Below are 144179 nucleotides of genomic sequence, written 5' to 3' on the forward strand. Positions count from 1 at the left end.
TAAACAGGCTTCCCAACAGTATAGGATTTATTGCCAAGAAGCACTGTTACAACAAAGAAATAATCTACCAAACACAAATTTCCTTACTTTTTGTGCTAAGTTTTTATATATATATATATGTTCCGACACGGTGCTAGAGCAAATCAGTAGGACAGACATTTGATTTTCATGAGGGAGCATGCATTATATATTTGTTTGTCCTATTATCAAACAAGTTGAACACAGCTTTGGACGGAGGGTACACAGACCCCCGGTCCTCCTGCCAGTAAAAAAACAAACAAATTTGGTCTTAAACGGAAATGTCAAACAAGTTGAACACTGGTCCTCCCGCTGGTCAAAAACGAACGAATGTGGTCTTTGGGTGCAGGTATCATCTGATAATTCGTAATTCATTTGTAATTCAAAAACCAAAAAACGGTAAATCTGTTATTTGTTTCAAAACAAAAAACAAAAAAATGTTTTTGGTGTCAGAATCAAATAACGAAAAACCAAACCCGGCCGCTTTTTGGTTTTTGCCGATTGGTTTTATCGTTATTCCTTCTTGGATTGAATATCCAGCAGGTCTGCGGACATCAAGCCAATTCGTTTTTGCGTTTGAAACCAAAAATGGAGGTCACAGGGGGTTTTTCCTTTTTTCATTTTAAACCAAAAACGAAAAACGAAATCACGTGATCTATTCCTTTTTAGTTTCCAAACAAAAATCCAGAAAACCAAATTCAAAAGACCGTGCAATTTTGGTTTAGAAATAAAGTATTTTTGTCAGTTTTGTACGATAGCGGAAGCGACTACATTAGCCTACCCGTGATCCTCAGCGACCGTTGCTATGGTGAAGACGCCAGCGACAGCCGCGCGGGTGTGTAATATTTCATACACTTCGTTTCTTTGTCCATAGCACACATTATTTTCTTTACAGTTCAATGTACGGTAAAGTACGTTGATCCCGATCATAACCAATAATCTGCAGTGCTGACTATATGTTAAGGCTGTCGCTGGCGTCTTCACCATAGCACCATAGCAACGGTCGCTGAGGATCATGGGTAGGCTAATGTAGCCGCTTCCGCTATCGTACAAAACTGACAAAAATACTTGATTTCTAAACCAAAATTGAACGGTCTTTTGAATTTGGTGTTCTGGATTTTCGTTGGGAAACTAAAAAGGAATAGATCATGTGATTTCGTTTTTCGTTTTTGGTTTAAAATGAAAAAAGGAAAAACCCCTGTGACTTCCGTTTTTGGTTTAAAACGCAAAAACGAATTGGTTTGATGTCCGCAGACCTGCTCGATATTCAATCCAAAAAGGAATAACGATAAAACAAATCGGCAAAAACCAAAAACGGGCCGGGTTTGATTGGCTTTACGTTATTTGATTCTGACACCAAAAATGGTTTTCCGTCTGGTTTTGAAACAAATAAGAGATTTGCCGTTTTTTGGTTTTTAAATTAAAAATGAATTACGAATTATCCGATGATAGCCGGAGCTCTTTGCAAACGGTAATGATGTACGTGTTTATTTGCATATCGAGCCGGGACATGAGATCCGATCACAAGTGATCACTGACACATGTGGAGACGCATGTTAACGTCAGGTGTAAATAGGACCATAGACTGTATGGGTTAGATCAGATGTAGGTACACTTACATTTTGCATTTGTATTCATTCTGTTTAATGAGTAGCTGTGTTTACTTTTTTATTGTTTAATGATAAAATGGTAGATAAAAGTAGTCATCTTTTAAATGCTGTGCTGAAAATGTCTAAATCTTAAACCCCATAATTTTCTACTGATTACACTAGCAATGAAAGGCTATGGAGAGATGTCTGGTTGGTCTGATGTCAGTTACCAGCATCTTCTACAGTGGCCCTCTTTACAGGTTGGATTGTCATGACTTTTGGTCCATTTACAATGCATCTCAATCATATTTACAATGTATAAAATCCTGCACCTTGCTTTCATTCCCCCAGCCCGCTAAAAAGAATGTTTACTGTTGCCATGGCAACCGATGGCGGTGCAGTATTTTAGCGTAATCTACATCAGCGATTCTCAACTGGTGGGTCGCGACCCAAAAGTGGGTCGCGGACACGTTCTGGGCGGGTCATGGACAGCTTGTAAAAAATAAATTAATTTAAAAAAAAAATTAATGCTCATCTGATTTTGTACTCGCGCAGCATTCTCGTTGCCATGGTAACCACCATTCGTTTGCCGGTAACCCTTCTCTTTAAATTTGTGATGTTCGGAGGCAAGATGGCGAAACGCAAATATAACCCGGAGTATTTGAAATGTGGATTTTCGTTCACTGTGGACAAACACGGACAGAAACCCCAGTGAGTTATTTGTAATGAAGTGCTGGCACATGCGACATTTACAAACGAAACATCCCGCATGTAAAGACAAGCCGACAACCCTTTCAACGTCAACATGGAAAGCGTCATGTTGCCAAGCAACGAAAAACATCAGCTGGTGGAGCTGTCATGTGACCAGACGCTGAAAAAGAGATTCCGCGACGTAAGCCTTTCCCACTTCTGGTGCAGCGATGTGATGGCTGAGTATCCATCTCTCGCCACTCTTGCAGTCAAAACGATCCTACCATTCAACACGACCTATCTTTGTGAAAGTGGCTTTTCTACCTTGGTCCAGCTCAAGTCAAAGCAGAGAAACTGGTTGAACACTGAGCATGATCTGAGAGTAACTCTGTCTACTGTCACCCCAGACTTTGAAACTCTGATCAAAAGTAAAGTACATGCCCAACTGTCTCACTGACATCCACAAAAGACAGGTTGGGTGAAAGCATCTTGTTTTGTAGCCCTATTTATTTTATGCAGTTTTGATATTTAAATTTATTGTAGTAACTTTTTTACATGCAGTTGGCATGGTCCTCCTCAGTTTCTTACAAATGTACTCTGAATGCAGAGATATGCAGAGAAGTGATATATCTAATTCTGTGGCCTTATTTATTTTGTGCAGTTTTGATATTTAATTTTATTGCAGTAACTTTTATACATGTAGTTGTCATGTTCCTGCTCAGTTTCTTATAAAAATTGCTCTTACATTCGCTTTGCATGCATTTGTATGTTTAAATGTGTTTTTGAAGGTTATTTTTCAAAAATAAATTTGTTTGGTTTGTATTCTATAAAAGGGGGTCGCGACTTAATGACCATGGGAAAATGTGGGTCCCGGGCTGAGACCAGTTGAGAACCCCTGATCTACATAACAATAAAACTACAATACGACATTTCTAAACCAAAACAACTATCAACACTAACAGCCATTCTATCAAAGACCTTAACCAGGATGCTGTCACTTGTCATATCTCACAACAGTTTACGTAGCCTCACTGAAACAATGTAATTTAACTGAACACGGTGCGGTTCACACAGACATTACGCCTACATTAGTAAGAGTAAACTACTAATAAGATGTGAAGTGCTTTGTGACTTTTACCCACCTGAAAGAATAAATGAAAAATATAAAGGATAAGGTGGCTGATAACTGCTAGCGAAGAAGCAGCCAATCCACCGCTTTAGAGAGCTGAACGTCGCCAAGCAAGCATCCTCGTGCCTTTCATATTCAAATAGAAATGTATAGAAAGTGTGTGCTAGATAATATACATAGCGCAAATAAACACACACTAATACTCACTGTATAATATTAACATAAAACAATGAATGCACGTTACTTATCGCTGATTATTTAAAAAAACAAACAAACAAAAATGGAAACAGCTCATAGAATTACTGCGTGCTCTTACTTTGAAATGCGGAAATGACGTTTTCAGCAGATGATCACGTGCTATCCGAAAATGACCGAGTGACACGAGTGGATTTTCATTCAGACCGGCGGTAAATTTGTTTCAAAACTCCGTGTGTGTAAAAAGCAAATCCATAACCGTAGAACTGAGATCCACAAATGAGTTCACAAATGCCTGTTGGAAAGTTCCAAAGGTTAGGAAGATGTTCACAAATGCTTTTAATTTATTTGTAAATTAATTTAATGTATTCACAGATATTTTTTTATTTGTGGAATTTGTTTGTGTATTTGCAGATCTGTTTTATATTTGCAAAATATTTTTGTGAGTTTACAAATCTTTTTTTGTATTTGTGGAAGGTGTTTATGTTTACAGATTACACATTTACACACAGATTGTCGATCTGTTCACACAAATCGACAATGAAACAAATCTCACTCCATAACCAAACCATGAACAAAAGGAAACAGACAAAAGACTGATCTGATACAACCAATTTAGAGGAGAATTAATACTTTTAAACTAACCTTGTATGTATGTGTGTGTGTGTGTGTGTGTGTGTCTGTCTGTCTGTCTGTCTGTATGTGTATGTATCTACAGTATGTGTGAGAGAGTGTGTGTGTTCTTTATCTAAGATATCTCTGTAACTCGTGTTTGCAGTAGTCTGTTACACAGAGTGTGGAGCATCTCTTTGCCCCTAGTTCAGGCATTGGTGTAGTGGATAGGAGAGGGGTAGGACTGGTCATCATAGATGCGTAGGTCATCTGTTGGTGATGGTGGAGGGGGCCTTTTGAGGCTGGGTGGGCAGGTGGGTGGGATATATGATGGGGACGGGGTGCTACGGGGAGGCAGAGTGCTGCAGGGGGTGGCGCAGCAGGGAGGTGGGAGGTAGATTTTCTTGTTGGTATCTGGGTGGTCTTTAGCTCCTGGGAGCAGCAGCTGTGTGGGAGAGGTTGTTGGGATGTTGGGTTGTTGGGAAGAGTAACATCCGTTAATGTTTTAGCAAATGTCTTCAACCCAGTCTTGTTCAGGTGTAGTCCATCATAGAGATCCCATGTCCCAATGTTGGTGTGGTGTGCAGATGGATGTTTGGGAGAGGTGCACAGCTCCTTGTGATTTCCATGTAGATTTTGTGAATGACATGTAGAGGGGTGTCTGTCCTGGGAGGAAGGGTAGAAAATATTACCCTGCTGTCAGGGAACTCCCTGGAGGCCCACTCAGCCACCTTGTTCATGGCTCAGGAGTGCTGCAGTGTAGGGTATGGAGGTCATTGGTGTCCATGGCATGGCCTGTGTTTCAGCAGCATTTGGCTGTGGTGTCGAGGCCAGGAAAGAGGCATTTGGTGTCCAAGTATTTTCCATTGGAGTCCATGAGAACGACCACCTGGGTTTCTGGCTTGGCTGGTCTATCAGGGTTGGGCTCTGTGTTAAATAGGGGTTGGGCAGCAGGGGGGATTCTGTGTCAGGAGGGGAGTTTCTGGGTGTCAGGGTTGGAGAGGTGGTTAAAGGCTGTGGGAAGGGGGAGCTGTTGGTGTTTGAGGGAGTTGGTGGTTTGGCAGCAGGGGAGAGGGTAGGTGTTGGGACAGCAACGTGTATGTAGCAAGGTGGAGATACAAAACTCCAAATTTCTTCTCACCTGGAGTTGCTCCCTCACCTCCTGTAGCTCTCTGCTGAAGCTCAAGTCTCTGTTGGTGTCATGTGGAGTGGAGTGTAGAGCAGGTGGACCAAAATGCAGGAGACAGGAGGTAGCAGGAACTGAAGAATACTCTTTATTAGATGTTACATGCAGGCAAAGCAAAACTGAACAGGACAGAACAAAACTGAGCTTCATAGGACAAAGGATCCAACAAGACTGAACTGAAAACCAGGACTTCCCTGAACTCAATGAAGTCCAGCTCCAGGAGGGACAGGCTCTCTCCTAGTTGTTTGAGACGCCTGGGGGTGTTGGAGGGACGGGGCTGGATGGACTGGTTGTTGGCTTCAGGTCTGGCTCTGTGACCTCTGGGACCACTGTATCATCCTCCTCTTCCTGTTCTGATGCTGTGTCTCCTCCTGCTGGCACTGGGTTGGTCTCTCTCAGCTTGTTGGTGGGCTTCTTCGCATGAACTACATGCTTCAAGTCCATCCACAGCAGCCCAAACCATGATACTATCACCACCATGTTTCACAGATGGGTTTAGGTTCTTATGCTGAAATGCAGTGTTTGCTCATTGCCAAACCATAATGCTTCTCGTTCAAGCCAAAAAGTTCAATTTTGGTCTCATCCATCCACAGAACATTGTTCCAATCACCTTCTGGCTTATCCACGAGGTCTTAAGCGAACCTTAAACGGCAGCAATGTTCTTTTTGGAGAGTAGTGGGTTTCTCCTTGCAACTCTGCCATGCACACCATTGATTTTCAATGTTCTCCTGATGGTGGACTCACTAACATCGACTGTAGCCACTGCAAGAGAGACCTTTAGTTTCCTAGACATTACCCTGGGGTCCGTTGTGGCCTCCCGGACTATTGCATGCCTACTCTTGGTATGATCTTTGTTGTTCGACCACTCCTGGGGAGGGTAACAATGGTGTTGAATGTCCTCCATTTGTACACGATCTGCCTGACAGTCGACTGGTGGAGTCCAAACTCTTTAGAAATGGTTTTGTAACCCTTTCCAGCCTGGTGAGTATCAGCAACTCTTCTTCTAAGATCCTTGGAAATATCCTTTGTTTGAGCCATGATACACTTCCACAAACCTGTATAGTGAAGCTCAGAGTTTGACAGTGAGGACCCAGATTTCTCTTCTTTAATTAAGGTACGGCCTCCCAGACTCACGCGTGATTGTCATCCCATTGATTGAAACTGACTGTAATTTCCCCTTCACATGAATTGATAATCCTAGGGGTTTACATACTTTTGCCATGCAAAAGTATGTAAACCCCTAGGATTACATACCATGCAAAAGTATGTAACATTGCAAAAGTAAAAGTGCAAAAGTATGTAACATTAGATCATTTTCCTCAATAAATAAATGAACAAGTGTAAGGTTTTTGTCTCATTTGTTTAACTGATATCTCTTTATATAGTGTTAGGACTTGAATGGAAATTTGATTACGTTTTAGGTCACATTTATGCAGAAATAGAGCAAATTCTAAAGGGTTCACAAACGTTTAAGCAGCACTGTATGTATGTATATATGTATAGTGTGTGTATGTGTGCATATATATATATATATATATATGTGTGTGTATATATATACACACACACACACACACACACACACACACACACACATATATATATATATATATATATATATATATATATATATATATATATATATATATATATATATATATATATATATATATATATATATATAGAAGCAGCTGTATATGAGTAGTTCATCCTGTGGTGGGCGGGGTGCTTGCCTCTCTGCCCTGTGTCACCAGTCACCACCCTCATTAAAGTGGCACAGTGTAGCCCCCCTTAGACAATCAAGCCTGCCCTAACACACACACCTCCTATAAATCACCTCATGAAAATCAATGGAGTTTGGTTAGCCTGGGACTCATTGTGTCCTTGGAAAGTGTGAGATGAATTGAGATGAACTGAGAACAAAAAAGAACAACACACACCAAAAGGGTCAGAGAAGAAACCACCAAAAGAGTAGAGTAGTGACTATAGTTAGACTGAGCTTTATTGTGGAGGTGATAGTTGGTGATAGTTTGAAAAGGTCGCTGCTTTGTCTTTAGTTTTTCATAACTGACCAATATTCCCTTCACATAATGATGCATTCGATGGTTCATTTTTCAGGCCAAGCTTTGCCTTTCTAACAGACTCTGACAAAACAATTGAAAGGCAATAGAGGATGAGTCAGGTTGCCATTACTTTAGATTCTCCCTGAGATTGATTGAGGTCTTAAATTAAGGCTACCATATTGAAAGTTCAGAAAACTTTGAAAACCCCACCCTCTACATCTGCACAACTTTCTTGAATAATCCTCCCTCTCTGTAGATTAAACTGGCATAACCAGTCTCACACCCCATCTCCAAAAAGCATATGAAGCAATGTTAAACATATTATCGATCTGTGTGGTGCTCTCAATGCCATCTTAATTAAAGATACACCTAGAACTGATCATAGATTAATGTGTACCTCCTCATTGTAGGTTGAGGATAAGAGGCCAAAATAGTTGCAGGACAAATAAACAAATAGTCCAAACAATGAAGCATTATCTTCACAGACAAAACCACATGTGGTTAAAGTGGCTCAAGCCTCAGTCCCTATGCCCTCTTTGGCTGAAGTGTCCCTCTGGAACACATAATTAGATATTATCACATTGTTGTAATTATTAATAATACCGCAACTGTTCTGGCTGCTGCACAGATTCTGATTATTATTACACCAAATAAAATTATGTTAAGACAATGTGGTGACACTGTGTTGCTGCCTGCTGCTGTCACACTGCAGATGAACACACTATAATGTCTGTGTGAGTGTGTGGGAGATTTACCTGTGTGATTTGTTCCTTTTTTGTGTTTCTGCAGGTAAACTCCCATTATTTCCCAAAGCAGAGAGCAGCTTAAATATTTGGCACTACATTAACAGAGCAGTCGCTCTCCTTGTGTTTGAAAGACAGGCTAGAGTATCCTGTAGATTCATACACCCCACGATCTTTTCAACGTCCCTGGGCAACCAAAAAGTAGCTCATATGAAGTCAAAGATTGGTGCCGCTGGTTGCCTGCTTGTCACACCATTGTGAATACTAGTTCAGTTCAGTGAATGCTAAAGAACTCCATGTGAGCTAAAGCTAGCCTGGTTTATTGTGTCCAGCTGGGAAGTAGACTTTCAGTAGTACATACCTTGACAAAAATCATGAAACACACACAGACACATCTTTAGCAAAGTATTTTATTTGTTTGTGTCTGAGTTATGGCATCAGTAGCAGTTATAATCTAATATTAATAATGAAGGCATCTAAGCAATAAATGTCATTAAAATAGCATCATTTTGCATATAGTTGCACTGCTGATAGGTATACATTTTTGCCTTATACAACAATTACACATAGCCTCATAGTAACGTCTACCTGGTAAATCTTTGCTAGGTTCAGGTGTAATAAATTGTACTTTCTGGAAGTATGTTTACATCCTTACTAAAATATCTTGAGCCACTGCCCCACAAAATGTACATGTTCCTTCAAATCACACAAATGGGTCAAGGGTCTGTAATGTAGGGTATAATCAGTGAACATTTATCCTTGTAACTGTTTAATGCAAGGCTTTAGGTTAACAGAGTGTAGTTACATCTACCATGTACTGTTTACATGGCAGAGGGATATCAGTAGTGAGGTACCACTATCAGATCTGTACCACTGACTCACTGCTAGGCAGCATTAATTAGTTTTTCATCATGATGTCTACATTAGTGTCATTGTGAGCTTTCTAAATTCATTTCAAGCATTGTGAGATATTTTTCTTCCAATATACTCTACCTAGAGCCTACAGTACCTGAAAACTATTCTGTCTGTTGAATTTCTGACAGCCTGGTAGAGTTTGTCTGACTGTTGTCTGTGTTCCTGACAGTAACACTTAGAAGCATTAATCCAGACCACAGTCTGTCTTTGATTTGTTTTCATAAGACTAACAGTTGGCTAGCTGTAGACATGTTTTTCAAATTTAATTCTTAACCTTTATGAACCGTTCTGCACTAGTTTTGTAAGGGATTACAAACGCCTGTTTCCAGGCATCACAGTGTTGTCCATAGTGTTGGTACTGAACTCAGCTGGTGAAACAAAGTAAAAAAAGAAAAGGAACAAAACTCTACAGTTCAAAATGATAATGGAGAATTCTAACAGTACAATATATTCAAACTCCAAACATGACTATAGCACAGCCACAACTTACAATCCTTATGGCTTGTACTGTGCCATATGTTTATCTGATGAACGATTTGAGAGAAAACATTGTGATTATTTTATTTGAAATATTAATTACAGGGAGCATAACAAACTTTCAATATATGTTAAAAGCATGATTCATTTTTGAAAATGGATTAAATTAATTCATTTTTGCAAAAGACCGAAATGTGATGGGCACTCGGTAAGGCTTGTAAAAATAACTTAATGGAGAGAATGTGGAATTGAAGGTACAGTTAGATTCAAACATCAGAAAACAAGAATGATTGAAGTGAGTCTGCTCTCAGAGATCAGTGGAATGAACACAGTTATTGGCAGGTGTCACTGATGCTGCTTCCTCACTCTTAGAGACAATAGAAATACTGTTTTGAAATAGTTGTTCCGAAGACTCCAGTTTGTTTCACGGTGAAGAACAAATCAAGTCAATTTTATTTGTATAGCGCTAAATCACAGCAGCGGTTATCTCAGGGCACTTTTCATGTAGAGCAGGTCTAGATAGTACTCTTTCACATACAGAGACCCAACATTCCCTCATGAGCAAGTACTTGGCGTCAACGGCAAACAAAAACTCCCTGCATTGTCATAGAACACTGCTGTCCTATGACAATGCAGTGTCCACCAGACACAGATGAGGTGTGTTCCAGCTCCATTGCAGCTGCTAGAAATGATCTAATGCCGCTCTAACTGGTATGTGACCAGATCGTCTCACTTGCAGCTCTTTTCTCAGTTCTGCTATATTTGCATGTTAGTATTAACATATACTGCAAAACTATTTTTGTTAGTTAAATAACGAGAGAGGAGAGGGAGTAAGTGTGTGTGTTTCTAGGTGCATGCAGTGGACATCAGGTGTTTGTCATTAGGGAGCTGAATATTTTTGGAGGCTGGATTAATATTTAATGGCAAAGTGGACAACAACAGCGAAGTAAAACGCTGTCCATCTTAACTCTTCCACAAGTTGTCTCTTAAACATCTGTGAGTGTCAGTTCTTCACCTCTATCTGATGTTTGCCTTTGGTATCATAGCGGTTTAATAGTGTCGCCCTGCAGAATTTCTTGATACTGATGTCCTCAATATTTCAAATTACAGTACATCCATTTGCCATCTGGGGCCACCAGCATAATGCATAATGTCTTTTCTTTTCTACAAAAACCATCTAAAATATTCTAAAATTGTATTATAATGTAATAAAATTGAACTCTAATCTGGTAGTTATGCAGGTGTTACCAATAGCCATCTCTATGTCCAATTGCTCTAAGTAAGTAGCACCATCACTGAGACACATTTGAAGAATAGAAAAAAAACATCCATCTTAGACTCACACACAGTGGAATACAGTCCAAACAACATTTAACACAATATACAGTATGTAGAAACATAAACTACATTTCCATGTTACAAAATGTAACATGTAATTTTATAAACAAAAATGAGAGAAGTAAAAAGGCACATGCAGTGAGTTAAGCTGGTTGAGCAAGCATTCATCTCCATCCTCTGTCTTTTCTTCATTTGTTCTTGGCGGCCAGTGGTTTGCGGCTGATCTTCTTACTCTTATCATTGCTTTTTTTCGGAGGTTCTGGGTTGGCCTGCATGTGTCTGCCGTAGAGACTGAGGAGAGAGAGGGGAGGAGAGACTTCTTTCAGTGTGTGCATTATAATTATAAATCGGTGTGTCAGTATATGCCAGAGTTAGTAGGAGGAGTCGGGTTGAGCTACAGTAATGTCCAATATCACACAAGCTCCTCATGTCTCCTATAAAATCAGCAACAGGTGGAACAGGGGGTGGGTTGGAGTGGGGTGTCGTGTGTGTGTGTGTGTTGCACAATCAAGTCAACAGAGCATCAAAACATCACAAAATTCAGCACAGCATGCGTCCAAAACAGAGCTCTCCCTCATCAATGGAGCACACAACATTTTTATAGCACCTTACACTGGTGAAAGTTACAAATGACATCCTAATGTATCGGACAAAGGACTTCCCTCTGTACTTGTCTTGTTAGATCTTTGTGCTAAATTTGACACCACTGACCATCACATCCTATTATAGAGACTGGAACATTTAATTGGCATTAAAGGAACTGCATTAAGCTAGTTTAAGTCCTATTTATCGGATAGATTTCAGTTTGAACACATTAATGATGTGTGCATACAAAAGTTAGACTCGGAGTTCCACAAGGTTCTGTGCTTGGACCAATACTATTCACCTTACATAAGCTTCCTTTATGTAATATTATTAGGAAACACTCCATAAATTTTCACTGTTATGCAGATGATACCCAATTTTATTTATCCATGAAGCCAGATGAAACCAATCAGTTAACTATACTCCAAGAATGCCTTAAGGACATAAAGTCCTGGGTAACCTGCAACATTTACATTTTTCACTATTACTATTACATTTTCATTTTGTACTATTACTACTACTAGAACTACTATTTTTTTCAATCTAAAATCTATTGATCAGAGAAAACTGGCCATCCAAACTCTCCAGGGGCGGCTTTGGCTCAGGAGGTAGGGGGGGTCATCCACTAATCGGAAGATCAGTGGTTCGATTCCCAGCTCTTCCAGTCCGCATGTCGAAGTGTCCTTGAGCAAGACACTGAACCCCAAATTAACCCCTGATGGCTGTGCCATCAGTGTGCAAATGTGTGTGTGAATGGGTGAATGTTGCTTGTAGCGTAAAAGCACGTTGAGTGGTCGGAAGACTAGAAAGGCGCAATATAAGTGCAGTCCATTTACCATTCCTGTGTTTTTCATGCAAAACTTGACTGAGTCCAGAAAAAGTTGTAGGTCTGGAAAATAACTGTCCACCTTACTTATCTCAGCCCCTTTGTGTCCCGCAAAACTTATTTATCCTAGTGGGAGAATATCCACTCTTTCATTTTCACAGTCAGAGTCTACCATTCCCTCTGGTTGTGATGGAGGATGGACACTCTGTAACCGTCTTTGACACCTTTTTCACCACTTTCAACTTGTTTGGTTTCTGTGTTTTTTCGTTTCATTGATGATTTTAAAACATCCTCATCCATGCACTCCTCCTCCTCCTCTAGCACAGACTGTGCCACCCTGGCAGTAGTCTGTCCCACCCTGCTCACTTCCCTCCTTCCCCTGACTTTTGATTTCATTTACCTGTTTGAGATTTGACTCCGTTTCCAAATCAGTTTGTGAATCAAGTGTCTCCATGTCATTTTTCTCAGTTACACTTGTGTCACATTGTCTGTCCCCAGCCTGAAAGGTTGCACTGTTGGACAGAGCACGGGCCAGTGACCCTAGTGGTGGTACCCCCGCTGAAATCAACAGCCCATGCGTTGTTCATCTGGGAGGCAAGTTTGACACTGCCGTACCTGACAACCTCACCAACAGTCAGACCACACTCCTCCACACTACATCTAACCACCAGAGCCATCTTAATGGTGTACAGGCAAGTTAGCGTCTCCAAACTGGAGCCTCCACCTGCTGTCATGCTCACCAGCTGACACCACTAAAATCACCCAAACACATCATCATCAAGCATCAAGGAATAAAAAAAAAAGGTTTTAATATCTTTTCTAAACTAAAATGTGTTATACTAGTAGCGTAGCTCCTTTAAGGAATAGGTCAGTGCATAGCAGGTGTGTGGTTGAGAGAGAGGGAGAGTGTGTGTATGATGGTGAGACTGCAGCGACCAGAGCAGAGAGTATGAAGTTAGCAGTATAGCAGTGAACAGTGCAGTGTGTGTACAGTTTAGGCTATTTGTTGGTGAAAACATGCTACAGTTCCTCAAGACCCCAGCCAAGTGTCTTGCTTGTTTCTGCCAAAAAACAAGCACCAAGAGCCAGGGAGACATGAGAGCAGCTGTTTGCTGCAGAGAGCAGGAGGGAGGACAGATGTCTCACTCTGCTACGACTGCGACTCTGCTGCTGTGGACGGTCATGGAGCAAACATTTCCAGTTTATAACTGTATCGTCAGTTGTCCCAATAAGTATTGATAACACGCTTAGAATTTTACAAATTAGAGTTTTTTTTTTAATTTGATTAACATGGGCGCTGATACACGAAAATGAACTAAATGGGTTTTTATTTCTATTTAAAAAAAGCAAAACAACAATGGGGGCGGTGAGCAAGCAACGTAATCGGTGTATGCCCAAAAACACTGCATCACTGGTAGCACAAGGTAAGTCGTGCCTCTCCAGTTACATGATTTACTGTTAAACATGGAATCTAGCTTTCCACTCTGTTTAGACAAAAACAGAACATTATTTAATGATCCTGTCCCTTGTACGGACAATTAAATAATCATGAAGTTATTGGTTCTTTTCCATTCCTCTTCATAAGCTTTGCCATCATATTTGCTGCTCCCTATTTGTACTGACTCTCCTCTCTACTTTATTATTTATTTTATTTATTGGGACCTTGTACAAAGTTAAACATAAATGTTACCATTTGATGCACTGTACCAGAGTTAGCTTATAGCTAATTTTCATCTGCAGTCCCTTTGGCAGGTCGCAATTAATACATAGAACAGCACAATAACAAACAGTACAAAGCAAAAAACACATAGGAAACATAATACAAAATACAAAGTTACACACAATAGCACATCACACACACCCACAATGTCAACTAGAAATGATTAATATATGCTTGTCAAATTAAAAGCAAGATTATTTCCGTTTATGAGAAGACCATGAGATAAAATGCAGAATCAGTGGTTACAGAGCTGGGTAGTTTTTAGCAGACTTTTCAATTTGGTTTTAAACGTACTGATGGAACTGCAGCTTGTGTCATGTCTTCAGGTAGGGCATTCCACTGAGTTGTGACTTTCACAGAGAATGCTGACTGCCCAAATGCAGTGTGACAAAATGGTATGGTACTATCTCATATAAAGGATATTTGGAAGATCTAATAGAGTTTACTGAGCGAGTATACACAAAGTCATGTAGTGGAGGAGGGGCCAAACCATTCAAAATTTTATAAACCAGGCACAAATTTAAAATAATCTAAAATTCTCAAAGCTCAGTAAATTGTATTTCCCCAGTACCCTACAGTGATGGAAATGCATTGGCTTTTTGTCCAGAGTTTTCAGAGTTTGTTTGTGTTTCAGGAGGTCTTATGGCTGTTTATCCAGCCTGCCTCCAACATGTGATGCAGTAAGACATATGGGAAAGAATCATAGCATGCATAAATATCTTGGCTGCGTCCAGAGAGACAGTTTCTAATAAGTCTAAAAGTTGTTGTTGTGTTGTACCATGGTTTTAGAGAAAAACATACCCTTTGTCTTGTTTACATTAAAACTCAGACATGATTGATCAAGCCAATGTGTGATCCTTTCCAATGCAATTGTTAGCTTAGCAGCTGCTAACTCAGCTGTTTTTGCATGTGTATACAACTTTGTCATCTGCATACAATTGTAGTTCTACATCATGACACTGTTGAGGGAGGTCATTAATATATGGGCTAAATAATAGGGGGCCTTGCACTGACCCTTGTGGAACAACCATTGTGCACTTCATGTTACTGGAGAGTGCGTCACAAGCTTTGACACTTTGCATTCTATTAGATAAATATGAAGACACCCATGCCAGCGCTCTAGATAAGAAGTAAAATTTAGAGAGTTTTGATATTAAAACATCATGATTGACTGTGTCGAATGCTTTACGCAGATCTAAATATACAGCACCGAGGTAGACCAAAATTACTTGTATTAAGAAAGGTTGTCAGTTGTTCAATGACAACTTTCTCAGCAACCTACTGGCAGTATACTTATTGGTCTGTAGTTACTGGCTTCAAAATAGGCGTAACAATGGCACATTTCCTGTCGTCAGGAAAGGAGCTGTGTTTAAAAGATGAGTAAATTAAATGAGCAATGGCTAGAATTTAAACATCTTCGCCTCATTTAACAAACATGGTGTAAAATTGGAAAGCATCTCTACTTTTGCATCTTTTTAAGGAGCTGATGGAGTAACTCATTAGTCTCTATGAGCTTGAAAACCTGGCCTATAGGAAATCCTGTTTCCTTTTTATACATTTTTTTCCTAGCCCACACACAGACTCCAGAAAAAAAATGATTAAAGACAGACGCAACAGCAAGATGATCTTCAATTAACTCTCCCTGCACTTTGAGTGCAAAATCTCCTAAAAACTTTTGGGTCCCTCATTGTGAGATCATCAATGCTTTTCCAGATCAATTTGCTGTTGCCTTTTGTGTCATTCAATATATTGCGATAAAAACAAGATTTAGCCTCTCTTAGCTCTTGGATAACTTTCTTACTTAAACCTTTATAAATCAGCATGTCAGTGTCTCTTCTAGTTTTAATTGCCTTCCTTAGTGCAGTATCTCTAGATTTTATCAACTTCTACAGACTTTCATTAAACCAGGGTAAATTATTATTTTTATATTTATTTGGACCCATACATTAAATCTTGCCCTCACAGAGTTGTTTCTGTGATAAAAGTATTACAGCCATTGTCCAGATCATCAGAGAACAGTACATCATCCCAGTTCAAGCTGTTTATTTCACTGACAAATTCTTCTTGCTTAGTCCTGGGTATGCACTGAAGGATCTTTGTCTTAGTTGCCGTGGTCCTAAATTTTCTCGCACATAGGGTTAGATTTTAATCTAATAAGCCAGTGATTAAATTTTAACTTTTAGTTATTCTTTCTGGTTTGTTAGTAAGTATTGGATCAATTTGTGCTGGAGCATTTTGCAATCCTAGTTGGGCCTTTTACAAGTTGTTCTAGGTGGAATTCTTTGTGATCATTTTTAGGTTTTTCCACTTAGATTTATCATCCCAATTCACATTAAAATCACCCATAAGTAATAATTCTTTGTTGAGATTGCACTTTTTCAAGACTTCTGTGTGTTGATCATAGAAAGTGACATCCGCAGAAGGGGGCCTATAGACAAGTACATTGTTAAAAACGCATTTGTTGGGACAAGATTATTTTGATCCCAATATACTCTATATTCCACATTTTAAACCACATAAAAAAGCACTCCTCCTCCTCTTCCATCGTCTAAGACATTTGTATCTGGGCACTGTGAATAGACTTGTGGGAGTTGTTTGTTTCAACCATTTTTCAGTAAGACAGAAAAAGTCCCGATTTGAGTCAGACACAAGATGAGTTAGCTTATTGCTCTTTGCAGTAATGCTTTTGATGTTAAAATGTCCACCAAATAGCCCCCTCAGTTTCAGCTTTGGGTCCCATAAGACTTTTTCATGATTGACAGCTTGGGAAGCTTTGAATAACCTCTGCCTCATTACTGCAGGGTTTCGACACACAGCAGTGTCTGCAGCAGATTTTGTGAGAGAGACACTGGACCTATCAAGGTCTCCACAGTCAAGCAGTGAAAAGTTATTCATTGAGAGATCATGCCTGGTGTTAACAAAGTTTGTTAAGGGAGAAGCCTGGCTCAGAAAGTTGATGTTCACTCATCACCAGCACTGGATGAGTCCCTGACACACTTGGGCGCAAATCAGCACCGAAGTTCTGCAGCACAACGCTGTCACTGATCCAGGATTTACCTGAACATCTCTGGAGAGCATAAAGAGGAGACCTGCTATTCTATTCTCCAAAAGGGGGTGACAGATGACCGGTCTGCTGGATTGGTGATTCGCTCTAGTAAATGGGTTCGTCTGTCCTGCAGGGAAGAATAGATTGCAAAATATCCCAGTGAATTGTGATGGAAACTCACTCTAGGAGTGTCAACTGGCCATGAGCCAGTGTTTGTCCATAGCCCAATCGCTAGGAGTTTGTGGTGGCCGAGCTGTTTTCCACTGGCGTTGATTGCTCTGACCAGACAGACAGCAATACAGACAGGCAATACAGCAGTGGGTAGCAACAGTAGTCCAAAAAGCACTCCATGAAACACAGTCCAGGTCTTTTTTGGTGATGAAAAACTGCTTCATGCTCAATGCAGAATCCCAGTGGCACGAGGCTTGAAGCTCCTCCTGAGCCCCTCAGCAATAGCCTGTTACACCCAGCACCTTTTCTTGACCATAGCAGGGGGAAAAGGCTGCCATCCAGGTGTTTAAGCAAACAGTTACAGATGGTTAAATGTCTGAGTGTGGTGAACAGCACTACTGGCACACAATCACTGTGATCTTTGCCAGCATAATAGTGGCCTACAATTGAATTGGAGCCAATATCATAGACACCTAATATTCACACAGCACACACACTGTCATCAACAGTGGACACACACACACAGTTGTGGACTCAGTAATAATCGGGCACTTAGTAAACATTCACTTATCAGTGTTGATTACTGCTGAACAGTGGACAAGCGCCCTCAGTCACCCCCTCCCCCAACACACCCACCCACCTCTCACCCCCCCACCCTCTCTGTCTGTCACTTTTTCTCTCCCATGGGTGTCTCTAGCTCGCAAAGAAGCACGAGAGCTCATTGGAATGGAAAATACTTTTCTCTCAGATTGGTCTCCCAGTGCTCCTCGCAGCAGTCTGTTTCAGAGATAATTGTGTCTTCATTTTCCCTTTTCTTACTGTAGTTTGTTCCTCATCCCGGATGTAAAACACGCTTACTTAAAACAGAGAAATGTTTCAGTGTGTCAGTGACTTAAATGACAATGATCCACCAATCAGATCATACAGTAATCAGCCAGTAGATAGTTTCTGTGGATCACTGGTCGAAGGCATATGTTGCTTAATTTTGCCCCTCTACCATTCTACAGTAACAAAAGGTTTTGTTCATGTTTTGATAGAAGACAGGTCAATCCATTCTTTGTCACTTTTCAATTCAGAGACTGTGATTTATTTCATTACAATCATTTCTCAACTGGATTTGATCAAATCACAATTCCTCATCTTTGAGATTCATTTCAATAAACACTTTTTGGCAGAATATTACTTAGTTACATAGTTTGCTCTTTAACTGGAATGAATGTGAATGTAAATGTAAACACACAGCTACAGTATTTTACTGTTTTCACGTGTTGTGTTGGGCCCTCCGCCAATTTCAAACGTGAAGTATTACTGAGTCTGTGAAAACAGCTGTATAATGTCTTCTGTGGGCCTGAAGGTTCTTTGTCACATATGAGAAAATAACCCTGATGATGTTTTAGTGATGCTGTAAGGGTTAGGGTTTGGGTATCTTATAGGGCCGGGTGATATGACCAAAATCTCATATCCCGATATAGGAAATTTCATATCCTGATAACGATACCTATTCCAATATACCACATTTTAATTCAATGAATAAATAGTTGGTCGTGCCCTCAGCAGGGCAGGGCTGAGCTCTCCGTGTGTGCAAGTGCAGCAGAGGAGAAACAGACAGCGGTGAAGAGTTGATAACAAGTAAATTCGTTACTTTACTGTAAGTGTAATAAAAGCTTTACAAGTAAAAAGACAAGAGTAATTTATCAATGTCTGTGCAAAAGATGGACAGACTCCAAATGATGAAAAGTATTGCTGTAAAGAGTGTGATTTGCGACACAACAAAATAACAACAGAGCATAATATGAAACGATAGACATTTTTCTATCGTCACACAACATATATATCGTCATTTTGCATAGCCCTAGTATCTCAGCTTGGGCTTGGGCCACAGATTGTTTTCACAGCCCATTTAACAATACCATTCTTTTAAAAATCTGTGTCTCACGAGTAGCATTACCCCAATACTCGACCCCTGTAGACTTGGAAGGCTGCTTTAAAACCTTGTATCTTTAATGGAGTGAAGCAACTGTAGACAGCTTAGATTCATGGTGCTTACCATCGATACCAATTGTCACTGTATTTCACAGCCTATTTAAACTATCAAGTTTTAAATAAATCTATCAAGTTACAATCAGCTCATTATGTTCCAAATGCTCATATTACCACCAAGACATGGCACACACAGAGACTCACACACCATCAAGCAAACGCTGCTAAGTGAATGAGTGTCTTCAAGGAGACTGTGTTTAATAAAGGAGATATTGAGACTTAATAAGCATAACCTGGAGCAAGCTTTCCACCTGAATAGGTGTAGGGTAGGTTGCGACTTGCTTATACCACCACAGCTCTACCCTAACTTCTGAGGAACCACAAATATTGTGGCAATTTCACAAATGTCACTTGAGAAAACTGTATGTGATGTCACAGACACTACAGCCACGCTTTTCTACAGTTTATGCTCCACACACAATTTACAAATTCACAGTGGGGGAAAACTGTAAGTTGATGATTGAAGTGTCTTGTATTCGTCTCTCCTCTCTCTGCTTCCATCTCATGTCAACACTGTCAACTGGGAATGGACTGCTGCCAGATCCCCTCATCTCTGCAGACCATCACAACCACAGCAGGCCCATGCAGAGAGGCAGACGGAAGAGAGAGGAAGGTTGAGGTATAGCCAGCAGAGAAGCTGGTCTCTCTCCAGGAAGTAATTATTGTCCTTTATAACAAGTTGGTTATCTTCTCTTAGATTGCATGCATGGAGAAGCTCAACACAACCACTGACTCTTTGTCAGTGTTACATCACTGTCACCCATGTTTGTTTCATTCCCAGAATCCTCCTACTTGGAAATGTCTGCCTGTCTGCAGTTTATTACACACCCCCAACTCTCCTTCTGCAGCTGGGCTGTTGAGCCCCAGAGGAGGGACAGGGACAGTGGCAGGGCCCTGAGCAGTAGAGTGTCTGGAAGCAGCTGGGTCTTTGGGGACATACAGTTTTTTAACTCTGTGACTGTCAGCACTGACACTCAACCCACAAACTCATGAAGCAAAAGAATCCCCAGGGTACTTCAACAAACCACTTCTATGTCTGGATCCTTCAACGTGTATCCTGTCATTGTTCATGGAATACCCTGATTTTCTAAGTACAAACTGTTCAAGATAACCAGCCACATTATAAAATGTGTTATGAGTGAAAAGGAAGAAATAGAAATATCCTTATAACCAAAAAGCACAGATTTGCTTTTCTTCTCTTTGACTTGTGTGTCTTAATAGTTGCCCAGGTTCGACTATACTATAACTGGTCTAAACAGAAATGCCAATCAACAATAGATTGTTACACAAAACATAGACATTAACATTGAAAATAATACACAAATAAAATTTAAGCTTGCAAAACCATTATGCTATATTATGGAGATATCCTGTAAGCTGCTATCACTGCACACTATTTACATCAGTTCCATTGAGTCATCACTCAAGACGGCAATCACACTCCACACTGTGAGATATATTAAAAGGTCAGAAGTCATTTCTTATATCTGGAAAGCACCAGAATCTAAACTTCTGTCATCTAAACTTCCAAGATATTTAACATCCATATTTGTGGACAGAGATCAGAGCTAATAACCATGAACAAAGTAAAATAAAATTGCAGATGGGCTGTTTCGTTTTTTGATGGCAATGGACACTAAACATTGATTGAATTCTAGATAGAACCGTCCTACTAACTCTCATTGACTTCAATGAGGTACTATACTGATTACCTATAAAACATAATAGCCACAATTGAAAGACAGGGGTGAGAGGGATGGGGAATCACATTCAATAATGGTACCAAGCTACACTTACAGTTGTTTTATCTGTGTTCCCAAGCCACGCGGTGTAAACAAAGTTTCTGTGGGAAATGCAGGAAAGTTGAAGGTGAGGCAAAGATACTGTGAGTTGAATTTGAGTCAAAAATTGTATTCTTTCTCCGAGTCATAACTCGGTCAAATTGTAATAAGAGACATAAAACTTATATTGATATAATTCAGTGTAACTTACACTTCCCAAGGATATCATTATTTCTGATGTCCATCAACGATAAACCTCCATAAATCCACTTAGAAATCAGAGAAAAGAAGCTTCAGTTTTCAGTTTTCTTCAGTATCAAAGTAATCCAGTGATAGCTGCTAATAGCTAATTTGGCATCAATTTGCCAAAATGCAATCAAATATAAATTAAAAACAAGGCTCTAAAGAGAATAGCAGTACTACCTGTAGCTGACATTGCAACAGCCCATTAGATGAGCTTTTATGGGGTCTTGCTCTCATGATAGTTTTATATTTAGGGCCCCGAGCACCTAGCGGTGTGAAGGCCCTATTGGATCTGAAGGAATTCTTCTTCTTCCAAAACAAACGCATTTTTGAGGGCCTAAATGTGCACGAAAACTTGTTAAACTTTGCACATACAGACATGATGAAAAATTTGATATTTTATAGGTCCCAAACATGGGCGTGGCCATAGACTGTATATAAAGATGGACGTCATGACAGCTACCCAAAAGTGAAGCCAAAACATCTCAATCGCCCCCTGGTGGCTGGCTGCAGTATAGGCCATAAGTCCCACCCCCTCCATGTTAGTGGATGGACATGAGCAAAACCAAAAAATCAAAGTACACATCAAATAAAATTTTCCCAAAGATGGTTTCTGTCCTTTCAGGTAGTTCTTATCATGCTGATATTTGTCCAAGTGCTCATTTTTCTTATAAGTTTGTTTCTAATTAGTTATTTGATGATATAGAGAGGGGGTCTGACATCATGATTGACAGCGGTGACAGCCACTCTGAAACAGGCAGTGGGACAGCTGAGAGGGCGCGTTCTGCAGGCCGTCATCCCGCCACCTGACTCTACTGCGTAGACTCTGGCTCCAAATGAAGTCACACAAGCAAGATGGCAGCTCCCTTAAAGGAGATACTTTGGCTTCACTTTTGCATGGCAGTAGGAAGTGGCGACACGTCATCCATATTTATATACGGTCTATGGGCGTGGCAAAATGGCTCAACAGCGTCCCCTAAACTGTATCTCCTGCGGCATGTTTCACCGACATGCACAGAAATCGGTACACACATGTATCATGCCCAGACGCACAAAAAAGTCCATTAAAGCAAAACCGTGAACACAACAGGAAGTCGGCCATTTTGAATTCAGCGACCATTTTTGGTGATTTGAATGCCTTGTATTTTCACAAACTTTTACAGATTTTATCAGATTGACTTCCAAGTTTGTGTGTGTCATCTAGACTAGTTTGTGATCAAAAGTTATCAAAATCATGAGCTTTCACTGAATGCCCATGACGTGGCATTGCAGTGAACTTTGATGTTTCGTCATAAAACAGGAAGTCCTGATAATTCCGATGTACATTGTCCAATCTGCCTCAAATTTCTCATGTTTCATGAGGGTCCCATCCTGAATACATCTATGTGTCAATATTGAGACATACCCATAGTGCCACCTACTGGTGACAGGAAGTTACATGTTCCGTACTTTTATGAGCTGTACCAAGCAGGATGAACAGATCCATCTGAAATTTGGTCAGAAAAGCCTTAAGTCTTTGATGATTCCATATTGTGAAAATGGTGAGTTTTCACTGGACGCCTTTGCTGTCGTGGCGCAGCGAATTTCAATGTTTCGCTATGAACAAATAAAGTGTTATAACTTGACTCTGCATGATCAGATCTTTTCCATAATTCCCATGCTTGATAAGGGTCCCGGTCTGAAGACCAGTACAGGCTCATATTGAGTCAGAGTCATAACGTCACCTACTGGCAACAGGAAGTCTTAATTGCTTAATAGCCACTCTTTTGCTAACTACTCCTAGCAGGTTAGCCAGAAACACATCAGATTTGGTCAGCCAAGGTGTATGACCTTGATGATGATAACTCCTGAAGCTTTTGAGTTTTCATCAAAAGCTGTTGCCATGGCAACACACTGTTCGCCATAAAATACGAAGCTGTTTTGAAGGGGCTAGACATGCTTAAAAACTCACAAAACTTTACACACACGAGACAGATCTTAAAGTGTGTAATATTGTATAGATGGTGGGCATGGGTGTGGCAGAATGGCTCAACAGCACCCCCTTCAATATTTCAACGAAGCAGCCCCCAAGCCACGTTAAGCCTACATGTGCAAAAATCAAGGCACACATGTATCATGCCAGGGCGCACAAAAACAGTCTCTTGGACCCATAGCTTAAACCCAAGAGGAAGTCAGCCATTTTTAATTTAGTGGCAAATTTTGGCGATTTTGCATGCCTTGTATTTTAACGAATTCCTCCTACAGAATTCATCATAACGACTTCAAAATCAGTGTGTGTCATCTAGACTAGTTTGTGATCAACAGTTATTAAAAGATTTAGTTATCGTAGCATGTAGCGTGGCGTTGAGTTTTGATGTTTCGCCATGACAGAGGAAATTGCTATAACTTTAGTGTAAATGCTCCAATCTGCACCAAACTTTACATGTGTGATAACAGACTAGGCCTGAACACATCTACATGCCAATATTCAGTCAGTGATGCAAACTGGCTCAATAGCGCCCCCTACGAAATTTCAATGAAGCAGCCCCAGCAGCAGGCAAAATAGTGGACAAAGGATTTGATGTTTATCTCCTTCTTGCAATGTCTAAAAACAGCCCGGTCTGAAAACATGTACATGCCTGTGACTGAAGCACTTTGATTGCATCACAGCCCAACGTGCACAGACGTGCAAGGGCCCATTCATCGCTGCTTGCAGCTTTAATTTTAATTTTATATTTTGCCATTTCTTCATGTGGCTGTATTAAATTACATGACATTGCAATGACATTGCATATAATTATATGTCATGCCTTAACAGCTGTATGAACGTGAAGTGGAGGCATAATAAACAAAAAGCAGAACTGCTGGAGGAGATCAGGACTGTGGTGACTGATTGTGTGTACTCCTTTAAAGAAAAGCAAGATTATTCATTTAGTCAATAAGTGGCCAGTGCAGCACAATTGGTGCTGTCATGACAAGCTAGTGTTAGCATAATTTGGGGTTCCCAGCATTGATGGATGAGTCAAGGAAAGAAGGATGTGGAGGGGAAAGGAGGAGTAGAGGGGGAATGATCAGTCAGTGTGTCACAACGGAAAATATAAATCAATGTGATGAGGGAGAATAATGCAGCCTAATTAATGATGGGAGTGTTCACTTGAAAAAAAAACATTATTAAAGGTACAGAGGATAAACACTTGTGCAATTGAGTATTCATATAAAAGTGGGATTTCTTCACATTATAGAGTAAACTGGCCATATGAAGAGCTGTGAACCACATGGGCTAGTTGTCAGTTCTCACCCAAGGAATTGCCATAGGAGTTCCAGACAGTCACTGACTGAAATTAGTATTTCTATGTGACTAATATTAATAATTAATGCTAAGATGGGCGGTGATTTATCTGTTTCAGGCACGTGCAAGTATATATATATATATATATATATATATATATATATATATACATACATATATACACATATACATATATACTACCAATGTGAACCAAAAACATTGTTGACATATCTGATAGGCCTTGAGTTGAGCTCCACTAAATACTACTATAAACTTCTCACATGGTTTAATTTCAATAAATGTTCAAATGATCCAATATTTCAGCAAAAATCAGAAAAAGTTAAAAAACTGAAAACAGATTTTTTTCCCCTCCAGCAGCTACATGCTACTTACACACGGATGCATCAATATCAATATGGCATATCAGTAAGAGGGAAAAAATGAGTATTTTTACTTAAATACTTTAAGTACAGCTTAAGTACCAGCTGCTGCAGGTTTTCCATTAAGATTGCATGGCAGCTAGCCGCAGGACGCACTTCTCTGCTCTTTGGTGTAGTTTCAGCGTTAGAACTTCAATATATCATGTTTTTTTATAGCCTAAGCTAGTTTGGAATGCCCGTCCCTAGATTTTCTCAGTCATATGATGGTGAGCCTCACTATCCACCCTATGCCACATCATTTACCTCTCAGATTTCGGAGAAAGAGGATGTGTCCTTGTTTCTCAGTTTTCCTTTATTCTTTTTTCCTCTGCTCCTCATAAAACTGTCAAATTTTATGGTTGGTTTTTGGTTTCTGACCAAATCCTTTTAAAACTAATGACAGTACCATCAGGCTCAGCTGTACTGTGTGTTAAGGGTAATCAGCAAATGTTGGCATGCTAGCACACCAATCTTAACAGTAAGATATAAGATATATTTCATTGTCCCCAAGGGGACATTCGTGTTGGGCTCATACATACATCTGCATATAGAGAAATAAACACACAGTATAGGTACATGACACCAGACAGACACACACACTATTGTATCCCTAGTACATAGAGTGTACACTATTCCTAATATGATAAAACACAATGACCTGTGGTCAGAAAAGAGGCAGAGCATATTTAAATGAATTAAAACGATAAAAAGGTGAAAACTGGATGTGCAAAGGAGGCAATGTCTGTAAATTAGATATCCAATTGAATAAAACAAGTTAAAAAGTATTGCACTCACTATCAGTCAGTATTACACATTAAACCGTATTGCCCGCTAAATATTCACATTAACATAGTAGTCTGTTTTGCACATGGAGTTTGCACTTGTACTGGCGCCCAGTTTCTGGAAAATAGGGCCATTTTCTTAACAGTTATTTGAATTATCTTTTAAGTAACTGCTTTGTAGACAAATTTGAAAACATGATTTAAAGTGATACGTTACATACTTTCCTTTTGCTTGAAAGCATTTAAGAGCCATCAAAATGGGTGACGTTTGGTTTGACTTGGGCCACTGTCAACAAAATCAGGGAGTCAATATTCATGTATGATTTTAAATAATTTATTTTCACTACTTGTGCTACACACACTACATGCTGCACAATGTGTGTGTGTGTCTGCGTGTGTGACAACCCTTTCAACAGTGTTACCACTATAATTGACTATATATACTTCATTGTATTTTGCATAAATACATTTTATGTATATGATTTATTTTATTTGTATGCAGTTGAATGTTCATCCTGCTGCACTAGCGTATGAGCTCACTACGGTAAGTTCCTGACGACTTTTATTGTGATGTCATTGCAGTAACCCAACTCAAATAAAACAGCTCTTGATAAATTAAAATAAGCTTCTTTCATTTCTCTTTTATTTATGCATAACTCATTATACTCATATAGAGAGCTAATCAACTGTACATACTGTATGCTCAAAATGATAGCATTAACAGTTGGACTGACGAGTCAGTTGATCTTTTACATCCAAAATACATTTCAGTGACCCTCATTCACTACAGCCTATTATTATTATTATCATCCTGCTACATTCATTTGCTTTGTTGTACTACTGCATGATTATCCCTGTATCACCCTCCTTACTATGTAGACAGTCTGAGATCTGGAATAAGCAATCGCTTGTTCTTTATCTTAGAGAAAATCTATGACACGCAAGACAAACAGTTGACATTCAGTCCCACAGGTTGCCTACTCTCTTCTCTCTCTCTCTCTCTGTGCTGGAGAGGCCAGCACCCAGAAGAGCATGGGCATATCCAACCAGTCACAACCACGCAAAACACACACACAAACACTAATGACAAAAATTGTTTCATTATGCTTTTATATGAGCAAAACAGAGCACTAACATTTCTAGCTACGGATCAACAAAAAGATTTCCCATTTCTTTCTTCAAGTGTGTGTGTGTGTGTGTGTGTGTGTGTGTATGAGCAGCTCCAGTGATGAACTGTTATGGCTAATTAAATGCAGAGGATGAGAAGCGAATGGATTCAGATTCCCGATGATGTCTTTATGGAGCTCTGTTATTCCACACGGCTTAATTAATCACAGCAAAGTTCTGTGTGTGTGTGTGTGCGCGCGTGTTAATAGATTGAAAGTTTGTATTTGCTTTTATTTTGTGTATATGTGTGTGTTATAAAGTTAAAAATATGTGTATGTGTATGTGTGTGTGTGTGTGTGTGTGTGTGTGTGTGAGTGAGAGAGAAAGAGAGAGATAAATGCTCAGGGAGGCCAAAGGCCATTGATCTGATGGGGGCCTTCCTCTCATCTTAACCGGAGCTGCCAAGCAATTTAGTAGATTCCTTTGGAGGCAGAGAAACATTAGTAGGAAGGAGAAGGAGGAGCCAAGAGGATAAGGAAGGGAGGGGGAAGGGGAAGGAAAAAAAAAGCAGGGGAAGAGAGAGGAAAGGAGTAGAAAAGATCCTAATTAAGATTCATGACAAACAACTGTGGCTTTTAGCCAATGGTGGCAAATCTCTCTACCCTCATCATTAGTTAAGTACACACTTGATGACCCACAGAACTCTGAGGAACTTGCGTGTGTATGTGAGTAGTATTTTATATCCATAAATGAAATCAACAAAAATATCCTCTACCCTTGTTAACTACATACACAGACACATATGAAGTACACTGCATTTTTCTATTGTATTTGACCACTGGGCCGCATCTCAAATTGTGGAATGTATTGAATATGTGCCATTACAAGGAGGTCAGATGGTATGAAATTACCCACATCAATTGCAGGTACCTGTTTCAGATGATCTGAGACCCAAAACTAACCTATACTACAATATCTTGAACTGGCTTACATTGTGTAGCAGTGAATTACACTATAAAAACCTTTAAAAGCACTAAGATGTCCCATGGTGCCACTAAGACACATATTAAAACCATTTCTGTGAGTATTATAAAACACTCTGCAGTGTTTTGGCTTCTGATAAGTTTTAAATGCATTTAATCTGCAACTCCAACTCAACTTCCTGAATTGTATTTCATTGTCTCACTGGTACCTCAAACAACACATCCCCACCACCACAGCCCCTTGTCCTGTTTTAACGCAGGGCTTTTATCGGTCTGAACACGGCCTTACACACAGAGGGAAACTTGCCCATTTCCAAACTGACGCAGCAGAAGACCACAGTCTTACGGTGGACATCATGCATTTCAAACTAGGCAAGTTGGCAGTTATAGATATAACAATCAACAGACCACAAATCATTATCTGCTGATGTTTGAAATTTGTCTTTAGTGATTTGCTGATCACTATTTAAGCTGTCTGATTATAATATTGACAGTGACTAAATATGGTCTATTAATTATTCATTAATAGTGAATGAATCGTTTGCATTATAGTGCTTTACTAGGTTATTCATTTTTGAGAAACGTGGTAAAGAAAGTACTGTCATTGCAAATCAGCTGAGCCTCTTTGAGTGAAACATTTTGAGGTCAGGGAAGTTGAGGCAATAGTTTCACTAACCAAACAAACCAAACACTGGCTCTAGGGAGGGCCTTTCACGTTTTTCTTGGCCACTGTAGGTTCTCCTTTATGCTCAGAGGGGGAAGGTGAAAGGAGGGGTATTCAGTTGGTTGCAATCTGCAACCAGATGCAACTAAATTCTACACAATGGACCTTTAAAGCCAGAATGGTCCACATGACGCTGGAATCCTGGACTTCATGCCACCATAACATGAAAGCTGGGGTGCCAATACCATCAACCCACCCACTTACGTACACCTGTAATGTATATGTGTAATGTAAAATAAGGACTTTGTGAAGCAGCCAATTAAATCCCTTGCAGAGCAGAAATGAAGTAAAGCCAATGTCGACCACAATTTCGGCTAGAAAAACATACTCCTAGTGTTTGCAAAAAAAAAAAAAAAAGAAAGAATTAGTGTATTAATGCAGAAAGATCCAGAGGGTTTTATCAGTGATATAAGCAGCTGCTCCTCTGCTCTGTGTTACTGAGCTGGTAAGAGCAAGCAGTGCAGCTAGTCGGGAGAAGACAACCCAGTCTCACATCAAAATGTGTAATAGCTGTGTTGGTCCAAAGCACAAAATGTTTGGTTTTTTTGGGCCTATTCTATTCTATTCTATTCTATTGGCCTGTGTCCACGTCACGTGACTGTCAAGTTTCTGTCTGAGAAAACAAACAAAATGGCTGCCATTCCTTCTATTCTCAGTGGAAAATGCCATATTTTAAGATAGTTTAAGCATTAAAATGTGTTTAAATATGCATTTTACTTTTATAATCTTAGCTCAGTGAATGTATATGTTTAATTTGTTAGTTACTACTAAGATTGTTTCAGGTCCAGCCAGAAAATTGTTGGAATGCAATGTTTTCTATCGTTGCTATGGATACTGCTATCACTGAAAACACGTAGCTTGCATGTTGTTTGAATCATTGTCTTTGCATTGTGTAGTTACCTGAGCTGTTATTTTATTTGTGTTATTTTATGTAACTGTTTGATGATGTTCTTTCAATAACTAACATAGATTGTAGACTGCCCAAGGGATGACATACTTCTTCTTCAGATTTCCGACAGACTGCATTAGTCAGGTGGGTGGACCACAGGACTTGCTGCCAGGAAGTAGCCCATTTTCCTCATTGTTGATTTTAATGATATCCCCAACATTTTTGCTCAACATTTGCTCAACACCAACACATGAAAGTGTCCTTGATAACTCAACAATATGATAGGTTAATGTTAAGGCCATCTGTCTAACTATTTTAACTTCGATTCTGAGAAATCAAGTTTTTTTTTAGTTTTTGATAGCCAAAGCGGCTACATCATCCATGAGCTTCATTGATTGTTACTATGGAGACGAAGACAGTCTGCTTTGCGTTACGTTATAAAACTTTTATTTACTATTATATCTGCTATTTACTTTTAATTACTGAATTTATTCCAAACTCATTAAGATTTTTGTGTGCAGCTGGTTAAGTCCCCCCTATTCTCACACACACACACACACACACACACTTCTAATGTAGAAGTTATTTATAATTTAAAAAATGAATAACAAATGAGAAATCCCTACATGGTCCCTCATGGGGACCTTAATATTACGCATGAGCCGGGGTCTGCTTGAGGTTTCTACCCGTTAAAGGGGAGTTTTTCCTTACCGCTGTCGCCAAGTGCTTGCTCATGGGGGAACTGTTGGGTCTCTGTATATTAAAGAGTACGGTCTTGACCTGCTCTATGTGAAAAGTGCCTTGAGATGACTTCTGTTGTGATATGGCGCTATATAAATAAAAATTGATTGATTGATTGATTGACTTGGGAATTCCCATTGACACAACTATGGGATTTCTTCCTATTTTCAGTCGTATACAGTAGTTTATTAGCCATATAGTGTTTTAACAGTCCATTAGTCTGACAGCCCGTTATCCCGAAAACAAATGCCTAATGCTCCAAAGGCCCATTGCTAAAAAAAAAAAAACGCTCTTCCTAGAGTTTTCTGCCCTTAATATCTTATTGTATTTTGACAAGCAAATGCGAAGATATCATTTACAAAATGCCTCCTTTTTAGTGTGCCCATTGGCTAAAAATGTCAAGGCTTTAAAAATAGATAAATAGGGCAGTCCCTGTACACACAGATACACATAAATAAACATAAATACACAAAGGGACACACAGATACACATTGTCTCTTCTTACCATTCATCCTGTTCCACAGTGGAGAAACAGCTGAATGAATGTCAGGAACAAGGTTACTGAAGGCCAGCAGATTAATATCAGCTCGAACAAAGAAAAATCTTGCAAGTTTCATTCACTACAAACATGACAGGACATGAATATCTGTTTTGGCTAAGGTTTTCAATGAAGTTACTATAAGTCATAAACTTTGAAATGTTGCTTTTGCTTCTTCACTTCCCTTGGAATCAACGAGTAGAAATACAGACAGCACCACTCTGCTATTGTAAGCAACTTTGTGGTCAGAGCAAGTGTTAAAATATCTGTCAACAGGATTCAAGCACTGTGCTGCCACCTAGCATTTACAGTTATTAAATGCAGCGAACACTTGACCCCCTGTTTTACTGCTGTTACTGGTGACACAACAGGAAGTGCTTCAATTGAATGTAGTGACATCTGTAGCCACTTCAGCTATCAAACTGACGAAAAAATTTGATTTCTCACAATCAAAGGTGAAATAATTAAACTGGATAGCTTTAACATTAACCCATCGTATTGCTGAGTTATCAAGGACACTTTTGTGTTTTTGTGTTGAGAAATGTTGAGGATGTCATTAAACTCGACAGTGAGGAATGTTGGGCCTCATACACCATGTGCATAAGACACAGGCACGCCTGCACGCAGTCACAAAGCTTGATAACAAGGAAAGGCGGCAAGTTAAACAAAAGGACCCCAAAGAGACTTCAACTCCCATCATGCTCTGCTCAACTCACACCTAGGTGTGAAATTCGGCAGTCAAACTCTCAGCTCTCATTGGACGAGACCTGCTGGAAGGCACGCGGATTTCCTCCCCACAGCCGTGACGTCACCTAAAGTATAAACACTGGAGGTCCTCTTTGAAAAGCCCTTCCCAGCTGCTCGCTGGCTAGCGTAAGGAAGTAACCCACGTATGTACGTGAGTTAACTAAGCCGCACAGTCTCAACCTCGCTGGACAAGTAGAGATTTCTCTGTGTTCAACCAAGCACGTTACCGGATCCAAAGAAGACTGCTATGCAACCCAGAGCTCTTCCACCTTTCTTGCAGAGGAAAGCGAATGATAACCTCTGTGCCCTACTCATCTTTTACTAAGTCAACTCTGCTGTTTCCCCCACAAGGCCACCGAGGATCAGCTGCCATGAATCCGCTGACAGAGTGAGAAGGCGGCCCATCAGCATCTAAACCGTGGAACCGAGCTGGACCTGAAAGACGGACTGAAACACACCCTACTCACTTCCTTAAGCGATACAAGTAAGAGGCTTAAGTCTGGGCAGTTAGGATATTAAAATGTTATAAAGTGTTATTTTCAGCTTTATTGTTGTTGTTTGTTGTGATGTTGACAGACTGTGAGTTTGGTTTTGCTGCTGAAAGTATTGTTTATAGTTGCTTGCTGTTTGTAGTTTTGCTTATAGCTGCTTGTTTGATAGTTTGTAGTTGGGTGATAGATGTTTGTTGACTGAAGTGTTATTGATTGTTAATTGATATCACTAATGTTAATAAACTCTGTTATACCTTAAAGAGAAGTTGTTTTGGTATTATTTGCATACATATTGTGGTAAAGGGTAGTTGCAATAGTCAGTGCTCGGACTCACCCCTTCACTGTTCACCTTATAAATATTAATGTCTCAGATATTGACATTTTTACAGTGAACACCCTTTTTGAGACAGCTTTCACTGTTTGGTTATTGGTCCCTTTATTATTTATTTATTTATTACATCACATACATTCACAGAACGAAGATTACAGAAGTAAAATGCACATTTCTCACTAAAAATGTAACCAAAATGCATTTTAATTTTAAAACCATCTTAAAATATTGCATTTTCCACTGAGAATACGAGGAATGTCAACCATTTTGTTTGTTTGGGCAGATAGAAACTTGACAGTCACATGACATGGACACAGGCCAATAGAAAAGAACAGGCCAGAAAATAACATAAGCATCTCACAATTTTAGAGCCGTTATTGTGAAACTAATATGTTTTGTGCTGTGGGAGACTGGGTTGGAGAAGGAGGGGGTATGGGACGTGAGACAGAGGTTGCAATATAAGCCCTTTAACTGTAAGACCCTCTCACTGCAGGGCCCTGGTGTGGCCGTCTCTATTAGGCATTAATGCATGAATATAATTAGACAGCAACTGAGAAGGACTGCACACTGCATCCAGCAGAACTATTCAGACCTAGTCAAGCAGAAATGGCTGGAAATGAATGAATGAAATGAGAAGAAAGAGTGACAAAATATTTTAGCATCTTGCTGTGAGGATGATGTAAACTGGAGAAAGATTTTGACCATTTTATAAAGCATGCATGTTTCTAAAATTATTTCTTACTTATAGATGGCCATTCAGTTCATTTCAGTACACAATGAAATTAGCTTTGAAACTCAAATGTGTGTATCTATTTGTCCATATTTATTACAGGGCAGCACTGAGATTTGGAGTTCTAAAAACTGTGCTAAAATGGTGTTCCTGTGTACGAGTGGCAAATACATAAAGACAGCAGGAAAATTCATACCGACAGCTGCTACAGTAGCTTTCTCATTGCTGACTGACTGCTGCAGCCACAAATGAATACTATCAGAGTTCATTTCAACACTTTCAAGGTGGATATATAACAGATCGCTTAAGTATACTGTACCACATAGACCTAAGTATGATACTGAGTCCATGTCCACACTAAGCCAGCTAAATTCATACACATCTTTTTCTCTCCATTTTGGCCCTCCTTCCAACTGGTTTTCTCCCCCGAAAACTGAACTTTTCAAAAACGGCCTCCAGAGTTTGTAAATGTGAAAATGCCAGCTTGGCGTTGTAGTGCGTAAAGGGAAAACAGAGCTTTATAGAAACGCTGTCATATCAGTGACAAAACAGATGGTGGCAGTAGTGCGGCATTGCAATGGAAGGGGACGAAGAAGAAACATAGCTATCTACAGCCTTTCTCTCACTGAAACTGTTGTAATATGCTCACAATAAACTACATGTCAGCCATGGAAACGGAAATAGTATACTGTTTCTTCTTTGCTGGTTTTCTGTGGCTGACTTGCGTGTCTATACAGTAGGAACAGAATTCTCATTTTGGTGTTTTAATTTGGAAGGAGGTATTTGCAAAAATGAGCTGAAATGCCTGGCATGGACACATGCTGTTTGTGCTTGAAAACAGCGTTTTACAATTTTGCCAGTCCTCTGTACGAAAGGCAGTCTTGGCAGCTGGCTCTGTGTTGAGGAGATAAAACCAAGCATAAATGGTGTTAAGCTCATCTGCATTTTATTTTCCATGGTATCCATTCATTATACTAAGGGTATATTAAAGGGATAGCTCAGATTTTAAGTGGTTCATATTGGTTCATAAAAATGAAAAGTCACATTTTCCCCCAACAACTCTGCAATGCTATAAAATGCAAAAGGAGAGGAAGAAAGACAGGGGCAAATGAATAAAAGATAATGTATTATGGGGAAAGATCGGGGTTTCTCTCTTTGTTAACGTGTCATGAGCTACATAGTCTGGTGGCTCTGGCTTGTCAGGATAACAAGACTGCTGATCAAACATGTATGACAGGTAACATAACCCTTCTCTCTTACTCTCTCTCTTTCTATCATGCACACACACACCGTAATGCAGGAGGATGGCTAGTCTTTTAGTAATTACTACAGCAGTGTTATTAATAGGGATGCACTGATCCATACACACATACACACACAAACACACACACACACACACACACAACTGTTTTGAAAAGAGGACAGCTATAAGAATACACTCACTGAATGGAGTGTGTGTGCGTGTGTGTGTCACTGCTTATCTGTTTAAAATAAACAAAAAAATGTAAACAATATGGGATTTTCTGGATTTAGTCGAGTGAACCTACTGAGAGGTGGTGTTGACCAACCACAGAAGGTTCTCTGTCAGAAACACAGAAACCTGAACAAATCCAACTTTCTAGGGCAACTGACAGTAACTCTGAGACCTTATATTTTTTACTGGAAGGCTCAGCAGTGCAGGAGTGACGCAACCAAGAGAATCCTGGAGGGGAAAGCACCCAAAGAGAGCCTGAGGAGCAGAGATAATGCTAAATGCCAGTCATTGCTAAATAATCAAACGGAAACTCGACTTTTATTAGTCACTTGCTTTGACATAACCACATTAGTTATAAAGTAGATAGGGGATTTTGTTAAGTTCCATGTTGCATTCGATTTAATTAGCTGAGGTGTTTTGCCATTACATTTTAGGCCACATGCAACAGGCTACATGTGCTCCTCAAGACAGCTGCTATTTACTAAAGACAGCATTCAAAACAACTTCACATAGTGTTATAAGTTAGCTTACACTTCGTGTAGTCTATTAAGCCTTGTGCTTCACAATGCTGAAACCACAGTCTAAACTCTAATGGCACCATGGGCCCCGCCAGTGTGTCTTCCTTAGAATTCGGCCAAGATTGGTCCTATTGTCACCAATACCTGATCCAGCTTACTGGGTCAGTATCGGACCCACTATCCGATATCAGCATACAGTCTCAGCAGTTTAGGGTTGTCTGTCCCAGTTGAAGGATGGGCAATTCAAGAAAGAATTTTCTGTGATGCATGTTGTATTTAGCTTGGAATGGAAACTGCTATATCAACAACATCCAAGACTTTATACACCTTCATTGGAAAGTTCAGTTATAATATCCCATGGATATCAGTTCAACCATCAGCTTGTGAGGATCATAAATAATGATCCTAAACATCAAGGCAATCTGGTGAGTGGTTGTATTAATATGTCACCACCACCATGCCTCACAATACAGTATAGCTCAAACACTGAATGCTTCTGGAAACAGTTAGCAGCAGTTAGTAATGCAAAATATAAATGCTATGATAAGATATCCAAATATACTGACGTATGTCCCTTTAAGCAAGACAAATAGCCTCACTACAAGAGGAACTTTGAATGCTGCAGTTCAGAACATGGTGGAGAAGACGTTCAGGGTCATCATGAAGTAGAGTATGCAGCCTCTCCACCAATATCCCATTTTAATGGATGTTCGTCCACTGAACGGCTGACCTTTTGCTTTTCCTTCTTCACAATTAATGCACCTCACACCAACACAAGTGTATTACAAATCAGCTCTGCCAATTTCTCTGCCAAGGAAAATAGGAAAGCACAGTATGATTACTACTTTCACTTTCTCAGTCAAGATTCATCCACTAAATTAGATAGAAACTGGAGCTAAAGACAGATGTGTGTGTGTTTGGGTGTTGACAGAGTTGGAAGGTGAAGGACATTTAGTCAGGTGTGAATAAAGCTGTGAAGACACAGAGAAGATCTCTTTGAAATGAAACCAACACCTGTCTACAGACAGGCTGTTGCTGCTCCGTGTGTGTGTGTGTGTGTGTGTGTGTGTGTGTGTGTGTGTGTGTGTGTCTCTTCTCTTTCACTGTTGCACTTATTCACATGCACTCGTCTTTCTCACTCTTGCACATTCTCTCACAGTCTTCATCACAGTGTTCATACAGTGTCTTTCACAGACTGAGGGGGTATCTGAGTGTGATGGCCATCACAAGACAGATAACAAAGCTGAAAATAGCCACATGTGGAGGTAAGTACACATGTGGCGCCAAGTCTTGACGCCAGGCTGCTCCTTACGGTTCAGTACCTCAAGAGTAACTTGATGCCCCCTGAACATTGCGGTGTGTTTTTGCAGTGGTTTAACTGCTCGTGTCGCGGCAGTAATGCACAAGTGTACTCCAGGACCATGTAACATCACTGTTAGGTGTGTTTAACAGGGCACGCTTCTGTCCGCACCTACCCGCACCCATCAGTGACCAGTTTTGGGCAGTAAAGCATTACTTTGTAACACATTACAGTAACGCATGATGACCAGTTTTGGGCAGTAATGCATTACTTTGTAACACGTTACAGTAATATTATCAATTTGTTCAGTAACAAGTAGTATAAGAGATTAAAATGTGAAATTCAGTAATTATATTACAATTACTAAGACCAGTAACACTCTGTTACTTTAACACTTGGGGGTCGGTGTGTGACAAAATTGAGGGCTTCAAGAAAAGACTAATTCTTTGGAACAGAAGAGTCATGGAGGGATGATTTGATATGTTTTCACTCTTAAGTGAAACTTTGGAAGCCTCTCCTCATGTCAAAATATCCAGCGCTATAACCCAGCATTTGACATAGTTGTCACGAAGGTTTGCTTACTCCAGACTCCGGAAGACCCACAACATAGAAACCTTTGGATTTTGGATTCTTTCTCTGTGGATCATGCTTCAGAAGACATGCCTCTGTCCACTGTGTTCGAAAATGAACTTATGGAACTATCAGCAGACAGCAGCCTGAAGCTTCAGCTCACATAAGCTAACCTTGTTTAATTCTGGATACTGGCTGCCAGTCAATATCCCTCTCTGTCAAAACGGGCAATCAAATTTCTGTTCCCTTTCACCACCACCTATTTCTGTGAATCAGGGTTTTCCATTGTGACTGTCACAAAATCAAAGACAAGGGACAAACTGAAAGCAAATTTAAATGCTACTCTGCATGTCAGCCTCTCACCCATCCCACCATGACTTCATTTCATCAATTCAATTCAATTCAATTTTATTTATATGGCGCCAAATCATTGTGCCGGCACTGTTTACATAGAGCAGGTCTAGACTGTACTCTTTATTATTTCCCAGACACAAGTGTCTCACTGAAGGTAAGCAGAATATTTATTTTGATTATTACAACAGACAGTGGAATAACACATATTTACAGCCTAGTTTAATTTTTCTGGATTTATTTTTTGTCATTTTGTTTTTTTTCTCATTTATCTGGGGAGGTGGTCCTCGGAAGTGGGCCTTAAGTTACAAAAGCTTGAGAACCCCTGGCCTAGTGCACTGTCAACATTCCTTGTGCTGCTATGTACTTATTTTAGTAACTGTGTGTGATCAGCTTCTATTGATTTAACAGCACTGTGAACATAGAAAGGAGTTTCACTCACTGAAAATGCTCATACAAGTACTCAAACATAATATAGAATTTGAGACATGGTGTCTTTGTCTCACACACATTCACACAGTACACGGATCAGTTCCAGAGCATGCCTCAGAGCAGCAGTGTGAAGCATTTACACAGAGGATTTACAGCATCTCTTTCTGCCTGGGACAAAGAATTAATATCAGCATTCTGCTTCACAGTGGAACCTCCAACACTTTCTTCTCCTTTGAGCAGACTGCTTAGACATACATACACACTATATGTACATTTGGCATCATATCAAAAATTACACATCAAACACATTACACCTGAAACCACATGCTATTGAGAGTATCCAAGCACATATCTTGGTTCATGACTTGCATTAAACCATCAAGAACCTGTGTTGAGTGTAGAGGACCCCACCTGTTTGTATTGTAAGCAAAACAATTCAGGTAAAAATATCACTGTGTGCGTGTATATGTGCGAGTGTGAGTGTTAGTACTTACTACTTGTAGGTCTCTGAGCGAACATATTCAAAAACATGGGAGACACCCAGTTGGAACTGGTCTGCAATTGGAGTGACCCAGGGATTATTCTCCGCTTTAAACACCTGCTTAGGACCAGTCAGATCCAGATTACCTACGCGCGCACACACACAAAGAAACACACACACTTGAATTGATTAAACTCATCACCTGTTAATATCTGTAATAGTGCTGCATATTGCACGTTCATTTCATACACACTATTTAAAGATTATGTCTTTAAAGTGGTTATAATTGATATTTTTCATAAGAACAATCTATCAAATGACAATGCGTAATGTCAGGGGCATGGCTCTTAGCGATGAACCTACACAGAATGATCAGCGATACTGCAGCTCCCCTCGGCTTTACAGAGCTTTATAGCAAGTTTCAGGTCATTCTTTAGCTGTCCAGTGGCAACTTTACTGTTTTGGTTCACTCTCAGCGCTCTCATAGCGTCATTTTTGGCTGCCGCAAACAGCTGCCTTCAGAGAAAAAGCTATAAAAACCCACTATACACTACCTGCTCAGCACCAAACAGCAAACACAAACTGTTAGCTGCAGACTAGATGGTGAACATAGTGGAGCATTTAAGCAGCTAAAGAGCCAGATATTTCCTTCAGGAGTTGGTAGAGAGCAAAAACAGTAAAAGAGAGTGAATATTGGATTCCCATTTACCAGGTGGACAGAAACATGACTCCAAATGAATGATAATGTTGCTCCATAACTGCTGGATGTGGAAATAAGCAACTGTTTGCTGACATGTTCAGCATATCGACTTCAGGAATTTCACCGATGTAAATAGGATGATTTCTTAAACCTAGGTCACCTATGTAGTAGAAATGTACAATTACTGTATTTACTGTATTTCATTTGGTGCCCTGTGATGAGAGAAAACAGAGAAAAAGGCAGTAGATTACTCCACCATTCTAAAGGGGGAAAGTTCTGGAAACAACCAGAATGTACTGTGCACAGTCTCATCCAGTGCTAATGATAGTATGTTTATGGAAGGCAGATGGCAAATATGTTTCCCAACAGAGCAGAGAGAAGTTAGCATTGAGCAGCATTATACCTCTTTACTAAGGCTTCTTTTAATTTACGTCATTCAACATTTTTCGTTTTTCCTCATTGAGTTCAATTATATTGTGCCAGTGGGCAAGGTAAAAACAAATGGCAAGAACTGAGCACAAGCCAGAATGCTGCCGGAGCACATCAGTGGAGTCTGCAGTCTCCATTTCAGCTTGGTTTGGTATACCGATAGGGTTAGACTTCTTGTTATATTTTCAAGGGTACTTGTACGACAGAATGAATTTAAGCTGATTTCTTAACTGACATGTAAACAAGAAACCTGGCTTGTATTTATAAGTCAGCTTGTGAAAACTAAAGACACCCAATTCAGGGGAAGTCCTGGTGGTCTAGGGTGCTGAAAATGAAACTGCAACATCCCTGGTTTGAATCCAGCCGGGACCTTTGTTGAGTGTTGTTCCCCCTGTCTCTCTTCTCTCTGACTTCTTCTCATGTCTCTACTGTCAGCTTGGTAGTAAAGGCATAAAACGGTCCAAATATAATAATTCACCCATTGTGTTTGTGTGTTTGTGTGTTTGTGTGTGTGTGTGTGTGTGTGTGTGTGTGTGTGTGTGTGTGTGTGTGTGCGTGCGTGCGTGTACCAAGCTCAGGGGGCAGAACAGTCAGTCTGTTGCCCTGGATGTGAAGCTCTTTGAGTTGAGCCAACTCCCCGATCTCCTTAGGCAACGAAATCAGATCATTATCCCTCAGACTCAACTGGACAGGAAAAAAACAGAGGAAGATACACTATTTTAACACACACTTACACTTGACATTTACATAGAAACAACTGTGTCATGAACTTGTTTGAAGTACAAAGACTTGAAGCAAATTCAGTCTGGACTAACATGTTCGAGGTGTTTTTAGACAGCTGTTCCTTAAGTGTATGACCATGATCAAACCTAAATCCATCAATCTGCCCCACTCTGTTGCATCTACATCATGATGTAAAAAAACATAAAACAAACATATTTTCTTTTTATCCAGTTGTATTTTGTACTAAGCTCACTGACAATCCACTCTCCAGATTAAATGCTCAGTGCACTAAAACTGTTTTATCGACTGTTTTGGGTCAAGTCCCCACATGGCTTTCCTTGATGCGATGTCACTATACATTCAAATTTTATAATAACAAAAACAATAAAAGACTGTTGTTATAAAGATTAAGGTTTCTATTAAAGATTTAAGATTTCTGACTTTGATGACTCCTAGTGGTTGTCCAGTGGTTTCGGTCCTGCCCACAAACCAGGTGTAAACAGTACTTGCTAGCAGTTAATTGCAAGTGAGGAGTGCCAGTGGAGCATCATGTCTCAGCTTCTTTAAGAACAATCTGGCTTCCAAAAATGAAAAGAAAGACAAGAGAGAGAAAAGAAGGGGCGACAGTATGTCACCCTGTCACCAAAGAAAGGTGCGTGTAGTCCATGAGTGGTGGAAATTAACCTGGCAGCTTAGTCCATAGTGAAATAGGCTACTTTTGCTCCCCTAAGATTAGTTACTTAATACCTTCACAGAAAATTTTGAGTGTTTACATTTTGCTCCTCTTTTGGCCAACATTTAATCAATGCAGGTAAACTTTTAGCAAGATATTCACACTAGATTAGTTTTCCCTGCCCCTGCTTGGTGCCAGACCCAACAGATGCAGCTTCAGGCTCAGGAGCCCTGTCTCCTCATCCCCGTGCCCTACCAATGAACCTGCCCTACTCCCAACTGAAGAAGGAGGTGAGCAGCATTATGTTGACAGGTCAGTTCACATAATCGCAGGGGGTCCGTTATTTATCCATATTTTCGAGATATATCTCAAAGCAATGGCTGGACTGCCATAAAATGTGTTGTGCACAATCAAGACGCCAAGTGGAAGAAAACCTTTTGATTTGGTGACCACTCGACCTGTCCTCTAGTGCCACTATCAGGCTTTTCATTTCCATTTCGTTTTCCATTTCCACTTTTACAGCTGCTTATTTTCTAATTGAAAACGTATTTTTCCAGTGCTGTGATCACCAAGAATTCAGCTTCATTCTCCTCCATTGTATTGTGGTGGAGACAGAAATATTGGAGGGAGAGATCTCAAAACCTCAACAAATCAAACCAAAACTGGCCCAGTGCCTAAGTGAGGCTGATACTGTAAAGTTTACTGTATGTATGTACATGTCTTTTTAAAAATGGTTACTCAGTACAATGTGACAAAATATCCAGGACCTGAATTCATTTTGAAGACATTTTGGTGTGGAGGCAGAAGAGCTCTGAGGTTATGTGCATAATAAGTGGGTCACTGAGTTGAAGTGTTATAATGTGAAGATGAGTTTGAACCTATGGGGCTGTAGCTCATTGTGTCACTTGCGTTGACATTAACTTACTATTTGCAGTTTGGTCAGCTTCCCAACATCAGCAGGCAGGACTTCGAAGTCATTGTCACTCAGATAGAGAGCACGAAGAGTGGCTGCAAAAAAAAGCATCTCTATTAGTCTCTGTGTGTGTTTGACAAAGTCCTAACCAGGCCGGAATCTGATCTATAACACCGCTCAAACCTGATTAATAATACTACCTCACAAACTGGACAGAATCAATCCACACAGAGCAGTCTAACAAAGATTTACTTCTGATTGTCTGGCAAGACAACAGTGACAGTCAGACAGCTTTGTTAATGTGCAGTGAAAAAATCGTGCCAGCACACTCTGTATGGAAAGAAAGTATTTCACACAAAGGAGACGAAGATGTTGTCTCATAACTGTTATAACATGGAGCCAAAAAGCTGCTTCTGTTGTAAAGTCCTATTCATCTTTTAATGTGAAATCTATATTACACTGTACATGACTAATGTACCCTGAGGCCTTGCAACTCTTCCCTCTGCTTCCACCACCCTAACCCCTTCACCTCTATTACCACTAACTTTTGTGCTAATTTGTCCCCTCTGACTAGTAGGCAGAGGAGTTTCTCCAAAACATAATTATGATCCAGTTTAAAAACATCTTTTTTAGGACAAATGCACTAAAAGTTACACTGCCACTGACTAAAGCATAGCAACATATAATCATAGGAACATAAATATGCACAAAGTATTCCAGTTTATTAAATTACATTAAACTTCAGTCTTTTTGGTCTTTCAGGAGAAGCTGAGAAGTCTCTGTCCTGAGTCTGTATTGTTGCTGGTGTACCTCTGTATCCAAAAATAGTGATCTGTATAAGCTTGGATATACTTATAAAGTATGAGGTAGTCCACTGCAAGTTGTGTGTACTTTTGTAGAGTGGCTTCCTAAAGCCACTGTGTTACAAAAGACCTACATGACCTACATGTCCGTTCCAAAGCCTCTTCACAATGTAAGTAAAATGTATGTAAATATGTGTCTGTAAGAAAGACGGCAGCCTTTGCCTCTGTTGCAACTACAGAGAACTCAACCACAAGTCAGTTCCTGACTGTCATCCCATACTAAGGATCCAGGACATGTTGGATGCACTGGGTGGAAGCTCATGGTTTTCAGTGTTAGGCGACAGTAAAGCCTAGCACCAGGGCTTTCTTGATGAAGAGAGCCGTCCGTTGACAGCCATAATTACACACTGAGGTCTCTCTGAATGGGACTGCATACCCTTTGGTCTGAGCTCTGCACCCGCAGAATTTCAGAGGAGCATGGAACACTGTTTGCCTCCTGTACCTGGATGACAGCCTAGTACACAGCAGCAGTTTCGAACAATACTTGGAGCATGTCCATTTAGTCCTCCAGTGCTATAAGGAGAACGGTGTTTAATTAACTCCAAAGAAGTGTGAACTGTTCAGTTTCTTGGCAAGTTGGTGATAGAAGGTTACACCATGGACCCCATGGAGATGGCAGCTCCCATCAGGAAGTTTGAACCAGTTGGTTGATGCACTTCACAAAGCCTCCTGTCCTTGGATATCCTGACTTTACCAAGCCATTCATGTTACATTATGACGCATCCAAGGTTGGTTTGGGTGCTGTGCTGTATCAGCATCAGCAAGGGAGGATGAGAGTGATAGCATATGGCTCCTGCACCTCGAGCCCATCAGAGAAGAGGTACCATCTGCACTCCAAGAAGCTGGAGTTTTTAGCATTAAAAGTTGGCCATCGGTGAACGTTTCCATGATTACTTGAAGCATGCTTCATAGTTTGTTGTGTACATGGACAACAACCTATTAACCTATGTGCTCACAACTGCAAAACTCAACGCCACGGGGCACAGATGGGTAGCAGAGTTGGCCAACTATAATTTCACCATATGCTATCGTCCTGGGAAAAATAACGCAGATGCTGATGGGCTGTCTAAGATGCCGGTGGACATTGAGGACTACATGAGCACGAAAGGAGAGGCATTGGAGTGATCCACATCAGCGCCTTGGACCTTGTGAAAGACTTGTGGGACTGGCCAACCTCTCACTCCAGCGCAAATCTGCAAGGCTCAGGAGGGGGATGAAATCCTATCCAGAGTCTTCTGGTATAAGTCGCAGAACAGGAGGCCAAAAAGGACTAAGTTGAAAGCAGAGCACCATGCTGTAGCCACACAACTGACACAAAGGCAACAGATCCTGGTAGATGAAGATGGAGTCCTGTGCTGCAGAACCTCCTGCTGAGAACAGCTGGTGATTCCCAAAGCCTATCATCCGCTGGTTTTTAAAGAACTGCACTGGGACATGGGCCACATGGGGCTTGACCTCATTCGGGAAAGGCTCTACTGGCCACAAATGCACAAAGATGTAGAACATTTTGTCACTAAACTATGGTGATACCTAACAGTGGCATCTCAGATCAAGCAGTAGGAAGCAACAGCAGTGTGGAAGAACAGATGTGTGTGTGTTCAGATCAGTCATGGACTGAGGAGTCATCACATTAATGTCCCAAACCCTAAACAACAGTCAACATGTTTCATTTAAATTTACTTAAATGGAAAGGATTTACTTTAATGATTAGAGAGGTTGCTTTCCATAATTGGAAATGTTTCCAGGCACAGTAAAGTCACTGCTGCAAATCGTGGAATACTGCATTTAAGCAGCAAGAGAGAGAGAGAGAGAGAGAGAGAACTCACTGAGGTAAAAGAAGTTTCCAGGCAGGGAGTTCTGGCTGAGGTTGTTGTAGGTGAGGTCCAATACTTCCAGAGCTGGCAACGAACCAAACCCTCTGGGCAAGCTGCTCAGACGGTTCATACTGTGCACAAAAAATACAAAAATACATTACACACTCTTGTATGCTCTTCATTCAATCCTGCCTTCAATTCAAATTCAGGTAATATTTTAGAACAGTGACATTTTCTCAAATCAAATTCCTTTCAGTACATTAACTGAAGATTATAGGCAAGATACAATGATTTTGATGACCAATTAATTGAAATGATATCCAGCAGGCCATGGAGCATGTGCTTCCAACTGATCACTCATTTAAACAAACTAGTTTTTAATGCAGTCTCCATATCAACATGATAGTATTTCAGGACGTTTGTAAGGGACAAATGATTCCAGTGGTATAAGCTAGTAATGATGTGCCCCAGTGAAAGATGCACACACAAATAGTCAAAAAATCATGCAAACCAAACACACACACACACATACACACACATACTCACACATACACGCATACCTAGACACATAGACTGCTCTTGGATTTTGTAGTCAGGCTTTTAAAACTTACATATTACATAAAAAGTCTACAGTCTGTTGAAAGTGAGTTGTTTTTAACTTTTGTTTTTTGGTTCCCCAAAGCACTGCATAGAAGTAGTGTATAAAACCTCAGTTGCATAGACACGATCAAGGTTCAACTGTGAACTCATGAAGTCACATTTGTCACATTCTTTAAAGTCATCTATAAATCATAAATAACAAATATAGCCGTGGCAATGAGATTGCGAGCATTTGGATGCTTGTTCAACCTAATATGACCTCAATAAGCACTTGAAAACATACCACTTGCATGAATTGCTGCATGGTTGGCAAACAGGACTTGGACACCTGGGGATTCAAATCCTGCACCTCTGTATCCCTGAGAGAAGGTGACTTACTGACTGCGCGACTGAGCACACATGGTTTTCCACACACCTCCTCACAAGTTGAGGCAATGACATCACATGCAAAACTGGGGTATATTTGTTATTTAAACTTAAAATGCTTACAAGAGTCAAAATGTTAGTGATAAAATTCTGAAAAAAAATTACACATCATTCTGCTGGTTGCAGGTGTATTGTCAAATACTTTGCTGAAGTTTGATCAAACATTTGGCAAAATAGAAAAAGGTTGTGCATACAGTATTAATTACAGTAAGATACTGAATGTCACTGTGGACTCATCCTTTGACATATCTGAACACCATTTGTAACATGTAATATCTAGTATCCAAAGAATGATGAATGATTTTGCATATTTTAAAGACATAGAGTGACAGACTTCTGAATTGACCACAGGTTGCAGTGAGGCAAACTTTTGTGACAATTCAGTGGATGTGCTGAAAATATTTCAGTTTCAATTGAAGTCAATGAGGGTGAATAACTTAATGATCTGTAACACTTAACCATGATGAAATATTTTTTTGGTGAATCAGTATGTTAGTGATTTTGTAAAACGGTGAGTTATTCTGGTGGCCTAAAGAGAGGTTAAGAGAGGAGGAGTGACAACTGTCACAGGTCCCCTCAGGTAATGAATCTGATACTGTGTGGTTCATAGTCAGCAGCTTAACCCCTGGGCTATGGGCTCTGCTGGTGAACACACTGTCTCTTGTTTTCATAACCTCAACGTAGAGATTGTACAACAGCAAGTTCAAACACCAAAGTGTGTGAAAGACATCTTAAAGTTTCCACTGTCCATGAATGCAGCATAGAGCTGTGTGGCCAGACACCTGAAAAGATATGTTGGGGAACTGGATGAGAATGGCTTACAGCTTTCCCTCGCTTCTGTACTGGGGCTGATCTTCTGTTTGGAAGTGACATTACTGTCAACTTCATTGAAACCTGTGAATTTCAGTGTCGTCCTCAAATAAACACATGTGGATGCTATCTCATGTTACCAATTAATTATCAGAACTATTCAGATATCTGCAGTGATTTCAATGCAATTCTAAACAGCTCAGTTTGGGCGATGGATATAGTATATACCTCAAATTGCTCAGTAGGCGTGCATGTTTTCTGAGATGTTGAAATTCACACTTGTTTGTTTTTCATAATACAAAAAAGAACAATAGAGCACACAGTGTATGTTTTCACTGAGATGTTGTTCATGTTGGTCTGGTGTCAATTACATAATGTGGAGAAGCAAATCACAGTTAAGTTGCATTATAATAATGAATGCTGAAGTATTTTGGTTGCCCAGTACAATATTTAAGTAATGTGATGATGCCTATCATGTTGGGTTCCTGCTGCAAACTGCCTTTGTTCAGTGGACTGTCAAGAGTAAAATAAATAACAACTTTGTAATTATTGCTTTGTACCATTAAGCAAGAAGTTTAATTGATGAAGTTGAATAATTTGAAAGTATGGAGAAAAAACAGTTCAAATTGAGTGCTTCTGTTCTAAAGATTTTGATATTACAGCTGTCAAGAAGTACAGTACATGCAATCATTTGAAGTGTAGTGGCCTGCACTTTTATAGTTTTTTAGTTCTCATTAACATTAAAATCAACTGTCAATAAGTGAGGCTTGGGTAAGCATTCCAGTCAAATCATTTTCAAAGCATAAACCTGTCTTTTATGCCAAAGAACCGTAGCCTACCGTAAATTACTTTATTATTTATAAAACACATACATGTGGACAAACAAAGTTTTGTTTTATTTTCATTTTATTTATATTTTGTTAAAAAATACCCTACATCTGTTAGCCTTGAATAAAAGGTTAGGAATTCAGTTTTTATATTATTTAGTAAGTAATGGTTTCAACTTTTTTTATTTAATTTGCTTAAGTGTATAATATAAATATAATATATAATATATATTAAGCAATTTTCAAATTGACCCTCTAGACTCTGTTCTTAATACAGTTATACACAAATGATTGTTGATGCATCGTTCAATGTAATACAATAATGTTAAGAATAGTAATAGCTTTTTATAATTCACAGCAGATAATGTCTATACAAGCCTGACTCTTTAAAGCACTTTACATTTCCTGCATTTCTAAATACGCCCAACGTTACTTATATAATACTTTTTCAAATAAAACAGATCACTGTTTGTTGTAGTTCTTTGCTACTGATGATACATGAGAAAGGTGAGAAAGGTATAGCTCGTAGGCTAAAACTACAAAAAAATATCTAGTCATCACTTAATTGTATGTTGATGACATTCCTTGGTGTTTAATATAGATCAATAGCTTCCAGAGAGCTTTTACTGAGGAACTGTAAGCCCAGTTCCTCCACAAGTGCCATACAAAGATCAAAGATATCTTCATCACAAGGAACACAACTGCAAAACACACACTGAGTTTTGGAGGTCAAATTCGGTGTGCATTCCAGACATCCTTGTGTTATTCAGCTCTTCCTAAAAACAAACATAAAATGTCTACTATAATGAGCAAAATGAAACAACATACTGGATAATCACATTCATCACTGAATAAGTCATAGTCACAAGTCATTTTAATTGCCTGATACAATGTTTTGCGAATAGTCCATGTGAAATAGACTACATTCAATCATCATACCTGATCTATTGCCACAGCTGAAGTATGGCCTTGTCCAGTAAATCTCCATCAAACCCTCCTTCATCCTGTAGCTCCCCAAGAATCTGGATTGAATATTCCATACCCCCTTTCCAGAGGATGCCCCACCAACTTTCAATGTGTTGGTTTTGTACTCACTCCAGTGAGGTAGCTTCACTCTCCCGACAAATCATCTCCATGGTTTGTGCGTAAATGTCTCTGCAGCTCTTGACAAGGCAGTTTTCTCTGCCACAGTCAATGCACACAAGTTTGGGACAGTTACTTAGTGTTTCTGAAGATTCTACCAGATAGCCCCCAATAACTCGCAGGTCACTGCTGGTTTTGTAGGAATTCAGCCAAATTATTTTCTGAGCAAAGCCGTCGATACACCCATTAATACACAGACCAAAAGGTTTTAACTTGTCATATGAATCGATGTGCCAGAGGTAATTGGGTCCCTTTGTGAGGTACTGTCTCCTCTGAAGTCTCTGTTGCTGTCTGTATGCTGACCCCTCAGGATCCAGCTCAGCTAATAAGACTCTAACTTCTTCTTTTCCTCTAGGGCCATTTTCTTGGCACTTCATAAACATCCATCTATACCCATGCATCTTCCCCGGACCCTGTAATTGTTCCTGGGCAAAGTCAAAGACACGGCCTAAATCTGTATAGTCCTTTTATTGGCTGAGCCTATTGTCCTTCCGTATGCACAGCAAATGATTCCTGCTGATGACAATCACATGTTTACCTGCAAGAGCGGTACAGATTTCACTGTATGACATTCCGAGGTGAAAATAAAACTTGATTAGCTCTTTTCTCTCCCTTATATGGTGGCTGTGTGCATCTGAAATCATCAGAGATGCATATGAATTTATAGTAAATTATCTTGTGCACACAAGAAAAATAACTTGTTCACACATGATAATAACTTGTTCACACAAGATAACTTGTTCCCACAAGATGAATATCTTGTGTGCACAAAATAATAACTTGTTCTCACAAGATAAATATCTTGTTCGCACAAGATAAAAAATATCACATTGCGGAACCTTAGGGGCTTGATAGGGTCACCTTATATTCAGGCCAATATGGTAGTTTTCAAGTGGCTCAGAAAGATCATGAAGCCATGAGGCAGTCACAGATCATCTTAAAACTATGAGAATATTATATATAACATATAACATTTTCTTCACAAGGTCTGGAGGACTTGACTAAATTGGATTGCTGACATAAACACAAACACCATGATAACATGACATTATTTTTCCACAAGTTTGATAGGCTAAATAAGAGCATTTCCCATACATAGACTCTACTTGGGCAGCCAGTCCAGGTAGATTAAGACCTGCCCATAGAAATTCCTTTTTTTTTCCAATCAAGACTGCAAGAGTGCAATTGTCATTTCACAATTTACACAGACCAGTGGATCTACAGCCCCAGAAATGCCACCAAGTATTAATATAACAACACTGCTAACTGTAGCCTCAGTTTGTGCCTCTCACAGAGCTGCTGGTAGAGTTAGCAAGTCTGATAAGAGACAACAGAAAGGTGGTGAAGTGCTAATAATTTATTAGATTTATTCCTTTTCTATGGCAGTAAACACAGCAAAGGACCTGTTGATAACTAACTGCTGTATTCAGAGCTTAACAAGATATTCAGGGCTGACAAGTGACAACGGTAGGCTAAACGTTAACACAATAAACAGCGGGGCTCCGGCTACATGCTGACACTCCCCCACAAACACACAGACACACACAGGAGAGCCTCTCAGCTAGCTCAGCTGTAACACAGGTATGACACATAAACTTTTAACAAAGGGCTATGAATGTCCTTCTAGTGACTGTCAAAGCTCTAGCGGACTCTGTGTTTCCAGCACAGACACGGAGAGTCTGACAACAGCTGCTCATGGCTGGTTATTTTGCCTGCATTTCTTCTTCATTGTCACCTACAATCGCCGTCCATCTGAGCGTCACTAATTTGTTCGGCACCTCCATAAGGAGGCGGAGGGTAGTGGTGCTCTGGTAGTGGTAAGCCAAAGTAGCTGAATTTATTCTGAGCAATCCTGTTGAATATATCGATACTTGGCACCAGTGTATCGATAACTTATCGCAAGTGGAGATATCCTGATATGTTGCAATGTCGATTTTTTTGTCCCACGCCTTATACACACAGGCGTTCATAATGTTTTTTTCCAAAGCAAGGAAAATTCATTATTCCAACAGGGAATACCAACTGCGCAAATGACAAAAGGCTGAGGAGAACAACTCTGAACCAAACAGGGCTCTACAGTGTGAGTATTTCACTTGCATTTGGCGCTAAAAATAGATGTGTGCGAACAAGAAAAATAATTTACAAGTAACATGTGCAAGTAAAGATTGCAACTTACCGTAATCTTTTGTTACAAACGTAACATATCAGCTGAATACAAGACAACTGTGATTGTTAAATGTGAGTGGAATGTGAAGTGGTAATGTTACCTCAAGCCTACAGTTCAGCCACTTACCAGTGGTTGCAGATACACTGACCACCGGTCCACTAACAGAATAGCCCAAAATATCTGGTTTACTCACATGCAAACACATAGCATTTCCTCTAGTTGCTTCACAATAAAAGCCTCCCGCTGGTTCGCAGATGGAAAGCTTTTAATATGAAACAGTTGCAATTGTGTCTAGTAGGCATGGGCCAATGTGTGATTTGGCGGTATATGCTATTGCACAGATTTGTCAATGTTTTAAAAGCTGTTTTAAATGTGTCAAATTTTCAAAAAAATATTTTTCAGTGTCTCAATGTTTTAAAAAGCTGTCAATTGTCAATATATAATTGTCAATATTTTAAGGCCCATGCCTAGTGTCTAGTAGATACTAGGGTCTTCCACTTCCATAGTCTTCCACTGGTTTTCACATTATAATTGCACACAAGAAGACGCACGCACTCGCAGTATAAATATGCATGTAACAAATTGTGTTACTTGAACATTTTTCATTGTGCTCCTAAATTTCTTTGTGTGCTTCTAAATGTTTTCATTTAGGAGCACATGTACTCCTTGAAAAAAAAAATTACTGTAGAGCCCTGCCAAAGGCAGAGTTTCAGCGTTTTGATCTCTTGAATATAAGTGTGAGTTATTCATAAACCTGTGTTTGGCTAGTTTATGACTGAACCTGCCTGTCACATGCTGCACCATCACACACCGAGCTGTCCACCACAAGTAAATTCTCAACCTGTGGGAAACACTGCGTTACTATCAAAAATAGCACCTTTAACATCTTAACAAATACATGCTATGTTGGCACAAAACAGATATAACAGGGTGGCACAGCAACTGATCAGAACACACCCCCTCCTAAAACTTAAAGCCTCTTCACCTAATGATAAATGCTATTCAAATGGCATCTGACACATTTTGCACTGTGCAAAATCATTAACAGTGTAAAATCAAACTCTCTGGGTCTGGGATATATAGATGACAAGACAGCTGGTCCATTCAGTCTCCTCTGCCATGGTGCAAGTAGTTTTTAATTTGTTTTATCTTTGAAAAGGATCTCTCCACTGTTGTGACAGTGACAGGTACAACATGAACAATAACAGGGCAGAGCAAATGTCAGTAAATGTAGATACGACTGAAAGGTGATTCACAACATGCTTCTTTGCATGCTGGGAGACCCTGTGCTACGGGGCTCTGATGGTGATGACTTGCTGCTAGCACACTTCATTTTTTGTCCCCAAATTCAGTTTATTGGTTAGTTTGCTGCTTGTCCTTGTGGACTGACCATCACCCATGTCAGTCACCAAATAAGTAGCCTTGAGAGCAGCTCAAAGGCATGGGCAGACAGATTAGCAGACAGAGAGGATTTAATGATGTAAGAGACACCAGCTGAGTTTATGCGTGGTGTTGTGTGTGTGTGTGTGTGTGTGTGTGTGTGTGTGTGTAAGCAACTGATAGGTCATAGGGACAACTACTCTATTTCAAATCTGTTATGTGTGTTTGACAAATGAGATTAAGCACTTACTAGATTCAAACATACAGAGGCATGTCCATAACACATATACACACACACACACACACACACACACACACACACAAAATGGATAAACACACACACAGAGCCAACAGAAAAATAAACAGACAATGAAAAGTGAATGCACAGCCTGAATAGCAGTATGAGGCTTACACTATCCAGATTATGTTTGTCTGTGGATCAATACACACAAAGGCTCCCCTCCTAATCCTCCTGTCAGTGCCACCCAGGCTGTGTGAGCCTGCACTCATATCTAAACAGACACATAAGGCATTTCTAGCCAACAGGTGAGGAACTAAACCTCCCTCGCCAATGTGTTACACAAATGCGTAAACACACCTCCAAATCATTAGGGGTTCAAGCCTAAAGGGCCGAAACCCTTTTTTGTGCTTTTTTCTCTTATTCAGATATATTTGTGCTAATTCCTGTGAGACGGTAAATGTTGGAGACATGAGATTTTGCCGATTAATTGGAAGTTGTGTGCAAGTGCTGCCCAAGAAATATGATCCCAATTGGCCAGATGGTGGCGCTATAACAACATACTTTACATTTTGGCCTATAATTTTTGAACCGTAAGTCTCATAAACAAAATGCCTAGATAGATTTTCCACCATTTTGAATTTTCTGAAAAACACATTTTTTGGCATCTCCTCCTAAACTGTGGGTCTCTGTAGATTTTCTATGGATCATTACTGGACCAAGCTTATCAAAAGTTGCATAAAGCCTGTTGATGTCTTATTTAGTTTTCAAGATATATAGATATATTGACCAATAAACGTCAAAAGGGCGTGGGTCAGCACATAAATAGACCAAAGTCAACAACTGTTGGGCCAATCATCACAAAACTTGCAGGATATGTCCACATAAGTACCTGAAACATACCCCGAAAGCTTCATTTAAATTGACTGTTAGGGGGCGCTACAAATGCAAAAAATAGGCGTGGCATAACACAACTCAGACTATAAATCAGAAATTGTTTGTCCAATCATTACAAAACTCACAGGATATAATTCTAGGGCTGTAGTTTGCTAGTTGACTGGTCGATTAGTTGGTCGATATGCTCTCATCCGACTAAATTCTCATTGGTCGAATAACCTCTGTGTAATTTTCATAAGGAGAAAAGTGCTACATCAATAGCTTTCCAGGAGTAATCCATTATTTAACTTTTATTGACTGTACTGAACATTTACTGAATCTGTGTTTCTCCATAATGACACAACGAGAACCCCTGCCAGGCCAAAAAAAAATGTTTTGTAATATTTGATATCCAAATGAATATCCATTCATTCGGAAATCGACAGCGTTTGGGAGTCTCTGTGCAGCGCTGTTCCGGTACGGAAACTATTGGTAGCGTGGCTCTGTTAAGGAGTATGTTTATGTAGCGAGTGGGAAAGAGTGAGGGGCAGAGAAGTGACGTGGATACGAGCGGGGCAGAGGAAAAGGTTAATAGTAAGTTGTCAGTACAGTACAGACTACAGTGTGTCAGTTAATAAATGCTAAAAAGTTGCGTCTGTTGTTTTCCCAAATGCTGGAAAAGTAAAGGAGGTTAGCTCCGAAGTTAGCAACAATGGGTTAGCCTAACCTGAAGACACAGAACAGAGAAATACATAACAGAGAAATGTGTGGCTGCCGAGTTTACTGTGTACTCTGTCCCGTTACCCCCCCCCCCCCCCCCCCCCGTGCGTGTGCACGACTAATCAATTAGTTGAAGATTATGTACGATTTTAGTCGACCAAGATTTTCTTTGTTTGACTACAGCCCTATATAATTCATAACAATATTAAACCATTTGTGTAAAACTATTTTGAAATCGGGGCATCCTCAGTTCCACACACGTGCATGGGCCTCGCGCATATTTGGCCATAAATCAATGACAGTTTGTCCAGACATCACGAAATCACGGGATATTTTTAATTAAGCTGTTGAAACTTTCAACCTCTAATGTCCGTGTTGGCTTGAACCCCGGAATCGCCGTTTGAGGCTCTATTTTTGAGACTGGATTTTTTTTTTATGCTTTGTGTTACCCACACACAAAAAATGAACTCTTAAAAATCAGTATATTGTTTGTTATTTATGCTTGAGCATGACTTATGTTCAAAATAGCAAAGGCAAATAAAGTGTGTTCTAGCTGAGGTCCAAGTATCACTGGTTAGTGGTTTGACCAAATCTTAAAGTCAAACTATGTCAGGATAAAACCTACAGTTAGACCATCCTCTCATCAAGCTCTCTGACCCATTGATTTGGTTGCCGTCTTGTCATACAGCCTAATGAAACAAATCAAGCAGAAAGGCTCAAAGGCTGGGACAGCCTGAGGGGGCGATTTGTGTTTCACTGTGGAGAGAGACTGCAGAGATAGAGATAGGGAATCTAGTGACTGAGGTAGAACGTGGTGTGTGTGTGTGTGTGTGTGTGTGTGTGTGTGTGTTCATGGAGGAAACAGGAGGATGATCAGACAGTAGACAAGCCTGGCCTCAGGGCAGCAGCAAATACAATAAAAAAGGCATCTTAACAATCTACTGTACTGCTCCAGCACAGATCTACAGAGAATGAGAATGAAAGGGTAGAGTGTGTCTGTAAACAAAGTGAGAGTAGGACATACCCGAGGTTGAGGTGTTTGAGCTTCTGAAGACTGCTGATTTGAGTTGGCAGCTCTTCAATCTGGTTGTTGAACATGTTTAGAACCTCCAGGTTTTTCAGCTCAGAGATGTTAGCAGGCACCACTGGAAAATACACAGAAAAATGACATATCAGACTAAAAACTCCATTAGCTGCTGTGTTGGCCTTGCTGTCGTTGGCCCATCTCCTTGTTTACGTTTGAACAGTACACATATTACAGTTTGTGTCTTCACCTCCATCCACACATTTATTCCCTCATCGTCTGCGGCCAGAGGCGGACACAGATCAATGGGCTGATAACAAAGAGCAGGAAGTTTATAGGATTATCAGGCTGATCAATGGAAGAAGAGCGAGATGGAAGCAGAGGGAGGTAGAAAAGAGTACACCAGCCAGGCCCTGACCTGAATGCTGCCACGAGGATGAGTGGTGGAGAGGTGAGGTCTGGGCATACTGATACTGTATCAGTTGGACCTGTGTGCTTGTGTGTGTGTGTGTGTGTGTATATATGGAGGATGAGAGGAGTCATTAAATTACCACACCCCATGTGCATATGGTAGCATGACTTGAAATAGCCCTACCACACATGTGCGCGTATGTTTGTTTGATCTTTTTTCAACACACATCCTCGTGCACATAGGAGTGCTCATGATCTGCCTTTACAGAGAGATTGTTAGTATCATTCTACAGTGCACATTCTATCAGTTGCAGTTCTATGGCTCATACACGCATCCAGTTGTTTTCTAAGCCAAATCTTAAATCAAACTATTTGCTAGTCCATTTCACACCTTCCCTAGAGACACATCAATAAACCAATAATAGCAAACAGTAGGTAGTGCCTTGGATTTCTTCCACTCCCCCTTTTTATTTGGCAACACAGCAGCATGGATGACAACAGGGAGGAGTTGGTCCCTAAAAAATATTTGACATTGGTAATATGGAACTGGTTTAGATTTTCCAAAAGCGACATGGTGCAAAGAACAGTTACTTGTAAAGATTGCAAAGATAAGGTTTGCATATCAGCTTGCAACTCAATGAACCTTTTTAACTACCTCAAGAAAGCACTCGAAAGAGTATGCCGACAAACAGGGGATCCCATGTGACTGCATCAGCTACAACCAGCCAGAGGCTACGAGGCCAAAACAAACAACACTAACGAAGGCATTTGAGAAAGACAATCCATAAGACAGGCAGTAGACATGATGAAGTAAGCGAAGGAAAGAGGTAACTGATGCAGTGACATTTTACCTGGTGTTAGGCCTCATACCTCATATGTGCATGAGACAAAGGCAGGCCTGCACACAGTCACAAAACCTGATAACAAAGAAAGGCGCGAGTTTAAACAAAAGAACTCCAAACAGACCTCAACTCCTATCATGCTCTGCTCAACTCAATCTGGCAGAGTCAAACTCTTGGCTCTCATTGGAAAAGACCCGCCGGAAAGACATAAGGTTTCCCCCTCCTCGGCCATGACACAACACCACACACGAGGGAGCTCATCGCACAAGGACTGAGGGAAGTGCTTGAGGTGCTTGAATGTTGGGGACTGAAAGAGGATATACATATACATACACACACACACACACACACACACATATTATATATATATATATATATACACATATACACATATATACATATATACACACATACACACAAGTGAGCCAGAATTGCACACTTGATTAAAATCTGTTTGAAAAGGTACTTTGGTCTGTTACTCTTTTTTCCTTTGGGTTTTGTTACTTTCTAGGGCTATATTTTTTTAAAATAGGGAAATTAGTTTGGTTGTACTGTTCAGTAACTTGCAAACTAGTCTTCAAAACCAACATGAAAAAGAATTGTGATAAGATTATTATCCTGCCTGAGAAAGAAATGTGATATTTTTGCCATATCGCTCACCCCTACTACTAAGCTGGCAACTCCTTGTCAGGTGGAAAGCAGCCAGAACAGTGGAAGTTGTTTTGCACATCCCGAGACAAGCTGTCAATCACATGCTATTTGGCCTATGGGTACTATGGGTACTATGGGTACTATGGGTACCCTAGTTGTTTTTAGACATTTTAATGTGGAATAATTACATATTATACCTTTAACCCCTAAAACAAAAAGAGCTGCTCTCACAGACTCCATCTCCCATCGTGCTTTGCTCAGTTCGTACCTTGGTGTGAAATTGTCTCTCAGAGACGCACCAACACCACCAGGAGTCATGGCAACACAGCCGTGACATCACCGCAACTTTAAGTACCGGCTGCACAAAGACATACATTGCCTTTTCATTGTAACCACACCGGAGGAAGCTTTGCTTTCTCACGAGCCAGTTCACTAAAGGAGGTAACCCCGTGCACATCTGCTTTTCCCCCCACTGACTGGAAGATTCTCCCCTTGCTGGACAAGACAAGACTTCGCCCATGTTCGCCCAAACACAATCACCGGATCCGAGAGAGAGACAGACTGCTGCTGCAACCCAGTGCTCTCATTGCCTGCAGAACAAAGAAAAGGATTTCTTCACGAAGATGCAGAAAACGTCTATGCCCCGCTCTTCTTCAACGTAGTTGACTACGCCACGCCACCAAGGACTAGCTTGCCATGAAACCCACTGGCAGAGCACGAGGACAGCCTTTTCAGCATCCGAGCCCAGGAACTGAGCCAGACCCAAAGACAGACTGAAACACACCCTACTCGCTTCCTTAAGCGACACAAGTAAGAGGCTTAAGTCCTCTTAGCAGATATAGGTTATGAAAGTGTGTTATTTGCAGCTTCAGAGCTGTTGTTTGTTGTGAATTGACAGACCGCCAACTACCTTTGTTCTGCTATACTCTGAGGAGTAGTTAAAGTTTGCTGCCTGTTTAGTTGTGTTCACCACACTAGACTGTCTGTTGTGTTTGTCCCACTCAGGACTGCTGTGTTTGTACCACCGTGAGCGAGAAAGCAAGTTGTTTGTTGACCAAAAGTCGACAATGTGTGTTACAGACTGCTGTCCGTAGGCACGGTCTCTGTGTCCCCCCCCCCCCGGTCACTTTCCCTCCTCTTTCTTTCCTCTCTTGCTACAAACCCACACACACGCGTACATCCCTCAGATATTAGCATTCTAGTCTTTCATGAGTCTACCTCACTGTCTGATTATCGGTCCTGGTTTCTGGGTGGTGCCCCGTTATTATTAATTCATATCAATAATTGTATTAATTTTAATAATAAATAATTATCTCTGATAATTATCAGTTATTGCTAATAAACAGCCATGCTCCTCCCAGATCCAATGATAAGCTGATCTTGTTTTGACTTTGCAAACCTCAATATCCAAGTGTTGACTGAGATTGTAATCCTTAAACACAGCAATATATTCAGTGCAAATTAAGCATGCAGCTTTACCAACTACATCTGCAAAGAAATTTACACCATCTCAATGCACTCTGAAATTAAAGCACTGAACAAATCAATAATTGGAGATTTTTTTTAAATAAATCGTGGAAAAAAAACTGAATTTTTAACTCATCAAAGTAGCCACCTTTTGCAGATATAACAGCCAAGTACACTTGTGACATTCTTTCTACAATGGAAATCAAATATTGTTGGGAAAGTTCTTCACAACACTGTTGCAGAACTTCCCACAAATGTGTTGCACTAGTAGGTTGCCTTGCTTTCCCCCTTCTGTCCAGTTCATCCCAAACCAGCTCAATGACTGTGCTGGTTCCATGATTTGATGTCTGTCTTATGTCTTGTTCTTTTCTTCTAAGGTAGTTCTGACAGCCTGGAGGTTTGTTTTGGATCATTATCTTGCTGAAGGGTGAATACCTGACCAGCTAGCTGTAGACCAGAGGGTACTGCATGGCTCTGCAGGATGCTGTGACAACCCTTTGGGTCCAGGCTGCCAGTCACTCTGTGCAGGTAAACTCTGGATCCAGCTCTTACACAGACAGAAGGTTTGTAGTAATCAATAAAAGTTGGGAAACTGTAGGACTTGTTTGCATCAACTTTCAATATTTAACATACTTCCATTGCTGCAGAAAAGTTGTAAGTTGTTAACCTATTACTTAATCCCTGAAAAATTAGACTCAAATGATGCTTACAGCTGTGTACTTGGACAGCACACATAGAAGTTGTGTACACCTCCATTTCAAGTCACACAATAAATTTTAAGGGGAATCTGGTTTCATCAACAAGGCCTGGGACCCCTACTGACACGCACCCTATCCCACCTATAGACACTACATGTTATATTATTGTAAAAATGGTAAATGGACTGCATTTATATAGCACCTTTCTAGTCTTCTGAGCACTCAAAGCACTTTACACTACATGTCAACATTCACTGATTCATACACTCATCAGGATATTTACACTCACATGCTGATGGCACAGCCTTCGGGAGTAATTGGGGGTTCAGTATCTAGCCCAAAGACATGTCACCTTGCGGACTGGAGGAGTCAGGGATCAAACCACTGATCTACCGATTACTGGACGACCCAATCTACCTGCCGAACCACAACTCAGATTTCATCAAGCTGTACAGATGTCATCATCTGCACAGCTGTGAACCCATCACACTGTAGGACATCTTCAATGATTCACGGATAATGCATGGGTATAACAGCCTTTCTTTAATTTCAAACCGAGAGACATGGAGAATGCCTGTTCCCTGGACCCCGAACTGAGCTCTTTGCCTATTGGGTGTCTGTTAGCAGGACATTATCGAAAATTTAAACACTGTGACAAAATGGAGATTGAATAGACTTCCTGAGAGACCATATCTGACCAATAACTGAATTGTGGCCTGAACTAAAAGCATAAATGACCTCTGGGGTCATTTGAACCAGGAGAAAGGATTGTTTGTATTGAAGTCTGACCCTACTTCTCACTTGATTTATTACCTCAGTAAACAGTTTCCTAATGAGTTTATGGTGTCATGCATGGTCTCTTCTTCAATACAGCCTGATGTTCATGCATGGAGTTAAAGCAGGGTATGCTTTAGGGTGTGGCTACCTTGTGATTGACAAGTTGCTACCACAGCAGTGCCTGGCGTGCTCTAGTTGGACCCTGGGGAGCTCCTCCCCAAGTCCAAGCTCTTGTCCAAATATGGTCACTTCTTATCACTTCTGGCTCCAAAAAACCAAGGTGGTGACAGTCAAAATGCCAAATTCGAGGATTCAAAACAGGAGTCCACAAACCACTTGGTGACGTCACAGTGGCTATGTCCATTATTTTTACAGTCTATGGTGCAGACACACAGATAAAACACTAGCTGCTGCTACTGTTCTGCTGACATGCTGCTCACACTACTTTTGCTGACTACCTTGGTGAGAGCAGTTTCAGTAGTCAGTCTGTTGTAGTGATTAGCGTCTAGGACACATAGCACCTTGATTTTGTCCATTCAAGTTCAACGTCATCAAATTCATGACATGAGTCCAGGTCATGTGACTCAAGTCCACAACCCTGGAACCAGTGGAGACCTCAGGCGCCTAGAACAGTGGAAGAGGTTTCAGATGCCTGATCTACTGTTAAAAGTCTGTCATACTGACAGCCAATGTGCCCCTTACATAAAAAACAGTCACTGCTGACACTGCACTAAACACCTGACACTGAGAGGAGACTACAGGCAGAGACTTTATTGGGGGCTGCCACTTGCGGTCCTGTCATTAACCTGCTGACCGCTTATTCACAACCATGATGTGGATAATACCATTATGTGCAGTACAGTATATGCCTGTGCATGTGCAGGTGTGTCCACAACTTGAGTCATGTAATCAGTGAGTCAGTGGGCTTCACAAAAGATAGCCTATAAAAAACAATGATCTACATCCTGAAATTTAAGTAAAATAATTGATGTTCCAACCCAGGCAAATCTAGGCATTTTGATTAACAGCTATCCACAATAAATTCAGATGTTTGCTCATGGAATGACAGCTTTTAAAAATTGCCCCATGGCCCGTTATTGACATGACAGAACAGGTGAGTTAAATAAAGTTACATTTAAAATAATAAATTATCATAAAATTGTTCGAAAATGAAAAGATTGATTCCCTCAGGCAGGGCTCAACATTAAGATTTTTTTGTAGGGCAAGTGGAAGAGATATTTAGTTGCCCCACCAGAGTGGGTAAATTTGAACATTAAAAGTCATGAACAAGAAAAAACAAAAGAAACAAACACGTGCGTCTTCACGTTATGTGCAGTGTTTCCCCTACCAAAGCCTTACCCCCACCCCAGCTGAAAGAAACAAATAAAAACAAATGTAAATTATACTAGCAGAATAGCACTTCACAGCTGCTAGCTCAGACTGGCTGCCTACCACAGTTTCTGTTGTAGCTTCTGCCATCACTCATTTTGTTTTCTGTTTGAACATTGTATCCTTGTATGAGACATGGAGACGGCTGTTAATGTAAAACAGATCAACAAACCACTACAGATTCCTGCTACACAGGTGTTTAAAACCCTCTGTGTTGAAGCTAGCAGGCAGACTAGAGCCGCTTTCATGGGACAGACGAATGAATCAGAGTTCAGAGGATCATATGACATTAACATGTGCAGCATCAGTAATAATCTGTTAGACAAAATACAACAAAATAAGTAGCTAGAAAAGCTCTGCAGTGGAACTTAAGTTTTTAAAATTGACATTAGTGTAGTTTTAACTGTCCAGTTTATCTGGTACTGCTGCTTTACATTACAGTAATGTTAATGTAGCTTGATAGTTTGGATAGCTTGACTTCTTATACATACCCACTGTGTACTTGTCCACAAATACTGTAATTAACACCATACAAGCTAAAGTTCTGCTTCATGCTCTGACTTTTAAAAAGGAAGGGTTTTTACATTTTCAGTGAGTGAATGAAGTAGGAGGGGAGACAGAAGTGAGGAAGAAACGCATGATGTAACATTAATGGCGCTGAAAGAAAAACAAGGAGAAAGTAAAGAACTGATTCAAGAAGGAAGAAGGTGCAACTGATTCAAGATTTAAAGACAAAGTTTAAGGAGAAAAGAGAAACACATAAGCAGTCCAGGTGTCAGGTGATGGAGAGACATGAACAAATTCAAAGCAGGAGGCAGAAAAAACTGATAAGGTCTGACTTACACCTGTGTCTAAATAAATATTTTAATACACGTACTAACACTGAACAACAACTCTATTAACATGATGTTATCTTAAGCTGTTAAAAGGTTGTTGACCTTGGTAAATGTTGTAAACACAGCACTAAGAGTGACTTACAGTTATTAGAAAACACAAAATGCTGATTCATCATTCATCTGACTGGTTCATCTACAGGTAAAACTTGTCTTGATTTGGCTTTACGTTTGAGCAAATTAATCTACAGAGCTCAAATTGAAACAGACTTCACAAAGTGCTTCACAATTCAGGATCAAATCAAAAGATCATTAACAGGGAAGCAATGGCTTTACTTAAATTCACAAATTAAATCATCTATATGTTGACACAGAATTTAGGTTATACTTTACTTGAGTTGACAGTGACTGCTCAATGTCGCAACAAAATTCACCACTAACGGAGATGGAGATAGTATGAGCAATTTATTTATCCCCCTTATGGGGCTTTTTCCTATCTTTATTCAAGAGCATAGTCTTTCAATTTGAGAACATGATTTATTGATTTCACGTTCAGATTTTGTAATTCATTCCCTCAAACCCTGCCCTCACACTTAAAATAGCCCCTGCTTGCACTTAGATTTGCTCTGCTTCTGCTCAGACTGTATTCTGCCACTCAAATATATTGTTGCTTGCAAAGATTTCCTGCTCCAGCTTCATCAGAGTTCACATAAAAATACAAAGCTTGAAAACCAAGAATATTATCAATGGATGTATTCTTGTGCCACAACTTAGCCAATTTGAAGGAAGTAATAGCACCATTAAAATAAAAAAGTTACTCAAGGTCATTGACTTTGGGCAATCCGCTAGACTCCCACTCTCGAGTCATGAAGGTGATGTCGTTTTCTCCTCCAGCACACCGACGGGAGGCCACTGTGCTTTATGGCTACTCTTATATGTAGCTATTATAATAAGAGAAAAAGTACAGACACTGGTATATATATTAACTTGCCTTTTATTCAAAAAGTCATAAAGAAAGCAAGAGAAGTACATTTAATAAAGCCCTGGAGGGCAGGAGTGGATGAATCCGGTCAAAGAGTAACTATCCATATGGGACGCTCTAAGAAGTTAAGCGAATGTGCCTGCAAGGAGGCAGGGATCATTTCATTGGTCAACACTACACCTGACATTCTACTGGTTGGGGAATGTTGACAATGTTGCACAAAACAATCGGAGAGCAGAGCAGAAATCTGAGAGCAGACATCTGACGAGTGCACAAAAGCAGCCTGACTGCTGAGAGAAGGGCTGAAGATGAAGTAGGAAATCTGTGCAAGCAGTAATATATCTGAGTGCAAGCATACAGTTTGAGCAGAAGTAGAGCAAACTTAAGCACAAGCAGGAGCAATTTAACTGCAAGGGCAGGGTTTGAGGGAGCAAATTACAAAATCTGAACGTGGAATCAATAAATCATGCTCTCAAATTGAAAGACCACGCTCTTGAATAAAGACAGGAAAAAAGCCCAATACCTGCTCCCCTCTCATTCACTGCAGATATGTTTAATAGCCATATGGAGCTCGTTATGCTAATAGAAAACTGAACAAGCTCAAAACAAACGTAAAATTGTATGTAAGGATTGAGTCTAAGTGACTAAGTATCTGAAAAGCAGTTGAATTCTTGTAGACTTCAGGCTGTGATCAGCAGCTTTTCCTCTCTACCTACAACAGTGAGTCTCTGACCAGCAGAAGCAGAGAGAGGAGGACAGAGCAGGGCATGAATGATGCCACAGAGCTGTTAACCAGTTCACTGTAAAAGACCTGCAGCCTTTCTAAATAGTGGAGTCTGAGAGCTTAAGGTAACCATTAATCAATTCAACAATATGAAAAGTGATCTAAGGGTCTTGTCAAAAAGGAGATCAGGTCTGATGTTAAATAGACTACATATTAATAATTGTGACAAAAAAACTTAACAATAAATAAATGTATTCTTTATTGTAGGCATGGTGAATGCTCTAAACATTGATGTTGTATTAGAAAAATAAACTTGTCAAATTAAAAATATATATTAATTGTCATCACACTTTTGCATTTGTAATAATAAAATTATTGGTTATTGCATCATATTGGCTATAACAAACGGATAATTATCAGTTATTGTTATGGACCCTGAAATTTCTTATTGGCGCAAGTCTTCAATCAACAGCGAATGGAAAAAGTCCACCAAACGTTTTTGATATAAAGCAACTCTCCTCACTTCATCCACTAACATTTATCATTGTAGACATCATTAATATCATTATTTTTTATTTTAGTATTTGTAGTGCATATCAATTAAGGTAATAATTTTCAGTTCATCATTTCAAAATGCATTGTCTGGCCCCAAACCAGAGTTGCAGATGAGCTGAGGACATCCAATCTGTAAAGATGACAGGCCTCTCTCTGTGGACCACTGAACAGAGCTCAATTAACAGGATACCACAAACTCCTGTCCAGATAGACAAACCTAGAGTATTTATAAGGTCTTCCATACAATATATGATATTAATTTCCATATAGGCTCCTCGGTCCTGTAGTCCATAGACTCCTGAGGAGCTCCTGGATTATCTGTCTGTATGTTGGTATGTTTGAGGAAGAAAACCACTGCAGCCCTACACAGACACACACAGACATGACAGGTGACATTTGGGTGTGATGGGAAATGGTCACCTGCAATGAGTGTGATGACCATAGTGCAGGCACGTTAGCACCTGTCAGTGGTGGCAGTCCTTCTAATGGAAGACTTTCCACATGTCACTATAACTCTTGACTGCCTTCATGCAGCAGCAACATCACCTCCATCCTATCTGACACAATGCAGCTGCATTTGTAGGATCACCAATTCATATTGGATAAAATCAAGGAGAGTAAGAGACTGCACTAAGTACACTGTGATATTTCCTGCTGCGTTCACAGGCTGCTGGTAGAGTGGGACAGCGGAGAGTTACCTCAAGGAAGGCACTCTCAAGGCACTGAGTGTTCCTTGAGAGTGCCTGCAGGTGGGTAACTACGGCAATTATGTTATCCTCATTTCTTCTGTCTGATCTGGGTTATAAATAACCCAGCAGAGTGAGATGTATGTAATCTATCCATCTCCAGCAGCAGATTAGAAAACAGCACCCACACAAACACATCTTCCAGATAGTGAACATGTTACTGTTTTAGCAAGCACAGATGGAAAGCTGCATCTCAAATACAAATTTTATTTAAAGAAAAAAATATTGTATGTGGTGTAATGATGGCCGTTATCTGAAGTTTTCTGCAAGTCCTTTACAGAAGATAAATGTTTTCAGCCATCCAACCTTGACACTGATGGACAGATAGTCAAAAACATTTTGTCTCTTTGTCTTCTGTAATTAAATGAACCTTCTCTGTCATTACCAGTCAACACAATAAACATAAGACATCAATTTTCCGAGCGCAGCGGAAACTACATGCAAGTTTCTATTAAGAACTGATCCCAGGGTTTTATAATAATAAACATATTACTTTTACACTGTCTTATCAAAATATCTATACTGATAGGAAAATGTCTCTGACCACTGACAATACATGAAATTGACTGAAGAACAAGCGAAATGATGTTACCTAAAAGATGTTTATTGTTTGCGATAAAGAAGAAAGACTTAAGCACTGAAGCCACAGTAGAGAGAAGAGAGGCAAACAGGAAAACTCGTTTACCACTCTGAGGTTATCTTACTGTAGCAGTTTTGTTGGATAGTTATTGAATAGTCATTTAGAAGGTTCGTACTTTTATATTTTTCATACTTTTCTAAGTTCTGCTTTCCCAAAGATTAGGGGAAGCAAGAGAGGAAAAATAAGTTTAAAGCCCCCCTTCACTCAAAAACATGTTTTGCTTCTTGTTCTCTTCACTGTGCAGAATGATTTATGTTCAGAGGTGGTTGTTTTCACATTCAATCTGCTAAAGGAGTAAAGTTTCTCTGTGCGCACCTTTCAGTTTAAGGCATGTACCTAAAACCAAGATTTGTGACATCTCAACTAGTTTGGAGCCAATCATGGTCCAGTATGAAACTTACATGTGTGTGATGTGACTAGCAGTTAAACTTTTGAAATGTTGAAATGTGCGCTGTTTACATATTCATATATTTTGGATTTTTCAATGAGGAGAAGGAGTCGTTGAAAGTTTCAGATTTTTTTAACAAGTTAATTGATTTTTTTGCAGAAGAAAAACATATCAGACATAAATTCAAAGCTAAGAGTATTTTTATACATCATGAAACATTTCTGGAGAGGATCTTTAAAAAAAAATTTTTTTCAGAGTGGACATTTTCAAAGACACTTTTTTTTATTTAACACATTCACATTTTATATTATAATGGCATATTATTAATGCACAATCAGAACTGTATCTGGGTATCTGGTTTTTAAATGTTGTTTCATAACAAAAGGTTAGTGTGAGTGTGCTGATGTGTCTGTGGTGACCTCTTCTGGTGCAAAACAACATTACATCACTTCACTCTATCTGTTACTGAAGATGTCCACTCAATACAAATATACTTCTTGTTCAATGGGGAATATTAAAAACTTTGACAGAGGCACATGAGCTGCCACATTTACAACATGTCTCTGACAGTAATTAAATACTCTGACTATATGAATCTCTCTCTCAGAGCTGGCTTAGGTGTCTTCACATAAGCGTAAAGCATCAGTCACATGATAAGTTTTACCTATATGAGGATGTTCTGCAGATGTCCTGCTGCGAAACATCACCAACATGACCAATGAGGACCACTGGAAGCATCCCAGTGGGACTCCCTGTCAGAACATTAAACCAGAAGAAAAGAACTTACCACAGACCGTTAACACTACATCAATTTAAATAACGAGAACCCTGGACAAGAGACTAAATGCACAGCAGAAACAGACATCAGCTGTCTGTGAACACTAGACTAGAATTGAATTGAATTGAATTGAATAAATTGAACCATCATTTAATCGTTAAAGGGAAACCCTAACTCATTACAATGTGGGTGGAATATGCAAATGAACAATGTTTAACTTCCCTCCATGTTGCCTGCACCCAGAGCTCCCTGCTCATTTGCCGGCAAAAGTCTACTGGGTGACACATCCAGCAGAGTTTGGAGATCTGCATTAGGCTACAAACTATGTTTCCTCATTTTCTGTAGTGGTGCCTTAAAGGACTGTCAAAGGAGGATCTCCCAAAACATTATGTCTCCCATGTTACGCTAGCAATAGGGAAAAGCAGACACTAAAATATACTTTTAAATACTAAAAAGGTCAAATACTAAAATATCAGCATATTTGGAAGAAAACTAGTTTCATGATATGAGGCTGAATATAGTGCTATGGAATACAACAGACTGCGGAGGAGGAAGCGACCACCGGAGCTACTAGCTTTACAATATAAAGTTGGAGCAGAGGTGTGGCAAAACTATTACAACTTATGCTGTGGAGTCAGACCATGGATGTATTATAAGAGCTGGATACCACACTAAGGCCCTGTTTACACCTGGTATTAACATCCATCTCTCACAATCTGCTGATCTGCTCACAAGTGGACAGCTCTAAGTACAGGTGTGAACGCACCCAAGACACACTGAGGACGCATTGAGATCCGATCACTCAGACCACATTCAAAGGTGGTCTGGACTGCATGTGGCCACATTCATTTAGCAGTATAAATACAATGCATCCTGGGCCACACTGAAGGACCACTTACTCAACTGATGTCCTCTATTTTCCGGCAGACTTGGCATGGGAAGGGCATTGCTGCCCCCTGGTCCGTGAACCCTCCATCCAAAGCTGTGTTCAACTTGTTTGATAATAGCATAAAGAAATGCATTCTTTTGTTTTTCCGTTTTTCAAGTGAATTAAAAAACATAATCTTCTTCCCGTTTTTTCCTTTTTTTTCTCCTTCCCCAAGCCATTTTCCTCATCAAATCAACAATTTGAGTAGAAAGGAAACCATTCATTTTTCGCTTGTCTGTCTAAAAAAATTTTTCAGAAGCTAAGCATTGCTGGATAATCTCTTGTGTCCTGTCTAGTTGATAAGTACAGTTTTTAGTTTTGCTGCACTGCTCAACATAATGAGCTCAGGCTTTATCAGGAGGACGGCTGCTTTACTCCAAACAGTTTCACTGTATGAACCTGGACTGTGTGTGTAATAGCTGACCTATTGGATGTGTAGAAGACAGAACATTAATTAACATTAGATCCTGACCGATCCTGTCTGTGAGTCGGAGATTTAAATAACGCTGCTGTGCCTCGTGCGTAAATGCGCAGAGCATCTCTCACCTGCATATAACTCTGTATTTGTTATATATATGTATACACATACACAGACTCCAGCACGTTGTTTGTTTTATGATCTTTGCACACCGGTACAACATATCCAGACTGATGAGGAAAAACATTTTGTAAACAAAAATAAGCCTCAGTAAAGAGATATAATACTTGCAGCCTGCGTTCTGTAAACATGCCATCAGTAGCTGATTGGATGCGACTGCGCACAATGCATTCTGCATTCAACCAAAGAAAGTCTTGGTCGACTAAAATCGTACATAATCTTCAACTAATCGATTAGTCGCGTGCGCGTGGGGGGGAGGGCATGATGTAACGGGACAGAGTGCACAGTAAACTCAGCTGCCACACATTTCTCTGTTCTGTATTTCTCTGTTTTGTGTCTTCAGGTTAGGCTAACCCATTGTTGCTAACTTTGGGGCTAACCCCCTTTACTTTTCCAGCATTTGGGAAACAACAGACGTGACTTTTTAGCATTTATTAACTGACACACTGTAGTCTGTACTGTACATTTACTGCCAGACTGACAACTTACTCCTGACCTTTTCCTCTACCCCGCTCACATCCACCATCACTTCTCTGCCCCTCACTCTTTCCCACTCGCTACGCAAACATACTCCTGAACAAAGCCACGCTACCAAGCAACCAGGCAATGACAGAGGTTGACTCACGTACCGGAACAGCGCTGCACAGAGACTCCCAAACGCTATTGATTTCAATATTACCAAATATCAAAAAAAAAATTTTTGGTCTAGCTCATTGTGTCATTGTGGAGAAACACAGATTCAGTAAACGTTCAGCACGTTCAGTAAACGTTAAGTACAGGTGGACCTAGCAGTTTCCTTTAAGTTGGTCGAGTTCAAAGTTGTGAAAACAACGGGGGTGTTTTGAATACACCCCCCCAGGTAATTTGTTAGTCTGTCCCTTCTGCCGCAGGAAATAATGGATTACTCCTGGAAAGCTGTTGATGTAGCACTTTTCTCCCTATGAAAATAACACAGAGATTATTCGACCAATGAGAATTTAGTCGGACGAGAGCATATCGACCAACTAATCGACCAGTCAACCAGCAGACTACAGCCCTACCAATTTTAAGAAATAATTGCACATTTCTACTACATAGGTGACCTAGTTTTAAGAAATCATATTCACAGCGGTGAATTGTCTCTTTAAGCATTTTCCACAGCAAAATGTATTGTTTTAGATGTTTCAACACTCCCGTATTAAAAAAAACGTTAACAGCAATGTTAAGTACACATGATTTGCAGAAGATGAGCCAAAGCAAACAAAAACACTGGTAGGGTTCATTAATTTACAGTGATTCACATGAGCCCAATAATATATTGTCAATGTATTTCTGCTTCATGTATCCCTTCTGTGAAAGCATTCTGAGGGGAAATTGCTACAATATTATATGAGTTAGTTTAATAAATAAGTACCACAAAAACAGGATGACAGATAAATAAGACTTTTGAGAACAAAATAAAAATATCTGTCAAGCCACTGTATGTGTGATATACAATGACTTTGATTCCTAAACTGTGGAAATAGTTGTGATTAATAAAGTGGTATGTGAATATTTGGCCATCACAGGAGCAAACAGGTTGTAAAAATTTGTTTTTGTTGTATTTGAATATTTCTGATAATCACTTCCATGCCATTGTGCTTTTTGCAACACTGTTTTACCATTGTTATATTGATTTCACATAAGGGTTAGAGTTTGGATGACGAGGTTTTTTAGATATTCATTTACAGACAAAAAGCAGTGAGTGAAAAAAAAGTTACATATTATCATGTGAGACAGCTCCTGTCCACAAACTCGTCTCACTGCTGTCTGACAGTTTTAGCTGATGTCTGTGAGAGTGCAAAGGAAAGAGGGAGAGGCTTACCTGTGAGCTTGTTGTGGCTGAGAACCAGCTGAGTGATGTTGGAAAGGGTGACTGAAAAGACATGGAACAGCAAGTCAACACAGCACAGAAACTAACTCATTCATTTAGAAAACAAAAATCTATTGTTTAGTGTGTCTTAAGGGGATCATTCATCATTAAATTTGTCCTGCAGCATGATGACAACCGCAAACATACAGCCAGAGTCATAAAGAACTATCTTCAGCAACAAGAAGACAAGAAGATTTATTTATGAATGAACTATTTCACCTATTCATTTACCAAACTGAAAACTTGTTCAAATCACAACAAGCTTCATCCAAATAGAAATATGGAGGTGCTTATAAGCATTATTATTATGATTATTGTACATTTGGACCATGCAACTGAGCCAGTTGATCAGGAGAATGGAATTACATAGGAAATAATATATATCACTTCACTTAGTTGTATTGTTCCCTCAAGCAGGGCTTATCCACATGGATATGTAATAACCAACCAATCGTTAGACCTTATTTATTATTTTTTATTTATTTAGAGAAGGAATTTAAATGGGGTTTGGAAATTAAGTAATAATGTATTAAATGATGATATATTTTGTGATTTGGTGAAAACAACAGCAAAAAAAATATTTGATGACAACAAAATGAGTCACACACAGAAATGGGAATATTTCGAATTCAATATGAGGGAATTAGCAATGAGACAGCAAAGAAACAAAAAAAAAAGATATAGCTAAAGAAATCAGTATTATGGACAAATTAAAGACATTCACGATAAAAGATAATCTTTTGGAGGAAGAAGAAATAAAAATGAAAAGACTGAAGGAGAACATAGGTAACATTTATGTTGAAATGGCTAATGGGGCCTTTATACAGTCCAGAGCAAAATGGTTGGAACTAGCATGTAGCATGTTAAGCTAAGTTTGCTATAAGCTATGAGAAAAAAAAAGAAAAAGTGCAGCAAAAAAGAAAAAGGGCGCTTTAACTGTGTGCTCTCCCTCATGCCTCCAGCACATAGAGAGCTGTTTGCTCTGCTACTCTGCAAGTTTGTGCTGTTTGTCCCAGCGCACGGAGAACTGTCTTCTCTCTGCAAGCTCACACTGTTTGTCCCGATGCACAGAAAGCTGTTTTCTCTCTGCAAGCTTGCCCTGTTTGTTCTGGTTCGGATGCAGCCAAAGCTGCGAGAACCAACGGTGGAGGATTCTAATATGCAGCAGTCCCCAGCACACCCCCGGGTGTGCTGGGGACTGCTGGGGGCTGCTGACATCACTTTGAGGAGTAACATGACGCTCCCCACCCGCAACAAGGCCGTGGACCTCACATGTTGGGTCAGCCACAGCAACACCTCCACATGCTCCTCCAAAAGTTGGAGGAGCATGGTGTCACATGGTGTGTGAGTCCAGGTGCAGACTGAGATAGGGCATCTGCTGGCTCAGTTGTTGGGTGCTCTAATGTGCGATGAATTTGGGAATGAGCTGCAGTCAGTAGACCCGCTGTAAACGCCCCCTGAGGACGTAATAGAAAACTGTTCACGCCGACTCATTTTGAAAGAGAAATTGCTAATGGGGAAATAAAAATTCGGCCAGGTGACCATTGGTGCAACTTCACTCACTCACTCACTCACATTCTTGTGTGTAGGGCTGGCTCCGCTGATGTGGTCCAGCCAAAATCACTAAAACAATATGGCTTCAAAAAGATCTATCAATCTTAGGAAGGGTTCTTTTGACTAAAACTGAAGAGGTTTCAAGATTTGTCTAACCAGCCCTTTCCCTCAATGTTCATGACTCAAGACATTAATAACATATTTACAAACTTTGTGTGGAAAAATAAGCACCATCATCTAAAAAAAGCAGTGCTTTCTGGATCCAAAGGGTGGCTTTGAATTACTGGACTTCATGGGCTTGAATAATATCTTTAAGGTAAAATGGATAAAATAATGTTTAAAAGCATTTTGGTATTTCATTCCACACAAACTATATTAAAAAGTAGGACTTCCATTTTTTATTACTGTGTAACTATAGTATTGCAAGGTTACTGGTAAAACCATTCAAATTCTATCAACAAGCTCTTATGGCGTGGAAACTTGTATTCACATAATATCATATGGAACACTGAATGTATCACTAAAAGGAACAAGTCACTTTATTTCACAAAATTGGGTTGACAAAAACATCACCTTCTTAAAGGACTTATTTGATTCTAATGGCCAACTACTTAATTATGAAACTTTTCTATGCAAGCATTTACTATCACGTTTAAAGAATTTAGCTTAGTAATAAAATCCAGACCCAATGATATATTAGAATTAATGAAAAGTTATAAAAAAAAAGCAACATGAGGTTCCTAAATTTGCATTCACTCTTTATATAAATGGGACTGATATTATGAGCAACATATACACCAATAGACATATTAGAGAGAGTCTCTGCAATACTACAATAGGAAAATAACCCCACATGGAAAATATTTTTGGAACTCCCATTTTACAGACATCAACTGGCACAAGGCATGGTTTGTTCCTTTTAGATTCTTTGTCACAAACATTTTGGAAAGACTTTGAGAATTATATATTGTGCAATACAACACATGCAATTATCACTGATGGGAAAATATTATCAGTTATTTTGAATGTAAACATAAAAATGTATGGACTATTGTTAACTTTTTTTAATTTACAAGGGAAATTTCATATCCCTGAAGCTAAATTTCTTAATTCAACCCCATCTTTTAAGTTGTTTCTCATGGAAATTAATGTTATTTTAACTTTCTTAAATTTCTAACAAATAAGAAACGCATGTCAGTAGGTAAAATTTACGCAGAAATGTTTGTCTGAAGAAGTCTGGCACCAAAATGAATCCTTCTTTTTCGAAAATTCTTATTATTTTATTTTACTATGTAGCTATTGATATTGAGATTGTAATTTTGTTGCATGAACTGGAATGAGAGATTGTTTGTACATTATTACAATTAAATTGAAAAAGGAAAAAGAAAAAAAGAGTATCTGCGTTCTCTGGCACGTTTCCTAGATTCGTCATGCAACTAAAACTACAGAGTAACAGCGACTACAATGGCAAGTTTTTTCCAGTTTAGCGGTGGACAGTAAGAAAAGAAAGACTCACACAGTCCTGGGATATCCAGCATGTTCGTAATGCCCCTATCACACATCTCAACCTCTGGAAGGTTCTTGTCCCGACTCTCCTCCACAATCTTCTTCAAAGACTTGGACATTTTTCTGAAAACACGGATCCAAACAAGTCCATCGCTTAGTTTGTTTAGAAAAACCGTCAATCGCACATTGTAAACGTCAAGAGAGAGCGACACAACCTTAACTCACTCTTTTATCTACAGGAGGTTAATTCTGACGAGGCTTACCTTTTAGAAAAGTGGAATGAAAAAGAAAATAGATTTGTTTAAGAAACCCTGGTCTTCGCGTCAGGCTCACACCCTACCGGAAGTTTATGTGAGCGACTCCATACCATAATAGGATACTTCCGGTTCCTTGATGTATATAGCCACACTTCCGCGTCAAGTGTTAAGTCCACAGCCTCCAAACTGCAACAAGCTGATACTGAGTAGTAAAAACACAAAAGAGCACTTTCAAAAATAAAGATACCATTTAAAGGAAAGAATTCAGTTCATGTGAACCCTCCTCCTCTCGGTTGGATTCATCATCATAGCTTCCGTATAAAGGTCCTGTGTGTTTGACTGACAAGCAGAAACAAAAATATCACTCTTTTAAATATATTCAACTTATGGTTTACTATTGCAAAAACACATACGATCTGAAATTAGTTTGTGTTTATTCATATTGTACATCCCGTCTACTTTTTATAGGGAGAAGTTCGCTGAAACACTTTGAAAACAATAGTCTGTTCCAGTATCCTACTGGGATAATTGTGTGACAAATATATAATATAGAGGCATTTTTATAGGTTAGATATATAAAATAATTTATATAGACATACAACATTTTTTACATAACTAAGGGAAAGATTTCTTTTATCGTAAGGGTTGTCCAGTGAAGTTTAAGTTTTACTTGTTATTGAGCTGCTGTACTCTGTTAACTCCAAATTTAAACACCTTCTTATGTATTTCTGGAAATGCAAATTTACATTTACAAATGTATCACTCCAAGATTCGCCTTTTTTCTCTTTATTTTATTTATTTATTTGTTCAGCTGTTTCAAACTTTCTCATTTCATGTGTTGCTCGTTTGTTGTATTGTCACTGGATGGCACTGTTGCTTCGTTTGTAGACTAAAAACAGCAATAAAGTTTTATTGAAAAACTGCACATTCTCCAATATGTGTTTCCGGTTTCAATCCATAACCTTCAAAATAAGACCGTACAGGGTCGAGCTGACAAGTTCACCGCACTCACAAACTTGTAATAGGAAAGTCCTCATGCAAATCTGAATAACCCTGGAACAACACCATTTTACAGAGCTGTTTTCTCAAGCTGCCACTCTGCAGATGCACAGTTTGGACTTTTTCTATGTGGTGTTGCCTTAAATTCCGAACGATGCTCACAATCAAACATATCGAGCTAAAGTGATAGTTGTCAATACCATCCTGAGTTTCCCATGGATGTATAAAGTTCTCTTTATACATCCATGGAGTTCCCACAATATGTTCACAAAACTACATGTTAAACTACTTAAGTTCCCTAGACTCACTTTCAATTACACTGTTTGGTTTAAGGGGTAAAAATGCAGGCTACAGGCTCATTTTAGAACACTAGAGCCATAAATCAACCATGCACTGTACAAACGGATACATGGGGGATACAACACACGTTTATCTTGCTCATCTTTTGACTACATATAAAGACTGCAAACATCCACTTTGTACTGGGTTTGGCTGTCTCCCTGTAGTCACTTTTCTGAGTGAACACGCAGAATACAGAGTAGTGACAAGGAACAAATGAAAAACAGGTGAGGAATGAATCAGGAACAACCTTTATAATTGACGATTCACTAATTAATAGTTCCTGAATAACTCTGAATCAAGCATTATATATTTGATGATGAGTTACTGGAGGACAGACATGGATATACTACAGTAATTATTCATTATAACTTCACAGATACCTGTGAATAGACATTCTGACTACTTCCTTTATGAGTCATTCTGATTAAGTCTGAGTCAGCTGCTGAGCAACACAGAACTAGTAACTATTTATTAATTGCTAATTACCAAAAAATTAGTTACCATGCTTGTACCTTAAGTAAAGCATCATCCTACAAATCGGCAATACGCAATTCTTTCCTTAATAACAAACCAGAACCAGCAAGATTCTTAACAAATCTTTTGATCATATTCAGAAAACATACACATCAATGGCTTATTCACATGCACATGTGATTCCTACAGTTTGGATAAGATAAATGGTAAAAATGCACAAGGTTCAAATGATTGATGTTAAAAAACCTCTCAGTAGGTCAAATTAAAGAAAAAACTGTAGGGACAAAAGTGATTTGAAATGAACTAGAAATGGAGAGAAATGAAACAGCTTATTGGTAATTATTAAATTAGATGAGAGGGAGAGGGTAGAATACAAAATATACAGTCCAAACAGTGTTTGGACAGATTTTTGCACACATTTTCAGTATGTTTCAGCGCATTTAATTTGTAATAAAATACTGTACATTAAAGTGCCAAGTTTCAGCTTTAATAGGTTTACATCATATCACATCAGAAATAACTGTGTGGGAGATATAGTCCTTTTGACACATACTGACATAGTGAATTTTAGGGGTTCTAACCAGCTGGACAGACACACATGAAGTCAAACAAAATCATCATATTTAATATTTTGTAGAAAATCTTTGACCCATACACACCAACAGACGCATTGTATTTTCTCTGATACTGCTCATGGGTTGGTGACTCATCATGTTATTAATTATTCTACAGTGGAATGCAAGAAGTCTCATTGCCAGTGTACAGGATCATCATATAAGCCTAATATACCATTATGCGTACAAGAAATATGGTTGAAACCAGTGGGATGTTGTTACACATAGTTATATTGCGCATAGGAATGATAGGAAAGATGGAAAGGCAGTGACATGGCATCAGTTGTGCCAAATGGGATGAGGTACAGTCCAATCAGTATAGGAAAAGAACAAGAATCAATAATAGTCAAGATTTGGACAAGAAAGGATTATTTTGCAATAATTAATTTTCATAACCCTTGACTGACCATTGATACATTTAATACTGTAGGTGGGCAGGTACAAGAAAAAGTGATATAGGGGTACAGACTTCAGTGCACATCTTGGGAGATTTAAAATACTGATGCAAGTGGTTTCATTGTATGTATTAATGATGGAAAAGGTACAAGATAGAGAGTATGAAAAGCAAAAAAAGTGCATTGAATCTGACAGCATATGAAATTGCAGGTATTGTGGATGTATTACCTGTTAATGATCAATATCCTATAATGATTAAGATTCGAATAGGTGTTCATCAAGATAGATTGAGGATACCAATGGAAATTAGATGAAGCTTACTGGGATGCATTTAAAGCATTAAGTGAAGTGTGTGTAAAACTACTTAGGGTGGATACAGCAGACTTGGATGAATTCAACAAAAACTTGGGCACAGCCATTATACAGTTGCATAGGATACAATTCCAAGAGTACAGGAGGCAGAGATAGAGTGTACCATGGTGGGATGAAACCTTTAAGAAAGCTGTGATAAGATGGACTAAGGCATTTAGACAATTATAAGCACATCATTCATTAGAACATTGATTCCAAATTTTGTGCCAAATTGACATGTTGCAGGTCAGGTTTGCAGGAAATACACGCACACTGTGACTGACAATAATAAGCAAGAGGCTGTTTGAATGAGGCTGTTTTCACAGAGAGAGAGATGTGAGCCTCTGATGAAGGATGAAGGGTTCTCAGAGGCCAGAAGAGAGAAAGGTTAGCCTGCGATGAAAGTAGTGTGCAAAAGCTTTAGGCATTAAAGTGAGGATACTTTCAAAAATAATGCCATGAATAGTTTTTATTCATCAGTTAACTTCATACAAAGTTCAGTAAACAGAAGAATCTTAAATGAAATCAATATTTGGGGTAAGCAGCTTTGCCTTTAAGACAACAGCAGTACTCCTTGGAACACCTGCACAGTTTTTCCAGTTACTTGGCCGGTCGGTTGGTCCTGCATCATGGAGAAGTTGCCACAGTTCTTCTGTGGATTTAGTCGTCTCAACTGCTTCTTTCTCTTCATGTAATCCCAGACTGACTCCATGATGTTGAGGTCAAGGCTCTGTGGGGGCCAAACTTCTTGCAGGACTCCTTGTTTTTGCTCCTGAAGATAGCTTTTTATGGCTCTGGCTGATGTTTGGGCTTCTTGTCATGCTGCAGAATACATCTGAGACCAATCAGATGCCTCCTCGATGGTACTGCATTATGGATAAGAATCCAAACATCCAAAGTGCCTTAAACTTTTGCACAGTACTGTATATACACACTATTTGTAAGTACAAATGTAGCTGTATATTCCTTGTATATATAATCTAACTTTACCTTTTTAATTTCTGTAGTGTTATTTTTATATACTTTGTTCTACTTTATTGTCAAATTGATTGTTTTATTCTATTGAAATTTTTAACATTTTAATATTTATATATACATTGTACTTGTGTGTAGTGTGAATTATGATACTCTGCATTGTATAATGACAAGTAAAATGAACGTTGTACCTCCTGTGATGTTGTGATATGGTTTAAGAGCAGTCCTATCAGCTGCAGCATCCAATCACTGATTTCCAATAAGAAAGTGTGTCACAATGTGACATCATCTGGCAAGGTGCTGTGTTGGCCAATCACATGCACACAAGCGCACATTACTGGTAGATTACTATGCAATGTGAACTGTATTTTTGTGACTGTTGAGTTTCCTTTTTTAATGCAGGGCTGTTTTCATCCCGAATCCCCTTTTAATTAGCAAAATGGAAAGCAATCAGTGTGCAAGAGTTCCATTTGAGAGGAATCCAGTGTGGACCAGTGTGTATGATTTAGTAGCATCTAGCAGTGAGGTTGCAGATTGCAACCAACTGTATACCCTCCCACCTCCCCTTCTAAGTACGTAGGAGAACCTAGTGAAACTTGCGAAAAACATGAAAGGCCCTCTTTAGAACCAGTGTTTGGTTTGTCCGTTCTGGGCTACTGTAGAAGTATGGCAGTGCAACATGGTGGGCTCCATAGAAGAGGACCTGCTCCCTATGTAGATGCCAAGTCCATTCTGTTAGATGTCACTAAATTCTACACACTGCACCTTTAAGCTTGGCATTCAACATCATCAGCCACAAAGTTTTCCACTCTTAAGCCGCTTTTCAACCAAAAGTTCCAGGAACTGTGGAACCACAGGCAGAGGCAGGTAGTAACAAGTTACATGTACAATACTAGTGACTGAGTAAATTCTACTTCTTAGAGGAGTCACATTACTTTCATTTGTCATTATTATTTTATGCATTTATGCATGTTCCTTTCAGAGGTAGGTGGTCTGCTGTGGCCATGCTGCCTCATGACTCTGTTCATAGCAGAGTAATGGCTGAAGCTATAGTGGGAGATTCAGATGACACAAAGCATCCTTGGCAATGCTTTTTTCTTTTTCTGCTGTTCAAGTGTGGCTGTCAAATAGTCAAATGAGGTGAGAAATGAGTGTGCTTTTAATTCTATATACTGCTTTGTTGTACATATTGTTACAGCTGTATGTGTTGCCTGTGTGTTTTTTGTCTCCTTACTCTACTGTTTGTTGTTCCGCCATCTACAATCAGTCAACAGTGGGTACATCTCAAGTCTCTTAATTTATGTCTCCTCGCTCCTTGCCTGAACCAGAAGTTGTTCCTGATGCGCCATGTTGACAGGCATCCCAAGTCTCTTATTCTGCTCCGAGGAGCGAGGAGCGAGGAAACACGAGAGCAGCCTTCACAGAAGTCTTTTACTGGCCGACACGCCCCTTTTATTGGATATCAGTTATTGATTGGACTCTGCAGCTGATCAGACTGATCTGTTACATCACTGCAGTTTCATACCAAAGTGGAGAAAGATTACAGATTAAATTTAAGTGTATCATTCCCAAGTTTTATGTTTTATTTGTTTTCTGATCCATCATATAGTTAAAAATCTGTTAATTGTCAGGCTGATCAACAAAAGAACCATAAACAACTTTCTTCATTTCTTAGAAAGATTTTTTTTCATGATGTTATTTCCTCCATTAAACTGTTTCTTGCTGACAGACAGACTCTTCCTGACTTTAATTTTATCCATAATAACAGTTAAACACATCTACATTTTACATCATTTATCGTCATTTCCAGACACAAACTCCATCAGAAGTTTCTACAGCTGTTAAAGCCGACTGACAGCTGATCCAGCTGTGATCAGCTGTTGCCGTCATCAGAAACGGAGGTCGCTTCACATGACGCTTCAGGGGAGAGGACGTTTTCTCTCTTCTCGCTTGGTTTTCTTGCGTCCCTCCTGCATCCACAGTGGGAGGGACTAAGACGCAAGGAAAAGACACAAGTGAGGGAAACGTGGATGCAATTTAAGAGACTTGGGATGCACCCAATGAGGTGCACCTGGCCCAGGGAAGAGGAGCTTAAATGTTCCATGTTCCTGTGTTCCTGTTTGTTATTTTAGTTTTTCTGTTGTATTTTCATTGTTTATCACACTTATTTAGTGTCCTCATTGTTTTGTATCTCTTTGTTGTGCTTTGACTGCATGACTGTTGGAGCTTCAGTTTTGAGCACCCTGACAAGGTAGCTACCGGGCAGGTTGGAAGCTTGCCACTTTGTTGTTTTGCCTTTTTTATTTTTGGTGGTAATCCTGAGTGGGGACACGTTTCAGAGTGTTGCATTTGGCTACATCTGTGGTCTTCGGTGATGCACTGAGTTCAGTGTTTAAAGTTGCCTCGAGCCAATGGCAAGCCATTGAAGACTAGCTAGGTTAGTTAGCCATCTCGGTAGGCAGGTAGGGGTTGGGGTGCCTCTTTACAGCTTGTTTCCCTAGTTTTTGCATGTCACACAACTTGGTTGTGATCTCTTCGTGTGAGATGAGTCTGCTTTTTGTTTGGTCATTTTGTCTTGTGCAACTGTGTACAGTAAACCACAGGTCACAAACCACAAGTTACTGTGTACAGTAACTTGTGGTTTGTGACCTTTGTGTTGTGGTAACTGCACTCCACATTTGTTGGGTCACTTGTGGGTTGCTGCTTAGGGGAGGTTGGCAACATTTGTGTGTAGTGGTTGACTACACTGTGACCAATTTATGTTGTGGTTGTTGCAGTCCACTTTGGTTTGGTTATGTTGAATGTAGCTGCTTTGTAGTTGTAACCTTTTTGTGTGTGGGATGTAGTCACTCCACAGATCAGTGGATCTTAGTGTAGTAGGGGTGGCCTCCCAGTTCGTCGGGTCACTCTGTGTGTTGCTGGTTACCAACATCCATCACAGTAACCTGTGTGTGGTTTTTAGACCACATGGTGTCCATTTTGTGTTGTGGTAATGGCAGTTCACTTTTGTTGGGTCTGTGTGTTGGTGTATGGCAGCAACTTTGTAGTTGGTCTACTTGTCGTGACCCTTTTGGTTTGTGGCTGTTGCACTCCACTTTTGTATTGGTCACCTGTGTTATAGTGGGTGTGTGTGTGTATGTGTGCACTGTAGGAAAATGCAGTAACTTTTTTGCTTTTTTTGTGATGTTCACTTGGTGGTGGTAGCCATTTGTTTAGTGGGAGTGGCACCCACTTGCACGGCTACCTGCTAGAGTGCTGCTCATTATCAAACTTAGTGGCAGTAACTTTCTTGGCCCTTTGTTTCTCAAGATCTTGTTTCTGCTGTCCCAGCAGTTTTGTTTTTAGTCCCGATAATCTTGTGACTTAATTGCACATCTTGTGTTCATATTGAGGAACTTTCTGAGTAATAACTGGCAATATTATTTTGTGAAAGGGTTCCAAGTACTATATGGATTGTTATATGCTCACAGGTGTTTAGCAGGTGATTTTTGGTCTGAATTGGTTTTTCCTCTAACATACAGCCTTGGTAAGTAGCACTCATTTTAAATTTACAATGAATTAATAGGTTGTAATTGTCAGTTACCTGTGAGGTGCTATAATAGTGCTGCATTGAATTTAAATGTTTTTTTTTATTTATTTTTTATTTTTCTATATGTGTGAACTATTTACTCATTATTTTAAGGGTGGGGGTGTTACCTGTATGTTTTTTTTGTCTCCTTCTTCTCCTGTCTGTTTCTCCGCCCAGGTCATCTACAATCAGTCCAAAATGAGGTGCACCTGGCCCAGGGAGGAAGAGCTTAAATGTTCCATGTTCCTGTGGCAGTCAGAGGCATTTTGATTGTGGACTGCTGGTCTTACCTCTCTGCCTGGGATTTTGTTATTTTAGTTTTTCTGTTGTATTGTCATTGTTTATCGCACTTATTTAGTGTACTTGTTGTTTTGTATCTTTTTGTTAACAAATCCCATGGCTTGTTGTTTTTTTTTTTTTTGTTTTTTGTTTTAAAAAAGGTGTTAGTTTTAAATTGGGTAAATAAAATAATTGTTGTTCGCCCCATAAGGCCAACCAAGGGTGGGGCCTAACAATATACTATATTTCAATAATGGCTGCAAAATTATAAAACAGCATTTTCTGCTCTACATGCTAATAATACTCTGTTCAGTTACTGTTTAACACAGTAATCAAAAGCAAGATATCAGCTTTGTGTAAGTTCATCATGATCAGCAAACACTGACAAACTTTTAGGGGAAAAAAAGTTGATTTGCACAGATCATTGGACATGAAGAAAAGAAAATGCTAGTAAATGCCTCTTTAATTTCATGTTATTCTGTTTATAAAGATGATAAACATATATGGGAAAAAAGAGAGGCAAACCCAAGATGTAGAATGAATCAATGGATGAATAAAGAGAAGGCAAGATGCTCAAGAGTTCCAATTATAAATGGAAAAACAAAACCATTCCAGCATGGGTGACACGTGCACACTCCATCAGGAGCCTTCATGACTCAAATACTAGTCATAAATATTACTCAATCAATAGTGTCGATTCAAAATATATCTGGAAAAAATTAGGTAAACAAAACAAGGCGATGTGTTTTATAGGTTATTTAGGTTTTTATTTAATCAGAAAATGGTATGCTCATAAAAACATATATTCAGCCAAAAGATATATGTACTATTGGAATTTAAATGTAAGAAACATGTAAACACTGTTATGTAGGGATGTCACAATAAAGTATATTTTGACCAGTTAACATCCCCAACAAGAATTTTCAAGCACAGCCATTGGGCAGAAAGCATCATGTATTATAATCCACAAGGACATAGTGGTCTCTTCCTCCAGAGTGTCCCAAGAGCTAGGAGACCAGCAGCTGTAGGAGTCTGGCCACCACCACAACATTGAGGCTGTTTCCTAGAACTCTGTATTGCTGCTTTGTGTGGATCTGCTCTGGAAAGGCTGCAAAAGACATTAAAATATAAATGAACACTTGTATATGTACTCCTCCCAATGGGCATTCAGACTTAAAACGTCTCTGCGTATGTGTTGCTTCATGTACTGGTGAGACAATGGGGTACGATTCAGAAAGTCCAGTTAGAGTAGCTGATTTATGTGTATAAACAGTTATCAGACAACAAAACACAGCACAGCAGTTTATAATACTCACAGACAGTATTTTTCAACTGGAAAATTATGGCAGCAACTATTTTATCTTTCATCAGGACTACTGCAAGGTAAACAGCAGAAATAAGGCATAATCCACCAGGAATGAGCACTTGCATGTATGTGGTTGGCCAATGCAGTGTCTTGCCAAATGATGTCACGCAAAGGTTGAGCCTGAATCAGATGAGATGGCTGTGGTTTTCACCCAGGGCTAAAGTTGGTCTGAACATGGACATAGTCAGACTAACGCACTTAAAAATTTGTGTAGTAGTTAATTGTTTTTAAATCCAATTCTGCTTTGGGAAATACTGAAGCCCACCAGATTAAATTCCTGCCTTACTCTACTGTGACATTGATTAACTTACGGCCTCTCTGAAAAATACAGAGTTAAGCTCTGTTCAAATGATTGTAGTAAAACAAGTTTTGCATGCATTTCCTTCATCATTGTGTATGTAGTGTGTTGCGAAGGCTCTGCGTGGATGAACGCAATACAGCGAGCAAAGTGGGGATATGTTCAAATTTCGTAAGCTTTGACCCAAGCTGTGCTAACCTTTGGTTGGTGGGTTCAGCCAATCACTGTTGACCACTAATTTCTCATCTTTCTGAATTTTCACAACTGTACAATAACAAACTGGCCTCATATGGAGACCAGACAAAAAAGATATTTGCTTGGTAAAATATCACCATGCAGATGGAGCTACCAGTTTTTCATTAAAAGAGCAGTTGGAGTCTCAAACCTAGCAATTAAGCAATTGTATTATAGCTTGCAAAAGTCAGTCCAACAGGTAATCAGAGGAAATAAAGGTGATATCTGTTTAATACAGTGCCACTAGGAGTTCAGAGGTGGTAGATACTGTGTGCCCAACGCAGAACATACAGCGCAAGTGTGTTGTTTTTCCCCTGTACTGTCGATAAGCCTTTAGGGTTAGGGCTTGGGGACACTAGGAGTCAATTAGAGCTGGGGTTGCTGAGAGATACTCAGTGCTTTCCGACAGCAACTGGTTGCCACTTCCGCCTGGCAACATTGGTTCTGTGTTTTGATACCTACGATATCTAAGATTCAATCAGCCTGTAGAAGGCTATTAAGTGTCACCACTGTGCCTGAAATTAATTACAAAATATTTCTTCCTCTTTGACACCCCTCCAGCTGATGGCACCCCAGGTGCCTAGCAAACCTATGCCTAAAAACGGCCCATCAAAAGACATAATATAATGACAGCTTTTTGACTTACAGAAGCTTTGAGGGAAGCCCATGAGGTTGGCAACTTCTCTGGGAGTAAAATAACGCAGCTTCAGTTTCAACAGCCGCTGGAGTTTCTCCTCTTCAGAGTACTGATCTAGACCTCTAAACACACTCTCCATCTGCAGAGCACATAAAACACAAGCCTTCAACACACTAGCATGAAAAAATGTCATTGTTCTGGCACAAACAGGAATTGGTAAAACTGATTTAGGATGTGTTAATCATAGCAATGTATTTCACTATTTCTTTGTGTTAAATAAATAGAGGACATATAATAAAAAAGCAACACACACCAAGGGTCATAGTGAGGTGCTGATCACTGAAAGTAGACTTAAGAGTGGGAAATAAAGTGTCACACACTCTGGCTCCATATGCATTTCTGTCATTTAGATGACGTTCTAGCCCTCAGGCCTTCTTCAAGATCAAGATGATTGTAGGACACAGGCATAGGTATGTTATGTAGGCCACACCCTAGTAACAGATTTGATGGTGATTAGAAAATCACGTTCACCATTAGGGTGAGAAAAACAAGAGACCTTAAGCTTTTTCAGGAAAAGCTATGTAAAAATTGCATGACATTCACCAAAGTTTATTACACTACTGCTTTGGAAAGTGCTGACTTGATGTGGATGTCAAAGAAAATTATGTGCACATTTAACAGTGTAAAACACAGAATGCAAAGTGGACAGTCCAAAGTTTGTTTTTTGTTCTTTTGTGAGAAAAGAGACATTAAGTAATCAGGCAAAGCTATTGGATGGAGTGCGTATGCTGTACTGATTCAAATTGTGTTTGAGTAAATGTAAGTCTTCTATAGTTATAGAGTCAAAGCTTAGTGCACCAAGTTGGACTACAACACTGCTAGTGTGTAAGCAGAAACTGTCAGTGCTTGTACAATGGACCCATCCTTGGAAATAACTACCATGCATAACTCTTTCACATAGTAGTCAACTACTACTGCTTTCAAATAATGCATTAAAGTTGAATGTTACTGCTGTATGTCACACCTTTTAAAGCAATTCTTTAAATCCAGTTCTGTGGTTCCCTCAGATTCTAAGTTCAGTCATTCAGAGCTTGAACCTCAATAAACCTATCTGCAAGTGTAGTTTTATGTTTACTGTTACAATTCCTGGACAAATCTACATTATGAGAATAAGGGGCATGTGCCTAATTCCAAGTTTGTCCTTGGTTGCCTAGTCTTGTCATTGCCACCTATAGTTTGTACTGGTGCCAAAACCTACCTCTGTTTCCATGCAGCACTGCAGTACTGAGCCAGTTCCCTCCACATACCGCCCATAGCTATGAATAAAACATGTTAGCACAATCAAATAACTGCATTATGTGATAATTTTAACAGTGATCAACCAACTCGACAGACAAACAGCAGGCGTGTGATACACTATCAACCAGTTTATCCCATTTACATATCCTGAGCCCTTCAGATTAGAGGTCTTTACAGGTCCACTCAGTTCTGAGGAACAAACTCAATCAGGTCCAAATCAGTCTCTAATCAGGTCAATAGGGTCTCATTTTACAGCCACTGGTCTTTGTCTATGTCAATATGCCAAATCCCAAGTGGATCTGAGCATACTTTGTGTATCAGCTCTGATCACAATTTGGCTACTCTTTTGTATATGATTCACATATAAATTTGGAAAAAAAGGTAAGAGGTAAAAAATAGGTCATTAAATAATTTTAATAATTTTTTTATAGATGTAATAAACAAACAAAAAATTGAAATTAGTTTCTATAACTTAACATTGTAGCATGATAATCATGATAGCAAGATGATTTAACTGGATGTCAAACATTTTCACCATAATTATGCCCTGACTGAATCATTGAGTTTTGATCTCCAATTTGCATTAATTATTTATTTATTACAATTTATTAAAGGATTTGGCAGGCGATTTTCAATATTATTCTTATTGTCAACAAATCTCATGTGCTAAGCCAAACCAACAATGAACTCATCCTACTTACAGGTACTGTGTGTGTGTGTGTTTGTATCCAAAGCCTGATATATCATATTCCTCTGTGCTGTAGACCTCCATTGTTGTTAAAAAGCTTAAAAACACATCAATGAGCCACACAGCTGCACTGGGTGACATTTTCCTTTGTCCCTGAGGGCAATGTCTACTGTAGTTAGTTTAGAAATGGCTCTAAAAAGTAAAAACAGTGATAAAATAGTAACCCTCAGGAGTGATGTTCCTAGTACGGCAGACACCACTGCGCATACAAGGAAATGTAGTTTCGTTTACAGAGATTCGCTAACGTGTGCTACATATCACAATCTCTTGACTTTGTACTAAATTATACATTTTTCAGAACTTCAGTACAAATGGTTGTGATATGTAGCACAACACGCTAGTAAAGCTCTGTAACCGGAATTGCATTTCCGCGCATGTGTAGTGGTCTGCCGTACTAGGAACATCACTCCTGAGGATTACTATCTTATCGCTGCTTATACAATATATCAGACTGTGGGTACACACACAACACTTTTAAGTAGATCAATTAATTGTTGTTTTGGCTCTCCACATGAGATTTGTTGTCAATAAAAAAAAACAGAAAATTGTCAGCCAAATCCTTTGTATTTCTCTATTTCTGTGTTTTAACCTCCAACACACACACAAAGACAAACACACACACACACACACGCACACACAGATATGGTTTGTTTTGAAAGCCAATGATCTAGAACTTAAGAGACTATTACTGCAATAATAGTGACACAGGTGAAGATAGTGACAGTTAGATGAAGACAGTTAGTGTACCCACCCTTTGGTAAAGCAGACAGACCTCCTGCATGCGGGCCGAACAATGTCCAAGATCAGAGCATAACGCAACAATGTTTTAGGAGGTAAGAGATAGTGTTCCATGTTTACTTCCATCTTTGGTTCCAGGAAGTCCTGGATCTGCCTGACAGACAGATCACTGTTCTGATTCATCTTTCTCTGGGCATCCATTGCTGTCTCTAGTTTAAAAAGGACATGACATCCTTGCATCTCTTTTTCTGGCTGGCAGGCATCTGGATGGGGAGGACTCAGGACTGCGGGCTGCTCAGCGGAATCACTCTCAGCAGGATGTAGGAAGGCTTCAAAATTCTAAGATTACATACTTTTGTAAAAAGCCTTATAAACAAACATTACTAGTATTGTGGGGACCTAATAAGATCAAATCAAACTCTACAAATTCTGTTTCCTCAAGGTCAGTTCACCAAAATAATAAAAAAAATTACACAGGGACAATTTCTTTAGTGGAGAATACAGCATAGTCTGTTAATTATCCAGAGTAACGGGGACAGCCTTCAATAGTATTAAGGTAGAAGCAGAAATCTCAGAGACATCACCACAACCTGGACAAATGAGCAAAAACTGTTTGCATGGATAGCACTGACTGGGTTCAGGAGAGGGCGTTTTCTGCCCTACCATTGACTCATGAATCACAAGGAGTGATTTGCCATGCAGAGGGTGCAATGATGGGTAGAGTCAAGCATAAGAAAAATCTCACTCTTAATTGCCAGAGAGTGTGCATTCTTCTCCCCAGTACACCGCACATACTCCCCGACCGACTACTTCCCAAGAAGGAACTCAATTACATCAATTATCTCACACACTCACAGTGTTAATAATCTAATGATGTCATATATAATATCAGTCAAAGGGACCAAACCACTACTTTTACTGCAATAATTTTTAAAATACATTCTTCTCTCTCAGAACTGGTTGATACGACATGCTGTCTGACAACATCAGAAATCAATTTTTATCGTTGTTCTGAATGGCTTCACTCAAAGGTGGAGTGAAAAGCTGACCGTTACAGACAGGGGCGGGAGAAGGGGAGACGCAGTATCGTTTCACTGCAGAGATTGGGGTGGCTGTGGCTCAGGAGGTAGAGCGGGTCATCCACTAATCGGAAGATCAACGGTTCGATTCCTGGCTCCCCCAGTCTGCATGTCAAAGTATCCTTGGACAAGATACTGAACCACAAATTGCTCCAGATGGCTGTGCCATCAGTTTATGAATGTGTGTGAATGGTTAGTTCCCTCTGATGGGCAGGCTGAGACGTTGCCCATGCAAGCATGTACCCATTCAGCATATGAATGTATGTGTGAATGGGTGAATGTGGCTCATAGTGTAAAAGCGCTTTAAGCTGTCGGAAGACTAGAAAGTTGCTATCCAAGTACAGTCCATTTACCATTTAGATAACGGAGCATATTTTAATAGTAGTGTTGCACTCAGTCAGTGTTAACATCAATTATAACTCTTTCTATTACGAACTTTTGAACAATGGAGGTTTTATATTTGAAAAACTTTCCTTGAGCTGAGAAAAGTGATTTAAAAATCTGTGATATCATCTCAATGTTAAGTCTATGGACCAAGCAGGAACTCACAGGCGGGGCCAGCGGGGGAAACACTACTGCGCATATTCAGTGGGAAGCAAACCCGAAAGCTAGAAACTTTTTTTGGCGTATGTGCCATGGATGTATAATAAGAGCTGGATAGGGTGCCGCTGCTCAGCCTTGCAGCCAATTTTTCCCCAGTGGCCACTCGCGGTATTGCAGTGAAATTCCCCCTGTGGCCCAAGTAGCACTTTACACATAGACCACCATTGTAAAAGAGACATCTGTAAAACTGTAAAACATTATTCATATTCCCGCCCAGTTACTGCAGTTAAAGTACAATCAAGAACACTTGCGGAGCACCCGCCCCAAACTAAACAGACATAACAGCTACATGAGTCTCATATTGTACCTGTAAGACTCATGTTTTAATGGCATTCTTCATCATCTGTAAACTGGTGTAACATCAGATTTCTACACAGTCAGAGAAACAAAAAGTGTGCATCCTGGCATTAGTTCAGTTATAAAATCCAAGGACATTAGAGACGCTGGTATGCATCTGTTTAAAGAGTAGATTACCTGACTTCACTGCTTCACTGCATTTAACAGTGCTGTTCAATCTTAACTTTACACCATTGCTGAAAACAATAAAGGATGATCTGCAGCACTGAATTAATCGGTTGTTATCAATCATGGGAAGAATAGCCACAATGACAGCACAAAATGACAATACTACCAATAATAAACTAAACACTATCCTGGTTCAATTCTCTAGATTCACAGATTTTACTGGAAAAACAGAACTCCTAGAATAAATTATCCACTCTGCAAAAGTCCAAAACGCTTGGAGGTCTTGAAGCTCCAAAGTTTGTCAATTACTTGATTGCCAACTAACTCAATTATATAATCAAATGGATCAGTCCTTCTGAATCAGACATTCCCTGGATAGATATACAGTAAACACTGCACAGACAGATCTCAGATTTACCACTCATCAGCATCCCTCATTGATCACCCTCCTGGTGACTAAATGTAGCCTTACCTTTTGCATACAGCATCATCACCATTATTAACTTCATTACTAACCCTTGTTACCTACCTCATCTATCTATCTCATACTCACAGACAGATTATGAGACAATGGGCCCCAGGGCACAGACACCCCACCTCTCCTACACAGGAGCAAGACTCCCAAACACATAGATAGAGTCATTTGTAGTTGTTTCAGTTATTTTGCATCGCCTTCAGTGATATTCTCCAGATGAATCAGAACTGTTAGATAGAGCTGTTTGTTTAAAAACTGCAGCTGAACTTCAATATTAGACTTCAATTAGTTGATGCTGGAGATGAAGAGAGGGTGTCTGACATCTGTCCAAAGCTTTCTGCCACAATAGATTCACAATGACCCTCTGCTGCACAGATATTATAATAAATACAACAGCACACTATACTAGATATTATAATCAAAGAAAGCCTGAGGTTCTGCTTATAAAAGCAGAGATGTTCTGCTGTTAAATGGATTTAAATTGCTTTACTAATTTTACAAAAAATTGGATTTGGGTAACAGATACTCAATATTAAAGTACTCTGATCCGGATCAGGGGTAAGGACACCAGGACTGTGATCATGATATCTCTATTTTTTTTTTATCAAACTGAGCTCTGTGACTTTTCAACATGAAATGTTCACATTAAGCTCAATTCAAACACAGGCTCTGGTCTAGAGATACCCCACTGAGCCCCTGAGACCCTTGGCCTGTCCTGTAGGCCCTTTCAGTAATTCTTCCATGCTCATACTCTATTACACTGCCCTAATAACAATAACACATATACATTACCCATCTCTGGCTCTCCTACACACACACGCACACACACACACACACACACAGACACACACAGACACACACAGACACACACACACACACACACACACACACACACACACACACACACACACAAAATAGTATCCAAAGTCTAATATATTGTATTCCTATCTGCCATAGACCTCCGTTGTTGTCCCGAAACCATTGAAAACACATCAGTGAGCCACACCACTGCACTGGGTGACATGTTCCTTTGCCACAAAGAGTTTGGACATATTAGTTTGTTTAGAAAAAGCTCTAAAGTCTTGCTCCAACTATGAATGCACCCACTGCATGCCAGACTGCTTAGAGACCAGATAAGACACATGTGGTGCCACTTTTTGTTTGTTTGTTTTTGTTGTTTGTTTCATGAGTTACTGGTAGGGCAAAAAGCGGTGCCCTTTACTGTGCCTGCTCAGTGGCTACCTCAGGTTTAAAAGTTTAAAAAAATGTTTCCAAGCAGTGCCTCACAGAGCACTTGAGAGAGTGCTGACAATTCAAGTCATGCTACTGGGCAAGTTTTTTTTACAGCAATGTTCCATTATAGTGCAACTGAATAGTTCCAGGTGCCACTGTTTTGCCATTGTTGTATTTTAGATACAGTTTGTACTCAATGCCATGTTCCAATTTACATGTCAATGTTAATTAAACCTTCAGGCTATCTGGAACTATCTGAAATTACACAAGTCACAAGAATGTGTAGCACTCTGACCCTCCATTGGCACAGCATGCTCTCTCAATAGCTTCGGCATCTCAGCCTCAGTCTTAGCTTGGAAATAAAAGTGAGCCGTGTTGAGTGACATGACAACAACCATATAACAAATTCAGTGTCTTTAAATGGGTAGGCTGGTTTGCAGTTACACAACAAAAACAAATGTGTATGCAGTTCTAGGGGAGACCATATAGTGGCACAATCTAAGGATGGCTCATTCTTTCATCAGAAAGTTCCAGTGTTTAAAAGTAACTTGATAATAACTTGCTGAATGCAATCAAATCAATTTATAAGAAGTGAATTGGTATGGAACACTCATTCTATTTCCAAAATGTTTTCTGTTTTTTAACAGATGGCAGACTGCAGAAGTCATAACACCAACCCAGACAACACAAATAAGTGGTGAGAGGGAGGGCCCCCACACCTTTAAGGATAGGTTCACATTTTGATACATGCCCATATGTACATCTAAAGGGTTACTGCTCACTGCACTGCTGTCCAAGCTCCAAAGTAATTTCTATGTCAGTGAAATAGGGCAAAATCCACAGTCCTTGTTCTGTGCACAAATGAATTTTCCAGCTTCACCTGAAACTAACATGAAGTTTAAAAAGTTTGAGTTAGTTGAACCAAGAAGGTATCTTCCAAAGTTAGTCTTTTTAGTGTGAAATTCCCATGTTGTTACCATCCCTAAATCTGAATACTAAAAAGACTGTAACTTCAGAAGATATCACTTTATTCATCTAATAAAGACAAAGTGACATAATTTGTCTAACTCAGACCGCTGAGGCCCTATTTTAGCTTCAGCTAAACTTTAGAATTCACTTTTACACAGAACCAGTACTACAGATGGAGCACTGAATATTTTCCATCCATCACCTTTGAAATTTGTTCAGTTCACCATACAAGCTTGTTCTCAGTCCTTCTGTGTTCTTTTCGGCCTTGAGAATGTTTCTGTGGTAACTGGACGGAACTTGTATGACACTACTTTGGAATTCATTAACCAGTTCTTAACTAGAATACACTGGGTACTGTGTGCAGCAATTTCTTCTTTACTAAGAGATCATAAACATGGCAGATTTCTTTCCAAATTCTGCACCAATAGGGTTAAGGATGTGGAAAATATGCAATTTGACCAGCTCTGAGGTCCAGTTTTCCTTGACACTGGAAGCTGAAACTAAAATGTTTCTTTGATACATTTGATGATACCAAGATTACTGTCAGTAGGCCTCACCTTTGAACTTATCTGGGTGCAAGCGTTTTCTGCTGAAATCTTAGCCATCAGGAAATAACGCAGTCTTGAATTTGGGATCCCAACCTGGATATATGAAAAGATGTAAACACAGCCTCTCAAGGATATGGAAAGAAAAACAATGTTTTCTGCAAACATTAATGCAGATACTTTTTATGTCATAAATTGAACAAAAATAAAAAAAAAATAAAAACATCACTTTGGTATGCTAAAAAGTTTGGGCACCCTACATAGTCAGTACTTAGTAAAACCCCCTCTGGCAGATATCCCAGCTTCCAAACACTTTTTGTAGCCAGCTTTCATTTCTTGTATTTGGGATTTTCTCCCATCCTTCCTTGCAAAAGGCCTCTAGTTCTGCAATATTCTTGGGCCGTCTTGCATGCACAGACCTTTTAAGATCTACTCATAGATTTTCAATTATATTTAGGTCAGTGGACTGTGAGGGCCATTCCAAAACCTTCAGCTTGCATCTCTTGAGGTAGTCCATGGTGGATTTCGAGGTACGTTTAGGATCATTATCCTGTTGTAGAAACCATACTCTTTTCCGCTTTGGCTTTTTTACAGACGGTGTGATGTTTGCTTCCAGAATTTGCTAGTATTTAGTGGAATCCATTCTTCCCTCCACCCGTGCAATGTTTACTGTGCTACTGGCTGCAACACAACCCCAAAGAATGATAGATCCACTCCCATGCTTAACAGTTGGCAAGGTGTTCTCCAAACATACCTTTGCTGATTGTGGCCAAAGAGTTCTATTTTAACTTCACCAGTTCACAGCACTTGTTTACATCTTTTCAACAAAAAATTTTTAAAAAATCATCAAAATATATTACAAAATATGTGCCCAAACTTTTGCATACAACTGTAACTTACCATATGTAAGTACCATCCACAGTACAGATATATTGAATGAATGTAATACATACAGTATATCTTTCTTACACTTGTGGGTGAGACCATGAGCTCCTGGAAAGTGTATCCACATTTCATCAGTGTTTTCACCAAACGTTCCCTACAGAATGGAAGTTTGATATAAAGACAGATTAACTCTCAAAATGAAATGTCTTGTACAACACCATTACAGTGGTTAACAAGAGTGAAATTAGAAGATAAGTTCTTAAGGGAAACATTACACATAAGCAAAGTTATTATAATGATTAGGTATGTAATGGGTGTAAATGGTGTGGACAACATATTAGAAACACCTTTCAGTATAATGCAGTCCAGCACAACACAACCACCCACTATGGGCTCAGCAATAAACCAAGTACAATTATCACCTTAATGACAATTCAGAAAATGTATAAGCTTTGCAAAAGTAGAATTTACGGCAGAGCTGTTGTATTGGATTGCAATATATTGTACAGGTGCACCTAATAAAGTGTCCAGTGAGCGTAATGCTCATCAACAAACTACAATGACCCTGTGTTATTGCTAGAATGTGAAATCATTGAAAGCAAATCTTTCTTAGGAACATTTTTTTTAAAAAACGCTACACTAGTAATAAGGCGGAAACCACCTCATGTTCTCAAAATAGATCCAGCAACACTGTAGGATGCTCGCTTAAAAATATACTTCTTTACATACAGTATGAGATGGAGTGGAAAAGTATAACATTTCAAGCCCCAGTTGGCTCTTTGTCAGGTGCCTGATGCTCCCCAAAAAGAATATTTCTGGGGATCCAACAATCTTGCGAGTCTCCTTAAAGAGCTGAAAGTGTCTATTTTTTTGGACTTAGCACCTGGTAAAGAAAGATGCATGAGTTTTTTGTTTGTTCAAATGGATCTATGCATGTCAGTGGATGTTCTAACTAATTGCATTTCAAAATGCCCTTGGTTTGCAAATGCATGCATGCAAAAGCTTGAAACAGCAAACTGTAGAATTTGTGAATTAGAAATAATTCATCTGTATTGTCAGAGGGAGAAAAGACAAGAATTTCCACAGATCTACCTACATTGTGCTTATCTTTAGTCGATAAGGAACAAAAGTAATAATGTGTAAGATTTTAATACAGGATATCTGAACTTTGATGAAAGCAAGATCTTTTAAGCTATGTTAAAATGTTTTGCAAAGTTTTGCCTTACTAATGATGGCAGCTGTGTTGCTGTATGATTTACAGGGTCTGTCAGAACTGCAGAGAACAGCTTAACCTACAGCATATTTTGCGACTACACTGACTGCTTTCTGTAGTTGTCGCTGTCTAATAATGTGGTGACCTTCAGGCCTTCTGATGCTCCCTTGCAGCCTGCATTGTTACCTGGCAGAGGAGCTCTCAAAGCCTTTCACATTCTCCATCAGGATGAAGCGGGGCAGCCTGCACAGCCTGGCCACATATCGCCATATGCAAGTTACATACAGGGAAGAAATGATGAGAGGGTTTATTGACAGAAATCATGCTTACAACATGGACCAAAACAGAGAAGCATAGGTCAATTTGGCTTCAGCAGCATTACCACAAACAAAAGAAAATTATATACCATTTCTCTCTATTAAGGGAGGCTTTCTGTGTCAACCACACTACAGAATAGAATACAATTACTGTTCACCAAAGTGGAGAATTGTCTTTGGCCCATCTGGCAATTCATTAAAACATACACATACTACAGTTAACGATATCAAGATTGAATATTCCAAAGTAATGAAGCACAGGTGTAGGCAGCAGAACCACACCACTAGAACAAAGCAACCCAACGTTTCTAAGGGAAGTAACATATGCAGCTGTCAAAAACTACTGTGACCTCAGTCACATCATGATGTTTTAAGATAACTGGATATGGTCCAAGAAGCATTTTGCCCAAAGAACACCATTATAAAAAGGGATGTCTGTAAAACAGTTGACAGGACATCTCTAACTGCAAACACAGTCAGTTATTACTCTTTCTATGATGAAATTTGGATCTATGAAGGTTTTATATTTGTAAAATGTCTCCGGTGCCCAGAAAAGTGATCTTAAAGTGTGTGACGTCATCCTGACATAAAGTTTATGAGCAGAGCAGATGGGGCAAAGGGGAGAAACAATAATGTTCAGTGGGCCATACAATGCAGTAGCAAACCTGGAAGCTAGAAACAGTTTGGGCTTATGTGCTTAGAGGCGCCGGTATCCAGTTCCTATAATACATCCATGAGTCACATCTACAGCTCGAAATTGAAGTGCAAACAAATGAAGGAGTTAAAATCGGACAGGGGGTAGGCTGATTGAAAACAATATTTAATTTCAGATGACACGTACATGTACAATCACATGACACAAGTACACCCTCTAAGGGTAGAGGCTGATTATTGGATCCAATATTCAGCATTTTTACGATCAAAATCGTTTTTTTTCTCCGATTCTGCCTCCTGTCTGTAGTCGAGCAATGTCCCACCCACAGCTCTATCTGATTGGTTACACATCACGAGTAATAGCCTATCAACACTGAAGGCTATGGCCACAGACGGCACAAAGAAGCATCTGCAGACTTCAAAGGTAAGGCATTAAACATCACAATCCTCTATGCTGAAGTTCTAAAAATACCACAATCTTATGATCTATTTCTACGATGATAAGCATGCCCAGTTTCCCAGTTACACAGCTGAAAATGCTTGAATAGTGCGCTTTGCTGCAGTGATATAACGTGAGGTAAGCTAATGTTAAGTCGCTTAAATATGATAGCAAACTTCAACAAGTTCATTTGTTGAGCCATAATTACAGCAAAAAACTGATAGGCTAATAGGTAATTTCTTGCACGTCACTTACCAGGGCCAGTCATACTCTCAGTCTCAACCCATGACTACTAGTGACATTACTGAAGTGTGTCCTGAAGCTGTCTCTGACTCTGTTTTTGTAACTGTCAGAGAGGTGCAGGATGTTGTTGTTAGAGACTTTAGACATAATGGAACTGCATCTAAGGCCTGTGTTAATCCATACACAGACGGCAGTTTTGAATGACAGGTTCCCTGCTATCACATGTTGTTAATATATAACATCTAAACCGTGGTGGAATAAGTACTCAGATGCTTTACTTCAGTAAAAGTATCAATACCACAATGTAAAAATACTTAATTGCAAGGAAAAGTCCTGCATTTAAAATCCTACTTAAGTAAAAGTATTACCAGCTAAATCTACTTCAAGTATTAAAGTAAAAGTACTCGTTTTGCAGAAAATTGGCTGTGACTTATATATTAAATGAATTCAACAAAGTACATTATTAATACCAATAAGTTGAATCATAAATAGCATTTTATTATTGTAGTTGCTTGAGGTGGAACTAGTTTGAACTGCGAGGGTCATGAGATAAACTGAGGGGTCTTGAGATGATAGATGGGTAGGAAAGAAGAAAAAACAAAGTTCTGCTATATAAAATTGAATTTGGATAAATTTTTCAGAACTTTTCTCAATCTTTCCATTTTTGTGAAATATTGGAGTTCCTCTGGAGTTCCTATTGGACCTCTTTGGACCTTAAACAGTTATTTATTTGAAACCATGTGAGGGGAAATGGCTCTTTGGTGGAACTGCAAACAACTCAAAGACATCTGAAATATGACAAAGAGACACAAATATACACACATTTTTTTTTGTAAGAGACCACAAGCCAAAAAGTCTGGGAATCACTGGTTGTATTGTAATTCATAAACTCATCATTATGTTATTTTATGTAAAATTTTAATCTGAAAAGTACCTAGTAACTAATGCTGTCAAATAAATGCAGTGGAGTAGAAGGTACAATATTTCCCTCTGACATGTAGTGGAGTGAAAGTATAAAGTAATATAAAAAGAAAATACTCAAGTACAAGTACCTTAAAACTGTACTTAGCATGGTACTTGAGTAAACGTACTTAGTTACTTTCCACCACTGCATTTAAATAACTGAAACCAACTAAAGGCTTTCCAAAGCTGTTTCACTGTAATAAATGAAGTATCTAATTTTTTTATACCAAGATTTTCATTTTTATTGCAAATTTATATCGGTTCTTAATATGAGTTATCGGTCTCCTTGATTACTTACAATCATTATTGGCCCTGAAAAAACGATATTGGTCAACCCCTCACACCCTCCTGGCCAATGGTTACAAGAGAGGCACTTTTTTGACCCTGTCCAGAAGTAACACCACAAGGGACAGAAACAATACTGTCAGTATGTGTCAGGACTCTGAATATCTCACAGGGAGTCAGCATTTGCCACAAACCTTACAACACTTTAATTTCCCTGCTGGTTTATCCAAAGGACAAGACATTTCCTGAGAAGAAGACAGGAGTAGTGTATGACATTGACTGAAGCAGCTGTGGGGAATACTACATAGGATAAAGAGTAAGAGCCCTGGGGAAGAGACTGGGGGATCACCAGAAGCAAGCAATGTCTGCAGTCATGTAACACCAGTCCAAGGCTGGCCATGGGATTGACTGGGAAAGAGTCGAGATCATCGACTAGGAGACTGTGGACATCAGAAGAAAGATGTGGAGGCCATCCACATCAAACATCAGCGGCCCGTACTCAACAGAGATGGGGGTTACAACATACCTCCTATTTACAACTACTTGTTATCACGTGACCTGACTTGGTCTTGTGATACATCTCGTCAAATATCATGTGCCTGGGCCAGCTCAGTTCACTGAATGAAGACCGTGAGATACAGTTGAAAGCTCAGATGCTACTAAGTGGACCTTTGTGCTTAGATTAGGTCCATCAAAAACAAAATAATATGATGTGCTTAGAAGTTTAACTGATAGATTTAGACAACTTCGTAAATCGCTCATGTAAAGACAGACTCACCACTCTGGTGGTCTTTTAGAGAAGCACAAAGTCCACTGTCTATCTTTGCACACATCAAATAATTCTGAGTAGTTTGTCTTTCTCAAGTAGGCTAAATATCTTTGATGATATTTGCTGATGGTAAAAAGAACAGATACTTGCCACAATGCATAGAGCTATTACCCATAAAGTCTTGAGCACATATAGTCAAAAGTTTAATTTGGTAGTTTGGTCAACTCATGGCATTATTGTTGACTGAATTTGCAAGCAGTTGTCATTCACAAACGTTTACAAAACTTTTTTTTAGATCTAGTTTAAACTTTGTTAATATCTTAATTTATGATTCATATAGCATCTCTTGTGAAAAGGAAATTGCAATTCTGATATAAAAATATTTTTTGCTCAGGCTGACCTGAGGACAATAAAAAGCTGGACATTAAAGACCTTGGCAGAAGATCAAGAAGGTAGAGGAAGCTCTTGGTTCTTGGGTCAGCAATGTCACCCTGGAGTCCTATCCTACACAGAGGAAAAATAGAGTTCAGTGGAAAAACAGTTTTAAATTGATAACATTACATTCATTTAGCAGACTTTTTTGTCCAAAGCAACTTAGAAAAAGTGCATTGAAACCAAGTAGGAGAAAGAGCTAGACATACTGTATTCATTTTAAACAAACAACTAAAAGCACATTCAGAACTACAATACAGATGCTTAGAGCAAGATTGCCAACTCTCAAGCTTTTGGTGTGAGACATTCACATTCAGGCTCCTTGATGAGAAAATATAGCTGTAAAGGTTTTGCAGAAACATCAATACAGGTGTTCTTTCTGTTGCCCACAACTGTTTGTATGTAGAATTCCTTTGATTTTATAAATGGCCACCATACAGCAACAGGATGGATGCATGTGTCTCCAATTCGAGGGTACTGTGCACATTACGCACAAGGCATGGTATTGTTAACTTCATTCATTATTAACCACAAGGTTCTGTGTGCAATCCCAGAAGCAGGCAACTTTGATCTTGGTAGACAAAGATAAACCAAACAACAACGTTCTGATATTTGAAGTTGGTTGATTTCACACAAGTAACTGCTTTCTCAAGTCAATTATACATAAACATTGGGCAGAAATCGCTCATATGACCATTACTTATCATACCTCCTCATGATAGTGCTTTATAAACATTAATTTCCATCTTAAGAGTTAGCTCCCTCAGTACAGTAAATGCCTTGATGATTTAGAACTACAAGTTTGATTCTCTGTGGCGCCAGAGGACACATAAAGTCAAGATATCCTCTTGTGTTAGTAAACTTAAGCTGTGAGCAATAACTCCCGCCTTTTCTGCTCTCCTTGAGCACTAGCGGCAGCTGCAGCTGCCAGCTCCCGCACACATTTTCTTCAGAAAACGCATTCTGAAGTTAATATTCATGTTTGTGGCATTTTTTACTAGATGCAATAATAGATTTTGTTGTTGTTTCCTCAATTTATGAGACAGTATTTTGAATTCATTAGTGTCACTATCATAATTCTGCCTAGTAAATATTATTAGGGTTTCTTAACCTGTTTCAGTTGACATATAATTTCACCTCTACCTTAAAAACTGCTTTTGCACCTCTTTGCAAGACCAGATTGATTTGGCCCATATTGTTAATGTCATGATAGTCCTTAATAAGTGATCAAATTTTACTTTTAAAGTCCTCCATTTGCAGCAGTAAGTTATTTAGCCTGTTAATTGTTTTCTTCTCTTGCAGGCTTAACTCTAGTTCCAGTGAGATCAGACTATGATCAGATAAAGTAATCTGATGTACACATCATTCTTTAATTCTACATAAATTGGTTTTAAACATAAAAAAATAATCTAATCTTGAATATGAAGCATGTGATTTAGAATATGTGTTATGTAAAATCTCTATTAGTTAAATTTAGTAGTAGTCTCCATACAGCTACAAGTCCAATCTCTGGATCTCCTCATTACTTTTGCTGCTTGATTGGAACTGTGTGCTTTATTACTCTGTGTCTAATTTAGGATCCATTACTCAACTGAGGTCTGAAGCAACAATAAGTCCATTAGTTTAGTGATCAGCTCAGATCCCTCCTCTGATGAATTATACACATACACAATCACTGATTTCATTTTTTTCCTGTGATTATTACATTTCTTCCAAGATTATCTGATATAACTTTCTCAACAAAAAAAAGCCAGCAAGAATAGCGACTCCTCTTCTTGATGACTTACAAGATGAATAGAATCTGTGTGCTAGTTTACAAAGTTTATCATGTTTTAATTATTGAGATGAGTATCTTGTAGAAAAAAATATTTATCCCTTTTGTTTGTTGACTTGTTGCAATATTTTATCAGTAGATAGGGTGTGTGCCGGTAAAATGAGGCGATTGGTTCACTAGATTCCAGCTCCCTCAGGTGATCAACGCTTTCAAATGACATAACTGTATAAAGAGCCAAGATGGCGCTGCCTCTGCACAGGAGCAACTCTCATCTCCCTTCTCTCCAAACCAGCCACGTTTGTATGTGTAGCCTCAGCCTTTGCCATGCTGACAGCTTTTGTTCTTCTGAGTTAATAGGGGTGGGCTGCTAGTTTTTCTTAACCTTGCATTCTCCTATTTTAGTTAGGGGCGTTATTGTAATTTGGTTTCTTTGATTTTGTTTCAGTTATATTTGTTACCTTTCTAGTTAGATTTGTTTTTGTTTGTTTTGTTACCCACCCTGAAGTTAAATCAAGCTCTATGTATCTCATTTGAAACCAATTCAACCATCATTACTTTCAGCTATCTGTCTCTGGCTTCCTGGGACTTGGGGAAGATGGTGCATGTTATGCCTCTGCCACCACTAGATGGGACGTAACATGAACTCAGGACTTGTAGGTAATCTGTGTGTGAAGAAATAATAATGAATTTTCCACTGACCAATTTTTGGCCAGCCCTTCTCAGGGAAAAAAAATTAAAATGCAAAAAAGCAGATTTGTGAATTGTGGCTCACTGGTACTATACTTATGCCGGGATCAGACTACACGAATTCAGCCCGATTTTGACACAATTTTGTTGTGGCCAACAATTTTCCAGCGTCGGGCCCGATTATGAGCGTCGGGAACGACAAATGGACGTGTAGTGTGACATGATCGAAGAACAGTGATGTGGCGTCTGGGACGCCCCACGACACCCCGACCAAAAGTCTAGCATGTCAAAATTTTTTGTATTTTCCTGCCTAGTTTGAAATCTCCTATGATGTGTTCCTTGACGTTGACCAATAGGATGAAAGAGTGCTCTGACGCACATATGTAAACATGGCGAAGAGGAATAGGGATGCTGCTGTTAGGTGGAACAATGCAAGAGAGGAAAAGTTTGTTGAGCTTTGGCAACAATACCCCTGAAGTCCCTCAAGGAGAATACCACTCCTTGAGGGACTACCATGACAGAGTATAAAAAGATAAATGTTGGAGAAAAATGGCAGAGACACTTCAGCAACACAGTGAGAAACTTGCTGGTTAGCTATGCTAGGTTATCACTCCCTAGTAGCTGCAGCCGCAACAGCATCATGTGGTTAATTTCCAGATATACTGATGACTATTCGATGCGATCAGCACAGCCAAGTCTGTGCCTAGTAGAACTGTGGAAATTGTAAATGAGACGTGCACTACTTTTTATAGTTGTGTCTGGTGATGCTACCCAATTAATTTTCGGGGGAAAATGACTGAATGAACTGGCGTATGTTTTGAAAAGACAGCCTCATTGCATTTGGTTTCGGATAGCCCTCAAATTTCCATTATTTCTAGAAGAAGGGAGAATTGATGGTTAGCTAGATAGAGATATAAACGTTTTGTGTGGAATGATTATCAAATTTCTCAAAAATACATTGCAGTTGGAGAGGTCCAAACCAAAGCTGCCTCACTGAGAACACAATACAGAAAGCTACTCCGTCCAAAAGCAAGTGGAAGTGGTGACAAAGAACTTACACCCAGGCAGAAATGGATCGTGAAGAACTTGGTGTTTCTGCCCACAGAGCTTCTCAGACCACACTGAATGTAGACCCTTACAACAGCTTTGTTCTACATGGTTACAATTTGTGAAGCAATTAATGTTATAGGCTATTACATTAAACAAGGTGGAAGTGTGCTTTTTAATCTCAAAAGGATTGATGCGATTTTGGTAGTGTCACATGTAATTATGCCTTGTTTTTGTGATGAGCATGACAGTTATTCATAATTGACTATTAGGCCAGTCATGTAGAAAAATAATAGTGGCCATGTTTATATGACATTGTATTTATGTTTCCTTGTGCTCTAGTTTTTAGTAATGAGCCACAACTTCGTTTTATATTGTTTTGGGTTTTTTTAAGGTGGAGAAAAACCATTAACATATTCGGCCCTATCTAACGCCTGGTGCCGAGCAGCGCTAAGCGCAGCGCAAGTCTCTTTGCTATTTTAAGACCGACGCTGTTGTCATTTTCCCGTCCAGCGCCCACGTTGTTAAAATAGCAAAGGCACTTGCGCCCATCATCAAAGTAAGGTGTGGTCAGGCGCATTGTTGGCGCATTGCTATCTTGAGGAAGCAGAGAGTGATTGCGCTATTGACCAACAAAAATCTGGTCTAAAGTCAATGGTGCAGTGTCCCTATGTTATTTTAAGGGCGCATTATCAAGATGTGCCTACACAACGCCCGTGCACTCTGCTTGTTACACACAGGATGGGCAGCAATGCACAAACATGCAAAAGGTAACAAATAAAAGGATTACAATGTGAAAGATTATTATTGTGTATATTAATATATTTTAAAAAACACATGCCATAATGCTTAGTCAAAATATTTATCAGAATTAACTAATCACAGTAATGATGGATTAAATTGTTTAATTTGACCATATCGTGGCAAAACATGTAGGTATTTAAACAGATGGACAACAACGCATCAGACACAGATCGACTTTCCTGCTGCATCAATACATGATGACATGAGGAACATGTGAGGAAATAAATGAGGTTAAAAACAATGATTATACTAAAGAAGGAAATAAATCTGCACAGCTTCTAGCTGCTGCCATCAGCCGGATCAGAACCTTTGAGAACTGATCAAGTCCTGATAACTGTGTTGATGATTCTTCACATGATTAAAATTAATGATTTAATTTTTTAACAATATTTAACAAATATTCTTTAACATTTTTGAGATTACAGTGATCAGATTTCCATACTTTCAGCAATTAAAACCCTGCTGATTTGACCTGTCACTCCATGACTGAACAAAACGATTTTAAAGAAATCAAAGCTGTAATTTAAAAAAAAAAAAAAAACCTTTTCAAAAACCAAACAAAGATAAATTAGCAACAAATTAGTGAACAGGATCTTAAACTCGTGGTCTGGGACTGACCACGGGAGGGTCCAGGAGCAGCAGTGTGCTCGTTATGGATCGTGCGCTTTCCCTTTACGCACAAGCAGATCTGTTGCCTCTGCAGAGAAGCGCTCCTTCTTACTACTTGGCAAATGCACCGTCATAATAGCAATCCGCCAAGGTGCAAGCACACCTAGCTCTTAAAGGGAATGGGAGATGACACGTGACATGTGATTGGTTTATTGAATGTTATGCCGAAAACACACCCATGATTAATTAGGAGACTAAGGACAACCCCTAGGCACCATGCGCATGGCACAGCGACTATTTTTCCGCCATTAAAATAGCAAAAGACACACCCTCAACGCAATTGCGCCATGCGCTTCAGACTGTGTGCTTTAGATCATTAAAATCGGGCCCTTTATTTAAAAGACTCAAGGGAAGCAAAGACTTGAGATGTTCATTGACATTTAATGTCAATAAAAGTTTACACTAAAACTTTTCAGAATAGTCTCTGGTACTTTTGATACTTTTAACACACATCAGAAATATATTAATTTTAACCATTTAGCATTCTGCAAGAAAAAAAAGAAACTACTTTGAATGTCCATGAGTAAATCATATTTTCATCCTAGGGAACACATAAAGCAGGTGTCGGAAAGAATGTCCATGACTAGATCATATTTTCCTGCAAGGGAACAGATCCAGCAGGTGACAGAAAGCCTTCAACTAGTCTCGCTGTTCTTTTGTTGTTGTTGTGGCATTCCGTGCCCTGCTTGCTGCCACAGAAGCAAGTTCTCCATCCCTCCGCCATGCTCCAAGGATGATTCTGTGGTTCTCATCCTCCATATCCACAAAGGCTGGGGGCAGGTAGGCCTCTGATGCCTTCTCCCTGAGAAAGTTGTGAATAGTGAGAGCAGCAAGTGTGATCGTTGTCACTTTGTCAGGCTCAAGTGCAATGTTGGTCAAGAAAACGCGTAGTCAATGTGTAGCATCACATTGTATCAACTATCAAACTCTGACACGCATGGATGTTTTGATAAATGAGGCCCATTACAGAATGCTTAAATCACAAAACCTCAAAACCAAAGTTAGGATTAATTAATTAATACTGTGGAATGCTATATGAAAATGAATACCGTGGAGGTAATAAATAGGCCAATCATAAATGTTTCTATTATTTAAAGTGTTATGAGTGTCGTGGCAAATGTCATACTTTCAAATAGTCTTCCTTTAAGATGCCATACAGGGCTTCACAGATCTCCATTATTGTCTAACTGATCAGAGACCTGAACAACTCTCCAATAGAGATGAACAAATTATTATGTGTCTGACGTAAAACATTTGAAACAACCACAATGTTTTGAAATCTATTCTCTTTACCAGTAGCAAGGAGAGAGTGACTGACAGCCACTGTCTGGCACTGATGGCCCTCCTCATTTTTGTGTCCCCCTTGTGTATGAGTGGCTCCGCCTTTCCAAGAAGATAAGTGAAATCTTCCAAATCCATCCTGAGAAGATTGCGGAAACCCCTCCTGTTACTGTCCTATAGCATAATAAAAAATCAAACAAAATCTCTGGCACTATTTGGAAACGCACTGTGTTAAATATTTTACCCAAGATTACTTCAGTTCAACATTGGGTTATATGAGGGTTAGCTCCCTCAGTTGTATTTTTTGCCCCCTCTGTTTAAGCTTTATGCATCTATAGAGAAATAGCAAAAACAAAACAATAAAATTATTGACTGATACATGTGACTAATGCTGTTTTAGAACAATGGATAATGCCATTGTTGTTGCTTGCACCAGACAGAGAATCGCTAATAAATTAAATAAGTATTTAGCTCTTCTAGTACTACACTGTTATGTGAGTGCTCTGATTAATAAATGTTGCATATGCTTTGATTTTGAAACAGTAGCCTTATATGCTTGTTATACAGCCTTTCTGAAGCTATTGCATGATTTAATCAATTCATTTTATTTTATGAAAAAAACATTTTTTAACAGCCCCCTCAGTCACTTCATCCTGGGGCTGGGCCTGGAGTAAACATGTTGTAAGTTTCATAGGACCTTAAAATTGTCATGGTTATGTGTGCGCTCCACTTAATATGATTGTGTGGTTGCATGGCATTTTGTGTTCACCTCTTTTTGATATCCAATGACACAACTTTGGCATTTGATAGAAGGCTATGTCAATTGCCCTAGGGCTATGTGACGTTTGTATGTAAACTGAATGCATATGCTGTCACTTCTAAGATGGTCAATGAAAAGAACTGCATTGACCGTTTTCTTGATTTCAGTTATAGCGATTGTGAAACCACCTGATATTGAAACATATCTTTGTATCTTCATTTACTAGAGCATACAATTCCCAAAACCCAATCGTTGTCTCCTCCATGAGACCTTCTGTTTCCATACAGTGAACCTGGCAGCTAGCTACATGTAGCCCATGTAATGGCCTTAACACGTACACATTTCTTACCTCAAGTTCTCTCTGAAGGATAAACTGCCCATACAGTCCTCTTCATGACACCCAGGAACGAGTCCACAATCGTTTTTTTCTTCCTTTTCTTTCAGAACAGACGACCGCCAGCATCACACATAGCGCTTCAGTAGCCATGATTGACAATTTCTTGACCCTCCTCCCCGATGACCTATGAACTCGCACAAGGTCATGAACGATGATTGGTCGGGGTCATATTTGTAGTTTGGCCAGTCTCCCGACCAACACACAGCAAGAATTCATGGCATTATGATTGCCTAATATGACATGGTGACGATCGTAAAAGACAAAAACATCATGTAGTCTGATCCCGGCATTATACTGCACTACTACTATGTTTTATAGTGCCAACAAGGCATAGCTAAGGGATTTGTTGTGTGAAAAGTTGGTGGAAAAAGGTGTGCTGTCCTCATGAGCTGTGGCTGATGACACTGCACAGGTGGCAGATATGAAAGTGGCAGAGGTTGATTGCATGCTCACCACTGGTGAGGAGCCTGAACCAGTCTCTAATCCACCTGTAGGCATGTCCACACGTGACTGAGAGATGTTGATAAATACTTTTTTCCCCTGATTCGAGTGATTTGAGTATCAATCAGGTAATAATGGCAAAAGAATATTAATGAGTACAAAGTCTTATTATTAAATTATGGGGAAGCCCAATCAACCTGTCCTGTAATTGAAACCCATCAACATAGCCTGACAGTAATGTGCACTGCTACGTTGTATCCCGCAGCCATCTCATTACGCACTTTAGAAGCCAAAACCATTGTCCAAGTCCTCACTAAGTTCTTCTCAACCTTTGGTTTAAGCTATTCAAACTGACCAAGGAAAGAAAGGAAAGAAAGCATATTTTCACAGGCTATGACAGATTGAGCTACAAATCTTCTGCCACTGCTTTATCTTTTGGACCCTAAAACTTTAATTTTTGGAAGCTAAGTTACAGCTTGTGATGCTACAGTCACTTCATGTTTACATAGTTCGTTTCTTCTTGTTGGACGGTGCTATAGATGCGTCCTGACAACTGATTTACACATTACTAAAGACATTTCTGTAACCTGCAGTGACTTATTTTTTTGGCCACTTGGGGACAGCAGAAACAAGTTGCAAAAACCAAGGGGAGCTCCAGTCGCTGATAATTCTCTGTAGGTTCATCACTACGAGCCAGGCTTCTGATATTATACATTCAATAAATTGAATACAATTGACAAATATATAGATTATAGCTGCTGTAACTTTTAATAGTGCAAGAGCATTTAATAAATCACTCTTTCAAACTACAGTAGTTAGTAGTCACCAACTCCAGAGAGACTTAACACACAAATTTAGTGATGGATTTACAATTAGATGAAACCCCGTCCTGTTCTCTAAGTGTAAAGTGAAACGTACACAAACATGGAAGGGACACGTGAAAGCAAAGATGTTTTTTCTAACCGAGGTTCTACAACATTGGATCACAATGCAATGCATACACACCCACAGGAAACCTACCTGGTGAAAGGCTGGCAAGGAGGGCTCATCAAAATCATGTCAAAAGATAATTTATTGAAGTCATCTAGTGTTAAGCCCTAAAACAAAAAAAGAGTTTCAAAAGTTTATCACAGGTAAACAAACAGAGGTTTGAATGATTGTTCTGTTCAGATGAAAACAGTCATGCTTAAACTGTCCACTATCACCCACCTCAATGGTTTTGTTCCAGAGGGGAGTGCCAGGGAAATTGTGCCTGTAGATCTGATTGGCGGTGGTGTTTATGTCGACGGCAGCCACTACCTGGGCAGGTATACCACTCTCTGGAGGAAGAAAGACCGGATTGTTAGCTAAAGATGATTTCCTGAGCTCAATTTATCCTGTGTTTCACTACATGCCTACATTCAGTTGAACAGCAAGCACCTATACATTAAATTGCTAATTTTTCACTGATAAGAGTTTTCTTTTCTCTCCTGTTGTAGACTAATTCTTAGCACAAGGTCTACTGACAGTGAGATACAGGGAGAGACATAGACAGACCTTTGACCTTTATTGGTCTGATTTTTTCAATTACTTTAAAATTAATCATTAAACTGAAGAATTATGAAACAAAATAAAGAACAGATACACAAAAACACACATAACATCCACCTCTCCTATCCCTGTACATTACTTCCATTCCACAATATGCACCACAAATGCTTCTGGGGGATGAACCCGGTGTCAACTCACCCAATCACCTCAACTCTCATACACCAGCTAGCAACCTTCGCAGTTACTGCAAAAAAAAACCTCTCTGTGAAACAGAGAAGTCTGGTGTTTGAAATAATAGAAGAGCTCAGTTTTCTTCCTCAAGCATCCCTCCTGCAGCACAGATAGACAGCGATGGGAATTCTGCCACTGTGACAAGCTGATCCTCCACAGACTCAGACTCAGACATCACCCTGTAAACAACAGGAAGTGCAACCACCTCCTCTTCCAACAGTTTGTCCAGGAAGTGTTAAGACTTACAACTAGTCTCCTCACTGAGCATGACAGCAGTTTTCCACCATCCCCCTGATCTCAGACCTACCAGCTTTGTCAGTCCAGCTGCTATAAGGATTCTCTGCACACAGACAAAGTTGAGCATCCTGCACTGTATGACAGGGTTACATAGGAGAGGTTCCTCCCTGATATCACCACACAGCTGAGAACAATCTCTCCTGACATTGAAAACAGTGCTCCATACACGGAGGACAGACTGGTATAAAGGACTGGTCTGAGACAGGTCCACACCACCCAACTCCAGAGAAGAGCCCTGCATGGGCCAAAAACTTCAGTCCTAGCCTGGCCCTGGCCCATGTGTTCAAGCCCTAGCCCAGCCAGAGCCTGACAAAGTCTGCAATTTTTCAGCCCAAGGCTGACCCAAGACCATAGATGTATTATAAGAGTTGGATACTGAACCGAAAATGGCACCCATTCATTTTTATAAGAATTGCTCAGCTGGCACATACGCCAAAAAAAGTTTCTAGCTTCCAGGTTTGCTTCCATGTTGTGTGGCCCACTGAATATGCACAGTGGTGTTTCCCCACTGGCCCCACCTGCAAGTGCCCGCTTGGCCCATAGACTTTACAATGTGATGACGTCACAGATTTTTAAAATCGCTTTTCTCAGCTTGAGCAAAGTTTTACAAATATAAAACCTTCACAGATCAAAAATTCAAAATAGAAAGAGTCATAATTGATCTTGTTTGCAGTTCGAGGTGTCCTGTCAACAGGTTTACAGACGTCTCTTTTACAATGGTGGTCTATTAGGTAAAATGCTTTTTGGGCCGCAGGGGGATTTTTCACTCCAATGCAGTGAGTGACCACTGGGAAAAATGGGCTGCAAGGCTGAGTGGCAGCACCCTATCCCGCTCTTGTAATACATCCATGCCTGAGACTGACACCAATCACTTTATGCTCTCTTTGACACGCGCTTTCTCTGATACACACAAACATGAGGATACTTTGTTGACCCACACATACGTGAAAAGTGCCCTGAGCTGACTTGTTGTAAGTTGGTGCTATATAAATAAAAACTGATTGATTGATTGATTGATTGACATATTTCACCTGCGTTGTCAGGGAAACACAAAGCATTATTATGTTATATAAAAGTGTTATATTTTATTGAATCAAACTTTTTAAGTAAACTTATTGTAGGTCTCAAACATAACTACCAGTGCCACCGACAATCAAGCATAAGCATGCAATAGAGAAAAATATAGCCAGCAGCAAATAAGAAAATAAAGATTTATGCTCTACCTTTCTTTGCTCAATGCTAACTTTACAGAAACTGGAGAACAGTGTTTCGTCTTCGTCAATCAGCTAACATTCAATATTAAAAAAAAAAAAATCAAATCCTTTAAACTGTGAACATGTACAGCGGTTGTCATTCAGTTTATTAGCAAGTGTTGTGAAGAAAAATAATTGCATCCACCATCGTAGGCTTCAGAGATGTCCTCTTGTCCTCCAGCATCCTCCCTGCTATACTGAAAACACACTTACTGCTGCTTGCTAGTATGCTCAGCACATGATGGGTGAGTCTTGACAACAAAGGAATTGTCTTCTCATGTTGACTCTACCAACCCAGCAAATCTCAGACGTCATGTTCCTTGCTGGGGTTAAGGCTGAGGTATAGTTGGACCTCATCCACAGCTGTATCACCACCCTAGGTGACATCCTCCCATTCCAATTCAGAGTCTGCAAAGGCTCTCTTTTTTGCTGCCGGTGGCAGGGTGTCAAAAGACACCTCACAAGCTGGCTCACCCTCAGTCACATTTCCACCAGTTTGATAGCCTGTGGTCAAACTCTTTGCATCTTACAGGATGGCATCTCTCTAAGTGGCACAGAACATCCTTAACTGGTTGAATTTTGTTTATGGAGTGGCTGAATCTGGACCTTCTAACCAATCCACTTCAAGTGGCATTGGTGGATGGTGGCTTGATAAGTTCTGCATGGTCAAGTGTTGTGTAATGCAAGCGTACATGCATAATAATTGTGTATGTTACCTATAATATTTATAATACTTGAGAAATCTATGTAAAACCAAAACAAGGAATGCAAAATCTAACTACTAAAAAGACAGCTTTTCACAGGATTTCCGTAATCCTAGACAGTTCTACTTGTTTCCCATGCTTTCAACCGTCATTTCTCATCTATCTGTGGTTCCCAACACTTTCATTCTTATGATATGGCTGGCTCTTCAAACTGTACTACTTCTAACAGTTCTTTTTTCTTTAGAAATATTCTGCTTGCTAAATTCTGTCTTTTCTGTTATAAATGAGTTTAAAGAAAATAGTAGTGCTGGTCCAGATGGTTTGGAAGCTAAATTTGTTAAATTTGCAGCTCATGTTCTAATGTATCCCGTTACTGATTTATTTAATATGTCTATATCTACTTGTTCAATTCCCCCCATATGGAAATGTGCTAGAGTTACCTCTAGCACATTTCCACTCTAGAGTTTTCAAAGGAGACCCACTAGATGTGAATAACTATAGACCAATCTCTATTACCTGTACCCCTGCCAAAATTTTTGAGAAACTTATTTTTAATGAATTATATCAGTACATCAATCTGTGCAATATTCTAATATTCTTGGGCAGTCAGCTTTCTGTGTGAAAGCCACCACTCAGTGGAATGCCCTACCTGATTATATGAAGAACTGTAGTTCTATCAATACATTCAAAGCCAAATTAAAAAAATCAACTAAAGATGAATCAGCTGTGTGACCACTGAGCCTAGTTCACATAATTAATTTTTAATTGACATTGTGGGTGTATGTGATTTACTGTTGTGTGCTTTGTATTTTGTATCGTGTGTTCTTTGTGGGGGGGGGGGTTTGTTATTGTTTTTTTTGCTTTGTACCATTTGTTGTGCTGTTGTATGTTTTGATTGTAATGGACTACAGATGCAAATTAGCTTCAAGCTAACTCTGGTGCAGTGCATCATTTATGCTTCATACTGCACACTGTCCTGTTCAATGAATCAAATCAATCAATCAATCTCCAACCCAACCAGGCTTTAGACCTAATTTCTCCACCACAACCGCCCTTCTAAAATTGACCAGTGATGTGTTCTCATCCTTTGATAAAGGCCCACTCACAGGTGCAATTTTTATTGATCTTTCCAAAGCTTTTGATTTGGTTGATCACTACCTCCTCCTTGATAAGCTCTACTCTATTGGTCTATCTCAAAATGCTCTCTACTGATTTAATGCCTATTTTCATAATAGACGTCAGTGTGTTGTCTTTCAAGGTTCTCAGTCTGATTATTTAACTGTTGATATCACAAGGCTCCACTCTTGGACCACTTCTTTTTTCTATCTTTATTAATGATTTACCACAAATATGCTCAAATTGTCTTGTTTATCTATATGCTGATGATACTATTATATGCACCTCTAATTCTAATATATTACAGATCCAGAATTCTTTACAATTTGATTTTAATTTGGTTAAAAATGGCTTCATAATAACAGACTCATATTGAATAAAAAGGGAGTCCTGCAGCATGGTGTTTGGCATGCGACAAAGACATGCTCATATCCCTTTGACTTTCATTTCAATTTTGATGATGGATCTCCCCTTGAGAAAGTTGATTCCTTCAAATTTCTTGGACTTTGGATTGACCCTGAACTCTGCTTTAAGCCTCACATTGATTTTACTATGAAACAAACATATGGTTATCTGAGCTCACTTTATTGCTCAATTAATTGTTTTTCATTTCATGTCAGAAAAAGAATAATCTCTCAGTTACTTTTACCTATAATTGATTATGCCAACATTGTCTATCTGAACAACTCTGATACTTATCTTAGACCCCTAAATATAGTATATACCTCCCTATGTAGATTTATTTTGAGGTGCCCATATAGAACTCATCATTGCTTTATGTATGAATCCCTTAATTGGCTGCAGCCTAAAGCTAGGAGGCAGTTTCACTGGGTTCAGTTCAGTGTTTCCCCTATAATTGTACAAGCCTACTGGGCCACTAGGCCAATGAGACACCCTACCGGGCCAAAAAAATCTTTTCTTTAATGCCAAAATTAACGCGTAATATCCATTCATTCGGAAATCAATCATCATTTGCGTTTGGGAGCCTCTGTGAAGCACTGTTCTGAAACATGAGTCAACCTCTGTGTCGTTACCTGGGAAACTCTTGACGAGATGTGAGTACCTCATCTCTTTAGGGTTTCGTCAGTGCATATCACCGGGCCTGAAAAAAATTCTAAGGGAAACACTGCAGTTCATCTTTGAATGTGTTTACTCTAATTGTCCTTCCTATTTGAAACAGTTTTGGGTTCCATATAAATCTTCTTATTCACTCAGACATATGCAATATCCCTTCTTTTCTGTCCCCAGAATTTTTAAAGAAGTCACAGGTCTTTTCAATACAAAGCTCCAGCAAACTGGAATGATCTTCCTCTTTCTCTTAGATTGATTAGGCTAACTCTTTTCACTGCTTCAGGACTTCTTTATTCTGTCATCTTAAAACAACCTGTTCATGCTTTTAATTTGTGTGTACTTGCAATTAGAAGATGAATTGTTTCTAGTTTCTATTTCATGGGTCTAATTTCTTGTATCCAGTTTCTTATACAACTGCTGAGGGTGGGGGGTGTGGATGGGAGACGGTGAGAGAGCTGTCTGTATCTGTGTATTTGTAGTCTATGTTTGTTATGTAACGATGTCTTTGTAAGTATAGGTCATATTCTGTATTTTGTGTTTTTTAGGACCCCCTTGAAAATGAGATGCTAATCTCAAGGGGCTATAAATTCAAATTAAATGTCACAAATTGAATTGGCTGACAGTTAGCATGATGCTAACAACATACTACACAATATACCTGGTTTAATTCACCTAATAATGGTCAGTGCTTAAAGCTAGATTACTGGTTAATCTCAAAAACACAAACAATGTTTCTAAATGTCAAATCTCAGCATCACCTCTAAATGATCACTGTATAATTTGATTGAACCTTCGGCTGTATCAGTATGAGTCTAATTCTAACCCTATATGGAAATTCAGTAATAGCCTTATGGAAAATAGAAATTTTTGCAAAGAAGTTAAACGCACAATATGTAATTTCTGCCGTTAGGGGTCTCTCAATCAAAACAATAACAAAAGAGGAAATGTGATTACATTGGGAAGTAGCATGGGATCACAGGAGTTGTTGTCTTCATTATTAAACAACCAGCTTCTCCAGGATAGGATTACATCAGTGTTCATTGTTCAGGATGTTTTTACCGGGAGCTGAATTATCCACAGAGGTCTTCTCCACTCCAGAACAAACAGATCCAGTGATTAAAACAGGTAAAAGCACAGGATAAAGCAGTTTCACGTAAAAAAGAAAAAAAAAATTTTAAATTTTTTAAAAATCAGCGTTTCTCGGACACTGTTCGGTGGACACAGGACATCCGGTCGGGCTGTGAGCTGAGCTGCTGTTAATGTTTGCTTAGCTTGTTTCTCTGACAACTTAAAATACGACATTCAGCATGTTTTTACTAGTGCCGAACTATCTGCAGAGGTCTCCTCCTCTCAAAAACAAATGTACACAGGGATAAAACTGGTAATAATACTGAATAAAGCAGTTTCATGTTAAAAATCAGTGCTTCTCTGACACTGTTTGGTAGACACAGGACGTAAGGAGGGGCTGTTAGCTGAGCTGCTGCTAACGTTTGCTCAGCTTGTTTCTCTGACAACTTAAGATAAAGATGTTCAACATGTTTTTTTTACCGGGAGCCAAATTATCTGCATAGGTCTCCTCCTCTCCAAAACAAAGGTACACAGGGGTTAAAACTGGTAAAAACACTAAATAGAGCAGTTTCACTTAAAAAATTGATGTTTCTCTGACACCGTTCGGTGTAAAGAGGATGTCAAGGAGGGGCTGCTAGCCAGGCTGTGGCTAAGGTTTACTCAGCTTGTCTCTCTGATAACTTAAGATCCAGACGTACAATAACTACAATCCTATATCCGAAAAAAAAGTCTATCATAAAAATGTAGCTTAAAACTGAATAAAAGTCAATTTATGACCGTTTCTGGCAGGCAACCACAACGCCAATGTATTATCTTGTATGCATATACTCTTTGGTAGGCGCCATTGTGATGGACAACAACAACGCCACCAAGTTATTATGGTATGCGTATACTCTTTGGTAGATGTCATTGTGGCAGACAACCACAATGCCGACGCATGCATCTTGTGCACATATACTCTTCGGTAGACGCCATTGACAGGCAACCAAATCAAACGGAAAGTTCCCTTGATTAAAATTACTGGTTTCTCTGGGTTTGAAAACTGTTGGAAACATATGGGAATAATGTTAGTACACAACTCAAAATATATAATATAGGTCCAGTCATTTTAAGACATTTTAATGCAGAATAGTTATATATTATAGCTTTAAAATGAATAAGAAAGACTAGGACAGCACACCAAGTTTACTACAAGACGCCCTTCTTCAGCGTGTGTTCTGGCAATTTACAGAATCAGCGCAGGTGGTATTAAATATAGATATCCACAACTGGCACAAAAGGTCTATCCCAGCAGAGGGAGCCACAAAGAGGGAATTAAAAATTGTTGGATGTTATGGGACAGAGTGAATTCAGCAGCCACACATTTCTCCGTTCTCTGTTTAGCGTTTTCAGGTTAGGCTAACCCATTGTTCCTAACTTTGGAGCTAACCTCCCTTCCAGCACTTGGGGAATTAACAGATGTGACTTTTCTTGGTCTTGAGAAGCTACTGAATTTATTAACTGACACAATGTAGCCTGTACTGTACATTTACTGACAGTCTGACAACTTACTGCTAACCTTTTCCTCTGCTCTGCTCGTGTTCACTGTCACTTTTCTGCTGCTCGCTCTTTCCCACTTGCTATGCACACATAATACGCACTGCCCAATTCCTTAATGGAGATACGCTACCAAGAGTTTCCCAAGCGCAACACAGAGGTTGACTCATGTATCAGAACAGCGCTGCACAGAGGCTCCCAGACGCTATTGATTTCCGAATTAATGGATATCTGGCTTTATTTTTGGCATTAAAAACATTTTTTTTTTGGCCTTGCAGGGGTTCTCGTTGTTATAATTATAGGAGGAACACTGATTCAGTAAACATTCAGTAAATGTTGAGTACAGTTAGACCTAGCTGTCTCCATTAAGTTGGATGAGAGGTGAAAACAATGAAGGTGTTTTGAATACATCTCCACTTTCACAGTTAATTTGTTAGTCTGTCCCTCCCACCGCAGGAAATAATGGATTAATCCTGGAAGGCTATTGATGTAGCATTTTTCTCCTTATGAAAGTGACATGGCGATTGTTTGACCAATGAGAATTTGGTCAGACAAGAGCATATCAACCAACTAGTCGACTACAGCCCTAGTACAAAAGTTTTTCTGTCAGTTTTCTTTTTATATTCTTCAGTTTGTATAGAGGTTCCCACTTTTTTCACCAAAATGTCCAGAAAAGAAGTACATTCCATCATAACACATAGTGAAATTAATTAGATTCCTTCCTTGAATTCATGAAAGCATGGAATTCTTTTAAGTCATGAGCACTAATGAAAAATAAATCATCTATACACCTCAAATAATATTTAATGAACTTAAAATAGGGATTATGATTATAAATAAAGTCTAACTCAAACTTCCCTATAAACAAATTCACATAATTTGGAGCCACCAGTGAGCCTATGGCTGAGACCTAATGTTGGAGATAATATTGGTCCTGGAATTTAAAATAATTCTTTGGCAATACTTCCTTGGTTAAAGATAACCAAAACTCTGTAGAGGGATGCAATTCAGTTCTTCGATTCAAAAAATAATTCAGACTTCCAGACCATCCTTGTGAGGTATACTGGGGTACAAACTGGAGACATCCATAGTGCATAAAACATCATTAGAGTACACATATCAATCCTTCGACTTATTGAAAAAGTCTATAGTGTCTTTAAGATACAAGGGCAATGCATATACCAAGTCTTTGATATGAGAGTCAACATACTGAGAAAGCGGGTCTGTGAGAGATAGATCCATTACCAGACACAATCGGTCGACCTGGAGAATGACTTTTATATTCTTCGTATGGCTCCATCAGCAGGGTTTGTTCCGCTGCTGAGCAGAACACCGCTTTAGTTTTGCCTTCTTTTTGCAACATACTAGCTTCTTTTCGACAGTCGACTGTTCTGGGCTGCTTGTGTACTCCGTTCTCGCGCACAATGCAAGTTTATTCAAGCCTGGTTAAGAGTTAATGTTAACTAGACACGGCTAAATGGTGTTTGTGAAACGCACTGAGCCGACGAGAATTCAAGTCGACGTTAATTCAAGCCGGGTTTTTTCCAAGTAAGTGTAGCTTTCTTTAGCTGCGATGATAGAATACCCCGCTTGAATAGCCATTATGAGTAACTGCGTGCACATCCACACAACCACTCTGCATGATCATCCGCGCACACATACATGAGGTTGACTTTCACTGCGGTTAGACTTCAGGAAACTCATGTGCAGTGACTGATTGCTCGGTAATTGCTCCCATAAAAGAATAACATTATATGTATCAATCAGAGAGAATATATCTCCAGTTAGTAAGGCTTACAACGGTCAAATAAAAAAGCGAAGGACAGTATCTTACCTTTTAAAGCAAAATGCATCCCTCCTATCCCACTGTAAAGCTCGAGCACCCGCAGATTCTCCATTACGTGTAGGCCAACAACAACCTCTTCTTCGCCTGTCCTTGTTCTTCTTCTTGTTCTTCTTCTTGTTCTTCTTCTTGTTCTTCTTCTTATTCTTCTTCTTATTCTTATTCTTCTTGTTGTTGTTCTTCTTGTTCTTGTTCTTCTCCTTCTCCTTCTCCTTCTACTGCGCCTTCATCTCCTTCTGTTGTTTAATGCTAGTTGGCAAACAGCTTTTAGGCGCATTACCGCCACCTTCTGGATTGGAGTGTGGATCAGAACGGTTACCATACTACTGCATTAAATTCTTCCTGTGTTTTCTAAAAATCTGAAAATAGCCCTTTACCCTACACCACATGAACTTCTCTGTGATTCCTTTGGAGTGTAATTTTAAGTGTCTGTTTCTCTTGTTGACAGTATAAAAATAGATGCTCCACTGTTTCCTGTAATCCACAATGTTCACATCAACCCGCAGCATGCTAATTCATGAGGTTTAATGTACTGTTCAGGCCAGTGTGACCAAACCTCATCCTAGATATAATGTCCTCTTCCTTTCTATTCCTATTGCTTCCTCTCATTTCTCCTACTTTTCTTTGAATGCCATAGTAGTATCGTCCCTTATTTCCTCTATCCAACTCTTCTTGCCATTTCTTTTTTTCCATACTTATTTCTCTTTTTCTTGTTGCTCCTTTTGCATATTTATCTGCAAGCTCATTTCCATCCACATGAATATGTGCAGGAATGCACATGAATTTAATTTCTATTCCTGCCATTTTAGTTATGAATATTGTTTGAGCTACGTCACTTGTCAACACACTACTTGTCAGTGCACTACTAGAATCAGAATCTATCAAAACTTTGATTGGTTTGACTTCCTCTATCCAGTTTAAAGTGAGTAGAATAGCTAACAGTTCCCCCTCAATACTGCTAAGTTATCATAAACCCTTTCATTTGACATTACATTTAATTCTGGAAAGACAACTCTACCCCTACTCTATTGCCCAATGTTGTAGATGCATCTGTAAATACTTTAACATATTCTGAATAATTTCCTTCAGTGCATTTACTGACTTCATTATTGCCTGTATTTTTCCCCTTTTCCTACTTTAATAGGTTCAAATTGAGAGAGTGAGAGAGTGGCACAGTGGGGCTTAACATTTTACCAGCTATTCCTATTGACCTTATTCTCTATTGTCCGACCAAAACTCTTTGTCTGTCCTTTTTCCTTCTCTTGAAGTAGTTTTAATATATTCTGAGCCAAATGATTACTGTTATATCCCCTTAAGTTTGTGCAGTATGTTAATGCTAGCTGCATTCTTCTTATTTCCAAAGGCATTTCATCCATGACCACCTGTTAAGGTGGTACTGGAGTAGTCTTTATGGCCCCACAGCACAGTCTCAGAACTTGATACTGGATTGTGTCCAACACTTTTAATAATGTCTTTGATGCTGATTCATAGATTATACATTCCTAATCAAGAACTAACCTGATTAGACCAATATATATAGTTTTCAAAGCAGACCTATTTGCTTCCCACTCTCTCACCTTCAAACATCTAATAATATTCAGTATCTTTTTACATTTTCCTATTTTTTCGATATGGGTTTTCCAAGTGAGCTTCTTGTCAAACCAAATCCCCAAATACTTGAGACAATCAACTCTTCCTATGTTTTCTCCATATAGTCTAAAAAACTACTTTTGTCTTCACAACTGGAAATCTAAAACCCCATTCCAGTGCCCATGCCTCTACTTTCTCTATTGCTTGTTGCAACTTCTTAACTATGACCCCATTATACATAACCCCATTATCTGCAGACAATGAGACCCCATTCGACCTATCTACATTGCTAAATATTTCATTCATCCTAATTGAAAACAATATTGGACTTAGTACACTAACTTGAGGGGTTCCATTTTCTACTAAATAATTCCCACTAAAATCTTTTCCTACTCTTATTGAGATCATCCTATCAGTTAAAAAACTTTTTATCCATCTATACATTTTTCCTCTTATTCCCATTTGATGCAATTTGACTATTAATTCCTCTCTCCACATCATGTCATGTGCCTTTTCAACGCTGAAAAATGCAGCCACTACATGTCTGTGCATGAAGTATAATTCATTTGCAATTATTCACATTGTATAATGAAAAACCCCCTTTTCCGGCATATTTACTGATTTCATCGTCTTAAAATGTGCAATATAATTCAGCATGCTAAAGTGTCCGCTTGTTCCATTATCCAACTTTTACAAAGAAAATTGAAACAGAAAGTCGAAAGCCGGAAACAGAGGTAGCTCGACATCAAAGTAAAAGTTGCACACTTTGAAGCCAGTTGGCTGCAGCTCAATTTAAGGAGAGCTACATTAAATAAATAAACAAATAGCCTAAATAACGAGCATCATTCATAACTTCTTTTACACACTTTGGAGATAAAGCCATGTAAACAAAAAACAAAGAAGCAGAGGCGGTGGAACCAGCCCAGGGATTTTCAAACTAAAGGCAGCGTGTGTTACAGATACGCACTGAGCTGCTGCAGACATTAACATTTTGTGAAGGTGAGTCCAACTTTATGTCTGTGGTCTGCTTGTCTTGTGTGCATGACTTTATTGAGTCAACCTCTCCAACCAAACACTATTCAAATTGTTTACCTGCCTACCACCATAGCTAACTGTTAGCTTCAGAGGATAACCAACGTTAGCAATGCTAACTGATTTGTAAGTAAACTAGCTACTAGCTACAAACTGCTGTTATATGCTAACCTTACGTCTTTATTATTATCAGCTGTTTTGCACATCATTTGGATTATTTGCTATGTGAGATGTCTACATATATGGGAAAAGTGAGTTAACTGGACCCTCTTAGTCATATATGTAAGGATTAGGGGTGTTTTGACATTAAGCTCACAAATGTGTACATAACTAGCAATGTGTTTGTGCATGAAGACTATAAAGTAAAGAAATGTAAATAATATCATAACTGTTGCCCCGCCTTTTTAGGTAGTGTGCCGACTGTGTCAGTGTACCGATTTGGTCTGCACACACACATAAACAATTAAAAAGGCTATCAGATAGAGCAGAGATACACAGAGAAGGCACCCCCCAAAGTTGAACAATTGTGACACATTTTGGCTCAACCGGGGACGGATTACCAGCAATTACTAAAAAATGGAAATGAGGGTACAGTTTGTGCCAAATACTGAGAGTGCTAGAAGGACTTCTCTGGGACGTCTTACTTCTCCTCCTCAGTTTAGGTGGTGCCATTTTCCCCATTTCCCTGGGAGGACTGTATAAGACAACCACCAGAGTATAAGAGACAACATATTCTCAAAACAGACATCCTAATCTTCCACACATGAAGTAGAGTGCTAGGACAAAGCACCACTGTGGGACAAAAGAAACATCACAAGAGACATAATCCCTGATCACAGGATAATCAAAAGATGGAATCCATACCACCATACATCGTAAGTACTAGTAACCTCTCGATGGTGGTGGTCCTTTACTGTGCGCAAAGTACATGGGACTCTACGCATGGGACTAAACGCCTCCGGAATTATGATGACATCTGTGTGTAAAATGTAACAATTTTTCTTTTTTTGCTTGTTTAAACATATATTATCCCAATACAGCGTTTTGCAATATGACTTAAGGAGAACAGAATATGATCAAACAATGTAACAGTGATTGAATGTTGTGAGTTAAACTATGCACCATATCTGTACAAGTTTTCACAATTTCCACAGTTTACTCACTAATCTGTGTATACTAATATATTTATCTTGCAGATTTACACACTGTTAAAATTTTACTCACTCTGTCTTATCTACCTTCCTATTGGCGAAGGAAAGTAATACACCTGTGCCACACAAGCCATGCAGTGCGTTCAACAACCTCAGCAGGAGTAAGTGGAATAAGAAAAGCCTGATCTCAAGCACCTTCGCCAAGGCACTGATAGCGCAGATGATTTTAGACATTTAAATCACATTATCAACATGTAATTTGATCAACAACCACAAATGTGAGCTCACAACTTACTTTTTACACAAAACATATTGCACAAAACACACTGCCAGCAGATTTATTTTATCTGGCTGCGGCCCTATAGCAGCATCATTTCAGACTCAGACTCTGGATTTAGCCCTGTGATAGCAATATCTAAGTTCACAACTGGATTCTTGGTTATCACATCAGCATCTCAGAGTATCTCACAAAGTAACCATTCAGGCCCCCTAGTAACTTTCTCCACAAAATTTGGTCTTCAGAACGTTGTTGCAACTTTTATTAGGGACTGAGCCCAAAAGGCAGAGAACTACTGTAAAACAGAAGTCCCGATTGTTTTTCGTGTGTTTGTTTATTTCTTTCTTTCTTTCTTTCTTTATTATTATGCCACTTAAACCCTAAATTTGACCCACATGCTCAAAAACTCACCAACTTTTGCACGCACATTTGATAAAATGTAGAAATTAACCCCTAAAGTGCCAAAATGTGCTCTCTAGCGCCACGTAACTAAAATGGCCGCTACAGCCCGTAGGAATGTCATAGAGAGATCAAACCAAAACTCAATTATTCGTCTCATCAAGACCTACAAATCATACACTGACACCCCTGACCTAAATCCAACAGGAAGTCCGCAATCTCAATTTCAAAATAAGACTTTGACCCAATTTTGGACCCTGAACAAACGCTATCTCCTCCGAGGGCGTTAATGGTATCGGCTTCAAACTTTAATACATGACTTATGACACTGCGCTGAAAAAAAGTTGTTAAAAACTTTATAATAACTTGGACAGTTTGGATTTTATAAGCCCTGAAAGTTGTAGTGCCACATCACCCTTACAATGTAAAGCAATGGGGAGGCAATCTATGGGCATGAACTTTGTGTCAAACAGATGCTTCTGATGTCTAAACTATAAGTCTGACCACTTTCAAACCTGTATCAATGGATTTGCAACGAAATTTCCTACTAAAACATGATTGTTAATGTTAGATTTGGCCAAAGTTATGGGATTTATGAGGATATTTCACAAAAAGTGTACTCTAAAACCCTGCTCTCCAACTGCTCCTGGTAATGTCACTCCCTCAGTGCTGTGAAACATTCCACAATACACACTCATTATAAAATCACAGGAGGAGCAATAAAAAACTTTAAAACTCACACTCGAAACAACACTCACACTCTCAAAAACAATAAAAGATAGAAAACACATGTAAATTCAAGATTTGTAGGTCAAAGTCTCATGACTCATTTAAAGCTCAAATGAAGTTTGAATATAAAACTATGTGGAAGCAGTAAATGATCTAAAAGGTGTGGGTTCACTCACACTCTCCATTCAAATATATGAGTATTTTTCTGTGTCCGGCTACAGTTACTTATTGTCTCTACACACCTGACAGTACACATTTCAATCAAACTTTCAAAATAAAAGCACACCACACTTGTAAGAAGTATCCCTCATTTTTATTTTATATCCCTCAATTACTAGGGTAAGTACCTGAATAGCTCATCTTCCAGCCACCATTGCTAAAACCCAAACAAAAAACAATCAAAAGCATTACAAAAGTCTAATTTTGTAGATTGTCAAAAAATAGGCAACAATGCTGATACATGGCATAGCACATAATAACATTTGACCAAAGTGCAATCAAAACAACAAAATAAAAACACAAAGACCAGTTGAATACACATAAAGACAACAAAACAACAAAAGTAACAAGACCATAAGAAAAAGAGAGGCAACTCTCATGCAGGATCAAAAGCCAAGGAATAAAAATGTGTTTTAAGACAGGATTTCAAAACAGACAGTGTAGGGGCCAGCCGAAAATGCAGCTGAACGAAGTACCACCTTCTGAAGTTACCTAGGTATTTCCAACTAACACAGATTTAGTTCTGTGTACCCCTATGTGTCTGAGCCCATCTTTGATTTATTAATCTAATCACTTCTTCCTATTTTTAAATTATTATTTTATTGGACAGATAGACAGTGTCTAGTACTCACTACAGTCATTGTTTGTTAATTGTCATTCAGCAGCATTCTCTGATTTATTTTTGCTGTTTTCCATGAGTACATTTCTTAACACTGCTGTCCCCAGGTGAAGTGACTTTTTATTGCTGAAGATGAATGCTGTGCTTGCTGAAATAATTGTATGAAAGTTGTTAGCAGTTTAATTTGAATGGTTCTTCAATTCCTTTTCCTCTCACGCAATATAACTAATGAATCTCCACTACTCACTGGACAGAAACTCCTTTTCTAGGACGCCTGTATCAATCCCTGGTTCTCCCAGGAATGTGATCTTCCAGGGATTCACTGGACTGTTGTTTTTTTGACGCCTCCATAACTTTAGACCTCTTTCTATCATATTCTCTCTCCATATACATGTGTCAAAGGTCTTGCTGGAGTCGACCTATGATCTTACCCACCTGGTAACATCTTCCTCAATGTAAAAAGTATCAAATCTGGAAATAAGCCATTGTTCATGTTGGCGAATTCAGTGATATTTCTCCATTCAAACCACATTAGGATCAGATCAAAATCAAAAACTACTATACTTAAACTTGTCAAATCTGGACTAGATTACCAAAGAGACTCCACAGACAGCCCATTACATCCAGTTCAACTTCCAAGCAAAATTTTTTGTGACAGAAAAAAGGCCTGCTTCAAAAGCAAAATTTTCAAGTCTGTGACCAAAACCAACAAAACTGTAAAGGATAATTTGTTTGCAATCCAGATAATTTTATTGTGAGTTCATATGTTTTTACTTACAAACTTGATTTTTGATTTCAATTTCAATGGGAGAAATATGCTCTCAAAACTGTTTTTATATGATTGCATTAAAAAGACACAAAAATACCTTCATAGGCACCTCGCATATAGAGCAGGTCAAGATCATACTCTTTCACAGGACCATACTCTTTAAATGTGTTTCTTAAACACTTTCATTCAACAAAAAAGCAAAAACAATTTTGAATGGTGCCTTCTGAATAATATGTGTTAAATTTAACCCAAAGAGTGTGTATCAGCTGCACAAAATTATCAGGCCAAAGTTGATGACACTGGATCATTCTGGACTGAATGACAAACTGAATGGATTTTGAGTGAATATTTGAACCACTTCATGAAAGTCTTCACATACTGAACCACCCTCATGAAAACTGTTCTGACAATTTAATCAGAATCATTTTGGTAAAATCGCACCCTTTACTAATTTTTTTTAAAATTTTAATTCTTGGTAAGGGAAAGTGTTTTTTCAAAGAAGTAAAAAGAAAAACAAACTTAACACTTGGATGACTTATTCCAAGATTGTGATTGAAGAAATTGTTTCACAAAATTACACTCAGAGTTGGTGTTTAAAATGTATGTTTTGAAATTTCTTGTAGTATATATACAGTTTATGATGTAAGTATAATACATTTTTCCATCATATTCTTATAATGCCTTTTAAGGGTCAATTACAGCAAGGTTTCACTGGAATCTTCAGTGAGTATCATTCTTGTTTATATTCATCTGTACAGTGTTAACCTACCCCTGACATCTACAAAGCACACACATAATCACACAAAGTTACTCATCTCCTACAATCATGTGAGGGACACTGTCACTCATATAATAAAGTTAACAAGTTTTAGTAAATTGAGATGTACTTTATGGTTGTACCATCAGGTCAAAGTCTTGGCTGTGAGCATAAGAGTGTGGCAGCACCTCAAACCCCAGTAAAATTGTTCAGAGTGTCCAAGCAACACATCTCTTCTCTATGGCTGGGACACTGCAGCTCTCGAGGCTGTTTTTCATAGTCATTTTCCTTCTGGTGGGACTGCAAGGAGAGCCAAGGGACACAGGACAAAGACGAAACAAGAGGAACGTTAGCAATGACCAGTGAGTTGGGGTTTGTTGATATCAAATGTTTGTACATTGATGAATCTAAAATAATATAGTTATATGTGAACCAAAAACAGCACTTTGGTTTACATGGAGTTAGTGAGTATATAAAACGAGTAATACTAATATTTGAGCCAGGTCCATCTCTAGATTTCTAAAGTGTTTTCCACCTCAGGGGTTTTCGAATTTGGACAACAAGGTCTGTTTAAAGCCAAAAATAGTTCCACAATTTATCTTTCGAATTTATTACTATCTTAACTGTCAGATTTTATGTTGTGCAATGTTAGCTTTTGATTTACTTTTATGTATGTGCTAGTTACAAATATGACATGTATAAACTTGTGAAAATGAAGAAAATAAGACTGTTTTCCCTACAGGGGTTATTTTCTTTAAAAATGAAAAACACTGCTTTGTTGTCCTGAGAGGAGCTAACTTAAATATATATTTTTTACTGAATGATGTTGGATTTCTGTCCCTCTAAACAGGGCTTCCACTGATCATAGACCTTCAGGGAAATAAAGGAAAATGATCACTTTTCTGAATATCATATGGAACTTTTGATACAATCGTATTTATGCATTTAAAAGCATACCCTACACCTATTACACACAATTGGTCTATACAAAATATGTTGATGAAATTTTGGTGATTTGACCTTGTAGGCCCCGTATGCTGTCAGATAATGGTCACCTTATCTTCACAACGGGTGACAATAAAGAGATCCGCTTCCAGACGTCAGCATCTGGCCGGGTTAAAGTGGGTGATGAAGACCTCACCCAACTTTTGAGTCAGGTAAGCTTAGACTTTGTCCATGACTAACAAAAATGTGCAAACTTGATTTAATGATATAGTAATTAAATATAAAAATTAAAAAATCATGAGATCAAACACAGATCTTCATGCAGTGGAAATTTCATGAATTATGAATAAATACACTGACAATTATAATGCAATTTTATGAAAAGCAAGAAAAAATGGATATCTTACACAGTGTGACATAAAATCACTGCAGATGCCATTTTTTTGATGACTTCTACTTCATGTCTGACTTTATGGTTACAACACCAGGAAGCATATACCATACAAGTCTGGTGTTTTCCCCCTCTACCATTTTGAGAATAACTGCACAGTTAAAAAAAAAAAAGGAAAATGGGTTCATGTAATGAACTGATGAGGAATAACTTTAAAAGCATCAAATCTACACGGGAGACAAATCAGGTTGCTTCGATTTCATCTTAGAAGCAATAAAAAGCAATTTACCAACCCAGTAGTAGTTGTCTACCTTGACATTCATTCATGCAATAACCCTTTCCTGCAGAGTCACATGTTGCTCAAAAGAACCACCCCAGTCACTTTTCAGTTCCTGAGCTTAGTATGTTGTCCAACCATTATAAGTCTAATTATAAAATGCTCTGGTCATTTGACTGCATGTTTAGTTATTTTGGTGCTTTTTTGCTAATCTATGACGTTTGGCTGTATTTGATTAAATGAAGAAACTCTGGTTGTTCTTCCAGCACCTCACCAACATTCTATCATATAAGGTGATAAGGTGATTCTGCAAACCAATTAGCTTATCCAAACAAGACAGGAAATTTTCACTGCTATGCAACTGTCCAGTTATAATTTCTTATCAGCTTTTATATAGCTGAAAGCTCACTGCTCCTCATATGACACTATGAATGATTAACATGTTAGGAAGCAGACACAGCAGTTTGGGCAGGACCAAAGTCAAGGATTAAAATATTACAGCTTTGAAGCAGTCACAGCCAGTCACACACAGAATCTTTCAATCAAATTTTATAAAGCCCTAAAGCCCTGTGTATGCATTTCTTTTATCTATATCATTGTGAAAGGCAGTAAAATATGTTGACCCTGCTTAACCATTAATCATTAATCATTGCTATAGATTTGCGAATGGAGGGAGGGATGTGTCTTGTCATTTGTAGTCCTTATAGTGTAACTGATAAGGTCTAAATAGAATTGCAAGGTCTGTGTGTTCTTGTAAAAAGCTTAATGAAGAATGAAAGAGTTAGATGTGGAGGAAACCTAACCTAATGATCAGGCAATCATCAGCCTTATGTGTTGGCTATCTGCAGCACTGACAGCAGTGTCTGCGGGATAAATGAACAGCAGCACATTTGATGTGTTTGGTTTGAATGTTTCAAACATTGCAGCATAAAAAATAGTGCCAACAGATTTTGGTTGGTGTGCAACAGGTGGGTATACTGTAAGTCACCTTTCTTGTCTGACTTTTGATGACCAGATGCTTGTATTGTTCTGACTACCCGAAAAACATTCAAAATAAGTTTGAAAAAATTATCTTCTTTACATACAAAATGAATACAAAAACATTTTGTCATAATTTTTGTTGACAAAATTAATAATTTTAAATCTTGCTTTATGTTGGTTATGTTGTTATTATAAAACCACATTTTAGTTTATGGGCTTTGCCCTGTGTATCAAAACAATAATCATACGTAATGTAAGGAAAACATTACCTTTCTACCAACCTTTTAAGAATAAATAAACGAGAATCAAATGGAGTACAGAGCCCCAGCTACAACCACACAGAGTAACATGTGACATCTGCCAATAGGTGATCACATTTGTGTGAATATATATTTTATTAATTTGCTCAATGATTTCAGATGATACCAGAGTTTTTATTTCCTTTGAAAATACTTTTATTGTTTTTAATATGAGCAATCTGGTGTTTTGGCTATAATACACATGCTGTGGCATTTTTAGGAGGATTATTTCAGGAGCATAGGCTCTGCTGTTTTCCTCTTCAGCAAGGGTCAGCCATGCCTTCCTGTCTCATCATTCAACCCGTTCTCATTCCCAGGTCATCAAATACCAATGTTTTGTCATGCCCCTCAGTGTCTGATACTGATGCACAAGGCATCCTTTGTATGAGATGCACCAGGCTTTCAATTTACTCCAAGATAAACCCATCTGTGTCATTATTAGACATATTTCTTAATGTGCAGTATGGTGTGTAATTTAATCTATATAATGTATTTCATTTGGAAGTACCTTTTGTGGCCGTACCAACACTTGTAAATCACTGTTAAAAATAATTATGTTTTATGGTGTGACAATGCTGGGGTTAAGGTCTGGTTAGATTTGGGCATAAAACCAACTTCATTAGTGAAATATCATGGTTTGAGTTAAAATGATCACTTGAAACTTAGTTGGAAGCGGGAAGCAAAGTGGTCTCCTGCAGCAAAGTGCAGCTAAGTCCACTTTTGCTTCCCTGAATTTACTGGTGAAAAAACCCGTGAGTTGTGTTAACAACGCACTGTTGACAGAAAAACTATGCTATGCTACACACTTCGGTAAAATTGGGAATATATTGAGAGCCATCCTCCAAGCTGGACAAATAACATCGGTCTCTATGTACAACTGGCTGTGACTCGAGTGTTACATTCAAGCCCTTGCAAAATGAGTTCACACAATGCTGATTAAGTCCATTACCGCAAGATAAATCTGGCAGCTTAAATCTCTGCCATTTTGCAAAAATACATTTTAATAGCTACAATGTATTGGCAATAGGACAGACAGTGAAATTACCACATAAACATCAAATTAGACTCAACAACATGATAACCTAATTAAATGAAATGCTGTCAGGTGCTGTACTATTATGACCTCTGCCTAGCAGGTTGACCAGATCCACCTCAAATTTGTTCAGGAAAGCCTTAAGACTTTGATGATGCTATATTGTGAAGCTTGTGAGTTTTCATGGAATGCAGTTGCTGTCGCAACACAACAAATTACGAAAAAATTAATTGTTGTAAAAACTGTTGTAACTCAACTCAACATCATCAAATTTCACATGCTTGATAAGTGTCCCAGTCTGAATATATGTTCAGGCCAATATTGAATCATAGTCAAAGTGCCCCAGTATACTGGGTATACTAACTACTCCTAGCAGCTTAGCCAGATCCGCCTAAAATTTGGTCATGTAAATTGTAAGACCTCGATAATGCTAAATACTGAAGCTTTAGAGTTTCCATCAAAAGCTGTTGCCATGGCAACACATTATTCACCATGAAACAGGAAGCTGTTTTTGAGGGGCTAGGGGTGCTTGAAAGCTCACGAAACTGGGCACATATGTCAGAAGTGGTGAAACGTGATATTTGATATGGGTCTTGGGCTTGAGTGTGGCAGGGTGCCCCCTGGAAAATTTAAAGTCAAAGCCCCCTCCTTTAAATTTGAAGTAAATGAACGAAATTTGGTAGGCACATGTATCACGTCCAGATGCACAAAAAATCCTCTTGGAGCCATACTCTAAGTGCAACAGGAAGTCAGACATTTTGAATTTACTTTGCAATTTTTACGCAGTTTTTGCCATTTGCAGGTGTTGTATTTTGTGTTATATTTTAACAAATTCCTCCTACAGAATTTCACCTGACCAACTTCAAATTTGGTCGTTGTCATCTTAAATGAAAAGTTATCAAAATCTTAACTTTTGACGGAACACCCTTAGAGTGGTGTGCCGGTAAATTTGCATGTTTCGCCATGAAACAGGAAGTTGTTGTAGCTCCACTGGACTTTGTCCTTTCTGCCCCATTTCACAGGCTTGATTGGAGTCCAGAGGTCCGTTTCACAAAGCAGGTTCAACAAACTCTGAGTCTAATCCTGAACTCTGAGTTGATCTACTCTGAGATAGGAAGTTTCCGGTTCCAGAACAGCTGATTTGAGTCAGTTTAATCAACTCGGAGTAGTTTCACCTGGAGTTAAACGCGTGCATCACAACTATAAAAAGCCAGCATCAATGGAGCCCCGATTCAACGAGTCACCATGGCAACGGGGAAGAGGAGGGCTGCGTTTTTCGCCCCACTAGAACTAGAAATCTTAATTTGCTCATACGGTGAGTTTGAGCATGTTTTCAGCAACACCGCTGCAGCTGCAAAAGAGAGGGAGACGGCGTGGGAAAACATTGCTGCTCAGGTCAATGCGTAAATTTAAATGTAGTCCTGTGTAATCACAATAATATTACAGAGGAAAACTGCTTGAATGGCCGCCTATTAATTTATTTCATTTAGGTGCAATGCCGCAGGGGAGAAGCGCACTTGGCAGCAGTTTAGGATGAAATATAAAAACATCGTTCAAATAAGTAAAACCTCGACATAATCTCATGGGGGTACCTCATTTTGATCATGTTTTACATTGTAAAGTAAATATTAAGTGGCTGTTTGACTGTGCAGTTGTTTTATCCCCAACATAATGTTGGTTTCACATACATAAATGTCTTCTCATCTACATCATATTCTGTTAAATAATTAAGCCTATTTAAACTAACACAGACTTCTACTCAGCCAACAGAAAGAAGGTAGATGCCCGTAAAACAGGTGGTGGCCCAGCACCGCCACCTCTAACGGAGGCAGAGGAGCTGGCCATAAGCCAGAATTTAGGTAGGCCAGTGGCTGGCTCCGACATTGTACAAAAAACTTCCGTTTGCAAAGAAACGCAGCGCAGCACACAATATCTGCTGGGATGTGAGAGCATGACTACGATTGGTAATGTTGCAAATGTAAGGACGGATTAGGTTGTGTATGTAGATGATGGACTGTGACGTGAAACGGTACCGCTCAAAAAGATAATTGTCTGGAAATGCTAGAACATCTATGCGCGGTCTGATAACCATCTCTCGACGAATATTTAATTCTCTGCGCAGTAATGCTGCACCTTCATCCACGGGATCGTTATCAAAAGGACATGCCATGTTAGTGAAAAAGTCGCCACTTACTGTGCCTAATGGATTTCTAATAGTGACTCTGATTTTTTTATTTATTTATTTATTTTTAAATGACAGACGGCAGAACTAGGCTACGTCAAAACTCGCCTGCTGACTGAATGAATGAATGAGGAAATCAAATGGAGTGTGTGGCTCTGAAAGAGGGCGGAAACTGAGAGAAACTCGAGGTTCATTGAGAAAAACCTGGTCCCGACCAGGTTAGGTTCATAGAGTCTGTTATTAAGGTAACTGACCAAGAGCTTAAGTTACCTCTCTCTCTGAAACAGGCTAGAGTTATCCCTCTTTCTCTGGTTTGAGTTACCTCCCTTTTTGAAACGGAAAACTCAGTTTCCCTCATTTCAGGGTTAACAGACTCTGAGTTTTCACTAAACCTGCTTTGTGGAACGGACCCCAGGCCAGAACACAGTTACATGTCAATATTGAGTCTTAGACATAGTGCCACCTACTGACAACAGGAAGTCAGCTTTATATGACAAACACAATCTGATTTACATGGAATTTACATGGTGTGGTCTACACATGATATACAGCAATATGATGTATAATTAGTGGGTGTTCTCTAGTGCCAAATAGTGGGCATAGGATGTGATATTTAACTCCCTCCTGCCCAGGCCTGAAGACATCTACATGCCCGCAATGAAAGCCCTTCGACTGTAGCGCACCCCAACATGCACAAGGGCCCGATCATCGCTCCTTGCAGCTTTAATTAGGGCCAGAGTATGAAAGTGCTGGCACTGCACAAGTGGTCCCTGGCACTGAAAGTGCCAGGAACCTATTGTTTTTGTAGATATTATTATTATTATTATTATTATTATTATTATTATTATTATTATTATTATTATTATTATTATTATTATTATTATTAGGGCCCAAGCATGAAAGTGACAGGGGTCCAATGCTCCTTGGCACTAGACATCAGCTGTCATTATGCACAACCATTACACCAATCAAAGGCACATTTATCAGGGTAACATATTGATTAAGTACTTTGTGTGATTAATTTTATAATTTTAATTTACACAGGAGTTAAAATTTTATTTTGCTGTTAATATTATTTTTATTTTATCCTTAGTTGTGTCACACCATGTAAGTCAGTTTAGATATGAGTGCTGCTATGATTACATGTCTGAGATATGACTGATGACAATGGCCGTCATAGCCTCTTTTCCAACTTTCTTTTCAACAAAAGTAGCGTCTCATGTTTTATTCTTGAGTAACACTGCAGTACAAACACTGTTGTGTAACATTAATTCTAAACTATGTGACCATTTATGAAGTTAGATAGGCTACGTTAGAGTTATGGCTGAAATAGCGTCAGCCCAATCATGAGTATTTCATCTTCTAAAGCTGGATGTCCCCCCACTGCAAAACTGGCGCTGCTGGATATGTGGCTACAGATATCACCACATTTCAATAAATACAGATGGAAATAAACAGATCAGTCTATATTAAATTCTGTTTTATTTTATTAAGCTACATAATAGTTTGGGTTTTTATTCAAAGAAACTTTGTTCAAAAATGGCCCCCTGAAAAATTTCAAATTGAAAGCCCCCACCTTAAATTCGACTTAGATGAACGAAATTTAATAGGCACATGTATCATGTCCAGATGCACAAAAAAGCCTCTTGGAGCTATATCCTAAGTCCAACAGGAAGTCGGCCATTTTGAATTTACTGTGCAATTTTGGCGCAGTTTTTGCCATTTCCAGGGGTAGTATATTAATGAAATCCTCTTAGAGCTTTAACCCCACCGACTTCAAATTGGGCCAGTGTCATCTACGGACTTTTGCGAAGAACAGTTATCAAAATCTTGAGTTTTCTTTGAATGCCATTGCCGTGGTGACATGGCAAACTTTGATATTTCGCCATGAAATAGAGAGTTGTTTAAAAATGAATGTACATTGTCCAACCTGCACCAAATTTCTAATGTTTGATAAGACTCCTGGCCTGATCACATCTACATGTCAGTATTGAGTCATAGTCATAGGGCCACCTATTGACAACAGGAAGTCAGCCTTACATGACATCATCTGATTTACATAGATTTTACATGGTGTGGTCTACACATGATATGCAGCAACATGATATCTTGACTCTCTTGTGTTGCACTGCCTACTGGCAACAGGAAATTCAGCCTTATGCGACAAACATCATCTGATTCACATGAAATTTACAAGGTGCAGTCTACAGTTGTTATACAGCAACATGATGTATAAATAGTGGGTGTTGTCTTCCGCCACGTAGTGCACACAGGAAGTGATATTAAACTTGTTCGTGCAACCTTGGATAAGAGCTCTGACCTGAACATATCTGCATGCCTGCAATAAAAGCCCTTTGACTGCAGCGCACCCCGACATGCACAAAGGTGCAAGGGCCCGATCATTGCTGCTTGCAGCTTTAATTATTATTATTCCCACACGCCATTGCATTTTTGAGGGGCTTAGGACACCCAAAAAGTCACAAAAATTGTCACAGACATCAGAAGTGTTCAAAGTTGCAATGTTTTGTAGTGACTGAGCTCAAGCGTGGCCACTGGGCTCCATAGCATCCCCAAGCGCAGGGCCGTTTTGGAACAAAGTTTCTTTGATGTTCATGAAATTTGGTAGGTTCATTACTCTCATTATCCTTGATACAAAACATATTTCTTCAAATTTTTTCACCTAAGAAGAAGTCAGCCATTTGAATTATGTGCGTCAATTTTCATTTTTAGGATGCATGAAAACTCACAAAACTTTGCACCCATGTTTGAACTAGTAAATATTTCAATTAGTATCACAACTGGGCTTGGGAGTGGCATTTCAGCTCTATAGTGCCCCCTAATTACTTTTAGCATTTTTGATGTGCAAGGGGTGCTTTAAAACACACAAAACTTTGTACATGCATCAGAAGTGGCAACTTGATATCAGATATGGGTCTTGGGCATGGGTGTCGCAAAATGGCTCAAGGGCACCCCTTAGAAAATTTCAAAGTCAAAGCCCCCACCTTTAATTTTGACATCGATTTATGAAATTTGGTAGGCAGATGTACCATCTCCAGACTTAAAAAACAGCCTGTTAGAGCCATACCCTATGTTCAACAGGAAGTCGGCCATTTTGAATAAATTGTGCATTTTTTTCGCAAAGTGAAGTCATTACCAGACATTGTATTTTAACAAATTTTAATTTTTAACTTAAGATTTAACCCGAGCAACTTCAGATTTCGTAGGTTACATCTAAAGACCTTTGCGATGGTAAATTGCAAAGCTTTTTAGTTTTCATGGAATGTCCTTGTGATTTTGCCCAAAACATGTTGGGGCATTAAACAGGAAGTGATGTAACTCCACTTTACATTGTCCAATCTGCCCCAAATTACTCATGCTTGATAAGAGTCCAGGCCGGACCACACCTACATGTCAATATTTAGTCATAGTCATAGTGCCACCTACTGACAACAGGAAATCAGCCTTATGTGACAAACATCATCTGATTTACATGAAATTTACATGGTGTGGTCTACACATGATATACAGCAAAATGATGTATAATTAGTGGGTGTTCTCTAGTGCCACATAGTGGACACGGGAAGTGCCTACATGCAACAGGAATTGAAGCCTACATGACACACGGTTAATCAAATGTATATCCATTTTCTAATAAATCTTATCCAGCATCACGTACTGCACACCAGAAGTAATATTTTCCCATTCATACAGATTCCGATAATCCTGAAAATTAAGAGCTGTGTAAATAGATCTGCAGTAGCAATACCACAGCTGCTGCTGATATGCGCAAGGTGTGAGCACCCATTCATCACTGCTTGCAGCTTTAATTAGGGCCTGAGCCCAAAGGACGAAGATCCTATTGTTTTTCGTGTGTTTGTTTCTTTATTATTCTTTCTTTATTAATACGCCACTTTAACTCTAAATTTGACCCCCTAAACATGCTCAAAAACTCACCAAATTTGGCACGCACATCAGGTCTGGTGAAAAATTTGATAAAATGTAAAAATTAACCCCCGAAGTGCCAAAATGTGCTCGAGAGCGCCACCTATGTATCTAAAACGGCCGCCACGGCCCGTAGGAATGTCATAGAGAGATCAAACCAAAACTCAATTATTCGTCTCATCAAGACCTACAAATCATACGCTGACACCCCTGACCTAAATCCAACAGGAAGTCTGCAATCATCTTTTCAAAATAAGACTTTGCCCCAATTTTGGCCCCCGAACAAACGCTATCTCCTCCGAGGGCGTTAATGGTATCGGCTTCAAACTTGAATACATGACTTATCACACTGTGTTGAGCAAAAGTTATTAGAAACTTTGTAATAACTCGAACGGTTTAGATTTAGTAAGCCCTGAAAGTTGGAGTGCGACATTACACCTTACAATGTAAACCAATGGGGAGGCAATCTCTGGGCATGGACTTTGTGCCAAACTGGGGCATCTGGCATCTAAACTATAAGTCTGACCACTTTCAAACCTGTATCAATGGATTCGCAACGAAATTTCCTACTAAAATATCATTTTTAATGTTAGATTTGGCCAAAGTCATCTGTGATAAACAGAGGGGTGGGCTCACAGAGAGAAACTGGTTAGTATTGTGTGTCAAAAGACTCTCACACTGATCATCTCCAAACGTTTTCTTGGTTCCCAGAGGCTTAGGTGACTGCGCCGCGGCCCCATGTGCCCAAGGGCGCGAAGGCCCGTTCAACGCTGCTTGCAGCTTTAATTAGGGCCTGAGCCCAAAGGGCGAAGACCCTATTGTTTTTCGTGTGTTTGTTTCTTTATTATTCTTTCTTTATTAATACGCCACTTTAACTCTAAATTTGACCCCCTAAACATGCTCAAAAACTCACCAAATTTGGCACGCACATCAGGTCTGGTGAAAAATTTGATAAAATGTCAAAATGAACCCCCGAAGTGCCAAAATGTGCTCTCTAGCGCCACCTATGTATCTAAAACGGCCGCCACGGCCCGTAGGAATGTCGTAGAGAGATCGAACCAAAACTCAATTATTCGTCTCATCAAGACCTACAAATCATACGCTGACACCCCTGACCTAAATCCAACAGGAAGTCTGCAATCAGCTTTTCAAAATAAGACTTTGCCCCAATTTTGGCCCCCGAACAAACGCTATCTCCTCCGAGGGCGTTAATGGTATCGGCTTCAAACTTGAATACATGACTTATCACACTGTGTTGAGCAAAAGTTATTAAAAACTTTGTAATAACTCGAACGGTTTAGATTTAGTAAGCCCTGAAAGTTGGAGTGCGACATTACACCTTACAATGTAAACCAATGGGGAGGCAATCTCCGGGCATGGACTTTGTGTCAAACAGAGGCTTCTGGCATCTAAACTATAGGTCTGACCACTTTCACACCTGTATCAATGGATTCGCAACGAAATTTCCTACTAAAATATGATTTTTAATGTTAGATTTGGCCAAAGTCATGGGATTTATGAGGATATTTCACAAGAAGCGTTCTCTAAAATCCTCCTCTCCAACTGCTCCTGGTGATGTCACTCCCTCAGTGCTGTGAAACATTCCGCAATACACACTCATTATAAAATCACAGGAGGAGCAAGAAAAGACTTTAAAACTCACACTCTAATATCTCAAAAACAATAAAAGATAGAAAACACATGTAAATTCAAGATTTGTAGGTCAAAGTCTCATGACTCATTTAAAGTTCAAATGAAGTTTGTATCTAAAATTATGTGGAAGCAGTAAATGTTCAAAAAGGTGTGGGTTCGCTCACACTCTCCATTCAAATATATGAGTATTTTTCTGTGTCCAGCTGCAGTTACTTATTGTCTCTACACACCTGACAGTACACATGTCAATCAAACTTTCAAAATAAAAGCACACCACACTTGTAAGAAATATCCCTCATTTTTAAAAAGCGTGATCTGATCCCGACGGGCCAGAGTGCAACAGGAAGTATCATGCATCATTCTTTGTTGTATTACTCCTAGGAAATTTGGCCGATGCACCTGAAATTGACTCAGCTAAGATGTAAGACCTTGGTGATGCTACATTGGGCAGGTCATGACCCATGACCAAACGCCGTTGCCATGGCGACACATCCTTCGCCATGAAATACAATGCTGTATCCTGGATAGGTCATTTGCATAGACGTGACAATATGGCTCAACAGCGCCCCCTTGAAAATTTCAAAATTGTAGCCCCGCCTTCCAGATTAACCTAGGAAAAAGAAATTCGGGAGGCTTATGTATCATGTGAAGACGCACAAAAAAGCCTCTTGGAGCCGTATTGTAAGTCCTACAGGAAGTCGGCCATCTTGATAAAAGTGGTCATTTTTCGCGTTTTTTTGACCATTTCGCATACCTTGTATTTTAACAAACTCCTCCTACAGAATTCATCGTAACGACTTCAAAATCAGTGTGTGTCATCTACACTAGTGTGTGATCAAAAGTTATCAAAAGATTTAGTTATCATTGAAGCGTGTGGCCGTGGCGTGGCGTTGAGTTTTGATGTTTCGCCATGACAGGCGAAATTGCTATAAGTTTAGTGTAAATGCTGGAGTCTACACCAAACTTTACATGTTTGATAAGACTCCCAGCCTGAACACGTCTAAATAGCAATATTCAGTCAGTGATGAAAACTGGCTCCATAGCGCCCCCTACGACATTTCAATGCAGCAGCCCCTGCAGCAGGCACAGTAGGTGATTGAGTGTGTGACGTTATTCTCCCCTTGCACTGTCTGAAAACAGCCCAGGTCTGGGGACATCTATATGCCCGTGACAGAAGCCCTTCACCAGCGCCGAGCCCTGACATACGCAAGGACGCGAGGGCCCGATCATCGCTGCTTGCAGCTTTAATTAGGGCCCGAGCACCGACCGGTGCGAAGCCCTATTGAAACTGAAGGAGTTATTATTATTATTATTATTATTATTATTAGGGCCCGAGCACCGACCGGTGCGAAGCCCTATTGAAACTGAAGGAATTATTATTATTATTATTATTCCTCCAAAACAAACGCATTTTTGAGGGCCTAAACATGTACGAAAACTCATGAAAATTTGCACAGATGTCAGGACTGGCGAAAATTTCGATATTTTATGGGTCTCGAAATAAAGCGGGACAAAATGGCTCGACAGCGCCACCTAGAAAGTCAAGAAAATTGAGCCCCTCGATACAGATTGTCGTAGGAGAACGAAATTCGGTATGCATATGTATCATGACCAGACGCACCAAAAAGTCTCAAGGACACATAGCCTAACTCCAACAGGAAGTCGGCCATTTTGTATCAAAGTTGAAATTTTGCACCGATTTTGTCATTTCCAGCCCGCATACTTTAACGAACTCCTCCTAGAGATTTGACCCCAGGACTTTCAAATTCGGTCCGTATCATCTACAGGCATAGGAGATTAAAAGTTGCTAAAACAATTCTCATTAGTCTTTCCTAGGGGGCGTGGCTGGGCGGCAAATTTCGATCCTTCGCCATGAAAAATGAAACGGCTATAACTCCGGCATACATGATCCTAAGAGAGCCAAACCTTTTGTGCTTCATAAGAGTCCCGCCCTGAACGGGTCCATGTGACAATACAGGATATGAGTCATAGCGCCACCTCCTGGCAACAGGAAGTTACATGTTTTACGCTCTGACGCCCTGTGGGCAGCACGGTGATCGAATCCAGCTGAAATTTACTGAGAATAGCCTCAAGACCTTGGAGATCTTATATTATGAAGTTGGTGACCCTTCGTCGAAAGGTGTTGCCATGGCGACGCGGCGAATTTCGATGTGACGCCATGAAATTTCAATGCCTTATAACTTGACTCCACGTGGTCTGATCTTTTCCAAATTTCATATGCTTGTTAAGAGTCCCAATCTGAACACATGTTCAGTCTCATATTTAGCGAAAGTCATAGCGCCACCTACTGGCAACAGGAAGTATCATGCGTCGTACTTTGTCTAATTACTCCTAGGAAATTTGGCTGATGCACCTGAAATTAAGTCAGCTAATAAACAAGACCTTGGTGATGCTACATTTGGCAGCTCATGACCCAAAACTGAACGCTGTTACCATGGCGACACATCCTTCGCCATGAAATATGATACTGTTTTTCAGGGAGAAGGGATTGCTCTACAGTCATAAAACTTGACACACATGTCTAGAGTGATGTCAGCTAAAATCCTATGTGGTCGCTTTGAATGGGCGTGGCAAAATGGCTCAACAGCGCCCCCTTTAAAATTTCAAAATTGCTGCCCCGCCTTCCAGATTAACGTAGAAAGATGAAATTCACAGGGCACATGTATAATGTCAACACGCACAAAAAAGCCTCTTGAAGCCTTATTGTAAGTCGAACAGGAAGTCGGCCATCTTGAAAAAAATGGTACATTTTCGCCTTTTCTTGGCCATTTCGCATACCTTGTATTTTAAAGAACTCCTCCTACAGAATCCATCGTAAGGACTTAAAAATCAGTGTGTGTCATCTAGACTAGTGTATGATCATGATGGTTTGGCCGTGGCGTGGCGTTGAGTTTTGATGTTTCGCCATGACAGAGGAAATTGATATAACTTGAGTGTACATGGTTGGATCTGCCTCAAACTTTACACAACAAGTCACTGACAAAAGCCCTTCGACTGAGCGTCACTTCGACATGCGCTGGGGTGCGAGGGCCCGATCATCGCTGCTTGCAGCTTTAATTATTATTATTATTCCTCCGAAACAAACGCATTTTTGAGGGCCTAAACATGCACGAAAACTCATGAAAATTTGCACAGATGTCAGGACTGGCGAAAATTTCGATATTTTATGGGTCTCGAAATAAAGCGGGACAAAATGGCTCGACAGCGCCACCTAGAAAGTCAAGAAAATTGAGCCCCTCGATACAGATTGTCGTAGGAGAACGAAATTCGGTATGCATATGTATCATGACCAGACGCACCAAAAAGTCTCAAGGACACATAGCCTAACTCCAACAGGAAGTCGGCCATTTTGTATCAAAGTTGAAATTTTGCACCGATTTTGTCATTTCCAGCCCGCATACTTTAACGAACTCCTCCTAGAGATTTGACCCCAGGACTTTCAAATTCGGTCCGTATCATCTACAGGCATAGGAGATTAAAAGTTGCTAAAACAATTCTCATTAGTCTTTCCTAGGGGGCGTGGCTGGGCGGCGAATTTCGATCCTTCGCCATGAAAAATGAAACGGCTATAACTCCGGCATACATGATCCTAAGAGAGCCAAACCTTTTGTGCTTCATAAGAGTCCCGCCCTGAACGGGTCCATGTGACAATACAGGATATGAGTCATAGCGCCACCTCCTGGCAACAGGAAGTTACATGTTTTACGCTCTGACGCCCTGTGGGCAGCACGGTGATCGAATCCAGCTGAAATTTACTGAGAATAGCCTCAAGACCTTGGAGATCTTATATTATGAAGTTGGTGACCCTTCGTTGAAAGGTGTTGCCATGGCGACGCGGCGAATTTCGATGTGACGCCATGAAATTTCAATGCCTTATAACTTGACTCCACGTGGTCTGATCTTTTCCAAATTTCATATGCTTGTTAAGAGTCTCGGTCTGAACACATGTTCAGTCTCATATTTAGCGAAAGTCATAGCGCCACCTACTGGCAACATGAAGTATCATGCGTCGTACTTTGTCTAATTACTCCTAGGAAATTTGGCTGATGCACCTGAAATTAAGTCAGCTAATAAACGAGACCTTGGTGATGCTACATTTGGCAGCTCATGACCCAAAACTGAATGCTGTTACCATGGCGACACATCCTTCGCCATGAAATATGATACTGTTTTTCAGGGAGAAGGGATTGCTCTACAGTCATGAAACTTGACACACATGTCTAGAGTGATGTCAGCTAAAATCCTATGTGGTCGCTTTGAATGGGCGTGGCAAAATGGCTCAACAGCGCCCCCTTTAAAATTTCAAAATTGCAGCCCCGCCTTCCAGATTAACGTCGAAAGATGAAATTCACAGGGCACATGTATAATGTCAACACGCACAAAAAAGCCTCTTGAAGCCTTATTGTAAGTCGAACAGGAAGTCGGCCATCTTGAAAAAAATGGTACATTTTCGCCTTTTCTTGGCCATTTCGCATACCTTGTATTTTAAAGAACTCCTCCTACAGAATCCATCGTAAGGACTTAAAAATCAGTGTGTGTCATCTAGACTAGTGTATGATCATGATGGTTTGGCCGTGGCGTGGCGTTGAGTTTTGATGTTTCGCCATGACAGAGGAAATTGATATAACTTGAGTGTACATGGTTGGATCTGCCTCAAACTTTACACAACAAGTCACTGACAAAAGCCCTTCGACTGAGCGTCACTTCGACATGCGCTGGGGTGCGAGGGCCCGATCATCGCTGCTTGCAGCTTTAATTATTATTATTCCTCCGAAACAAACGCATTTTTGAGGGCCTAAACATGCACGAAAACTCATGAAAATTTGCACAGATGTCAGGACTGGCGAAAATTTCGATATTTTATGGGTCTCGAAATAAAGCGGGACAAAATGGCTCGACAGCGCCACCTAGAAAGTCAAGAAAATTGAGCCCCTCGATACAGATTGTCGTAGGAGAACGAAATTCGGTATGCATATGTATCATGACCAGACGCACCAAAAAGTCTCAAGGACACATAGCCTAACTCCAACAGGAAGTCGGCCATTTTGTATCAAAGTTGAAATTTTGCACCGATTTTGTCATTTCCAGCCCGCATACTTTAACGAACTCCTCCTAGAGATTTGACCCCAGGACTTTCAAATTCGCTCCGTATCATCTACAGGCATAGGAGATTAAAAGTTGTTAAAACAATTCTCATTAGTCTTTCCTAGGGGGCGTGGCTGGGCGGCGAATTTCGATCCTTCGCCATGAAAAATGAAACGGCTATAACTCCGGCATACATGATCCTAAGAGAGCCATACCTTTTGTGCTTCATAAGAGTCCCGCCCTGAACGGGTCCATGTGACAATACAGGATATGAGTCATAGCGCCACCTCCTGGCAACAGGAAGTTATATGTTTTACGCTCTGACGCCCTGTGGGCAGCACGGTGATCGAATCCAGCTGAAATTTACTGAGAATAGCCTCAAGACCTTGGAGATCTTATATTATGAAGTTGGTGACCCTTCGTCGAAAGGTGTTGCCATGGCGACGCGGCGAATTTCGATGTGACGCCATGAAATTTCAATGCCTTATAACTTGACTCCACGTGGTCTGATCTTTTCCAAATTTCATATGCTTGTTAAGAGTCCCAATCTGAACACATGTTCAGTCTCATATTTAGCGAAAGTCATAGCGCCACCTACTGGCAACAGGAAGTATCATGCGTCGTACTTTGTCTAATTACTCCTAGGAAATTTGGCTGATGCACCTGAAATTAAGTCAGCTAATAAACAAGACCTTGGTGATGCTACATTTGGCAGCTCATGACCCAAAACTGAACGCTGTTACCATGGCGACACATCCTTCGCCATGAAATATGATACTGTTTTTCAGGGAGAAGGGATTGCTCTACAGTCATGAAACTTGACACACATGTCTAGAGTGATGTCAGCTAAAATCCTATGTGGTCGCTTTGAATGGGCGTGGCAAAATGGCTCAACAGCGCCCCCTTTAAAATTTCAAAATTGCAGCCCCGCCTTCCAGATTAACGTAGAAAGATGAAATTCACAGGGCACATGTATAATGTCAACACGCACAAAAAAGCCTCTTGAAGCCTTATTGTAAGTCGAACAGGAAGTCGGCCATCTTGAAAAAAATGGTACATTTCCGCCTTTTCTTGGCCATTTCGCATACCTTGTATTTTAAAGAACTCCTCCTACAGAATCCATCGTAAGGACTTAAAAATCAGTGTGTGTCATCTAGACTAGTGTATGATCATGATGGTTTGGCCGTGGCGTGGCGTTGACTTTTGATGTTTCGCCATGACAGAGGAAATTGATATAACTTGAGTGTACACGGTTGGATCTGCCTCAAACTTTACACAACAAGTCACTGACAAAAGCCCTTCGACTGAGCGTCACTTCGACATGCGCTGGGGTGCGAGGGCCCGATCATCGCTGCTTGCAGCTTTAATTAGGGCCCGAGCACCTACCGGTGCGAAGCCCTATTGAAACTGAAGGAATTATTATTATTATTATTATTATTCCTCCGAAACAAACGCATTTTTGAGGGCCTAAACATGCACGAAAACTCATGAAAATTTGCACAGATGTCAGGACTGGCGAAAATTTCGATATTTTATGGGTCTCGAAATAAAGCGGGACAAAATGGCTCGACAGCGCCACCTAGAAAGTCAAGAAAATTGAGCCCCTCGATACAGATTGTCGTAGGAGAACGAAATTCGGTATGCATATGTATCATGACCAGACGCACCAAAAAGTCTCAAGGACACATAGCCTAACTCCAACAGGAAGTCGGCCATTTTGTATCAAAGTTGAAATTTTGCACCGATTTTGTCATTTCCAGCCCGCATACTTTAACGAACTCCTCCTAGAGATTTGACCCCAGGACTTTCAAATTCGGTCCGTATCATCTACAGGCATAGGAGATTAAAAGTTGCTAAAACAATTCTCATTAGTCTTTCCTAGGGGGCGTGGCTGGGCGGCGAATTTCGATCCTTCGCCATGAAAAATGAAACGGCTATAACTCCGGCATACATGATCCTAAGAGAGCCAAACCTTTTGTGCTTCATAAGAGTCCCGCCCTGAACGGGTCCATGTGACAATACAGGATATGAGTCATAGCGCCACCTCCTGGCAACAGGAAGTTACATGTTTTACGCTCTGACACCCTGTGGGCAGCACGGTGATCGAATCCAGCTGAAATTTACTGAGAATAGCCTCAAGACCTTGGAGATCTTATATTATGAAGTTGGTGACCCTTCGTCGAAAGGTGTTGCCATGGCGACGCGGCGAATTTCGATGTGACGCCATGAAATTTCAATGCCTTATAACTTGACTCCACGTGGTCTGATCTTTTCCAAATTTCATATGCTTGTTAAGAGTCTCGGTCTGAACACATGTTCAGTCTCATATTTAGCGAAAGTCATAGCGCCACCTACTGGCAACATGAAGTATCATGCGTCGTACTTTGTCTAATTACTCCTAGGAAATTTGGCTGATGCACCTGAAATTAAGTCAGCTAATAAACGAGACCTTGGTGATGCTACATTTGGCAGCTCATGACCCAAAACTGAATGCTGTTACCATGGCGACACATCCTTCGCCATGAAATATGATACTGTTTTTCAGGGAGAAGGGATTGCTCTACAGTCATGAAACTTGACACACATGTCTAGAGTGATGTCAGCTAAAATCCTATGTGGTCGCTTTGAATGGGCGTGGCAAAATGGCTCAACAGCGCCCCCTTTAAAATTTCAAAATTGCAGCCCCGCCTTCCAGATTAACGTCGAAAGATGAAATTCACAGGGCACATGTATAATGTCAACACGCACAAAAAAGCCTCTTGAAGCCTTATTGTAAGTCGAACAGGAAGTCGGCCATCTTGAAAAAAATGGTACATTTTCGCCTTTTCTTGGCCATTTCGCATACCTTGTATTTTAAAGAACTCCTCCTACAGAATCCATCGTAAGGACTTAAAAATCAGTGTGTGTCATCTAGACTAGTGTATGATCATGATGGTTTGGCCGTGGCGTAGCGTTGAGTTTTGATGTTTCGCCATGACAGAGGAAATTGATATAACTTGAGTGTACACGGTTGGATCTGCCTCAAACTTTACACAACAAGTCACTGACAAAAGCCCTTCGACTGAGCGTCACTTCGACATGCGCTGGGGTGCGAGGGCCCGATCATCGCTGCTTGCAGCTTTAATTATTATTATTCCTCCGAAACAAACGCATTTTTGAGGGCCTAAACATGCACGAAAACTCATGAAAATTTGCACAGATGTCAGGACTGGCGAAAATTTCGATATTTTATGGGTCTCGAAATAAAGCGG

General features: G+C 39.5%; 3 protein-coding genes and 1 long non-coding RNA gene across 5 annotated transcripts in view; 1 reads left to right on the forward strand and 3 right to left on the reverse strand.

Annotated features, from left to right (window-relative positions):
- Positions 1 to 8616: 8616 nt before the first annotated feature.
- Positions 8617 to 73333, reverse strand: rsu1 (Ras suppressor protein 1). Its single transcript, XM_067577705.1, has 9 exons — positions 73188 to 73333; positions 72935 to 73047; positions 69817 to 69867; positions 54567 to 54687; positions 44368 to 44486; positions 41691 to 41773; positions 39939 to 40053; positions 38254 to 38386; positions 8617 to 11243 (listed from the first exon to the last, which is right to left on the reverse strand). Exons 2-9 carry the CDS (start codon positions 73041 to 73043, stop codon positions 11141 to 11143), a joined length of 834 nt encoding a protein of 277 aa, XP_067433806.1. The 5' UTR covers positions 73044 to 73047; positions 73188 to 73333; the 3' UTR covers positions 8617 to 11140.
- An 8587-nt stretch (positions 73334 to 81920) lies between these two features.
- trdmt1 (tRNA aspartic acid methyltransferase 1) lies at positions 81921 to 116816 on the reverse strand. Of its 2 annotated transcripts, XM_067578691.1 has the most exons (11): positions 116569 to 116816; positions 107138 to 107247; positions 106949 to 107025; positions 98069 to 98140; positions 94153 to 94218; positions 92838 to 92907; positions 91881 to 91964; positions 86513 to 86838; positions 84973 to 85030; positions 83724 to 83853; positions 81921 to 82287 (listed from the first exon to the last, which is right to left on the reverse strand). In XM_067578691.1, exons 1-11 carry the CDS (start codon positions 116630 to 116632, stop codon positions 82187 to 82189), a joined length of 1158 nt encoding a protein of 385 aa, XP_067434792.1. In that variant the 5' UTR covers positions 116633 to 116816; the 3' UTR covers positions 81921 to 82186. The 2 variants fall into 2 exon arrangements, with proteins under 2 accessions (XP_067434792.1, XP_067434793.1); XM_067578692.1 differs by lacking the exons at positions 106949 to 107025; positions 107138 to 107247; positions 116569 to 116816 and adding an exon at positions 105440 to 105605.
- Positions 103411 to 105432, reverse strand: LOC137173710 (uncharacterized). The gene is made up of 2 exons (XR_010925230.1): positions 104343 to 105432; positions 103411 to 103851 (listed from the first exon to the last, which is right to left on the reverse strand). It is a non-coding gene; the product is annotated as an uncharacterized lncRNA (long non-coding RNA).
- A 7475-nt stretch (positions 116817 to 124291) lies between the features above and the next one.
- cubn (cubilin (intrinsic factor-cobalamin receptor)) overlaps positions 124292 to 144179 on the forward strand; it is a 200085-nt gene continuing 180197 nt past the window's right edge. Inside the window, exons 1-2 of the mRNA XM_067578819.1 lie at positions 124292 to 124481; positions 125147 to 125276. Of these exons, the coding sequence (XP_067434920.1) occupies positions 124360 to 124481; positions 125147 to 125276 (252 nt within the window). The 5' untranslated portion in view covers positions 124292 to 124359. The remainder of the gene's footprint in view (positions 124482 to 125146; positions 125277 to 144179) is intronic.

This window comes from Thunnus thynnus, chromosome 21 (genome assembly GCF_963924715.1).
Source record: "Thunnus thynnus chromosome 21, fThuThy2.1, whole genome shotgun sequence".
Taxonomy (NCBI): Eukaryota; Metazoa; Chordata; class Actinopteri; order Scombriformes; family Scombridae; genus Thunnus; species Thunnus thynnus.

Bases quoted from the DNA above. Each gene is read 5' to 3' on its own strand.
- rsu1 (XM_067577705.1), bottom strand. From the start codon at position 73,043: ATGTCCAAGTCTTTGAAGAAGATTGTGGAGGAGAGTCGGGACAAGAAC. The intron at 44,487-54,566 runs GTATGTCCTACT...TTTTGTGCACAG, and splicing joins CTCAAACACCTCAACCTCGG to TATGAACCGTCTGAGCAGCT. The intron at 11,244-38,253 runs GTAAGTACTAAC...CTCTCTCCTCAG, and splicing joins CGCTCAGAGACCTACAAGTA to TCTCTACGGCAGACACATGC.
- trdmt1 (XM_067578691.1), bottom strand. From the start codon at position 116,632: ATGGAGAATCTGCGGGTGCTCGAGCTTTACAGTGGGATAGGAGGGATG. The intron at 107,248-116,568 runs GTAAGATACTGT...TTCTTCCTCCAG, and splicing joins GATGCATTTTGCTTTAAAAG to AGAGTGGTATACCTGCCCAG. The intron at 85,031-86,512 runs GTGGGTACACTA...TTTTATTCATAG, and splicing joins TCTGTCTGCTTTACCAAAGG to CTATGGGCGGTATGTGGAGG.